We start from the raw sequence: 144,179 nt of genomic DNA on the forward strand, positions 1-144,179 counted from the left end.
CAAAAGAAAGTGAAAATCCAAAAGAGAAACATTTGCCAACAAGATGGGTAGGACGAGGTACTAACGGACCAAGATCAGACATGAGGAAAGCTATATCCTACAAGGATCTATCGGAGAGCACCTAAGCTGGTGGATATGGATGAGTGATGTGTCTGGCAAGCTGAACTAAGAAAGATAACACTTTGGTGACAGGAAATCTAGCTAAAGGATGCATTGGAATAGCTAACCAAGATGTACGATGGGTGCAAGATGCTGATCAAGGACGAACTGACACAAAAGCTGGATAGATGCAATGGTACTAACCTAAAGAGGATGTACAAGCTGATGGACCAAGATATTTACAGGCAAGCTAATCAAGATATGGTACAAGCTAACAGACCAATGATAGGTATGATACAGATGGATAAAAAGCTCAGGATGAGAGCATAGCGGGATGGTTCGATATTGTGCAAGATGCGAAAGCTAAGGGTGGGGTGATAGCGAAAGATATGGATTTGGTAGGATGCATCCAATGATGATGAGAGATTTTGTGACCAAGGATAGCTAGAGGAGCAAGATGAGATGGTTGGATAGGATGGTAGATAGCTAGGATTATGATGGATATAAAGAGATGACATTGGGTTTGCATGAGGATAGCCTAGAGCTAGATACCAATGACAAGGGAGGATGGACAAGACAAGATCTCCAAGGAATATAGTGCCCCCAATCAGAAGATAACATGCAGAAGGAGGTCTTATGATGGATGTGATAGGATTGAAGCTAGGATGGAAAAAGCTGAAGGGGCTAGGGAGATGGATGATAGCTGAGATGATTGGCTAAAGCTGCATAAGATTAGTGGATGGTGTGAGATGGAAGCTGGAGGATGGAGGATAGGTGGATAGATTGGAAGATGGAGTTGGATGTCAAGAGACGATCAAAAGCATGAGGGTGATAGGCTAAGCTAGGGATGGCGGGATTACGCATGACGCTTGTTTGCCAAGTTTTCATCATGGTACTTGTCCAAGGTGCTTGAATTGCCAAGTTTTCACCAGTGGACGCTTTATTTCTCTTTACTTTTTTTTTTGACTTTTTGACTTTGAACTTAGCTGGAATGATTTTGGCTTTCTTCAAATATTTTGGCTTTTTTGGGATTTTTCACTGGCTGTTGGAATGTTCAATTTTGTTGCTAGTTGTTGGTACACCGGATGTGTGATTTATGCAATAGATCAGATTAGATGGGATTGATGGTAGGAGATGGAGGGATGAAAATGCTGGAAAGGAGCATGAGATGGGGATGCTTGCAAGAGCAACATTGGCACATGTTGGAACGGGTGTGAAAAGAGCATATGGGGGATAGATGGTAGATGTGGGCGTGATGGAGGATTTGTGGAAGCGTGCTTGGGGATATAGGCACCCAAGATGGAGTTAGGAGATGGGAGACATGAGTCACTAGATGGGGGATTAGCAATGATGGATGCCATTATGCATTGGGTTTCAACTTTTTTCTTGGGGATCCACATGGTTTTGGATTTTCTTTTCATAGGCTTTTGCATTTTTTTGCATTCTTTGATTGGATTTTGCCTTTTTGGAGTATGTCTTTTAGAATAGACATATGATTGCCTAGGATGTGGATTTTTAGCTTTATGCATTTTGAAGTTGGCATTCACATTGCTGTGGTAAGCTTTGGGAAGATGGTTAGGAGAAGCTTTGTGAGATGGAGAGGATATGAAAGAGCATGTAGGGGGATGATGATGGATGATGTGCCCTGATATGTGCCTTTGTTGATCTTGCATAGGAATGGATGGAATAGGATTTTTATGATGGCTAATAGGAGGATGGAGGATGGTAGATTTTGGGACATAGGGACCCAAAATGGATTTAGCGGATGAAGGGGGGATATGGTAGGTTGTTTTGGGTTGCAAAGATGGTGGAGGGGGGATGACATAAGATTTCTTGAAGGAGTGATGGGAGGCTGGCATGGTGGGCTTGGAGATAGGCTTGGTTTGGGGGTGTGGTGTACCAACACCTTTAGATGGTGAGCCTTTGGATACATATCTAAGACCATGAAATCCTAGATTTTTTGTGCAATAATAGGCTCTCTAATTCCTTGCTCTTGTGGTCCTAAAACTTGACCTTGATAATGCCATCGATTGAGCATTTGAACAAGCTGAGGAAACTTTTTGCTTGCAGAAAATGGTAGAAGTGATTTATTAGGTGTATTGCAATGGGGAGATACTGTTCTTAATTCTTCTTCTGAGAGAGGGCCACCATGGATGAATGTAAGTGAACCAAGAGGGTAGATTATAGATGGTGGAATAGCTTGGATAGGTGGTAAGATGGAAGCATGGAGTGGGGGAGATGGAAGGATAGGATCTTGATGTAGCTGGTGGGATGACAAGATATCTTGTAGTGGAGGAGATATGGCTTGAGGTTTTGGAGATGGAGGAGATGGTGACTGCACTATGGATGGAAGACATGGTATGATGATATCTTCATTTATGCTTTGGGGGATGTCAACATGCTTTTGGGTAGGATCTTGATAGGATTGGTTTGGAGTGGATGGTGCGATAGGAGGTGAAGGGATGGATTCTTCAAAGGCAGCGGATGGATAGATGGGAGATTCAGTAGTGGAGATGGGTGAGTAGAAGATGGATGCATAAGGGTCATTACGAGAGATTTGGGAAATTCTTGCAGGTGATGTGGATAGGATTTGGAGGGATTTGACAGGTGGTGGGATTTTGATTCTTGCAGGAAGTGGAAGGATTTTAAGCAATTTGATGGATGGTATGGGGATGATAGCTATGGGATATGGAGGTGATATTATAGATGGGGAAGCTTCATCACTGACTACTTCACATGGTTGGATTAGATGACATGGCTTATCGACTGTTGGAGGCAACTTTTCTTGTATTTCCTCTAGGAGATTCCTTGGAGACTCGTGTGTCGAAGGTGGAGGTGGATTGACAAGAATAGCTAGTGTGATGGGGGTGGAAGATTGGAAGCTTGGTTGATGGGGTGATGGAGGGGAAGCTAGAATATCAGATGGCATGACTAGATAGTTTGGAATAACTCTTGGATTTTGGGGGATGCTTGGGGGAATGTTTCTAAGGCTTTCAATATACCCGTCATAGTCAACAAGATTTTCATCATCATTGGAATAAGAGGTGGCAGGAGCAAGGAAAATGCAACCAAAAACATCATGATAGGATTGGTACTTCATGCTTTGATGATGAGTTTGATGGGGATGGGGTCTTGCGTATGGATGAACACGGAAGCTCATGGTTGGATTTGGGTTAAGCACAGATTTTGGATTGGCTGATGAAAGATTTCCTAGGGAGAGTCAAAGTTGCATGACAGACCTAAGGAGGATTGGCTAGAGATTTTTGGCTGTCTTGTGGGTGGAAGACTTCAAGGGTATGCTGTCAAAAAGTGAGAGTTTTGCTTTCCTATGTGCTGGATTTGGTGGTGGCTGTGTCAACTTGAGGATAGACTAATGATCCTATGGGCATGACACGAGATTGACCACTTGTGGATCCCAACCTTTAGCTCAAGGTGATGAGGGATGCAAGTGACAAAGCTAGATTACCCTAGGCAATGCTCTGTCAGAGGGATAACCTTGGTGAGATTGGTTGATTGGTAGGATTGATTGGATAGCAAACTCTGGCAGAGTAACAACAACTCTTTAAAGGCTTGGGTGATTTTGGATTGGGTTGCTAGCTGGCTGGGGGGATGATTTGGATGGACTTTGGATTTGGGATTGTTCTAAGGCAAAGAACTAGATAGATTTTGTTGCAGCAAGGGAGCTTGGATGATTTTCTGATAAGACAGTGACTACGCTAAGTATGCCTTGAGTTGGGAGATTTCTGCTTTTCTGGGATTTCGACCAAAATTGGCAAACATTCATTCAAAAGCTATGAACAAACAAGGAGACAAAATTTTGGAGCAAGCACGTCAAACACACCAACATCTTAGGAAGCTTTCTACAAGGATGAAATTTGGTTTAGCTAGGGAGTCCTCGATATACGCAAGGTACGTGAGGCCCAAATCCGTAGATGAAACCAAAAAGATGTCACACAACCGAGAGGAGCAGTAACCCACTTCTCCTCTTTCACTTCTCAAGGGTATAAAGTTCCTTAAGGCTTAGCCCGAGTGACAAAATCTTGATTCCAAGAGAGGTGTCTTTCGATTCACCTCCCGATTCTTATACTCCGCCAGAACGCTGGAGTTGAGGTCGTCCAAGGGGTGATGAAATCCCCAAGCAGGCCTCTTAAAAAGAAACAAGGTTTTGGATCCTAATCTTATGCACCCAAGATGGCCTCGAAAGATAACAAGGGGAGAGAAGACTTGGATGACCTTGGGCTAAAAAACACGCTTGTTCTTTTACCAACTGACTCTTATGTGTGCTAATCTAGACTTTGCGAGCACTCATGTTTAAGAGACAATGTTCAATTCCAACTTGAAGCGCCAACAAAAGTAAATCGATCGAAGAATGCAAACAATAAGAAGAGTTAGGGTCAACAAAAGCAAATTCGCACGCCCAGAGGCCCTCCACGTCAAGTATCAATTAATTTTCTTTAAGGCATTCAATATTGAGTGTGAGTTTGTTTTAAGCCCAAAACAAAAGTGTGTGAGATTCGATTTCAAGTGTGCGCCCGGAGGCTCTCCACGTCAGTTGTTGTTCAATTTTAGTGCCCAAACTTGAAGTGTGATCGATTTAATCTAGAGTTTTGATCATTTAAGAATTTTGATAAAGTTAAAGCAAACATTCAAAGACCAAGTGAGTGAGTTAGATTGTGGAACACTTAACACCTTTTTCAAGTAGACCCATCCCCATAAATGGCGCTGAGATTGCAACCAATGGTTAATATTTGATGGGTGATTAGAAAAGAGGTGATTCCAAGGAACTACTCAAATTGATTTTTGCAAATTTGTATTTTAACTTAACAAGGTTTCTTAAATGTCCAAAAATCAAACTTTACCTAGATTGCATGTGGAAAAGAGATTTGTTTTGTTCAATTTTTAGAAGCTCCAAATGAAGTGTTTGATATTGCAATGGTTAATTGATCCTTAGAATTCAAGATTGTATTTTTTGTTTTAATCATACATTCAAGGAAATTTTGATTTTAATCCATGGCATTCAAGAGTGATTTTAGCAACATGCATTCAAAGGCAAGTGGTTAAACATTCAAGTGTTTTCTTTTGAGCATTCAAGATTGAGATTTTGTGCGTTGTTTTAAGAAATTTGAAGTGCTTTATTTTAACCTTAGATCATTCAAGATTGTTTTGGACTCAAAAGTGAAAATGACTCTTTGGACTTTGGTTTTCATTCAAGATTTGGTGTTCTAGTTTGCATATTTTAAGCCCAAAAATGATATTCCTAGATTGTTTTGATGCATGAAAAACCTAAGAAACATTCAAGATTTTGCAATAAGACATTTGTTTGGAACAAATAACAAAGCTTTTAGGACAATTTTTGGCAACCATTTAGGACTCTTAGTTTTCATGAGATTTTTAAAAAGAACTTTGGTGTGCACTTAGTGTTGATTTTGAACCTTTTGAAATGGAAACTTGAAGTTCTTTTTAAATTCCCAAAAATGAAGTGTTCCTAATTTTGCATGAATGCATCTAAAACCTTGATGTTGCAAGGATGCAAATGATTAGATTGGTTTAGTTTCACTTGTTAAAAGATTTTTTCTTTTTTGCAAATTTTTAATTTTTCAATGGATTTAAGTATGATTTGGAGGTTCATTTTAAGCACTAAAAAGAAGTGTGTATGATTTTGCTTCCTTAAAAAAAAAATGGCCAAGATCTCCCACAAGAAGAAGAAGAAGAAGTAGATGGAATAAGAAGAATATAGACAAGAAGAGGAAGAAGAATTCCAAGTGCTTTGTCCACCTATAAGCTTGAAAAATCTGCAAATACTATAAGATAGACTATGAGTTCCTTTGTCTTCTTCATGCTCATGTGGACCTACAAAACCAATTTATACAATCCTACCAATCACAAAAACAAGTAAAATTAGCCAAAATCAGCAAATGACATACAAAACTTGACTAAAAAAGATAATGAAGATGACCCATGCGGGGTCCCACCGGGCATGCCAAAATGTATATGAGCAATGTTAGTATGCTAACAGAAACCAAATTTAAATAAAGCTTCTACAAACTAAACAAAATTCATAAACTTCAAGATAGACTAAGATGAGCTCTCAATTGAGAATATGAGCCATCAATGGACTCTCTCAATAAGAAGCTCTCTTGTTGAGTAGCTTTATCTAAATGGATAGAATGTATGCTCAATATGCTTCCAAAGGCTTCAATGGATGATTGTGGATTTTTGGTGTGGATAGATGGCTTTAGTATGGATTTGGCTCTCAAAATAGCATTATAACTTTACTTCATGGATTGTGTTATTTTGCAAAGGGGAAGGATCCAATTTATAGGCAAGAGGCTTGAGGGATTGAGGGCTAAGATGCAAGGATGGGAAAAAGCTCATGGAGGGCTCAGATTGCATGAGAAGAGAGCACATGGATTGTGCTTCCTTATAGCCAATCAAGGAGTGACACATGTCACATGGTGAGAGGATGGAGGAAAGGGGAAGGATGAGTCAACAAAGGAGGCTCAAGGGATAAAATCTTATAAAGACCCTCATAATGACTTGTAAGAGCAATAAAAGGGCTTGTAAGAGTCATTTATGACCTAGTGGACTTCATAAAGTTTTATGGTTGAGATATTTTGAGGGTGATGAGAGCAATTTCGACTTGGGCTTGATTAGGAGGGTTTTAAGCTTGCTTAGGCTTGTGCAAATGATTAGAGGATGGATTAGGATGGTTTAGGATTAGCTTAGGGATAGGCAAGTGGATGACATTTAATGAGGGTGGGTGAAGGAGGAGATATTTGTTAACTTTGGCTTGGGTTAGTAATTCTTAACCCATGTTTAGGGAATGTGACAAGGTTAGGAGGGGATTAGGATTAGGGTTAAAGACATCTTCTAGAAGAGTCTAGACTTTGGATGAGGATAAAGACTTTCTAGAATAGTCTAGAACTTCCTAGGATGAGGATGAAGACTTTCTAGAAGAGTCTAGAACTTCTTAGGATGAGGATAAATTAGATTTTTAGGAAATAAATAAAATTTTATTTATTTCAAGGGTTTGGGTTGAGGAGATATTTATTAAAACTTTTTTAATAAACATGAGGATTAATATTTAATCTTAATTAAATATTTTGAGTTGGGATTAGGGGTAGGAAATGATGGGATTAGCCTTTAATTAAAATTAAAGAAGGATTAGAAGATTTTGGAAGAGGTTATTGGTCATAAGGAAATTGGCCAAGTTTTGGGCAAAAAATAATTTTTTTATTTATTTTAAGATTTTTGGTCAATTTATTAATTAAATAATTAATAAATAAGGAAATAATGTTTAAATAAGATTTAAACATTTTTTGGAGGGATTTCTTAATTAAATATTTTTAATTAAGATAAAGGGATTTAATGGCATAAAAATTAATTAATTAATTAATAAATGATGATGTCATCAGGGATTTTTTCAAAAAATAAAAATACTTTATTTTTTAAAAAAATTTTAGGTGTCTACAAATGCATTATTTTATTATATTGAATTATTTTATTATTTATTTAGGTGAAACACTTAGGAGATCGCATACTCTTATGAGTTGTCATGTTGACAACACAAAAGTAAGCAACTCTAATTTAGCACATAGTGTCTACAACACTAGAGTTTGCATCTTTAACTAAGTTGTCATGTAGACAAAACCGTTATTCACACTCTCATTTTAGCACATGTTGTCTACAACATAATTTTGCATGCTACACCATTGCAAGCTTATCCTCTCATCATCACACTTACTCCTATCCTTAATGGAAGATAACCCATATCTGGTGGATATGTGCCTAGTTGTATGACTTATCATGTTGCTAACTTTTATGTATTCTAGAAGCTTTCCGGAGGCCTTTATAAACAAGCACTCCTAGTGTACTTTCAATTGTATATTGAATGAATATTATATTGTCATTTTGATCATACTCTATTTGGTCTACTATTGTGCTTGTGTTTGAGTTCCTTGGTCTTGAGTGAATTTTGCCTTGAGGAAAATTCTTACATGGTATCAGAGCTCGGGGAGATTCTCTTCACATAGTCATTTGAGACCATTGTTGCTTTAGCACCTCAACCCAAATCTAGAGAATCTATAGAAATTGGGAGTATCTAAAGCCAGAACAGAACTTGCTATTGCATTTGGAACGTTGATTCAGTGAAAATCGGCTATAAATTTGCCTATGTTGGGCCAAAGCCAATTTTAAGGCAAATTTTTTTTGGAAACTGGCACCCAAAGGCCTGATTTGCAACTTGGGTATGGTCATTTATTAGATTTGCGCATTTATTTTCATATCTAAATTTTATTATTTCTCTACAATTATTTGGCTATTTTCAAAATTCTAGTATTTTCAGAAGAAAAAAAAATTGGCTCTATAGGCCACTATAGAGAATTTTTTTTGTAGAACTAGGTAGTCACATCTCGGGCCTATAGAGAATATTCAACAAAATATTCTTTTAATTCCGGGGGCATCTATTTATTCGACAGCACATTAATCTATTTTTGGTTTCAATGATCCAAATCTGGCCGTCAATTCACCATTCCTCGACAATCAATCAAAGTCTAGCCACATTCATCCATGACATGGCTTGTTTGCTTTGAGTCTGCAGGCTTTGTTTTACAAAGGGTGTTGAGTTTAGTCCCACACTGACTGTAGGACTAAACCCCACACTTCTGACTACCTGCAATTAGGTTTCCCGGTGCTGCAAAAAATAATCTCAGTTGCTGCTACTTCAGCGGACCACTGAGCAATGAGTCTGGTAATTGAGCCAAAAAATTGAGTTGACAACTACCCTTTCTTGCTATAGGATTTGAGCAAAAGCGCATAACAAATCCACGAAGCCCAAGAAAACCTGCATGCAGAAAACTTGTCACGGAGAAGAAAAAGACAAGAAGAGGCAAAGGTTTGATCTGAAAAACTCAAACAAAGAAGAAAAATATTATTCGATAAATTTTTTAATTTACAAAGAGATCAATCCTTATAAAGGAGATCAAAACTCGAAAAGGGTAACCTAAAGCCTAAAAAAGCTAGGGTTGCACATTATAATTAATAAAATATTAATTATATGTACCTACAAGATAGCTTAAGCAAACTAGAGTAATAGGAAACTTATTTAATTAAATCAAAGTGATTTAACTAATAAGTGAAAACAACAAATTACTCTAACACCCCCCTCTTAAGCAAAGCTCAGGAGGTAAGCTAACCTAGCACAGCTATGAATGCAGAAAAATGGGTCCCAGCAATAAGGCCTGATGAGGTACCCAATCACAACTAAATCTTTATGAAATGGAGAAATAGAGAAAACCACATGGGAAAAACCCTACTCCAAAAAGAGATAGCAAAGAATGTTCCAGAAGATAGGAACAAAGAGTGATCATGAAGAGAACCACTGAAGCATGAAGAAGCCGCAAACTCTCTCAAAAAAAATTTGCTAATTTTGTAGAACCTCCACAGAAATGGAAGGCATGAACCAAGAGTATCTATATGGTAGATGATCCATCTCACTGAAATGCATAGGTAGCCAGCCACTACAATCGCCTAGTATGTAGGATCAGGTACTAAATACATAGCTCACACTAACGAACCATCAAACCAAAGAAGCATAAGAAACAACAAAATAACCCCCCCTTAATGCAGACGGGGTGAGGTGATGAGCAACTAAAAAAGTAGGCCAAAAAATCCTACAACATAGCAACCAAACACATCGAGAGTGAGGTGCATACACCTATAAAGGCACGTATCACTAACACATCATGGGGCAAAAAAGGAAGAGGGCACAAAAGGCAATCAACTATCCCCCCATGGCACTTTATAAAATAGTGTGAGTACAACAAATCACAATGATGAAAAGGATCCCAAAATGCAAGAAGTAGTGTGTTTGCATAAAGATGCTTACAATGAATATCAACAATGATCAGAAAAAGCATAAGACTGATACAATAGAAGATACAACCCAAAATGAAGCATCTGAAGCAACAAAATCGATCCCCAGACCTAAAACAACCAAGATATCCACCAGTATGAAAAAATGCATAAGATTGAATAAAAATTTCCTAGAGAAAAATCTGAAATAACAACCAGCATCACTGGAAAGAGTGTGGAAACAACTTTCCAATGATATAAAGAAGTCCAAAATCGAAGATCAAACGCTCAGGATACACCTCTAGGAGTGCAAAATAGAACATCTAGCTTTGACTATCAAAATAGGCAACCAAACTACATCAAGACCCAAAAACACCTGTACCAAAATCTTCGTCTCAGAACCAACTTTTCGGCGCATTTTATGGATTGAAAAAATACATCTATATGCTCGAGTTATGGAAAAAATTCCTCCAGGGCCTCTGTAGATGCATAATTTTTCAAACAAATAATAATAATAATAATAATAAATTTCAAAAAAAGGCACCACCACTGGGGTGGTGGTAGAGCGGTGCTGGGTGGTTGAGTCGTGGCTGCGGTGATGGGCAGGAGGAGGTTCGCTTCGGCAGAGCTGTCGCAGAACTGCACGTGGAGCCGCTAACGGTGGCTGTTAAGTGGGCCGCCAGCGGTGACCACTGCGGTAACCGCAGCAGAGCCACTAGCAGTTAGCTAATTGCAACAAACTCAAAACACTGAAAATCAAAAAAAAAATCTGATTTTTTTAGCAAATTTGCGTCTCGAAGTGCATGTAGAGGCCGTACGGCCCTACCCAACAATTTTTTTGCCTCCCAGATCAACGTTGTCCAAATCGAACAAATTTTATATGGAAATGGGGGTTTTGATGCCTTCTGAATCCAATCATGGTATTCGTTTGGCCTCAAACTACTTCAAAAATTAGTGACCCCCTATTTTCTCAGAAAAACCTTAAAAAAATCAGATCTAATCTGCCAAACCCTTATTCTCCCTTTTTCTTGAAACACCGAACAAGCTACAGCAAATTTGGCTCTAATACCATGTAGGATTTGAGCAAAAGCACATAACAAATCCACAAAGCCCAAGAAAACCTGCATGCAGAAAACCTATCATGGAGAAGAAAAAGACAAGAAGAGGCAAGGGTTTGATCTAAAAAACTCAAATGAAGAAGAAAAATATTATTCAACAGATTCTTAAATTTACAAAGAGATCAATCCTTATAAAGGAGATCGAAACCTGAAAAAGGTAACCTAAAGCCTAAAAAAGCTAGGGTTGCACATTATAATTAATAAAATATTAATTATATGTACCTGCGAGATAGCTTAAGAAAACTAGAGTAATAGGTAACTTATTTAATTAAATCAAAGTGATTTAATTAATAAGTGAAAACAACTAATTACTCTAACACTTGCCACTGGTGATTTCTTTGGTCACATGTGCATGCCAAAATAGAAACGTGGTGCAGTATAGAATACGACCCGCAAATTCAAACATTGGCACGACTATTCTCCTGCCAGCTCATAGTGACAGGTCATTCGCCCAACTACATTGTGCCATGTGACATCAATTGCCCAATCAACAAGACGTCCACGTAAGTTGAAGTGGCCATGTCATGCCTAACAAATATGCTAGCTTAGTTGGCCTGATCTCCCAGAAGCCTCCACGTGGCAACCCACCACCTCATCAGCTCATCCACCTGTGCATATCCAGTCAGCCTAACCATACTGCCAATGAGCTCCATATGCCACGTCAGCCAGGATATGTCATCCCAATTCATAAAATTTTGTACAATTTGATGTCACATTGATGTTATCATAGGGCCTGGGTATGTTGATGTCATCAGTTCATGAGCCTAAATTTGACGGTTGTCTGACCATCATCCGAGACAAAATAGAACTACTGCGATGGTCGCGTGACCATCAAATTTAACCCCATCTTTTGCTGATCCAACACCTCTCCAAATTGATTTTTGATTTTACAGTCAAAATTTGGGAGGTCATATCTCAGTCATCCAGACTCCAAATCAGGTGCAACTTTTTTTTTTGGGTAGAATTTCCTAAACTTTTTAATGGTACTCCAAATCAGGTGCAATTTTTTTTTTTGGTAGAATTTCCTAGAATTTTTAGTAGTGCAACTCTTTTCTAGTTTTGGTGCATAGATTTGTCATAAATTGCATCTTTTGGCAACTGTACTTGTCAAATCTTACATTTTGCAACTTCAAATGCTTCGTACGGGCTCATGTGGACACGAAAATAGGTTCTATTTTTTTTGAAAGTGCGTTATTTTTTGTCTACTTTCCAGATCTACAATTAGATTATAGAGTTGTGTGGAAAAAAGTGTCACTTTCAAAATTAGGTCCTTTTTTGCATTGTAATACTTTGATATATCTAAGATATATTGTAATGTTCTAGTTTTGAACTCCATAAAGAGGTTGTAAAAAGAAAATTAGAAGTCCATGAAGGCCAAAATTGGCAAGTGGCCATTGTAAATGCACTACATATAAAGTGCCAAAAGCATCTTTTTTTGGGGGGGTTTCTTGATTGAGTGAAAGGGGGGGGGGGGATGTTCTTGGTGTTGTGTTCCTCTTTTTTTGCTATTTTTCTTTTATTTTCTGCATCATGGGAAATTTTAAGTTTCCATAATTAACTCCACATAACTATGCTACGTGGTCCATTAAAATGTGGTGTCATTTAATGCATAAAGGAGTTTCTCAGTATGTACATAGTACCCTTCCTAAACCAATAGGTGATCAAGTATCTACCAATGAAATCACTGATTGGCAAACAATGGATAGGAAAGCCCTAGGTGATATTTGTTTGGGGTAGAAGACAAGATCATATATCAGATTCAAAAGTCTCATACATCCAAGGAAGCTTGGGATACCCTCTAAAGCCTATATGGTAAAGTGTTTGAGGAAGATGTTTTTAAAATTGAAGATGAGCTTGTCTCCTTAGATCCAAAGGCATTTGATTCCATATAGGATTTTATCATAAAGGTGAATGAATTAAGAATGAAGCTTGATGATTGTTGGAGTCCTATTAAAGATGACAGGTTAATCTATCTCATTCATAATAAGATGCCATCTAAGTACTCTGCATTTGATTCTACTTATAACACCTCAAAGACTACATTAGGGTCTACTTATCAGAAAGTCTCTTTTGATCATTATGTTGAATTGTTGGATAAGGAAGAAGAAAAGCTAAACTCCATAAATAGGTTGTAAAAAGGAAATTAGAAGTCCGCAAAGGCCAAAATTGGCAAGTGTCCATTGTAAATGCACTACATATAAAGTGTCAAAAGCATCTTTTTTGGGAGGGGGTTCTTGATTGAGTGAAAGTTGGGGGGGGGGGGGTGTTCTTGGTGTTGTGTTCCTCTTTTTCTGCTATTTTTCTTTCATTTTCTGCATCATGGGAAATTTTAAGTTTCCATAATTAACTCCACATAACTATGTTACGTGGTCCATTAAAATGTGGTGTCATTTAATGCATAAAGGAGTTTCTCAATATGTACATGGTACCCTTCCTAAACCAATAGGTGATCAAGTATCTGCCAATGAAATCACTGATTGGCAAACTAATGCAGGAGCATCCTGGGTTTCTTTGTAATCTTTCACATTAGTTCATTCTGCCTAGTTCCAATTGGGCCGACTTTGCTCACATTTAATTTTGGTATAGTTAATTATATTTGATGAGGGCCGACTTGTGGTTTCTCCATGTTCTAGAATTATCTGTACGCCATTTCGGCAAGTATAAGTAGGGTGTTTAGGTTTAGGGTTAGGGAAAATTTTTGGGGAGAGTTCAAAAGAAAAGAGATATGTGGATTTAAAAAGCTGATTTGGAGATCTGGAAGTTGTACATTTATAATTGGCCGTAACCCAGAAGGCCTTATAGCTGGGCATGTATGCTGAATATTTGATGAATCAATAAATATATCCTTGTTCTCTCTTTCCTTGGTGTTGTTCCTCGTGTTTGCTTCTGTTGTGTTAACTCTTGCAGGGTGGTTTGGATAGCTGGGTGTGCCTTTGGCCCTAGTTATTCATCCCTTGCCTGCATCACAAATAATGGATAAGAAAGCCCTAGATGATATTTGTTTGGGGTAGAAGACAAGATCATATATCAGATTTAGAAGTCTTGTACATCCAAGGAAGCTTGGGATACCCTCCAAAGCCTATATGGTAAAGTGTTTGAGGAAGATGTTTTCAAAATTGAAGATGAGCTTGTCTCCTTAGATCCAAAGGCATTTGATTCCATATAGGATTTTATCATAAAGGTGAATGAATTAAGAATGAAGCTCGATGATTGTTGGAGTCCTATTAAAGACGACAGGTTAATCTATCTCATTCATAATAAGATGCCATCTAAGTACTCCACATTTGATTCTACTTATAACACCTCAAAGACTACATTAGGGTCTGCTTATCAAAAAGTCTCTTTTGATCATTATGTTGAATTGTTGGATAAAGAAGAAAAAAAGCTGAACTCCATAAAGAGGTTGTAAAAAGAAAATTAGAAGTCCGCAAAGGCCAAAATTGGCAAGTGGCCATTGTAAATGCACTACATATAAAGTTCCAAAAGCATCTTTTTTGGGGGGGGGGGGTTTCTTGATTGAGTGAAAAGGGGGGGTGTTCTTGGTGTTGTATTCCTCTTTTTCTGCTATTTTTCTTTCATTTTCTGCATCATGGGAAATTTTAAGTTTCCATAATTAACTCCAAATAACTATGCTACATGGTCCATTAAAATGTGGTGTCATTTAATGCATAAAGGAGTTTCTCAATATGTACATGGTACCCTTCCTAAACCAATAGGTGATCGAGTATCTGCCAATGAAATCACTGATTGGCAAATAATGGATAGGAAAGCCCTAGGTGATATTTGTTTGGGGTAAAAGACAAGATCATATATCAAATTCAGAAGTCTCGTACATCCAAGGAAGCTTTGGATACCCTCCAAAGCCTATATGGTAAAGTGTTTGAGGAAGATGTTTTCAAAATTGAAGATGAGCTTGTCTCCTTAGATCCAAAGGCATTTGATTCCATATAGGATTTTATCATAAAGGTGAATGAATTAAGAATGAAGCTTGATGATTTTTGGAGTCCTATTAAAGATGACAAGTTAATCTATCTCATTCATAATAAGATTCCATCTAAGTACTCCACATTTGATTCTACTTATAACACATCAAAGACTACATTAGGGTCTACTTATCAGAAAGTCTCTTTTGATCATTATGTTGAATTGCTGGATAAAGAAGAAAAAAAGATGAAATCAATGGAGATTCTCAATTCACCTAAGTCGACGGCATTGGTGGCCAATAATGAGGATTCTCAAAGTTCAGCTGGTCAATCTTCAAATAAAGGAAAGGAAAAGAATAATAAATGGAAGAATAAAAAATCAGAGGATGCAGAAAAGACAACACCACAATCAAATCAACAAGGCAAGTCTTCTTCGAATTCAAATAACAAGGGGGACAATAATAAGGACAAGAAAAAGTGTGCTTATTGCAAGAAATTGGGTCATGAAGAACATGAGTGTTATCATAAAAAGATTGATGAGTTGACGAACATCATAAAGAAACATAATGTTCCACTGCCTAATGCTTATAATGAGAAAGGGTCTTCTTTAGATTCAAAGGGCAAAGGGCAAGCACTCATGGAAAATTCAAATTCTTCAACGGAATGGATCCTTGACTCAAGTGCCTCATATCATATGGGTTCTTCAAAAGGAGAATTTTATTCATTGAAGTAGTCAAAGGTACCGCACATCTTTGTGGGAGATGATACAAAAATGGAAGTTAAAGGGAGAGGAACTATGGAGATGGAAAATGGAGAGTTTAAAGATGTTCTCTATGTTCCAAACCTAAGTTCTAATCTCCTTTCAATTTACCAAATCACTCACCTTGGAGATGATCATAAAGTTGAGTTCCTTCCTGACCTAGTAAAGGTACACAGTCTAAAAGATGATTTAGTGTTTGCAGTGGGGAAAGTTAATCATGACAAAAGGTTGTATTATTCTCCCACTTTGTGCCCAAGTCTCCTTTACAAGCCTTGTTGACTCAATCCAATTCTCAAATAAAATTGTGGCGTGAGCAATTTGGTCATCTTTCCTTCCGCTATCTTTAGCAACTTTGCTCAAACAAAATGGTCAAAGGTCTACCTACAGTTAACTTTTCTACAAGTGAATGTTCAACATGTTCAGTGGATATGCATCTAGAGGAGAAGTTACATAAAGGGAAGTCTTGAAGAGCACTATTTGTTCTTCAGTTGGTTCACATGGTACTAGCAGGTCCTTTTGTAGTAACATCAGTCAGCCAGGTTCACTACATACTTACTTTCATTGATGATTTTTCACAGTACACTTGGGTCTACTTTCTTCATCACAAGAATGAAGTGTTGGATAAGTTTCTAGCCTTCAAGAATCATGTTGAATATAAATCAAGGAAAGCCATCAAAGTTCTAAGGATGGACAATGAAAGTAGATATGTGAACACAAGACTTAAAGACTTTTGCAAACTTGAGGGAATTAATCTTTAGAATTCACCAGCATTCAGTCCGCACAAGACAAATTTTGCAGCACTGGAGATATGAACTCTTAAGTCAATGGCAAGTTGCATGATACAAGCCAAGTCTCTAGATCCATCACTTGAAGTCGAAGCAATCAATAGTGCCAATCACATACTTAATAGGTCTCCCCATCCTACCTTAGATAGAAAGACACCTTTTGAGGTATGGTGTGGCAGAAAACTAGTTGTGACACACTTCAGAGTCTTTGGTTTTCCAGCATGGGGAAACATATCTTCCAAGGGATGCAAGGCACCACCACCTAGGCCTTGTACTTTCATTGGATATGAAGATAGTGTGAAGGCATAAAGACTTATGGATCCTGAGACACATGAGATCTTTATGGAGAAGGATGTTCACTTTGAGGAAAGTTCACCCAACTTATCCTCTAATCCTCTCCACACATCATACGTTATGGAAACTGATAGTGACACTAGTGATAGCGCTTCAACGGATTCAGATACATGAGGTTCTATTGATAGTTGCAGCGAGAGGTTATGACATCAACATACTCCACATGCATATATTGCCATAGTGATATGTTTAGCACAATAGGGTACACCTAGTCTTCCAGCTCCAACATCAGAGGATGACTACGTAGCATATATTGCAAGTTTGCTTGTAGAGTCACACATAGTAGATTTGGAGGACATCATTGATGATATACATCTTCTCTTTGATGGAGAATATCCTTCTTTAGTTGTTGCGAGGTCTCACTCTAACCTTCATTTCATTCTCTACATGATTGATCCTCACAGGTTGATGTGATTGTGGATACTTATGTACAACAGTTGTAGGAGGTCTCTTTATCAGTTGAGGAGATAATATGTTCTTTGGGATAGGTTCTACATTCATCCTTGATAAGGACAGTTGATCAGGTTTTAGAGACATCATCAATCATCAGGATTCTTTCCATGCATAGTAGAAGCATCTCATTTGTACCTATGGTATTATTTCTTCCAAAGGGAGGAACACTATTCAACAGTCCTAGATCATATCCTACATTGGAGTAGCTATCACTAATCGACACTCTTCATTGGGGGTGGGGGGGGGATACCTTGTCTCTCTTCTTCTTCTCTCCTATGGGGGGACCTTTTCCTCTTTTGGGATAGTGTTCTTCTCACATTTCTCTATTGTATATACTTGATGTATGTCATAATGGGGGAGCGGGGGGGGGTCTTGATTACTCCATCCATCCATGCATCTAGTTTTTTTCATCTCTCTTTTTGGGGGAGGGTTTTTCTCATGAGGTTTTCCCTCTTTCTCTGCTTTATGAGAGATTGCATTTCATTATGTACATGGGTACCTAACATGGCCTAGTAGCCAAGACCCATCATGCATTTCATTTTAGCTTTTGTAAGCTTAAGTGCATTCCCCTAAGTTGCACTTAAGGGGGCGTGTTGGTGTAAATAAGTATTTACTATTTACAATTTACTTAAGTTTACTTAGGTTAATGTATTATTTTATTATTTATTTAGGTGAGACACTTAAGAGTTTGTGTACTCTTATGAGTTGTCATGTTGACAACACATAAGTAAGCAACTCTAATTCAACATATGATGTCTACAACATTGGAGTTTACATCATTAACTGAGTTGTCATGTAGAAAACACAGTTATTCACACTCCCATTTTAGCAGATGTTGTCTACGACATAATTTTTCATGCTACACCATTGTAGGCTTATCCTCTCATCATCACACTTACTCCTATGCTTAATGGAGGATAACCCATATCTAGTGGTGTTGGAAATATTCAAGACTAGCTAGGTTATTGAGAGGGGAGGGGTGAATTAGTTTCCTCAAAAAATTTATCAGATTTAGATCTTAATTGTAATAATTCAATTACCTTTTAGTTCATCAAATATGATCTACTTGTATGCCTGAGAAACATAAAACATTCATAACAATTGAACACAATGATTTGGTGACCTAGAAACCTTCCAAATAGAATGTAAAACTAGGGTGGGGATGATACCCACAAAACTTCAATACTGTAGCATAAAGTTGGTCGATTAAGGCTTACATTGATCACTTCTAATGATCTACCCTGTTAGGAGCAATTAGGATTGCTAGGTCCACCTTGTTAGAGGTTTTATAAACACACAATGAAGTATGCACTCGGTAAAGAGATTTGAGAAAAGATTATTAAGTCTACCTTGTTAAAGGATTTGGACTGGTTCACCTGTTAGGATGAAGCAGTGGATCTCTGACTTACAATTGAATTGCTGATAGAGATTCCTTGAAGTATTGATCACCTTTATCTAATGGATTTGTCTTTTGCTGCTCCTTTTCTGATATGGCCTTACAATATACTTTGTTTGTTGCTGATTCACATTCGCGTGCTTCTTTTTCACATTATTGTCACACTTGGATATGATACAATACATTACATATATATCAATCCAATTTACATAATTACAAAGTTGGCCATCATACAAGTTAACACCACTTTTAAAAAGTCGGCCCATATGTAGATACTCGGGTTCTAAAGACTGACTTGGTGAAGTTCTGATACTCGACATCCACTGTCATTAGTTGGCATTGTCATGCACTTGGTAGAAGTAGAAGCTTAGTCCATACTAATCACTTCAATGTAGTCTTGAACTCAATCTACACTAGTGACTTGGTAGATACTGTGTAACTTAGCATAAACTAAATTACTTGTTTACCATGACTGCACTTGGTAAACACTAATCTCCATATAGCTTGGTTAACACCGGCTTTGCTTTGCATGAATTGTTACCTCGGTAGAAACTGCAAAGCTCGATAACCACTGGAATGCTTGGGTTGAACTGTTAGACTTCATACTAACTAAATTCACTTGGCAACCACTGAAATGCTCAATAGGAATTGTAGTGCCCAGTGGCTACTGAAATGCATGGCAAACACTGTAGACTATTCAATAAGCTCGATAGCCATACAAAATCTGAATAAGAGTTGTCAATAATAACAAACTTGACTGAATGTCAATAGGTGGATATGTGCTTGGTTGTATGACTTATCATGTTGCTAACTTCTATGCATTCTAAAAGCATTCCAGAGGCCTTTATATATAGGTACTCCTAGTGTACTTTCAATTATATATTGAATGAATATTATATTGTCATTCTAATCATTCTCTCTTTGGTCTACTATTGTGTTAAGAGGTTTTTTGGGTCTAATAAGTTCCAATGGTCCTTGGAATTCAACTAGTCCCAATGTGTTTGTAAAAGAGCCAAAATTGATCATTAGGTCCTAAGTTGGTCAAAAGTTACTCAATGAGTCAAAAGTTACTCAATAGGTCAAAAATTTCTAGGGATGATAAAATAAGGTATTTGGGTGACTGATAGGTCCTAGGAATCTTAACTAAGGTCCTAAAATAGACTTAGATGTATCCATTTGATCAAAAAATGTAAAGAGCAAAAATTGCTCAAAAGTTGCAAAGTTGCTTGAGCAACTTTTGCAGTTTTTGCAAAGTTACAAATGGAGGTTTGAGAATTTGTAACTACCCATGCTTGGGTATTTGAGCATGGGAAACATATTTTGGAAGGTTAGAATGTTTTCTAGTCATATTCCACACGTATGTGTCTACTATACGGATTGTTGCAACATTTTTCATTATTTTTGCAGAGTTTAATGCCCTAGTATGACCATGTATAGATTGGGACAAATGATCTGACTTCTGGTTTTTGTACTGTAGTGTTTCATCTTTCTTTTCATATTCAAACTTAGTTTGAAATTTTTAGGTTAAAGAGTTGTGGAACTATCTTAGTGATTGGTCTATGATTCCCATTCACAGGGCTGCTACCATATTAATGGCTCTAACCTAATTATCCATCGTGGAAAATGTGTGTAACCTTGTGGGATGATAGGTTAGACTCTATAAATAATGTTATTGCTTTATTTTTCATTTTTGTGATTGGTTTTCAAGCTATGAAGTGATGCCCTAGGCTGACTGTTGGGAGTAGTTAAGTTAGGACTACAAGAAGATGTTGTTGTAGAGTACACCCTTGATCAGTTTGGGCCAATCCAATGGTATGCTTAGAAGCCCTATGATGTTACCTTGATAGAAAAAGTGGTTGGAAAGATTTATTTGAAGTTTGAAATTATTTAGAAGCCTTTTGGTAAAAATTGGTCTAGAGGCCTAAAAGATAGACTAGAAACTAGGGCTTGAGAGTGAATAGGGTTCTGGGTGTTTTGAGGCTCTAAAAATTTGGATTCTATAAGTTTTAAGTGATAGCTTCTAGAATCCTAAGGTCTTTCATGAGGTTATTTGGAATTATTTAGAGAACTGGAATAAAATAGTGTTACTACACCTAATGCAAATAGGCCTAGTTAGCCCTATTTGAAGATAGTGACTTTTTAATGGTTGTTGATGTTACTAGATGTGTTATGAAAGGTCAAGAAGGATATGGAGGGTATCTACAAAATTAATAGAAACCAAGGAAGGGTGAGAGAAAGATCCTAAGAAAGGGATAGGGTTCTAAAGGAAGGAAGGGCTAGTAGGACTAGTGCCTTAATAAGGGAGATTAAGTCTACACCAATCCCACTATACCTAGTCCAGGAAAGTTGGGGTAAGAGTCTTGGAGGCTAAGATTGGTGAGAAGATCAAGAAAAAAAGAACCATTGGATGGTTCAAGGATTAGATCCTTAATTAGGAGTGGGTGAGTGATAGAGCCCTAGACCCTCTACATCAGAGTGGTATCAGAGCCAACTTTCAGTTTGGTGTATGTCAGACATGGAAAATAGTCAAGAGGTTGATAGTATGCCACCCAAGGAAACGAGCAAGGGTGCCATAGTGGATTTGGTCAAGGATCTATTGGCCAAATCCAATTAGGTAGACACAAATAGTAAGAAGAAAATCATAGAATAAGGAGATGAGAGTGAGGAAGATGATGATGTTCAAATAGGGGAGACATCTGACAAGGGAAAGGATCCATAGATGGAGAAGGACCAAAAGGTGTTCTTGGATGCCCTTAAACCTCTAAACAAAGACAATATGGAGCACATCCCTTATTATAGTGGTAGCTTGAGTGGAGAGGAATTGTTGGATTGGCTAGAGGCCATAAACAATTAGTTTGATTATAAAGAGGTAGAAGAGGAGAAGAGAATTAGCTATGCCAAGGCAAGACTCAAGGGATCAACATTAGTCTAGTGGAATATGATGCAAGATGACATAGTAGCAGTAGGGAAGAAGAAAATAATGTCTTGGGATAGGATGAAGATTAGGTTGAGGGCACAATTCCTACCCACAGACTATGAAATACAAATATATCAAAGATTGCAGAACCTAAGGCAAAGGGATCTCACAGTGAGTGCCTACACTGAAGAGTTCAATAAACTAAGCCTAAGAGCAAGAAGACAAGAAGAGGAAGAGGAAAGAGTGGCAAGTTACCTTAATGGACTGAGATAAGGGATTCAAGATGAAATTAGCATGATGGATCCTGATAGTATGCATAAATGCTTTCAGCTAGTCTTAAGGGTAGAAGAGAAGACTAAGAGAAGACATGATTCACAACAAAGAGCCAGAGGTAATAGATGTTTCAATGGCAGGGGCAACTTTGGCAGAGGACAAGGACCAAATAGGCCAGAAGAGACTCAAACAAATGACAATGGAGGTAATCAGAATAAGAACACATTTCAAAGAGGGGGATATAGAGGAAGAGGACCACCTAGAGGTAGATTTTAATCCCTAGGCAGAGGTAGTTTTGTCTTCACTAGCATATGTTATAATTGTAATCAAGTGGGCCACACTATGGGTAGATGTCTTGAGAAGGGTTCCACCTCATCCATGGGAGACTCAGTTTATATATATGTGATGAGTTACTTAGTTATTTCATGTGTTCATGATTATTTAGATGATGATATATGTATGTTCATTAAGTGATTTTGGTTATCTCATGATGATAGTTAGATGTGTGATTTATATGTGGTTTCTATAAATACTTACCCCATACTTATGTGTATGGTGTACTTGTATGTTTTAGTTTATAATTGACATTCCTTATGTGGTTGAGGGAGGGAGTCGTAGTCACTTGCTAGTCGGGATCTACATGATGCATCACTCCCCTCCATTGCCTCTTTAGTTTAGATTATATTGTGTATGTACATACTCAGATTTTATGTAGATTGTAGGTATCGGGCACCAAATTTCTTGAATTGCCAAGATGAGTGTGTCTTATCGTAGTATGTCAATGGTAAAAGAGGGGAGATAATTCTTGAGTCCAAATCCTAACTTTAAGCCAATCGTCCTAGAAAGTAGGTCAAATATTTGAGTTTTACCCTTTTGAATTCATCAAGTGATGTGAATTCATGATTTTGACCCTTGAGTTTGATCTAGTACTTTGTCTTTCAATTGAATATTCGTATTTAGTTTTGTGGGTCTATTGTGATTTTCAGTTATAACTAAATCAAATCAAAAGACAGTTTAATGATTTAATTTAATGAAAATTTTATAAAGAAAAATTAATATTTAATTATATTTAATTAATTAAATTTAAAATATTTAATTATAGTTCTAATTTTGGTGTAATAATAATATATTTAGGAGTTTCATTTTTATAATAAACTCTATATATTATTGTTAGTTAAATTAATAAATATTTTATTAAAAATATCACGTGATTTAATAAAAGAGAGAAAGGAGTTGATTTAATAAAATAATTTTAATTACATTGCAAAAAGGTTGCACATGAAAAGTAAAATATAATAAATTAATTAAGAAAAAAGTTTTGCTTGATTGCAAAACCAAAACCCTAATTGGAGAAAGCTCTTTATTAAGATATTAGAGCTCATTTCTCCAGACACAGGTTTGGAGGAGCCAATTTCTAAGAAGAGTATTTTGCAAGAAAGGGAATTGCTTCTAATGTTTGTGCATTCAAACGTTAGTATTAGATCTAGGTAGGATCTTGTTGAGTTTTGCGCAATGATTCCTCTTTTGAATTCTCTGTATTCTCTATGTTTGTTGTGGATATGTATTCAAAATTTCAATTGGGTTGAAACCCTTGTTTGTGTATTTATTGTTTTTTGTTTCGAAAATATTTGTAAACAATTTGAGATTGAAAACCTTATTTGATGAATTTGGGGATTTGTATTTGGATTGTTAAAAATTTGATATAAGGGTTCTGAAAAGAGAACCAGTTGTAATTACTAAAATTAATTCTTTAAATTTTGTTGCCCTATCATATATGTATTAGAAATTTATGAAAAATAAATTATATATATATATATATATATATATATATATATATAATTACCACACTAATTGGTAATTATTGTGGTAATTACATTATTAAGTAAAAACTTTTTTTTTTAATGCGGGGGCTTTTGTTCTGGTTTTAATGGTGCTTGAAGGAAATTTAAAATATAAAAATAAAATGTATTTGGGTGGGTGGGGGCCACCACACCCCATCCCCTTTCTTGTCCTTTCTTCCTTCATGCCGTCAACCCTTTAATAAAAGGACTGTGTGTGACAATCCTATTGCAGCACCAGGCTACCGCGGCAACAAGCCTACGGGTTATAAAATAAATGTTGGTAAGTGTTTTTTTTAAGTTTTTTAATTTTTAATATATGTAATTTTAATATAGTTTTATTTTATATATATTTAAATATTAATAATTAAATATTAAATATTACAAATTATTAATAAATCAATAATTATTATCATTAGTAAATTAATTGATTATTGTGAATTATTTATAATATATAAATTGAAGAATTTTATTATTAAAATATATTGGAAAGTAGATTTGATAATTGAAAATGGGGTTTTATATTTGAACGACTTTTAATGGATTATTGAGTCTCTTTAGTTTCCTTTGGACTCAAAAAATTTGTCAGATATGATACTATAAAAAATGAAAAATGAAATTCTATTTTAAATCAAACTCTTATGTTTTCAAAACCAAACAAAATCTATGAAACTACACTACTATGTTGTATGTTTTCTTTTGTGTTGGGTTTTGGGTTTGACTTAGTACGTTGACCATTTGGGATGTTTAGTAGAGGCTTGGATTTTTTTTGTTCTCTAATGATGTTATGTATATGATCTTTTATTGCCAACCATGGTGATGTGTCATGTGTTTTCTATGATGAGTTTTGATCGGTTGTTGGTAGTGTTTTAATGTTGCTTGTATAGAACTGAGGTGAATGGTGTGATTTTCTTGATGTAATCTTTGAGTTTTGATCAATTGCCTTTTGATGCTTTCTGATTGCTTGTATAGGACTGAGGTGATTATTGTGATTGGTTTTTAAGTGCTTTCCAGTTTCTTGTAAAGGACTAAGGTGAATATTGTATTTTATCTATAGGCGCTTTACAGTTACTTGTAAAGGACTGAGGTGAAAGCTATGAATTATTGATTTGTACTTTTATGAGCCTAGGGTAGGCAATCTATGTGTATGTTGGGAAGTGGCTTGCAACGGAGGCTAGAGCCCTAAAGAGGTTTCTTGGGTAACCCATTGTAAGTTGTTCTAATAAGTGATAATATGTCATTAAATGAGAGTAAAATGAATTAATAACAGTCATTATTTTTCTCATCCATGCCTTGAGTGCTAGTACAACCTAGGATGGGAGTAGAGAGGATGCTTGGTGACCTTGCTTCATTAGTATGCCTTGTCTGTACTAAAGGATACTAGTGCCACATAGAGACACTAGGGGGCTAGAGTCCATAGAGGCTACTAGGGTAACCTTAGAGTTGGCTCATGTGATGACTCTTGCCCACTTACATAGTATATTTCCTACGTGTCTTTATTGCCTCTGGGTTCATATGTTACTTGTGTCTTGGTACCTTTGAGATAGTTTGCTATTAGGAGTTTTCTTGACCTAGATTTTGGCTATGACTTGTGGTTTGATATCCATTTGGTAAATATCTCCTTAGCATGTTGCGAGTGAACCATTTAGGTTCCTGATGTCGAGTAGTAGTGCATTTTTCTTACACCATTAAGATCTGAGCGTTGGATGTCATTGCTGGATGTACCTGTGCAGTTGCTCCTTTCTTTCTGATCTTGTGTTTTTGTTGGATGGTTATACTCTACTGTATTGTATTTGATTTCAGAGATCTTACAAGATGACATGTATTTTATTTTATGATGTATATTCTTTGATCATATCATACCTTGTGACTTGTACATCAGATGATTATGCATTCTAATTATTGCCAAGTGACATCTTATATAATTATATATTTAATTGGATTTGTACTTGTAGTTATCCTATGATGTCGAATTGTTGTGTATCAAATTTAGTATTAATAAAACTTATATAAATGTGATTCAACATCATGAAACCCTTAAGAGATGTAATTTGTTTTGATGGTTGTATGTATGTGAGTTATTGCTTCTACAATATTTTCTCTGTTGTTGTTTAATTGTTATCTTAAAAAAAATGTTTTGCAAACTTAGTGAAACTTTAGGTTAATTTTTTTTGGGTTCCTTAGAAAGGCGTTACAGAGCACTTTTGCATAATGGTGAGAATGTAGGTAAGTATCAGCAAGACTAAAGTCATGGTTTTCTTTAATAGTAAAAAAAATAGACATAAGTTTTATTTTGAAGGAAACATTCTTGAGGAAGTTAGGGAATAGAAATATCCTGGCATGGACTTTAACAAAAATCTAAGGTGGGATGGATATAGAATGTCAAGAGGATGGAAGACATTTTATGCTCTCCAAAATAGGTGTCTTGAGACAAAGACATGAAATTGGAAAATTACTTTAACTATGTTTGGTCTTTTAGCTCCATCGGTTGTTCTTTATGGGTGTGGATTATGGGCTAGTAGCACTTTGACTTCACAACATAAGCAAATAGAAGGAATTCAAAAGTGTTTGATCACAAGCCAACTTAAAATCAAAAGTATTGTCCCATATGATATAATGCTGAGTGAAATGGGGATTTCCCCTATCGGGACACTTGCTACAGTATGTCTCACAAGTTATTTAAAAAGAACAAAAAAGGAAGAAGGTAGAGGGACAAAATTTGTATTTAATGATATATTGTGCAAATGTAAAAATATGTGGATGCAAGAAAATATAAAGTGGAAGAGTAAATGGAATATACATTTCAATATGTGCTCCACAAATTAAAAATTAATAAAGGTCTTTGTTATAGAGAGATTTTACAAGAGAAACTAGGGAAATGGGTTTGGAAGGAAGATATTATATTATATCAATGAGTTCAGTCCCACATGTGATCAACTTCAAAAAGTGTACATGGGGGCTAATCAATATGACATCCCTACTTCTTACAATTTTATGATTTTCAAAATCCCAAAGCCTATATCCAAATTCATTAATTTCATATCCAACAAATACACATTTCTTTGACTTAGCTTTCAGCTTGGTTCTATTTTCAGAATCTATGTGAGCAAATGCTTCACAATCGAATGTTTTGAGAAAAGAATAACCCACCTTCTTATCAGTCCATGCTTCCTCTGGAATACCACAACCCAAAGGAGTAGAGGGACCTTTATTAATAAAATATACAACATTATTGACAACCTCCGCTCACATGTGTAAGGGCAACCCAACATGCAACCTCATGCTCCTTGCACGCTCCATTATAGTCCTATTCATGCGTTCAACCACTACATTTTTCTATGGACTCCTTCGAACAATTTTTTGTCTACGAATACCATTAGTAAAGCAATAATCTTCAAATTCATGACTGCAGTACTCACCATCATTATCAGATCTAAGACATTTTAATTTCTTACCAATCTCATTTTCAACCAAGCATTTCCATTGCTTAAAAGTTTGAAATACATCATATTTTTGTCTAAGAAAATAAACCCATACTTTTCTAGTTGCATCATCAATGAATGTAACATAATAATGAGAGCCACCAAGGGAAGATACCTGAGCCGGTCCCCATACATCAGTATGCATAGGCTCTAATTTCAACCTTTTATTTTCCTTCCCAGTCTTCACAAAACTCACTCTCTTTTATTTTTCATACACACAACTTTCATAGAAATCCATATTAACACATTTTAGACCTAGTAAAACTTTCTTTGAATGAAGTACTTTCATACCTTTCTCACTCATGTGCCCAAGTCTGTTGTACCACAACCCTGTATCAGAATTTATAAAAATTATTTGTTCTCCTTGCTCAACTACAACAACTATTCTTGAAAATTTATTTTTCTCTGAAACAATTAAAGTAGAAGGAACAATATGACTTGTATAAAGATATAAGGTGCCTACTTTCATAGCTTTTTCTACTACAAGGGAACCTTTTGAAACCTTCCATTTTTTATCATTAAAAGTAACTACACAACCCTCATCACCGAGTTGCCTTGCTGAAATTAAATTCCTACTCAGCCTTGGAACATGTCTAACCTCATGTAGTAGCCAATGATTCCCATTCTGCAACTTAATCTTAACTTTTCCCTTTCCAACAATTTGACAGGGTTCATTATCCCCCAAATAAAAAAGTCCAAAATCCCCTTAGACATAATCAATGAAATAACCTTTATGAGGTGTAGCATGAAATGAAGCACTAGAATCTAAAACCCATGAATCATCAACACTTTCTAAAGACAGAAGCAAAACATTCTCTTTGGATTTGTTACTCACCACATTTGCCTCCTTGTCTCCATCTAGTTTATCTCCTTCAATTTTCTTTCCAGTCCAACAATCTTTCTTTTTATGCCCTAGTTTCTCACAGTACTAGCAATCATTCAGTCCTCTTGATTGAGACCTCCTACCCTTTGACTTTCTTCTTTATTTCCCATGATTTTTGGAATTACTTCCTCTCTTAGTTGTTCTGCCTCTGCTTTGTGCATTTAAAGCACTTCCTGATGTAGATCCACCTGAGGATTTCCTATGAGTTTCCTCACTCAAAATAACACTGATCACATCATAATATTTTAGGATACTAAATCTAGGAACATAATTACTCACAACCATTACCAAGCCATTCCAACTTTCAGGCAAAGAATACAAAATCAAGAGAGCCCTGATTTCTTCATCAAAATTGATACCCATAGAAGATAACTGGCTAGTAATAGTGTTAAACTCATTTAAATGATCCACAATGGATCCACCTTCTGTCATTTTCATATAAAATAAACGCTTCATGAGAAATACCTTGTTTGAAGCAGAGGGCTTTTCATACAAATTTTCTAGGGTTTGCATCAACTCTTTTGTTGTCTTCACTTTTGTAATATTAAATGCCACCGATGGTGCTAGGCATAATCAAATGCTTCCAAGTGCCTTTCTATCCAAAAGATCCCAGTCATCATTTGACATAGATTCCCGATTCTTGGTTTTGCCTTCCAATGGCTTCCATAAATCCTTCTGATAAAGATAGTCTTCCATTTGCATCTTCGATAACTGAAAATTCTACCCATTAAACCTGTCAACCCTCAGCTTACCCTTGTCTACCATCGCTCCCACTCAACTATGAGACTCTTTCTCAACTGTGAGACTTTGCTACAGAGGATAACTAAAAAACAACCTCGCTCTAATACCACTTGTTAGGATTAAACCATGTACATAAATAACAATTACATGCAAATATAAACAATATCATAAAATAATAGATCACACAGAAAAGAACACAAGACACCAAGATTTAACATGGCTCACCCAATCTCTGGGCTACGTCCACCAAACAACAAGTCCGATATTATTACGATCCAGTAATTACAACTTGATTACAATATGTAATTCCTTACAACTCAATACCACCGCAAGAACCAATTTTCGCATCACAACACTAAAACAATCCGTAACCCTAAGCCCTTTTATACAAGTATTTTTACCGCTTTAGGGTTATAATTAATAATTACATGTCGGCCCAAAATCTTGAAAAAAATAGGGCCCAAAATTTTTATGAAGTATGTACAATACTTTCCTGATCAATCACCACAAACTAACAATCTCTTGTAGAGCTAAACCTCTGTTGCGAGGGTGATGGTGTTGGCAATTTGACAAACACTACAAGGCCAACATATTAAAGATTTTGGCATAAAAGACCTTATCTTTTTGTTTAGTGAAGCATGGCATTGTATTGTAATGATATAATATTTATATGCACACATTCTATGCCTAGTACAATTGTGAATTTGATGTACTGAGCATACTAGAGCAGTAGTATGATTGTTTTGTGAGAGGAACAAGAATGACTGATCATATATTGAATATATCAACAACAATCAACTTTTAGTATTACTCTATATAACTTATAAAGTTGTATATGCTTTGTATGAGCAATGAGCTCCTTTTTTGTATTGTAATCACTACTCCTAACAAGGTCAATATCCTTAACAACAAATATACTATACATATGTAATAAACTCTTAACAGAGTCAATATCTTTCACAAGATAGTTTTGAATAGTGGATCATTTTGTGGGGACTTTCTTCACTAGAGTTCTCCCTTGGCTAGGGTTTCCCTAGTTAATAAACAATGGTGTTATGAGTTTTATTATGATATGTTTATGTTTACTTCTCACTTTGATCATCTATGCAAGCTTAAGGATTGTTAATGGTATCCATAGTTGGGCAACCATTTTAAGTTTGTGGAATATTGATTCACCTCCCTCTTATTATTTCCTATTTTTGGAAGAGGCCAAAAGAGGCTTGGGAAGAGATAATTTGCATGTTTTACAATTTTGGGACTAAGGAAACCGAAAAATACTTTATTTAGAATGTGATGCATATAAGGACAACATGGACAAATTTGTAGTTATTGGATTTGATTACTCTTCACATGATTTATTAAGTAAGAAGTGCATTAAAAAGTCTAAAGTGCTTATCCTCGACTTACACAAGAAAAGAACCATGTTATTGAAGTTGGCTTAATTTGACAGGTATCCCATAGACTATGTTTAGTCTCATAGATAAAAATTATATATCTAACTATTTATCTCATCTATCCCTTTCTTGTCCATACACACTAGCTCTTTTTATTCTTGTACGATCTCCACCTATTTACTTATCTTGTTGAGCTCTCTAATTGTATATATATATATTTTAAAAAAAATTGGTCCTCGTCAGATAATATGATGGACATTATATTTAAAAACTTAACAAAACCGAAACCAGAAGAACTCTAATTTTTTTAAAAAATAATAAAATAAAACAACTTAGTACTTGCCCTTAGTTTTTATATAAATATAGTTTTAATTTAATAAATTTATTATTATTTATAAAATATTTTAATTAATAAAAATATTAGATAATTATAATTTTCTATAATGATACTAATTATAATTATAATTTAAATTTGATTTATAAGTGTAATTATTCTATTGATACTATTATATTATAAATAAATTATAATATGAAAATAATAATATTTTTATAATAATAACATATAATTTTATTTCTTAAACTATTATATAATATAAGAAATACCATTTTTTTAGTATTTTTAATTGAATGACAAAAATTATATTATAAAAATATAATATTAAAAAATATATTTTTTTAACCAATTCAAATAATGAATCATATTTACCTTAATAAAAAATAATTAAAAATAAAGTAATTCACACAATCAAATATTAAAAAAATAATTTTAAAAATTTGTAAAGTTAACCATCTTGCATATATGTTATGCAACATATTCCTAGAAATCTAAGAATTTAATCGCTAATTAAAACATAAAATTTTAGAAGTATCAGAGTAGTACTTAGCGTACTAATCAGAAACAGTTCATATCTGTGTAGTGTCCATCTCTTCGTCTTCACAACTTTGTATCCTGTAAATCAACTTTATTCTTCAGATAAGCTGGTCAGACATCGTATTGGTCCATGGATAAGGAAAACTGGAAGCAAACTACTAATGCAGTTCATTACCTCCTCTTAAATCCCAATCCTTCCCTTTGTGATCCATTTTTCTTACAGGCGTATTCAATTCCACATCTACGACATCACCATGACTACCCATTTTACAACAATTATTATTTCAACGCATTAAAGACCAAGGCATCCGATTCGTTGAACAGAGTATGGCAGCTTAGGTCACCAGATAAACGCGATCAAAAAGCCGCAGCAGGAATTGAGCATCGTTACAGATCGCTGATAAATGCAGAAGAAGAATATGTGACGCGAATGCTTCCAATGGAAAGGAAGAGGAAGCCTCCTGTATTTGGGCGACCACCGACATGGACTTTTATCATCCCTAATATTGCTCTCCTAGTCTTCTTCTACTACAAGATATACCTTCCAGGTTAAGTTTATATCGTTCCATTTGTAGCTAGAACTTGCCAAGCTGTATGGGCATCTATTTGTGTTTGCTGAGATTTCATGTAAGTTGGGTCTTTCATTTTTCCATGCTGTTCAGATTTGGGTTTAACCCTAATCTGTAAATATATTATAGGATGGTCTGCTGCGTTTTGATTCATTGTGATTGTTTATGAAGTGTAGTGGTAAATGCCGCATTTAGGGATTTGGCTCTTTCTAGCTTATTATTTTATTTCAAGTTGTTTGAAATTTGTTTCTGTAAAAATTAACAGTATTGTAGTCACTGATTATTATTAATCTCCTATTGTAAACAATTATTAAACTACTGGAAATAAATTCCCAACTAGTATTGAAAAATAACACAACTGCAACTTCACCAATAAAAATAAGGAAATAAATTCAAAAAATAAAGAACACAATATTGTCATACAAATTATCCCTGTAAAAACCCTTAAGGGAAAACCAGTTTTGCAGATGGAAAATATATTAACTTCAACAAATCAAGAGAGACAAAATTCCTTGGCTCTCACTGGCAGAATTCAGACAACCTCATAATTTCTCCTGCTGATATTCCCCATTGCTATCTCCAGCGTTATCACTGCGCCCTTACTAACATTGCAAGACTGTTTGCTATCACTTGAGACTCATTTGCTTACACTGCAAATGCTTCTACAACTCTTGTTGTTCTCTATTTTGTTCTGTTCTTCAAATGCCTCCTTTGACCTCCTTTTATATTACTTAACCAAAAGGTTTATAGTTGCTTCTTGATCAAGACAACTCAACCAAGAAGTCTCTAGTTGCTTCCTAACCAAGAAGTTTCTAGTGGCTTCTCAATTAAAACAACCTAACCAATAGGTTATTAGTGGCTTCTAGAAGGCGTCAATTAATTAACAAATAATTATTGTAACTCTTAACAATTATTTGCCAATTAATCACATGTGGACTAACAACTGTCCAAGCTACCTAAAACTAACACTCCCTCTTAGCGAGGAAGTTGTTCTGCATGACACCCAACTTATCTCTGAAGAAGATGAATTTTGCTTTCCCCAATGTCTTTGTCAAAATGTTTGCTACTTGCTCCTCTGTAGGTATGTACTGTTGTTGAACAACTCCCAGTTGTACACAATCTCTAATGAAGTGATATCTAATGTCTATATGTTTAGACCTATCACGAAACACTAGATTCTCAAGCAACTTGATGCAACTCTGATTGTCACAGTGTATCATAGTAGTCTCAACTTTCTGACCAAACAAGGCTACTAACAACTTCCGAAACCATATAGCTTCACATGTCGCCATGCTAGCTGCTATGTATTTTGCTTTGGTTGAACTCAGAGCCATGGATTTTTGCTTCCTGCTGAACCAAGATACAACTCTTGATCCCAAACTGAAATAACACCCCGAAGTGCTCCTTTTGTCCATTGTACTTTCTGCCCAATCTGCATTAGTATAGCCCATCGACTTGATACCTTCACCTTGGACATATTTGATCCCATACTCAACTGTACCACGCAAGTAACACAATACATACTTGGCCACTGTCCAATGCATTCTCTTTGGTTCAACCATGAGCTGACTAAGAGAGTTTACTGCAAATGCTATATCTGGCCTAGTGTTGACCAAATACATAAGCAAACCAATCAACTGTCTATATAAGGTGGGATCTACATCCTTCTCCTTAGATGTATCTACCTTCCTCCAATTCGTAATCATGGGTGTAGACATGGCTTTGCAATCCTCCATCTCGAATCTCTTTGAGATTTCAATACAATCTTTCCCTTGACCAAGGAAAATCTCTCCATTTGTCTGCCACACCTCCATGCCTAGAAAGTAGTGCATGAGTCCTAAGTCCTTCATCTCAAACTCTTCTGCCAGGTCCCTCTTGCAGTCTTCTATGAGCCCTAGTGAACTTGTAAGAAACAAGTCGTCCACATAAAGAACAAGAATGAGAATCTCACCCTCAACCACCAAGTAGTAGATGTTAGCATCCGCTTCACTCTTCACAAAGCCCATTCCCTGTAAGTATGTGTCAATGCACTCATACCACGCTCTGGGAGCCTGCTTGAGTCCATACAATGCTTTCTTCAATTTGCACACGTGGGTCTCTTTGCTGTGTGCTACAAAGCCTTCTGGTTGCTCAATGTATATCTCTTCCTTTAACTCACCATTAAGAAATGCTGTCTTGACATCCATTTGATGGATCTGCCATCCCATCTGTGCTGCAAATGAGATCACAGCTTGTATAGAAGTATACTTGGCCACTGGAGGAAATGTCTCCTTGTAGTCTATTCCTTCATTCTGAGAGAACCCCTTGGCCACGAACCTTGCCTTGTATTCTTGATGCTACCATCTGCACCATGCTTTATCTTATAGATCTAATGTGATCCAACTACTGCTCTATTTGTTGGTCTAGGAACTACCTCCCACACATCATTCTGCATTATTGAGTTATACTCCTCAACCATAGCATCCTGCCATGCTTGATGCTCTGCAGCCTCCTGATAGCTGGAAGTTTCACTATCTACCAACTGACTAACTAATGCCACATAGTCATTGAACTCAGCTGGTTGGCTCTGCTGTCTAGTACTCTTCCTAGGAGCTCCCACAAACTCCTGAGTATCCCTTTGTGCCTCTTGAACCTCGTAGTTCCTGCTGCCAACTGTAGAGGATGAAATATCAATCTCTAAGTCTTCTAGATGCATTTCTTGTTGCTCCATGCTCTGTGAAACTTGACCACTTGAACCTACACTTGTATTGGTAACTGTACTTGTGCTCTATTGCCATTGACTAGGCCTTGGAGCTTCTGCTGGCTGCTCACTCCAATCAACTGCTAGCAAATCTCCTGACCTTCTAAATGCCTTGTCCTCCATGAACTTTACATCACGTTTGACAATAATTCTTTTGGTCCTGGGGATAAAAATCCTATATGCCTTTGAGATTTCACTGTGCCCAACAAAGTGCCCCCTCTCTGTAGTCTGATCTAACTTGGTACGTGTATCACTTGGACTATGACAATATGCCAAACTCCCAAATATTCTGAAATGGCTAACATCAGGCTTCTTACCTATGAAAGCTTCCTCTAGTGTTATCCTCCCTAGCACCTTGTGTGGAACCCTGTTCTGAATGTAGATTGCTATACTACACGCTTCTGCCCATAAGTAGTGGGGCATATCTTGGTCATGTAGCATGGCTCTTGCCGCCTCTGATATAGAACGGTTCTTCCTCTCAGTGACTCCATTTTGCTGTGGATTGTAAGGAACAGTCCACTGTCTCTTGATTCCTTCCCTAGTACAGAACTTTTGGAAGTTATTTCCTTTGTATTCGCCTCCATTGTCTGACCGAAGAACCTTTATCTTCTTTCCTGTCGAGTTCTCCACTAGAGTCTTGAACTCTTGGAACCGATTGAAAACCTCATCCTTGGTCTTCAAGAAGTATATCCAGGTCTTCCTAGAGAAATCATTGATAAAAGTAACATAGTACTCATATCCTTTGATAGACTTTGTCGACATCAATCTACATACATCTGAATGTACTAGATCAAAAACGCCTTCAGATCTGGTGTCACTTCTTGGAAAGGATGCTTTTGCAAACTTCCCCAACACGCATCCTTTACATACATCATCATGCTTTGTGCTCACCTCTGGAACACCTATCACGGTCTCAGAAAGCAATTTGAGTGCTCCATGATGAATATGGCCCATCCTCCTATGCTATAGCTCTCCAAGATCTCTAGGATTAGTGATGCTCATGAGTGCCTTAGGAGTATCAAATTGCAACCTATAAAGGCGACCACTCCTAACTCTAATAGTTATGGGTGATTTCCAATCCTTGGGCTTAATCAACACATGTCCCTCTAAAGAGTACATTATACCCCCTATCCTGAAGAACAGATACAGAAATCAAATTCATACCTAATCTTGGCACATGCAACACATCATGAATTGAAATTATCTTTCCATTCTCCCTCTGAAGCTGAATAGTCCCTTTCCCAACTGGGTTGACTTTGGACAAGTTTCCCATAGAAATATGGATATTGGTGTTCTCCTCCTTATAACTGGAGAAGTACTCTCTAACTCCTGTCATATGAAATGATGCCCCACTATCTATATACCAGATAGTCTGTGAGGTTGAGCTCACCATACAAGCTATAAGTGCAAACTCATCTTCCAGTCTACTGGAGAGTTCTTTTGCACTTGCTGAAGCTGCCACTTGCTTCTTTGCCTTCTTCCTTTCTGGGCAATCACTGACATAGTGACCATACTTGTGACATCCAAAGGACTTGACCTTAGAAAGGTCCTTCTTCTTCTTCTCATTTTGTGAGCTAGATCCCTTCTTTGCTTTACATTTTCCTGTTCCACCTCACTTTTTAAACTCTTGTTGGCCCCGTTGACAAGACTTAGTTTAAACTCCTCCTCAGTGAAATCAATCCATAGTTGATCCCAACTTGGTAAGGTATCTCATCCACTGACAACTTGAACAAAAACCCATTTAGGGCTATTCTCACTAGCTCGTCATCATTGGGACTATCTCCAACGGTTGCTAACTCGTCCTTGACAAGTCTAAGCCTAGCGAGGTAACTTGTAATGTCTTCTCCTTGGTTCATTCGGGTATTCTTCAGCTTCTCTCTGAGAATCATCTTCCTATTAGTGGTAGCGTTTTGGTACAGATTCAGAATGGCGTCCCACATCTTCTTCGCTGTATCTATCTCTGCGATATGTGAAACAATATGATCTTTGACACCATCAAGGATAATCCTCCTCGCCTTGGCATCGTCCTTCTTATATGCTGCAAGCTGTGTCGCATCCGTTGGTATAGGTACAACACTGGTAGCATAATCCTTGATACCATTCTCTTCCAACAATAAAGAAATTCCAGACTTCCAGACACCAAAATTCGAGGCACCATCCAATCTGTCCCGATCTCTCAAACTAGCTGAAGCCATCTCAAGGGATTAAAGCAATAATAAATCTAAAGAGATCAAAATTTCCTTCCGAGGGCACAACTCTTCTACCCTCAACACTGCTCTGATACCATGTGAAAATTAACACTGTTGCAGTCACTGATTATTAATCTCCTATCGTAAACGATTATTAAACTGCTGGAAATAAATTCCCCACTAATATTGAAAAATAACACAATTGCAACTTCACCAATAAAATACGAAAAAAAATTCATAACACAAAGAACACAATATTTTCAGACAAATTGTCCTTGGGAAAACCAATTTTGCAGATGGAAAATATATTAACTTCAGCAAATCAAGAGATACAAAATTTCTTGCCTCTCACTGGCAGAATTCAGACAACCTCCTAATTTTTCCTGCTGATAATTCCCACTGCTATCCCTAATGCTATCACTACACCCTTGCTAACAGTGCAAGATTGTTTGCTATCACTGCAAACCCATTTGCTAACACTGCAAATGCTTCTACAACTCTTGTTGTTCTCTGTTCTACTCTGTTCTCCAAATGCCTCCCTTGACCCCTTTTTATACAACTTAACCAAGAGGTTTCTAGTTGCTTCTTGATCAAGACAACTCAACCAAGAAGTTTCTAGTTGCTTTCTAACCAAGAAGTTTCTAGTGGCTTCTCGATTAAAACAACCTAACCAATAGGTTATTAGTGGCTTCTAGAAGGAGTCAATTAATTAACAAATAATTATCGTAACTCTTAACAATTATTTGCCAATTGGTCACATGCGGACGAACAGCTGTCCAAGTTACCTAAAACTAACAATTCCTATTCTTTGGAGTGGGTTAAATGTACAAGTTTTTTTTATGAACACTCAGAAACATCATTAATAATCCAGCTTATGGGGTGTAACTTTCTTGGATTTTATTTATCCAAGCATCATAGTAGATGTAGCCGGCCAAAAAATTAGGATTTCGAGAGTTATTTAATATCATAATAAAATATCAATAGATTCAACAATTCGAAATTAAATGTAGTCAAGACTTCCAGCCATAACATATATATTAAGACCCTTGGCAAGCTCGTTTAATCTTATCATACCATACAGTAATGTAAATGATCATCAGTATCATCATCAGTATGAGCAACACTACCAACAACGGTAACAGATCACTGTCAATGCCAGAAGGGAAGAGGAGCACTTCTAACAGTAGAAGAAGCATACACATCTGAAGTACAAGATAAGATGGGAGGAACAACTTCTACAAAAGCAAGAATGGCCTTCTCAAACACTTGTTGGCAAATCTTATTCTCACTGCCAATTTCAGTTATCAAGTATTTCTTTCTTGCCTTACTCTTGCATGGGCCTTCTCATTGCAAACCTCATCCAATGCTTCGTCTACAGTAACCACAGTCTCATTGTTATCCATCCAATTTCTCTCATAGAATTACTTGCAAATTCCTGTACTTTGTACCTTCCATTTAACTGTTAGAAGAGCTAAGAGAGTTTGAGCCCCTTCCTCCACTTGACCATCCTTACTCGCTTCTCTACATTGACTTCATTATTAGGGTTAAGAGCCTTAATGTGTGTTTCATTGCTTCTAGTATATGCTTCTCCATCATCTTAATCAAATCTTTCACCATACCACTAGAATGACCCTAGAAAGTGAGCTGGGAAGTTTCTCTTCATCTCTCTCCATGTGAGATCCATTGGAGAGCCTCTCCACTCTTTCCATTTGTGGGAAATTTCCTTTGTTATTACAGCTTATGCAATCACTTGATAAAGGGGCAAGGGTGGTCTCTAAAATCTTTCACCTAGCTTTTTGGAAATGGTCTTATAAGATCAGCCTCCACTTGTTAGAATTCTCTTAAATCCTTTCACATATTAAATTATTAGTGGAGTTGCAAAATCGCAAAAGGAAAGTGTGACTTGACTTTTAAAGTCAATGTGATCCGGGACTCATTTTGGTTAACATACGTATTTCTTTTTAATCTAGACAGACCTCAATACACTGGTTAAAACATCAAGTGGAAAACACTTGTGAAACCTTTTTTAATAATGGAAGAGCATATTGAGAAGGACCACTATCCTCCATGATAGAGAAATTTGGCAATCCTCATGGGCATGCTGGTATGTCCAAGAGATTCTAGCTTAAATAGCTTCTACATTGTAAACTCTCAACATTTCTCATTGATGTGCTCGTTGAAAACTTTTTTGTTCAAGTAGTAGTAAGAGTTGATTAATTGTAACAAATTATTCATAGAAGAGGCCTATTGAGGCTCTATAATATTATATCAAGCTTTGGTTCCCTAGGATCACAAAGTACTTATAGAGCTCTCTTCTTGTACATGCCTTTAAAATCTAATAATGGGGCTGCTATAGAATAAATTTTAACTTTCTTAAGCATATGGTTTAACTAATTTTCTAACTATTGTGTTATTTGGTGGACACATTCATTTTTTGTATAAAGAAATGAAGAAATAACAAAGTTGGGAATTGAAAACATTATAAGCTAAAGTATGGACTAGACAAGACAGGTTATATCCCTAAGCTGATGTTTGTAGAAGGGAGAAGGTTGATAAAAGTTTTGCATGCATTCTAGAAACATTTTTAGACTATTCATAGGAAACCAATGACAATGACTTGTACAACATAGACAAATTGGATTTAGCAAAAAAATAGACAAGTGTTGGGAAATGTTTGAGTGAGACTCTAGAGTTGTTCACTCAAAATTGCAATCCCAATCATACTGGGTGTAGGTGTTGGCAACCTTGCATCGTATAGTTACAAAACTTTACCAAAAATTATGATATCTTAGTTTCACTATCCTCAAGATGCTTATAGAATGAATGTTCAACTCACTTCTAGGGAGATTTTGATGGTAGAAGTTCTTGGCTTGGAATAAGAAAATTTGGTAGGTTTGCATTTGAAATTACTTCAGTCAAAAGTGATATTTTTGAACCTCAACAAAAGTGATAGAGATGCGGGTGGGTGCCAAGTTATTTATTATTTAATTGATAAAACTATCTATTGCGAGAATGGTTTTAATACACAATTGATTTATACTAATGGTCGCAAAATAATATCAACTATTTCTTTCTTGGTCTTGCACAAAATTGTAGTAGAGGAGCAATTTCACATGTTGTCCCTTCCTTGACTATGAGAGATCTGTTGAAAATTGCCCAGGAATTAGATAAACAACAATAATGAATAATCGGAATAGATGCAAGAGACACATAAAAATACTTGGGAAAACCCTTATAGAATGAAGGTAAAAATCCAGCCATACAACAAAAGATCGCTTTATTGATAATGCAATAAGTGTACAATGCCTTTCGCTTGATGCGATATATATATATAACATATAAAGACTCTTCACATTACAATCGAAGGTCTCTTCAATTTCCTAAAGCATGATTCTTTATTTTCAAATACAACTCTTTGTATTTCCATGTCTCAATGAATGTTGTATGACATGTCTAAATAGTTAATATTACAATTTCTCATAAATGTCCTTTTCAGTTGAAGGTGACCATAATGGTATAACACCTAGAGATAAAGATCTCTATCGTAGCTACGATGTCCAACACTCCCTCTTAGCGAGAGAGAGATCTTTAGCTGAACAATCGCACAAAGCTACAACCAAAATGCCAATGATAAAATATAATCGCATAGCTCTTATAAAATTTATAGAATCACTCAACATGAAAAACTTGCAAAAAATCATATTTAACTTTTACCACAGACTCACTCAATGTGATGCTGTCATGGAATCTTTCAACATGACAAATTAGTAATGTTTAAAACCAACATTTTATTATGGACTCTTTCAATGTGATACATGACAAATTAGTAATGTTTAAAACCAACATTTTATTATGGACTCTTTCAATGTGATACAATCATGGACTCTCTCAACATGACTTCCAACTCACATCACACAATCTCTCAACGTGATGACATCATGGATTCTCTCAACATGATGTTCAATATCAATTTCTCAAAAGTGAAAGAATTATCGGGTTGTTCTTACAACTTATTAATTTCACATGAATAATAACTCATAAAGTCAGAGTTGAAACTTTTCTCCAACAAGAGTCAAAATCTAACAAGAAAGGAAATCACAACTTAAAACTCTTTTCCAACAAGAGTTTCAAATTTTACAATACCAAACATGTATAAAACTGACAGGGATTCCATAAATACTACCTCTTAACTATGATCATCACAAGAAGATAGTTGATGAAGCCTCCCTCTGAAGCTAAAACATCTTCTCTAAAGTCAAAACATCTCCCTCTTAATTAAAGCAGGATCCTCTTAATTGCTTTTCTATTTGCATTCTGCAGCCATAATATTATATATAGATTAATCCTGCAAGAAAACACTATTCCTAGTGTTACGACAAAAAAATAAAATATCACATAATACTTATCTCTATAGTCCATCTTCTGTAGGTGATGAATTCTAGAGCATCACCCCTTTCAAATATTTTCAAAAGTATATCTTATTGAATACTACGGAGGTCTGAATTTTCCGTGAAAATGAAGAACCGATCTCAAATACGGCCAAGGGATTCCATAGCAGTATCAAGTGGCAGCTGTCCTCTATTAAGATCCCTCAACAAATAAAATACATATTTCAACACCTTAATACCATCCAGATCCAATGTGCATCCACATATGATGTGCCCCAAACAGACACACTTCCGTTTTGTGAACTAACCACCTCAATTGTGTTTCAATACATTAAATTTACAAAAATCTGAACCGAAAAACAAATGAAGAACTCCTTTACAACTTGAATGGTTCTTTTTATGAATTGGCAACGAGCTGAGAAGAAAGGAAGACAACCGCTAAACAAACTGATGGATTCCTGAGAAAGGAAAATGGCAGGTAGAGCTGCCAGGTCAGCAACCGCATGGACTTTGAAAGTTCTCATCAAGAGAAAAAGCGACCACGAAGGATTCACGCAAACATAAAAAAAGGTAGGTGAATGTTCCCTTCAACGCACAATGCAAGAAAACATTATAATAGATGTGAATGAAGCCAAAATGGAAGAGAGTAAAAAAAAAAACAACAACAATGAACATGAATAAGCCAAGGTTGCACTGAATCTAAGACTTCAAACTCAGTAGAAAGGGCATCCATGATGCCACTTCGTCTTGACCATCCAAACATCTTAAGAATGCCAACTGAATACAACCATACAAAGACAATGCTACTGAAACAAAAAATTCTTCCCTGAAACTTCATCCCGAGTTTTCGGCATGCAAAAGTCGAGCTTGCTCCTCTTTGCTACTTTCATTGATGCACTACCAGCCCAAAAGCCTTGATCCATGATGTGGAAAGCCAAAATAGGTATGAAACTTTGCAAACATTCTCAAAGACAATGCAACGGGACCATGCCAACAAGCCTTGTGTGTATCCTCTAAACGCATGCAGAGAAGCATTTGAAAAGCGATCTTAGGATTGATAGAAGGTTGAATTGGTATGTGCAATAAGAGGTCGATAACCATATTATGAAAGTTGACGAATGCAAGGATAACGAAGCTGGAGAAGCAACGACATACACATGATGACAAAATAATAATCTTCAATCATTAAAAGTGCTAGCAAGTATGATGACTCACACATGGTGCCAGATCACAAAATATACAAGGTGCACATGGATAAATAATAGAATCATTGCACAATATGCAGATAAAACTGCTCCAGCACAAGAGACATTGAAACATGAAAAGAGATAATATAAGAAAGAATTTAAAAAAAAAAACTCGTCATTCCCTGAAAAAACTTAGTGACGATACACCTCTCATTGAAATGGAAATTAAAGAAACTAAACACCGTAAAGGAACAACCATCGAATTGGCACCAAATAATAAAATAAGATATAACAATTACGACTTGAACAAGTTGGAAAACAAAACTCGCAAACCGACTTGAGAACAACTCACCACCAACTGAATTTGCAAGCCAATATATTGACTAAATCATAGGTATACCAGCATGAGGGAAGGCATCACACAGATAATGAGAAAAATAGGAAAGTATAAAACCTCTTGCATAAATAAAGGACTTCCTTAAATGCTATTATCAAACTTGGCTCTGATACCATGTTGAAAATTGCCCAAAAATTAGATAAACAACAATAACGAATAATTAGAATAGATGCAAGAGACACACATAAATACCATAGGAAAACCCTTCTAGAATGAAGGGAAAATCCTAACCACACAACAAAAGATCACATTATTGATAATGAAATATTCAAGTGTACAATGCCTCTAGCTTGATGCGATATATATAACATAAAGAGAGACTCTTCACATTACAACCGAAGGTTTCTTCAATTTCCTAGTGCATGACTCTTTATTTTAAAATACAACTCTTCGTATTTCCATGTCTAGATGTCTATTACAGCTACAATCTCCAACAAGATCTATATAAACTCTCAATGATTGCGAAGTTACCACAATTGTTGATAATCACCATGAAGCTATTACCAAAAAGTATGCACAATAACATTATGGACTACAGAGATGATATGTCTACAATTACCACGAAATAGTCTTTCTATTAACATCTGGAAATTGACAAAACATTAGACCGAGTGAGTAAAACATAACTAATATCAAATATTTATTTTCCCTCTACCTCACCTCACCTTGAAGAAAAGTTTTCTTGACTACAAGGAAACAAAATGAATGACAATATTGAGAGGCAATGGAAACAAAAATGGAAGAAGAAAGAGTCAAATGGTGAGACACAACCATGTGTAAATTATAAAATTTATCCATCCCTCGCTTTAGTTGGTTAATTGGAAGGAGTCCACTCTCCCAAGAACACTTGATCATTCACATTGCTTCCAATAGCTAAGATTTGGCCTCATCATTTACCAGTCATATTTCCATATTATTTTAGTCCTTTTTGGGTGACTTAGTTTTCTTCAATTGAGTAGTGCTTGTTGGGCTAGTTGGGCTTGGAATATGAGCCTTTGATCTTCAGGTTTTACTTGTAAGTTGTGTTAAATATGTATTGTTTCACCAATTTCAATATCGAGAGTATGTAGGATGACCAATTTATTTTCCAACATAAGAATGAGAGAATGCATCTAGAAAAAATGCTATGCCATGTTGTGTCATATATAATCTCTTATGTTTTAGGGGAGAGGAGTTCTTAGATTTTGATGAAGCCAAGCTTTACCTAGGTGTAAATTTTCACCTTGCTAGCCCTGATTATTTATTCAATCATACATGTTGCAACATCCGAGGCTTGTGTGGCTCCTATTAACCACTTTTAAATAAGGTCTAAGATGCATTTCCAAATATACTTATCAAAGAAAGTTTGAAATCTCTAAAACTTAAGCATGGAACTTGAACTATCTTGATTTAGTAGGAGATATTTTCCACTAGAAGTCAAGTTGATGAGCTTAAGGGGCTTTCTAATGAATGGTTCATAAGGCATAAGACTTGCTGAAGATTTTGCAAATGGGGTTGCAAGAAAAGTGGGCTTAACCTTGGAGGAAACTTCATGGTTAAGTGTGCTTGAGCTGGAGTAGTAGTAGGATGGGTGACCTCCTAGGAAGTCTAGGTGTTTCACCTCTGTGTACATCACCTAGATGCAATGAGTGCTAAGTGTTCCTTTCATTCTCATGAGAGATGGGTTCTTGTGAATTACTACTCATGAAACATGTGTCAATGAGTTTGACTCAAAAACTACATAGACAAATTCAGGTAGCAAATTTAATTATCTTATTTACAGATTTTTTGGAGGATGAGCTTTTGGATTTCCAACCTATTGCAACCAACATCATGATTTCTAATATTTGGGTTTCTGATGCTTGTTTTTTCCCCTTTTCCCTTTAATGGTGTAGGTGATAACCTTTTATGTACAACCATCTGCTTTTTCAAAGGCTTTATCTTCGACCCATATTGCAAGGAAGGGAGATTGCTTGTTGCATTTATTTCATTATCTGAGACTGTACTTTTTCCTTTCCTTGCAATGGCTAATCCCACTTGAGGAAAAGCTAAATTATCACTAGCAAAATTATGGAAGAAACTAATACTTGGAATAACACTTTTATCTTCTCTAGTCCTTTGATCTTTAGGGTTTCTCCAAACTTAGCGAATTTTTCTTCAATTGTAGATTGTGATGTTGTAATGCAGCATAAATGAATGAACCACTAAATTCCTATAAAGGCCATTTAGATAGCTATTTGAACTACTTTCAGTAGGCTTTTATTGTGTAAGTTGTACTATTGATGTTGTTCAAGGTAAGACATCCCTCAAGGAAATGTTGATTGGCATGTGGGAAGAAGAAATTAAATTGTACAGTAGTAGTCAGGAGTAAGGTTGAGATGTGTATGCAAAGATTTGTGGTTGTTATGACCAGCAAAAAATTCAATTCTTTTAATGATGTGAACTACATAAGGCTGTACTTAAAGAACCTTACGAGTTCTTACGAGTTTTTATGGTAGGGGTAGCAAAATGTCGTACACCATCTTAAAGCAAAAAGGAAATATTGGGAAAACTTTGTTGTACAATATATATAAACCACTATATTGATCTTTTGGGTTTCTCTGAACTTAACCAACTTTTCTTCAATTGTAGGTTCTGATGTTGGAATGCAACATAAAACAACAGACCACTAAATTTCTATAAAAGCCTTTTAGGTACTTATTTGAACTACTTTCAATAGCCAATGTAGAGAATGGGATAGCTATGAGATAGAAATTTTTTCATCTCAAGCATTTTATATAAAAAATCCAGAACATCATCCAGTCCCTAGATGTCTATTATATCAAGGACATTATAGAGGCATAGATGGCAATGTGGCTTATGTTAAGGGTCTTTTTGAATTGACCCTTGCACACGCATGATGCATGATCTAGGCAGAGCCCCTTTGGAGGAACAATAGGAAAGCTAATTCATTGCAAATTACCCCTCCACAAACTTATCAAAAGGACAATAGACAATTTAACTATCGAGGAGGTAGAGAGCATAGAAGAGGTAATCATAGGAGAGATGGGGCTCCTTGCTACAAATGTAGTAAGAATCACCATTATGTCATAGAATGGTTGTCCAAAAAGAGAGAGATGTGCATTTTTTGATAGTGAAAATCAAAATTTATAGAATTGTGAAAGTGAACACCAATTTTTTAGAATGCTCACCACAATCTAGATTGAACTTCAGTGGCTAATAGGGGAGCAAGGGTTATTGGAGAATCCTTCTAATGAGCGAGATGATGTCAACAAGTTGGCATTTAGTGATCAAATGCATCAATAGGGAGTATTTTGGAGAAGATAACCAACAAGAGATGAGACCCTAGAAAATCAAAAGCTTAAATAATTGGCAGGATAGAATTGCAATAATCACTTGTCAAGGGACTAATGCTGATAGGAATAAGAAGAAAATGAATAAGGAAATGTGCGAAGAATCAAGATTGGAAGAAGATGAGAATGGTTACTTCCAACCCACAATGTAGTAGCATGATAAGGTGTGATAGAATGGCAAGCAAACCATCATCCATTAGCAGAATGACGAAATATTCCTCTTTTCAAAAGAAGAGGAGCTTATGTTAAAGATATTGACTTCTCTAGCACAATAGAAAGATTTATCGGTCTAATAGAAGTAATCAGGCAAATATTGAAACAAACAGACTCTCAAGCATTTTTGTAAGCTCATAGAACAACTCAAGACTAGATTGGAAAAATGGAGCACTCTTAACAATTGCATATTTAAACAATCAAAAGGTAAAACATGTCATGGGAGGCTTGGATGCATATATAAGTATCATAGAAACAATTCCTTAGGAGTGAGTAGGAAGATTTAAATTGGTGAAAAAATCATTTAATATGAGTTTTTGGGATTGATCTACAATGCAAATGATGAAGACATGGAAGAATGTCAAAGTAAATGTCTAAAGTATGAAGCAACTAGCAAATAATGAAGTGGTAGGAATGAAAGAGCCATTTAATACATTCAAGGCATTTGTTACATTCAACATTTCCTAGAAGCCTCAATCCAACATATAAGAAATTTCACTACAAAGTTATGGAGATAGATTTTGGGGAGGCATTCTTTAAAGTGCTTGCAGATGTAATTTACACAGAAGATATAAGAATGTATATCCATGCATTGCTAACAAAAATAGACCAAACCAAGTTTGCGGCCCTAAGGTTAATTCTATTGCAGCTTGGAATGTAGAGCTGCCTTCCATGATATTGTAACATAACAAAGAAAGGGTTAGATGTCTATAAAGACTTTCTGGACTTCACACAAGAGGAGGGGTGAGTTTGGAATATCTTAAGCTGGGTCCACAACGAGTATTTATACTTGAATCAACCATATAGGATAACAAAGCAGGCCATCAAAGTTGCCATTGGCCTATACATGCAAGGGGAAGCACTGCTGATAAGATAAGATAAAATATTAATGTCCAACAAGAGATCACGAACGGGCCTAAGGGACTAAAAGTACAAACAAAGGCCAAAAGGCAACAGGACCACCAAATGGTGTTCGAGAAAAAGAAGACCAAGAGAGAAGAAAGTAATAATTGTTTTGGAGGCAATTAATGATTGAGAAACCATATGACAATCGAAATTTAGATGTGACAAAATTCACAAACCTTGTGGTGAATTATGTCACCATGGCCATCGCTTACAAAGTATATTGCACATAGAGAGGACTCCATAACTACGACTTAAATCCATGCAATACCAAGTGGTGGTTGAAGGAAAAGATATTGACCTTTGTGAAGTCTTGTGATAAGAACTCTTGGGAAATGTGGAAGGCACAAAGCAACTGGCTTTTAGTTTTTATATGACACCCTCATCATTTATTTGACAATCTATTGTATAAATGAGCTGCCAACATTTGGAAGGAAGATTTGGGATACATAGGTTAGGAGGTTGCACAAATTTAGGACCATGTGAAACATTTTCACGTGACTACATAGTGGGGTTTCATTAAATCCCTCCAACAAAAGATGCACAACAGGGAGCAGATTTCCTATGATATGGTCTACAAATACATTGACAATATTGTTTTCTTGGTTGACAAAGATTTCACATTGATGGAGGCAATTGAACCCCAGAAATCCTTGTTTCCCAAATTGTTGTATGAAGTGATAGGTGCAGAGATAAACTCATTTGTGACACCTCTACATAGTCTCTCCAAAGAATCAAAATAATAGAAATCCAAGGAGCATACGGACAAGACCGAGGAAAAACTTAAGGAGAATAGGGGTATTCGTAAGGAGTCAGAAGAACAAAGTACATCTACTCCACCATGTTCTGAGAAATTGCTTGTGAACCATCTGACGTGATCCATTCAGTTAGAGAGGAGCTAAAAAAGGCCAAGCAAAAATTGCCAACCACACCATTTCAAAGCGAGCCATTAATAGAAGAGGCCTTAAATGCACTCCTGCAAATGAACATGGACAAGAAAATAAGAAAGAAAGAAAAAAACTAAGAAACCTCTCCTATGGCAAAAGAGATTTCCAAAGTGGAGCTGCTGAGAACAAAGAAAAGTAGGGCCACTAGTGAATGAAAACAAATTTTACATGGACTAATTCTAAAAAGAGATACTGGAGAAATCCTTTGAACTTAATGACAATAAGGCAATACATAATAAGGTAATTATACTAAGAGCACTTGTTAGATACATGGTGGCCTCCAACACTACGTTCTGGTATCTTATAGAGAGACTTCCAATTTAATTGGCCATTGCACTAAAGTGCAAGAGAGAACTGTTAAAGTTTGTAGCTGCGATAGAGATCTTCATCTCTTGAAATCTAGACGTTATTATCGTTATTGTCATCTTCAGCTGAAAAGGACACTTCAAGTTTAATTTGTAATATTAAATGTAAATGACATGTGTCATTCACATGCATTGAGGCATGAATATTCAAAGAGTTATAATTAATTATAGGAGTTATGGGAATCTCAAGAGACCTTAGGTTATAATGTGAAGAGTCTCTCCTATTGTTATATTTTTGCATCAAGCAAAAGATATTGTCCACTTGAACTTTTATTATCAATAAAATGATCTTTTGTTGTGTAGCTGGGTTTTTCCCTTAATTCTAGAAGGGTTTTCCCAGGATATCTTCTGGTGTTGATTTTCTCTCTCATGTTTTCTTTATTACTGTATTTCATCTTTAGTTTTTTGGGCTCTAGTTTTAACATGGTATCAGAGCCAGGTTGATATCAACAATGAGTCCAACTTTGCATGATCTATATATGAGCAGTTGTCTGATTTTTCTGTACATTTTCATGCTTTGTTGGAAGTCTCCATATATCCCTTTGCTTCTCTGTGATCTTAATACTTCAGGACTATGACTTGTTATTGTAAACAATTGTTTCCTAGGCTTTTGTTATGAGATGGCAAGTCTAGATGACTTAAGTTGATCTCAAGTATAAATTTTCTGCATGTACGACAAGCCTGGAAGTGATTAGTCTTCTTTGAGTGTGGCTGTTGTATTCTACATGGACCAAGTTCACCGTGTGCTAGATGGACAATATGCAGGAGCAGTTACTTCATGTGTTGATGACTCTACTCGGCTATTGAAGACATCAGTTACTGCAACTCATTCTTGTGCCTCGTATATATGTCGTGGGTGGATGAAGAGGTGGTTCAAGAAAGTTCCCGCTCCTCTTCATTGTGGGAGGACAACCTGATGATTATTTTCTCTGGCCGGATTCCTTGGAACGTGTATGCTTATTAGTGTCATCATGGATGGTTTCGTAGCATCTTTCAAGATGTCACCGCTCTTGCTATTTCAAGATTTGTGTTCACATCTTCCTGTAATCGTCATGCATCAATTCATGTTCCCTTTGGTTTCCTTATTGACTAATGTGTATGTTTTCTATTTTCTTGGAACGATGTCGATGTTACAGGTGAACATTCTCAAAAAAACATTAGCATTTGGACAAACGTTAGTAGCTGTGGAGATCAATGGTACAAGGAGAGATTGGCATCTGGATAGAGCCTTCTCCGCAGCTCATAAAATTGATCAAGATCAAAAACATTTTCAGCAAGCAAAGAATCTCAGTAAATCTTTCGGTGATTTCCAATTGGGAAAGTATCATCGTTATAGGAAAATATGTATTTATTATGTTAGCTTGTTTGCTATATTTCTATGGTTATTTGTTTTCTCCCTTTAGAAATTATGTTGCTCCAAAAGCTTCATGTATCTGCGTATCGCTGTTTTTGTGTATTGGCTTGATATTGGATCTATTTAATTATGTTTCAGCTCTCTTAAATTGTTTGCGTGCGATAACTTGTCTCCCTGTAGTGGTTTGACAACTTTTCTCCTTGGATGGAAGGTAAAACCATCGGTTAATGACATTTAGAGTATCAATTGGCTTGCATTTTTTGATTGCAATGCCAAATTGTAATTGCATATCAACTGTAACTGCTGTTTTTTTAATACTCTTCTAATGAATTTTTTTTTTATAAAAATTTGATAGAAATCTTCAGTTCATCCTCGTCATGTGTGTTTATGTTGAGTTACATTCCTTGTCTAAGATTTGTGGCAGTTCATTGACACCTTTTGTTGTTATCGATAATGATATCAAAATAGTGTACTGGCATTTTATATTAGTAGACACATGATCAGATGTCTTTGTGTCACATATTATTCTTATTTTAAATGTGTATTTGTTTAGGAATTGCATATTTCTTACTTTTCTTTCTTGCAATATGTTCCTAGAGCATGTTGATATTTAGGGTGCAAGTTCATGCCCAACATGCAAAGTTGAAATATTGGGCAATGACATAGTATCTTGTCATTTTATGAAGATCAAAATCTTGAAAAGATAATCTTGAGATAAGCTTTCCTTAATTGGTTGTTGTCATATCATGGAAACTAATGCATATTTTGGAATTGATGTATATTGGTGCCTATGATTGATTTATCTTAATCTATTGGTTGCAGGACGCAATGAGATTGTGCACTTGAGATTATGCAGTTTGAACGAGAATGTTCCTTTGGAAGGAGATGTTGAGCTTTAGAGGGAGGCTTCATCATAATTAAGAGGGAGTGCTTATGGAATCCCCTTCATTCGCATATATGCTTGTGATGCTTGTGGCATTTATAAAATTTGAGACTTAAATGGAATCAAGTGTTAGTTTGTTATTGCCTATTTTATTCTTGTGTGAATAAATGAGATTGTAAGATCAGCTATGATAACTCTTTCACTATGTGATAGTGAAAATCACATTGTCCATGATGTCATGACGTTGAGAGACTCCGTGATGAGAGTTGGATTGTAATGTCCGCTTTCTAGCATTCATAGCATGATGTTGTCGTTAGCCTATTTCCCCACAGTCCCGTAGGCTAACTAGGACATTAAAGGGGCTTAGAGGCCATTTGGCCTAGACAGTTTCAGTTGCAGGTCTTTCTGAGGGGTTCTAGGGCAACTTTGGGCATACTTACTATTTATAGTAAGTCATCTTGGACATGGCCGGACATTTAGTCACAGTGGTATGTCGATGGTAATTGTTTAAAATCGACAGGAAAACTTATTTATCATTGATAAGATTTGTTATGCATTGATAAAGCCATTTTATAAAGTTAAATTTAAATATTTAACTTTATTAATGCATAGACTATAGTTTGTGGGAAATATTTAAATTAAAAGAGTTCCCTTTATTTTTATAACACATTGGAGACATAAGGTACATAAAGGGAGTTATGTTTTATCCCACATTGAGAAAACGAAGGATTGAGCTATTGTGAGAACACTATAAAAGAAATGGAAGAGCTTTTTTTTTATATGCTTGGATGAAGATTAATGTTATGTTGCTGGATATCTGATTATTGGGCTTGGAGGACGGAATCCCTCTTTGCTAGCATTCTCTTCGCTGTTGGAAGACACAGTCAGGAGGATCAAGGGTGTTTTCACTTCAGGAAACACACTGGGTTTCATTTGGGGCGTTCGCATAAAGAAATTTACAAGGGTTTGAGATGCAGATCTGAAGTTAGTTATTGCTATAGTGCCGCATGAACAGTATTTTGCTACAGTCGGCATGAACAGTATTTTGCTACAGTACGGCGTGAACAGTGTTGGTATCAAGTTTACTTTTTTTTCCGGCTGATTAGAAGTTTGGAGGGCTGCCGACTACATCTGCAAAATACTACGGCAACTAATTCCAGGTTTCTTCTGTCAAATTTTGATACTTTGCATAATAATTGTTGAATACAAGTCTGAATAGTTGTTGTAGCCTTTAAGGCAGCTGTAAGTGCACATCTACATTTAAAAATCACCCTTTATCAGCAGATTGAAAGAGTTTCCAGTTTTTTCATATACTGTTGAATGTGTGCCAAGTGTTTGTGAAAATGTTATGATGTGTATTATGCATTTTAATGTCACTTCATAGTTGTTCGTAAATCTACTCATTGGAAAGCAATTTATTGAGGAAATCAGCTTTATGAGTTTGCATATAAAGTGTTTGACAATATTCCTTAAGTTAAATTTCTACAAGTCAAAGTTCAAATCAGGGGAGGATATTACATGGATGTCATGTTGAGAGATTCCATGATAGTTCACGTTGAGAGAGTCCATGATTAAAGGCTTAGCTGTGAGTCTTACAAATCTTTTCATGTTGAGTGATTCCATGAATATGAGTAATTGTTATAGGTTGAGTAATTGTTATAGGTTTTTATGTTTAGTGATTCCATGAATATGACTCATTGTTATAGGTTTTCGTGTTGAGTAACTCCATGAATTATATTTTGAATTCATATGATCAGAATTTATCATTGCAATTTTTTTGGTTGCAGTTTTGTGTGACTGTTCTGCTAAAGATCTCTCTCTCGCTAAGAGGGAGTGTCAAAGTTTGTAGCTGCGATAGAGATCTTTATCTCTCGAAATCTGGATGTTATTACCGTTATTGTCATCTTTAGCTTAAAAGGACCGTTATTGTCATCTTTAGCTTAAAAGGACACTAAAGTTTAATTTGTAATATTAAATGTAAATGATATGTGTCATTCACATGCATCGAGGCATGAATATTCAAAGAGTTATAATTAATTATAGGAGTTATGGGAATCTCAAGAGACCTTCGGTTATAATGTGAAGAGTCTCCTATTGTTATATATTTGCATCAAGCAAATGATATTGTACACTTGAACTTTTATTATCAATAAAATGATCTTTTGTTGTGTGGTTGGGTTTTTCCCTTCATTCTAGAAGGGGTTTTCCTAGGATATCTTCTGGTGTTGATTTTCTAGCTCATGTTTTCTTTATTACTGTATTTCATCTTTAGTTTCTAAGCTCTAGTTTTAACACAAGATGCACAAGAAGAAAAGTTCAAAGAGGTAACCATTGCGAAGGTGTTTTCGTCTACCACTTCAATTCAAATGGAGAAGATAAATTCAAATTGAGGTAAGGTTGAAACTAAGATTGGACAAACCGATGCTTGGGAATTTAGAGATCACCAAGCAAATTTTGGTGAAATGACAAAAGCTATTGCAAAATCTTACAAGGAGTTTTGCAAGGAAGAAGAAAAATATGTCTTCAAAATTTTACCCCATAGAGCACACGACCCCCTCCCCCATGCATACCTCCGACACACCTTCATCTTCTACCACCTCCCCTATCCAATTCATCGAAGACTTCTTGGCCAAGCAAAAATAATCTAGCTAGAAGCCTCTTAACAACTAGTCTAATTACCTCTTGTTGGTTCTACATGGAGCTTAATAGTATTTCTTTGATGCAAAAATTTCAATCAGGGGTCCTGCTACATTAGACAACAATTCAAAGCAACATTTAGATAGCATAGAATAATTGGAAGATAATGTAAATAATATTCAGGGTAAATGTCCCAAGCTACAAGGGAAATCTTCTAACCCCTTTTGACACAAATTAAGATATTGGTGAATGTGGTATTCCAAGTGACACAACAACCATGTGACAAAATATACTTGTGGAGCTCCAAAATATGAGAATAGATGAGGAAAGAAAGAAATGTGCCCACCTCACTCCACCTTGGAAACCAACATGAGAACATTGAAAAATACAGGAGAAAACATTGATGCCTTATATCGTTTGTTTTAGTGGTCCACTGTCACTACACAACTTAAGACTCAAATGGATCAAATCGAGTTGCATATCTTCCAAGTAACCACATCTTATGATGTCGTACAATATTATAATGAGCAGATCCAAATGCACATCAAATACTCGCACACATGGTTTCACTTTAGACAATATTCCAACAACTTAGGGATGTGCTCAATTTGTGGTTGGCCCACATCATCAACCTTCTGAAAGATGGGTGGACGTTGGTGTTGTCATCCCTCACTAGATTCCTGACATGGTTTGACAACCTCTTGTGTCTTCTATAAGTCTAGTTGTTGTATTGGGCATTGATAGGTTGATATTTTGGCGCAACAACCCTGGTGGTTAACAAGTAGTACAAAGCTTAGTCACAACTTCGAATCCTTGCAGGCCGTGATGAGTAATGTTGGGACGGGGATTGTTGGCAGTGGGCTAGTGTCCCTTGTTAGATTCACATCATGGTTTAATAGTCTCACATGTCTTCTATAAGTCTAGTGGTTGTGTCAGGCATTAGTAGGTTGATCTTTTGGTGAAACGACGATCCTCATGGTTAACAGTTGACACAACAATTTTCAGTCCCTTCATCACTTCTTGAACTAGAATGTCTCCTCATGCAAATTAACATGCAAAACCAACAATTGTAGCAAGCCAAGGTACCATGGGATAGCACTCTTTTTAATCTCAAGTAGATCTTCAAAGCTATTCTTCCAAAATAGTGGGAGTAGAGTTGTCTTGAGGATGTGACAACATTTTCAATGGGGAGATAATGTTGGTAGGGGAAATTTAGAGCCAATACAATGACATGGACCCTACCTTGAACCACCTTTAGGAGGTTGTAAAGGTCCTTTTTAAGAGTCATCATCTTTAATAGTATAAGAATGCAAGGGACATGTTATACTAGCTATATATTTGTATACGAAAAGATAAAATTTAACAGAGTATGTATACCATAGAAATACATATAGATGGAAGATATAAGGATATAAGAGATAAATGATTATTGTAAGAATGTAATATCGCGAACAAGATATTTGTTGATTTTCCTTTCAACAATACACCTTAAAGATAAAACATTGTAGATAATTTCCAGCAAATTCGAAAAAAATAGAAATGCTAACCGACACCTTTCCAGCCACTTCTTGAATACAATATTAGACTCAAATACAAACAAATGTAATACGAGACATTCAATAAAACCAACAGTTCTCCACAAGATAACAATTCGTTATTTCCAAAATAACATTCAAGATGGTCGAACATATAACCATGAGTTACAAACTGATGAGATGAAACCAACAAACTCTTATAATTCCTTAAACAACGTTATTGCCTTATACAGCCACAATATAACAACTAGCAACTAAAACGTTATTGTATTATACAACAACAATACAACTAGTACATATAAACCAATCTTAAATACAGATTTAATAGTCGGATTGGAATGATAGGATAAGAACCTGTAAGTGCAAATGAAACACCTGAAATGATGTTTCCCAGGACAATGGGTTTGCGTCCACTGTCTGCTAGCATGAGGCGCTACGTCCTCCAATTAGCTGAAAGCTGAAGCTTTCTGAGACTCTTCAAGAGAGAAAACTGAACTGAATAATAAATCAGGCATACCCAACAATGAGCCTCTATCCCCTTTTTAATACGCAACCAAGACTCTTCGGCTCCTCTCTGATTTTCGTCTTATTCCCTTGTGGCTCTTCAACTTCCCCAAGGCATTTCGTCTTGTTCCTCCTTGCCCCGTTGTCCTTTATATAACAGTAAATTGACCTTTTAAATATATTGGGCCTATGTCTCAAAGTCAATTTAATATTGCATAAAATAAGACTTTAATTTTTCTAATGTTCCAAAGGGGAACATTACAAATCTCCCCTCCTTAAGATTGTTTGTCCTCAAGAAATTTAGTACCAGGATCCCATATGAGTTTGTAGGCAACTCTATAATCCAAACTGAAAACAATTTTGGCCATATTGCATAGCCAGATGTCTCTTTGTAATCTATCTCTCAACCGGATCCCTGGATCCCATATAAATCTGTAGTTAATCCAGTAGCCCAAACTGACAACGAACCCGGCCAAACTGTGAAGCACGGTACCACTCTGCAAAACACCTGTTAACCAATCAACACTGATCATCACCATAATCAGCCTCAAACTGAATAGGACCACAATAAAATCCTCGTCCAACCATAGATGCAATCTGCCAACACCTGGATCCCAAACTTTGTTATGCTGTCTCACTGCTATGATAAGATAGAAATATATCAAGGATCCATGTATAATCCAGTAGAATGTGAAGACCTGACCTAAATGGATGATGTAAGAAATGAGCTGCTCAAAAGCTGAAATCACCATCCCATAGACAACAAAATTCATACTATCGGCATAAACTGGGAGAATTCCCAAGTGCATAGGTGCTATGAATATGAAGGATGTTGAGAATCTAACCGCAAACCTCAAAAAGATACTCCATTGAGAACTGTTCAGAGGCTGATGAAGAAAATTCACCCAACTTCTGAATGGAATGCAATCAAAAAATATGTTGGGACTGATCAAATGATAAACAACAGAAGTTGATTCATCATTCCCCTACTGATATCCGGATTCACTGCTAGAATTTGAGCTAGGATCCCAAAGTTTGAAATCAAAATCTTCCTCTTCTTGGCAAACAAGAGATGATTTTTCATTTAACACAAAAAGAGGATTGTCGGACATCCAATCAGCAACAACTTCAAACAAAGGGTTGTCAACAAGCTGAAAGTGTTTTGAAGTTTTGCTACTTAACCATTTGGGGCAGCTATCCAAGTCATACATCTGCTGAATGCTCTCAAGTTCGTCAATGACTTCCTAGAAGAACTCTTGTCTCATTCTATTCTCATGTTCCCGAGAGTGTTCCATGAGCTTGATTTGATTTTCTGCTCCCTGTAGAGATAATTGAGTTTCACTCAGTGCCTCTTGAACATTCTTAAGTGTCCTGTTGAGATCCTCAATCGCATCCTTTCCCCGATTTGACTGTGTTGCATAAATCTCAGCAATCTTAAGAATATAATCCTTGTCAGACAACATATATATGTAATCTGATTTCATAGTCTCGAGGGTTGTTTTGACCTTCTGTAATTCGGTCACATGCTAGTCACCTCCCCTTTCCCTTGAGATTTTTCTGTAGAGCTCCTCAACCAACTCGTGGGTTCTATAGTACTATACCAAGGATGTCATGACCATGTCATCACTAACCTTCAGTTGATTCTGTAAAGCATGTATTTCATTATCTTCCTACTGAAATTGTTCATTGTCTTGCAGTGTCATCTTAGGTTGATCTTCTAAATTCACGCTCAGAGTATCATGAATATTTGGTTCATGATGCCAAGGTCCCAAACTGTTACTACCTTGTGTGCAATCTACTTCATTATTCTGCTTGACAAAGCTCACCTCCAAGTCACCAATGAAGAAACTTGTACCTCGTGTAACATCTTCCATGTGATTGCGAGTAGGCTGCCCATCTCTAGTAGTTGTCTACTCTTCTTTTTCAAGATCATCCAAAAGATAATTCTGGTCTATCGGAATTTCTTTGTAAACCCCTTTGTGTTGTTCGTTTGCAAAAAGATCCTGGGTCAACTCTAGATACTTTCGTTTTGCCATATCAGTCATATTTAGCTGCCCTAGATAAAAATCCATGTAGTCATTGAATGATAAATCATTCTGAATTCGGATAGGAAATTCTTTATACTCTTCATAAATGCTTAGTCATTCTGTTCTTATATTTGCTGATTGCGGCACCCACAGTCTAGAGTATTCAGCTCTTTCTATATCTCTTTTTGTGTCTTTGTATTTCAGACTACACCATATATGTTCATTATATAAGCTTTCTTTTTTAATATCTTACCCATTTGACATCCTTACAGATTAGTTACCTTTATCCAAATGCTCAGACAAATCCTGCCCACCTGTATTGAAGCTCGAAAGATGCTGAATTTGCAGTTGCAAGTGGAGTTTCCTGCTCTTGGTAACAATATAATTTGAATTCTACACTGAATAGGCCTTGCTACTGTTTCAGATTGTACACAAGTACCTTCGCTCTTTGCTACAGATCGTCAAATTCTGACTTGCTGAAATTTATTTGCTGTTGAAGCATATCGCTCCAATTCAAACCTTGCAATATTTCACTTGCAAGTCTTCTTTATTTTTTAGAGTTTAGAATCTCAGAACAACCCAGAAATGATCTTTTGACTTCCTGTCTACTGTAATGTTCTTTGCTGAAATGGGTGAAAAATATTGGGTTTGGTTTAACAAGAATTTTGTCAAACAAATGTTATGTGACCTGTTTCTTGATCAATCTTATACTGCTATCAACACTTCCAATTTGATTAATGCTAAGAGGAGGATATGCCAAACAAAAATGCCCGTACTTCAACCAAAGTATTGAAATATAACTGATTTAGAAATTAAAATAGCACCTTATGCTCATACACAACAATTCAATAATCCCTTAATATATAAATTGGGAATGCGGTTACAGCCTATACACTGCTACCTCCTCCAGATGTCTGACCTGTTTGCTACTGAATCGAGAAACTTATCCTACTGCCATATAGGCTCTGTGCCGTGATTACCAGTGGCCTGTTCTTTAAACTATAGCTGTTGTTATCAAACCTGCGGAATGATTTTCTTGGCAAAGTAACACATCACTGAGATAATGAATTCTTTGGTCTAATTTTGACATTTCACCACCTTCTACTTGCCTTCTTTCTGCAAGCCTCAAGAATATATTTGCAGACTTGGACTGCTCCCAACACGCATTCGGCAAGAAAGGTACAAGATTTGGATGCATTCCTGTCACGTCTGAGAATGACATATCAACATCTGCCACAGTTGTGAGAAAACTTCCTTCTGTCCATGCCTACTATTGAATTTGTCACCAATGATGGGATTCCGGCTACAGCAAACACGTAACTTGACCTTTTGCAATGGATCCTTTGGCTTGTTCCAATTGCGGCTACATAATCAACAACAATAGTCTCGAAACCCTTAAGCTTATAAGCTTTGCTTTGGGCAGTCACAGTATAATAACGATCCCCAAATTGATGGATTTGGCCAATATACGGACATCCAACAGTATCAATAAAATGGCTGAGCGATGCATCCTTATTAGATCTTGCAACTAATTTTAAGATACGGTCATGTCTTCCTTGATTCTCCGTCAAATCAATCGTTTCTGTCTCTGCTTACTAGGACACCTGGAAAAACTTTGATAACGTCTACAACTATTTAGCACCAGTTACTCTCTTACGATTTTGGCGTTAAATATTTCAAGGCAGTGTTTTTTGTCACCCACCATAAATCCTTATTTGGACACTTGGTTTACGATGACATCTCATAAAAGACTTCACGGTAACGACTGTTGGAATTTTAGACCACGCGTCAGCGCACGGGATACTTACAAATTGTCGTTCCCAGTTGCTCGCCAAAAGGCTATGCTCCAGATTTAGGAAAATTCACGCCCCTTTGAATATTTACGTTATGAATATAGCGCAAAACGTGTTGAATTTTCCATAACACCAATAATTATATTCCTGACCGCAGTGTGATTTGCCTTCCCAATTAAACCAATGGATTTACAGCTCGTATAGTATCATTACTGATTGCAGAGAAATGGTTCAATACTAACACGTGTTCATCCAATGGCTCAGTGCCAGCGGCTTCCTATATTTGAATGGGCGTTATTCTGGCAGGTAATGCTCCTGATATTCCTCTACCTTACACTCCTAATTTTCACTCCAATCACCGTGAGGATAGTTTCGATTATAGACTATCGTTGTTATAACATTTAAAGCTATGTTTTGCTTTCCTCTGCAATCTTAACGAATCCTAGCAACACAATACCACTCTTCAATGTTTCCAACTTTCCGTGCTTGTTATTCTGATATGCCACGAGTTCTCTATCACTTGTGCTCGTACATAGTTCCCTTTGCCAGGAGTATTCGACTATCCCAGTTCTGCCGTACTCTAGAATGTTGCTTCTGTGCTCAAGCAATGTATGCGATAGCAAAATAAATCTAGACTTCAAGGATGTTATTCATGGGTGTTTTACCTTGGTTTAAAATGGAGAACCTTCCTCTCTATGTATTTTGCTGAGTATTCTTGACTCCACACCAGAGATTGCCATCGGATCTTTTATTGCTTCCTCTCTATCGTTTCCTACTGCAAATATGGAGTTTGTTTCTTAGTGCGTCACAACATTTGCTTTCTGGCTCTATACTATTTGAAAAATTTGCTTGACAAAGACCAAATCCCGTCCAAAGCAATTCTTTTTCCTTTAATTTGTGATCCTCAACACGTTTATTCCCGTCTTCAGTTGCTCCCTTTAAACTTTCCTTTCAACCAATTTCATGAACATCAGAAATTTCCTGATGTTTGCCATCAAAATTTCAATTCTTCTGCACATTATAAATCATTCATCTCCCACTTATACTGTGCCCAATAAATGAGATTATATCCTTTTCAAGCAACTTTGGAAATGGAAGGGATTATTTTAAAGAGTTGAAGACTTTTCACTATCAACCAAGGATAAGGGAGGCACAATCAGAACTAGATGGGTTCACCGGGCACAACACAGGATCTGAGAGTAACAGTGTGGCAGAGAATCATATGGTCAGGGCACCCGTAATAGTAGAACAATGAGCAAGTTTGGGAGAGGATGCTGAACACAATGACATCTTTGGTAACAAAGGCATGGTCCTGACACAAGGGGATAGTTTAATACAAAACAACATAATCAAGTGGAATCAAGGGAGCTTCCTCATTCTTCCAGGACCCCCAACCGGACACATGAGTTCATTCAGTCTTGGAGGAACAAATGGCAATATACCCACAAACATTTTGAACTTCCCACAAGTCAGTGGACCACCTACAGGAGGAAACTACATCTACGTGAATGCCAAATAGTATAGGATAATCAGACGGAGAAAGATACGAAAGATTAAAAATGCAAAAAGAGGGAAGCTCACAGCCTTACTTCCAAAACCGATACCACAAGTCCTAGACCGTGCAAAGGCGGAGGAATAGAGTTTGAGGCCGACTCAAATCTCTGAAATAGTTAAGTGGTTTGATGATATCGAAGGTAAAGGGAAGACAAATAATTCTCAGGCAATGGGCACAGTGGAGGATGGGCTGCCAAATAATTACAGCCCCAGAGGACACCTATGACGTGGTACCCGGACATCTATGTGAACGACTTGGTAGCTATGAAGGAGAGGGTGTGAGCACTTGAAGAGAGGAGCCAAATAGAAAGTATCACAATGAAAAGAGTCACTGAAGATAACTGGAAACTAGCAATGGAGCTCAAGTCACTTAGAGAACAAATTCAAAAATTGCAATTTAATATGGAAAAAGGAGAGAATGAAATAATATTGTTAAAGAAAGAAGTGGGGGAAAAGAAGAAAGCAGCAAGTATTACGGGAGAAGGAGGGGCTAAGGAAGGAGACAAAAACCTGCAAATGAAAAATATTCAAGAGGCCATGGCCAATATGGAAATAAAAGAGAATCAACTCAGAGAGCAAATTGAAGAAGTTAGATCATGGGCTAACATAGTAAAGGGACCAGAAATCACTTCTATTGACAACATAGAAAAACAAGTTCGGAGGCAGATTAGAGAGGAAAAAGAAATAAATGAGAAAGCAGCAAACATTGTCATCAAAGGGCTATGAGACTACGGAGAACAAGAAAACACAAAAGATCTCGTTAAAGACTTCTTTAAAGACCAATTAGATGGCATGGAACAACCATACAAGCACAAAGAATCGGAAAATGGATAACAGGAGGCAAGGACAGACATGTTAGAGTGACAATGAGGAATACAGAGGACAAAAACAACATCTTCAGCAAGAGGAAGTTTCTTAGAGGCACACACATATATCTTGATGATGACCTCACCTTAGCTCAGCAGGAAGAAAGAAGGAATGGGAAAAAGTGAAAACAGCAAGAGAAAATGACAAATGGGCGTGGCTACAGAATGGCAAAGCCCAAATCAGCGACAAAATCACACACAATAAATAGGAACTCGGACCCACCCAGGAACATGTAACTATAGTCACCCAAGAACATGTAACTATAGTCAGCTGGTACTGTAGAGATTACCCTTGGAGAAGAGGACCTGGGTTAGGGCCAATAGCTAAAGATAATGACATCATTATGCTTACTGAGACTCATGAACATGATGGATGTAGGGTTCCAGATTTTGAGGGGTATAAGAAGGTATCACTGTGGAATGAGAAGATAGAAAATGGTAAGGGGCACGGAGGCATCACCATTCTAATTAAAGAAACTTGGAGTAGATTTATAAACTTGGAGAAAGAAGATGTAAACAAGTAGTATATATGGATAAAAATAACAGAGAATCAGATTTCTACAATGGTGGCTGTCTACTACTTCACCCCAAAAGGCTAAAAAATGTATAAAAAACATAGATTGGATCGAGAAGACCCGTTCGCTGCTCTCAAAAAAGACATAGCAGCCTTTAGCTCTCTAGGGGAAATAATGATAATAGGTGATTTCAATGCTAGAACAACAAACAACCAAACTCTCAATCTTAAGGAGAGTTACAAAGAAAGCAGAGACCCAGTTTGGCTAGAAGAAGAAGGGACACAAAAATGGGAAAGATCTTCATAAGATAGCACGGGAAAGATTAATCACTTTGGGGCTGAATTACTAGGCTAATGCTGCCTATATAACATGGTTATATGGAATGGTATCGAAAAGTGCCCTAAATTAGGTGGAATCACATGCAAAAGGTACAATGGGAAAAGTGTTGTAGATTATGTCATATGCTCGCAAGACTATGCTGCAAAGATAATTAACTTTGAGATAGAGGATTGTCCCATGGAGCTAAAATCTGACCATAACCCCATCTTGATAAGGGTGGCCACTCACTTTAAAGATCAACATATTGTCTCAAAACTTGTACAGAAGAGGAAGATGATTTCGACCGGCAAAGTTTTAATGACACAAGAAAACCATAATATTTTCCGAGACTCTCTTTTGTGGCTGTCTAGGGTTTAGGGAAAGCACCTCCAGTCAGATAAACAACATCCCATGGACAAGGATAATCTTGTTCTTACTATCACTAAAGCCCTGGAGGAGTGTAAAAGATCTAAGGCCATAAGGGTAGCCAAGAATACTTTTCTGGCCAATCCGTGGTTTGATGAGGAGTGCAAAATGGCAAAAAGGAATTGGAAAAAGAACAGGAAAAGAGAAAGTAGAAAGGAATATGATCAGCTGATTAAATAGAAGAAAGAAGAGTATGTGAACATGAGAAGAATCAAGTTGATTAATCTTGGTAAAAGTAACCCCAAAAAGTTTTGGAAAGAGCTTCAACAGAGAAAAATACAGATAGAGAACAACAACACAGGAATCAAATGGCTGGAATATGCCAAGGCCCTCTACGAGTGTGATTTAGGAGAACATAGAACCATGGTAACCGAGACTACAGGTGAGTTTTTCAGCTAGAAGGATATTATTCAAGGCATAAGGAGGTTAGTTGCTGGTAAAGCGCAAGATATGGATGGGCTACAAGCTGAATACTTAAAATGGGGTGCTAAAACCCTGACACCACACAGCACTCAAATTTTCAACAGTGTCAATAGAGAAGGCTTCCCTGTAAAATGGACAAGTGTGGTGATCCCATTCCACAAAAGTGGAGATATAAACAACCCTTCTAATTACTGAACCGTCATGATCAATCCACTCTTCGGAAAGTTATTTTGCAGCATGGTAGAACAAAAAATCAACAATTGGGCCGAAACAGAAGGCAAAAGAGCAAAAGGGCAAGCAGGGTTTAGACCGAAACACTCTACTATAGACCACGACATCACTCTCAGATACTTGATACAGAAAGTCTGGGACGCTCCGGGGGCCGAAGCTTTCTATTGTTTTGTAGGCTTGAAAAAGGCATTTGACACAGTGCCACGTAACAAACTATGGGACAAAATGAAGGAGTTGGAAGTTCCTAAAGAGCTTAGGTCGGTTGTTCACAGATTATATGAGTAGGTCAAAGTTAAAATCAGAATGAGAGAAGGGCTATCAGAGGATTTTGGCAGCAACATCGGGGTTAAGCAAGGGTGTCCTCTATCTCCAACATTATTTGAGCTCTGTATTGACAAGTTAGAAGAATGGATAAACAAGACCAATGGGGAGGGGATACAACTTGCTCACTTTGTGATAAGATTGCTCTTATATGCAGATGATCTCATAATACTTGCTAGAACGGCTAAAGGTTTGAAAGAACACTTGAAAGCACTAGAAAGTTTTTGCCATGAAGTAGGAATGCAAGTGAACACTAGCAAAACCAAAGTTATGATCTTCTCACTGAAGAAGAATAGGGGCATGCAGGACTAGTCTCTATTTGAGGGTAACCCTCTTGAGATTGTGGAGGAGTACAAATACTTGGGCATAAATTTTCATAACAAACTCAATTGGGATACATGTAGATCAAAAAGGATCCAAGGAGGCTGGAAGGCGTTATACTCGTTACAAAATAGGTGTAGGAATGCAAAATTATGGGATTGGATGACCATGAAAACTCTTTTTGGTTTGCTGGTCACTCCGGTTATTCTATACAGATGTGAAGTGTGGGGCGGTAGTATGTCTAAACAGAAATGGCGATAGGTAGAAAGAATTCAAAAACACTTCATCACATGCAATCTTAAAGTCAAGACCATGGTATCGTATGAGATCCTATTGGCAGAGGTGGGTTCCTTTCCATTATAAGCCGTCGCATTGGTCCGGATGCTAAGCTATTTAAATAAAACCCAAGGTCTAGAAACACATCGCTGGCCCAAGCTAGTCGTAGAGGAAAAACTTGTCAGGTTGAAAAGCACATGGATGAAGCAAAATGACAAATGGATGCGAAAATGGGATATCAACATCCATATTTGCTCGAATAACATTAAAGAAAAATTCTGAAATAAAGAAGTTTGTCATGGAAAAATTTCGCAACATTCTGTGGACAAGACACATAGGGTGGAAAAAATCTTATTACATTAAAGAATTTAACCCCACTTCTAGTCATGATGAAAAGGCCTATATAAGAGCACCTATTAAATGGAAAGCAAAAATGCTGATGGCACAATTCAGAACTAGTTCACACCGGCTATGGTGTGAAACTGGTAGATGGCAAGTTCCAAAGGAAGAGTGGGCAGATAGAATGTGTTTATTCTGTAATATGGGAGTAGTAGAGACAGAGCAGCACTTTGTTAAGGATTGCCCGACATACAGCGACATCAGATCTGGGTATACAGAGATATTGCAGAACAAGGACTTCAACTATTTATTCGAGGAAGATCAAGTGAAGAGAATAGCGGCTTTGATTATCAAACTTTAGAGAAAGAGAGACAAGTTAACCGAAAATTTGCAACTAGATTAGTTCTGCTCCTACCTTGGGGGGGTGATCGTGTGGGTCCCATAGGCTGCTTTAGCCTTGTGGACGTCATTAAAATCTATCATATCATATCACTTTTGTGATAACATACACCAGTTGAACCATTCGCTTTACAATATTAGTGCAACATGGCCCTTGTAATTTATGCTTAATATTTTCGATTGCTCAGTAGAAGAAGTATGAAATATCCTCAATATTGATGCTTCCATGATATTTTGAAATACCATATTCTAGGTATTATGTATCTCTTGCAATAAACAATATCATACACTTCAACAAACAATTTTCAAATGTAGATGCATGCAAATTTGACTCTTTGAGCAATTCTTTGTTATAACTTCACAGGCTGGCAAGAAAACCAGCTCTGATACCACTGTAATATCCCGAATAGGATATTTGCTGATTTTCCTTTCAGCAATACACCTCAGAGATAAAACATTGTAGATAATTTCCAGCAAATTTGGAAACAATAGAAATGCCAACCGACACCTTTCCAGCCACTTCTTGAATACAATATCAAACTCAAATACAAACAAATGTAATACGAGACATTCAATAAAACCAACGGTTCTCCACAAGATAACAATTCGTTATTTCCAAAATAACATTCAAGATGGTCAAACATATAACCATGAATTACAAACTGATGAGATGAAATCAGCAAACTCTTATAATTCCTTTAACAACGTTATTGCCTTATACAGCCACAATATAACAACCAGCAACTAAAACGTTATTGTATTATAAAACAGCAATACAACAACTAGTACATAGAAACCAATCCTAAATACATATTTAACAGTCGGATTGGAATGATAGGATAAGAACTTGTAAGTGCAAATGAAACACCTGAAATGATGTTTTCCGAGACAATGGGTTTGTGTCCACTGTCTGCTAGCACGAGGGGCCACGTCCTCCAACTAGCTGAAAGCTGAAGCTTTCTGAGACTCTTCAAGAGAGAAAACTGAACTGAATAATAAATCAGGCATACCCAACAATGAGCCTCTTTCCCCTTCTTAATACGTGACCAATACTCTTTGGCTCCTCTCTGGTTTTTGTCTTATTCCCCTGTGGCTCATCAACTTCCCCAAGGCATTTTGTTTGGTTCCTCCTTGCCCCTTTGTCCTTTATATAACATTAAATTGACCTTTTTAATAAATTGAGCCTATGTCTTAGAGTCAATTTAATATTGCATAAAATAAGACTTCAATTTTTCTAATGTTCCAAAAAGGAAAATTACAAAGAAGGGTGAAATCTCTGAGCATATGTATATGGATGATAAACAGTGATACGTATATACACATATTTCTGGATTTAAATCTATTATATGTTATGGTTTATGGTAATTGGTTTTGTCTATTTCATTTTTTGAAAATTAACTGTAGGCGAACTTATCTTAAATGATGTATATGTGATGCTCTCTTGCCCTCATCTCACTGCTGTTCTCTTCTTTCCTCGCTGCAGTTCTCTTTATTTTTTATGTTCTGCAGAAACGAAAAATGAAAAAAATGATTATCTTTCTGGCTTATAGTTGTTAGTGTTAGAATTTTAGGTTTGGGTTTCGTTTGAAGGGATGTGGGGCCTTGTAGCTCCCCCATCCCCCCAATTTTTGTTAGTTTTGTGTCTTCTATTTTAAAGTGAGTGTTTCGTGGGTTGGGCCATAATGAATTGCTAGCCATAACACACCCAGCTGTTTCTTGTAAAAAACTTGAAGTTGACACTTAAATCTTTTTTTGACAAATATTGAGTACATAGTATGCTAGTTATTTGATTACTAAAAAAGTGCAGATTGTGTGGCAACATATATATCCAAGTGAATTTATTTTGGGTATACACCCCACAACGCCTTTTCCCCTGTGTTTTACCTTATTTGATGCCAATTTGCTATGCTTTGCTGAGTGGGCAGAGTATGAAGTCCTATTTCACTCAAACAAAGAAGAACTTCAACCTATTGAGAGAAAGTTAGAAAATTAGTTATTAAATTGTAAATCAAACTTCAAGCTTTAAAATTATAAGTTTGATATTGAAAAAAAAAATTAAATTAAAAATTTTCGCAATAAAAATTAAGAAACTTAATTACAATCAAATTTTGGTAGCAAGAATTTTGAGTGTGGCAATTTATGACCATTAAGTGACCACCAAGAGAAAATAAGATTCAAATTTTGGTAGAAATAATTTCGAGTGTGGCAATTTTATGACCATTAAGCTGCCACCAAGAGAGAGCATCCTTCCTAAAGTTGTTATGAAGAGCAGAAACACTTTGACATTGGAGGCACCTATATACTCCACATTGGGGTGAAGGAAGAGTTCGGTAAATGCTTGTTTGCAGGTTTTGCTGTACATGCGCTGGGTCAGGATATAGCTCGCTTATTAAGGATTCCGGTTGCTGGATGACTTCTACATCTTCTATATGTTGTCAACTTCTCACCCATATAAATCATGAAAGTATCTCATTGCAGATTTATGTAAGAGTCAATGCAAATGTAAAAAGATGCAGTGGAGTGGTGTTTTTATACCACCACTCAACACAAATTGTCTACATCTGTTTGGGGAATGTCTTAGGAGGATATTACTCATTTTACTTATAAAAATAACTTTTTAAAAACCCAGAACTCTAGGTCGTGCACAACAGAGATCTACAGAAACCCTTCATTTGTTTTGAAAATTGAGCAAAATCCAGGATGTGGCTCCAAGAAGAGCTGAAAGGCATGACCCATTGTGATATCTCAGAAAATAGATTGGAAGAAAACAATGCCCAAGAAGACACAGTAGCAAATCTCAGAGATGGCAGAAAAAAAATATGAACAATTTGAGTGGAGAAAATACAGGTGGTCACAGCACAATATGCAGATGACAGGTCACAGATAACCATACTTAGGCAAACAAAATGCTGACATGTCGCAAACAAATGCACACCCATAAAAAAACAGTGCCTAAAAAAGACACATGGGTCACAATTTCAGAAAACATGCAGTTTTGCAAACCAAAAACCACAACTGCAAATCTCAGAGATACTGCGTGATGAATCTCAGAGCCAAAACAAACAAGTGATTTCTGGAAAATTCTTTGAAAAAAAAAAATCTCAAACTGGAGGAGTAAATAACCATGAATTTCTGTTATGAAAAAATTTGCCAAAAAACAAGAGGCTGTGAGTTTTTTCAAAAATTGCCATATCTTATGAAACCCCATCGACCTGCTCTTATACCAAGTTATTGTAAATCAATATATTAAACAAAGGAGACTGATGCTCCTTAAATATATTTTACAATGATGATGTTAGAGAATGAAACAATTGTGAACTGTAGACGAAAGGAAACTTCCTAAAGCAACTAAGATGACCATTAAAGAGTAATTACAATATTCAAATATACTTGTCCCAAACATGGCTTGTTCATGGTAGTAAAGTTGATCTTACTCATGATGTGCTTGATGAATCTATGATGACATTCTGTGTGCACACTAAGTGTCATCTAGGATTATATGTTTTCACCTTTGTTGCCCTTGCATTGTTGGATTGACTACATGTAGGCCAAATATGGCTGGTAACCATGTAATAACATGCCTCAACCTTCAAGCATCATCTCAAAATGATTGTTTTGGGGCCTATTCAAGTCTCTATAATCTATTCTAAAAATAAAATAAAATAAATCCAAAGATGAAAACATTCTTTGGAAGGATAAAATTACTAAAATAAATGTAGAAGTTAAAAATTGTATGGTTTCAATTACTTTGAGCATCTTCAAATGTGTGAATGGTTGAAGAAATGTTTGTAACATGTGGTGGTTTATTTTCCAACATTTTCTTCAGCTTCAACGTAGACTTGTTTTGTGCAATTTATTTTTCTTGCCCAACTTTTGTAGCATGAGGTTGGTCAAGTGGACAATTCAAGGTGTTCAAATAATAATGAATACCATACCTTAACCAACATATCAAGTACTTTGCAATTCTTTGCATTGTCTATAATGAGGTGTACAACATTTTATGAACCTTCTTCCATAATGCATTGTACACGGATGTCAACAATAATTTTGCATCCTTCACTTGCCCCTCATAATTGAGGGTATTTAAAATACATTGCCCCTGTAGGGTACACCACAACCATGATGATGAAAAATCAATCTCAGGCAAACTTCCATCCATTGGAAATGAATACCCTTGTACGTTTTTAGGAATGCCTAATGGAATACAATGAACTATCTATGTCTTGACCTCTTTTTAACACTGTGTTTCACACCTTATAACCTAGGCCTGAGGTCTCTGTAACTTTTTGGAGCATCATTTAATTTTTGCACCATATTTTGCCAATATTAACCGAACAACATTTAAGGACAAATCATATATTACAATAATAGATAATCGTCTATTATTAGTTAATGGTAATCTATTGTAAATATCTAGTTAGCTTTAGTTAGCTTTCGCCTTTTTAGCTTTCTTTGTTAGAATAGAATGTTTCTATTCTTTACGATCTTTTCCTAAGGAAACATCATTTTATTCTTTTGTAGATATAGACCTTTTGGTCTCCGTGAATAATAAGCAAGTATTTACCAATTACTTTGTAATATGGTATTAGAATGTGGTTGAATTTTTTTTTGAAAATAATAATTTCTTAATTGAAATTTTCACATCTTTATTTTTGAAATTAATTTTTCCTAATTTACCCACTTCAATATACTTGACATCGGCTAGGGTTTTTAAGAAACCAGTGTCTGCAAAATCGTGTTTTTTTTCTTCTTCTAGCTCGGAACTGGGCAAGTCTGCAACTTGCAATTTTTGATCTCCTCTGCAAAATCACGGGTTTTCATCCTCAAACATCAAAGGTTCTGTCTGCTGTTGCTGAGGCCTGTTCTTTTGACAAAACACAGCATGCATTAATGTGGTTCTCCTGATATCGCGTGTCTGCTAAAATCACAATTTTTTGGTGAAGAATTTGTTCTTTTTTTGTATCCATTCTTCATCCTCTGTGCTGTCCCTGCAAAAACGCCTCTGTTCTGAAAAAATCAGGCATCTTTTCTGCCTGCAAACACCATTTTTCTGCAATTTCAACCATTAATGGCCACCAGCTTGGGATTTCTTTAAACCCCTAATCTCTAAGCTCAAAAAATATCTATTATTAGTTAATGGTAATCTGTTGTAAATATCTAGTTAGCTTTCGCTTTTTTAGCTTTCTTTGTTAGAATAGAATGTTTCTATTCTTTACGATCGTCTCCTAAGGAAACATCATTTTATTCTTTTGTATATATAGACCTTTCGGTCTCTATTAATAACAAGCAAGTATTTACCAATTACTTCATAATATCATATGCATAGAGGCATCTTGCAACTTTCTGGTTTGCAATCTCTCTAGTTTTATTTTGAAATTCTCTTTATAATGGTCCCTTTGTTCTCTTCACATTAGAGGATTTTTCTTCATCCATCTCCAAAAATTGGTAGCTCTCTGATACAACTTTAGGGATGACTTTGTGAAAGGGGGAAGTAGGTGGCCCATGTGAACAGATGCTTTGTTTCAAGGAGAAGTCTTTAATTTGCTTTCTCTTGGTCTCTAATATATTTTGTTATTTATAAGTTGGCATATGCACAACAATATTTCCAAGGCAGGTTCTGATTCCCATGCACACAGAATTTGACTTTCTCTGACCAGGCACATTTAACTTCCAAGATTCCGAAGATATGCCTCACCAATTGGAATCTAGTCTATCATTTCTACATGCCTCAGCTCATGGAGTTAGAATTGGCTACCATTGGGATCCTTAAGACATCAAGCTTAATAATAAATATTGAACAGTGTATTTTAGAGTCCAAATGAATGAAAAGTTGAAAAACACCAGGAAAACGCCTTAGAGATGTTTTGCAAAATGTAACTGCTGTAGGAGACAAAAACCTTCAAGAAAGTAGACAAAGAGGCCAACAAAATGTAGAACGGTAGGAGAAAACCCTCAGTTGCTCTTGAAAACAAAATATGCTTTTGATATAAAAACCCATGAAAATTGCGGAGATGTGTTTTCATAAAAAATGATTAATATTTCTTTTGGAATAAATTCCAGAAAGGAAGCCTCTAATTTTCTAATTTTTATTAAATTTTTTGCCAAACTCTATGAAACCCCATCAATCACCTCTAATACCATTGTATATTTAGTAATGGAAACAAAGTTTACAATGTATATGCAATTTACATTACAATATTTGTAAAAGAAACAAACATAAACAAAACTTGGAAATAGAAATTAACTAATTAAACTAAAATAACCTTTAAAGAAATATCAGATTAATTTAATAGAAAACGTCTCTCTCTCTCTCTCTCACACACACACACACACACACACACACTCGTTCTCTCTCTCTCTCTCTCTCTCTCACACACACACACACACACAGACACACACAAGCTAAATCAAATAATGGTGTACAATTTTGAATCGTAAAAGTACAATGAACGAAAGATTGATTTGTCATTTCAGTTTCAAAATGAGGTAACCAAGCTGTTTGGAATGTAAATGTTTTTGGATTAGCTATTTGACCTAATGTAGTGTGCAAGCGATGCATGCAAATTGTTTATATTTTTGTCCTTGGTTCGCCAAACTCTATAAAACCCCATCAAGTTGCTTGGATACCATTTAATGGTAATTGTATATTTAATAATGAAATCCAAAGTTTACAATATATAGGCAATTACATATGATGTTTCTAAAAGAAACAAATGTAAACATAAGTCAGAAATATAAACTACCTAAACAAACTAAGTTGACCATCAATGAAACATTACATTATTTTAATAGAATCTCAATGAATAACCACAGTACATATAAGGGATATTTCAGTGGTATCAGAGGATTCTTTTTTCCCCAGCCTGTGGGACAGTTGTCATACAGATTTGTGCAAGGGAATGATATCGAAATTAGATACCAGCAAAGGGAGAAAAATAAAGGAGCTATGCGTGATCAAAGTGAAGGAGTAACTTTTAAGAAATCATTGAAATGAGAACAGGGAGCTAGCCAATGAATTTCAGTCTTCCATGAGAGAGTCCATGGCAGAAATGTTTTAGATTATGAAAAGAACAAATGAACAATAAAGTGCTGGTAGACTTTATCAGAATTTCATAGAAGGTACTTACTCAGCTAATGATAAAAGTCTCAATTAATTCTTCTATAAAGAGTAAGACCTTTTAAGCCAATTTTTGCAAAGAGAAGAGGATCAATTTGAAGAAGTACAAAAATTAAAACCAATATAGGAGTATGAGATTGCAAGGTATAATGCAGCGTATAATACTCTCAATCTAGCAATACATTCTGATGTATTTCATTGAGCTCTATGAGATGAAAGCAAGGAATAGGCATAGAAGGGGAAGGAGATATCATCAAGATTAGCCGTAGAGAGACATATAACAAGAGTTGGTGAAGATCATTAGACCTACTTATGATGGATCAAATAATTGTACAACTAAGGCATGGTTGCAGAAGTCAGATACCTACACCTCATTGAACCTCGTGTATAAGGAGGAAGCAATTAAGTTGACCTCCTTAGACCTAGAAGTTATGGCTCATGAATGGTGGCACCATGGCATGCTGACTCAAGGCATGGCACTATTACAGAATTTAGCCAAAAATCGATAGAGAGGTTTGATAGGAAGTATCCAAATGTTTAGAGTTAGCATAGATGAGGTAGGAGGGTACAACTGAGCATATGTGGCACCTACTCTTGAGTTTCCTAGACGGGGGTATAGGGTGATGGGAAAATGGGTTTTCGGGACATTTAGTTTTGCCCTTTTAGGGGACAAAGTGAATGGTAGAGGGGAGAACTATCTAGATAGTAGAAAAAATTTAAAATAAATAGGGAAATTTCAAGTATATTCATATGATAACATTATAAATCTAAATCATTCATCATGTACATTATACATAACATTGAGTTGAATTGAGAATTCAAGTCTAAACTTTATCAATTTATAAATATACTTGGAAAATCTAGTCAATCTAGCTGCAAATTCATTTCAGACGATATTCAAGAAAATGACAACATATGATTTTATTCTACATTCTCAATTACTTTGAGCTCCTCAATTCTAGTGGAGTATGGAGAAAATTCATAATCTGTCCTAGTATGCCTGTTGACTTCTACTTCTACAACAAATTGAGGGGGATGTAAATGTCCCATAGCAAAGGAAGGGGAAGTGGAGGTCTTAGATTATTAGCTTCAAAAGGAGGAAATATAGAGCCAAGAGGAGGAAACAAGGGTCAAAAAGGGGAAAAAGTAAATGTTGTGCCTTTAAGACGAATCGAGCCTAAAGATGGAGGAGGTACAAATAAGCAAGTGTGATTCTGCTAGAAATTGGCTGGTCAAATGATTGTGAAAGGAGTTTTATATACAAATATCACGAGCAAGGATCCACAAGTAAGGATATAAACAATGTTATAGTTTAATAAACAAATTATGAGAAAGAAGTTTGTGATAAACATAGTCAAAATAGATATAATACCACTTTGGAACTTAATTAGTGAGATGAAGCATTACATGCAAAATCCATGTTTTCTTTTTCTAAGTTAGGCAATTATTTTTTAAAAAATATTGTTAGGTTTTGGTGGGACAACCAACCATCCTCATGACAGTTGTAGGACGTCCTCAATTGCCCTTAGGATAATTGGTTGTGTCAACCAAAACTTGAAGCCTTCCCCAAGTTTCCAAAACGTTGCCCACATTTTTTGTAGAATCGGAAATGTGTTAGAAACTTTTCTCATCATCTTCTCCTCTACAATGTGCTTTACGCTTTTGGTATAGTGGCATTTTGTGTAGTAACAAGTTTTCATGTTTCCTTGGTGGCAGAGTTTCAAATGCTATCTATGATGTGTGTATATGTGACATAGAGGAGGTCCATAGCTTTAATCATATATGTTCTAATCGAACCACCCACAGGTTTGGTGAGGAGGCCATTATGAGAGTTTTGAATTTAAAGGATTTAATAAATAAGAACAAGTTCTACTCCAAGAATGCACCACTTAGTTAGCATAAGAAACCTTTTCATAAGGGTTTCCCTCAAACTAGTGTATTACCTTCAAAGCCAAATTGGGTTGAATCAAAGAATTAACTTGAAGGAAAGGATTATGTTTTTCTTTTAGAAAGCCATGGGAGCCAAGGGATATATGCTTGGGAAAGGGGTATGTGCTTTACACAAAGTTTTTTAAGGAGGATCTCTTGAGGTAGAAGAACCATAACACAAAATTGTGTATGATAAGATAGAGCAAGAGGGCAAGCAAGAAAGAGAGGTTGTAAGAGGCACACTAGCCACTCCTTCAAGTACGCACAGTGTAATTGTTTTCGAGCACAAGGAGTTTTGCAAGGTCATGAAGTTATATTGTCAATTGATAGTGGGGCCACCGAGAACTTTATTGATGAGGGTTTGGTAACTAGGATGAGATTAAGCTTACATGATTTTGACAGATTCAATGGTACGGCAGCTGATGGGTTTATTCCATGCAACAATAGGATTCAGCATCTTAATATGACCTTGGGGAGACATAGAGTGTGAAATGATTTTTCTATGCTTACTATTGTTGAGATAGATATGATTTTGGGTGTGCAATGGTTGTATCCACTTGGTGAGTTTACCCAAAACTATCATACTATGTAGCTGATTCAAATTTAAGGCAAGGTGGTGGTTCTTTGAGGTTTTCAGCTTAAGGATGGAGAGGGCTTTTCATAGAGATGAAGTGGGTTTGGCATCACAATGTTTGATTACAAATATGGGTTCATCCAAGGATGGGAGATCTTACCATTTTAATATTCAAAATTTAACATCCCATTACTACACAAGCAATTTAATTAATTCTGAATAATGATATATACGTTGTAATGCTTCTACAATTTAACATGTTTTAACCCTGATTCCCTATTTCCTTCCTATACCTATCCTCAGGAGAGTGTGGATTTACTTGTCGTAAGGCTCTTGACACCATTATATCCTCTGGTTTTCCTCTACCAACTCCTAGGAGCATAGAAAAAAAAAAAGGAATTGGCTAAAATAATTCTGATTCCTTTACATTACAAGTCATTATTTGTACAATATAATTATATTCTATGCCTTTATCTATATACATTATATAATCATCTCATATAAATAAGACATATAAATCATATTTATTAAAATACATATCATCTTTTATACATCCTTAATATATATAATATATTGCTAAAACACATCATATCATATGTTTTGATCCATTTCCCCTTTAACCATATATTATGGTTTTGTTAGACTACGAGCCCTTACCTATCCCATAGTAGCACCCATATTTCCTCTAATTCCTTTCACTCGGCAATCTGCCACTAAAATCTTTTTCAACTCCTGTGTTGATCCTTCACACCAGCTGCAAAGCTATTCATGAGGTTTAAATTTAATTGTCGACGATGATGGGGAGCACAACCTTATTGGTTCATGGGGTTATTAGTGTAGATTGGGCATATTCCCCACCCGTGTTCTGCCTTTGGTGTTCTCAACATATCTTGTCAAACCTTTTCCTTGTATTGTAATCACCCTTGTTATTTTCTTCAATGATGTGACAGGAGAGTCTCATCCATCAATAGGGTGTCCGTTCGTACCAACTTTGGGTATGCTTCAGACGTATGATACTTAAGTCTACAGTCAATTGGACTTGCCTTCGTTCCATTCAATGGTTTATGTATTCCCATGTAATTTCCATTGTTTTGATTAATGGATTGAACCACATAAGGCTGCCATCACTTATATTTTCATTTTATATTTGCTGGTTGTTAAAGTTGTGGTTGGTTTGTAATTGCTTAGAGTTATAAAATAATAAGGGTATGTGATGTGAGTCAATGATGTATATATTGTGATTTATATTTGTATTATTGTAAAATAATGTTGTCATGACAAAATAAACATTTGGATTTGTGATTTAACTAATAAGTAACATAGAGTCAATAATCAACAATATCAAACTAATACATAATCAATAATAGTAACATCAAATTACTCTTAATATAATTTGCCTTTGACATTTAGCTTTAATAATTTATTATCTAATTTTATATATCTGAATCAATTATTTATTTTGTTTATATATTATTTTGATACATTACAATTAAATATGGTTCAATGTTACATTCCATAATTAGAGAAGTAGAGAAATAATTATATATATTATTAGATTTAATATGTTTATATATACATTAATGGTTGTCTATGAAAATATAGTTATTATTTATTATCTATTATTTGGGCTCATGATGAATTAATCTTAGATAAGCATATTAGGGTCTTCAGTGATTCATTCAGGGTTGTTGCCAAATTGAAGTTTATTAGCATGTTATTGAACTGGAGGAAGGATCAATAATGGTCATCAGTACACCTTATTGTCATCATATGAGGCAGAAGAAATAGATTGAAAAGTTGATTATAGAGTTGTTAGATATGTAATACATATGAACGGGCACTATCTGATTTGCTTCTTTGTGGCACCTAAATGCTTATAAAAACAACATACATAGAATACCATTTCTAAGTCAATTTTACCAATGCACATTTTAAGTGCTTCCAAGTTGTGTTCATAGGCACTCTTGAGTCAAAGACCAAAGCCAACTATTTGTAAAATGCTGTCAGCATTAAAGTCTTCTGGCCACCATAAGTCAAAAGTTGTTTTCCAGCTTTGAGAATAGTATATTATATTGATGAATAAGCTAAAACTGTGATTTCTTTTGCTAGATGAATTAATAGGATGAATCTTGACATCATTTAAAAAATGTATTCAGTTTTTGTTTCAACCTAACTCACAATTTTGGAGATCCTAAAGCGTTTATTTTTTGCTGGCTTGTTTTGAAAAACAATTGAATCTAGGTTTGGATGACTCATGAAGTGCTCATTTTTCTAGGTTCTACTCGCAATCATGTTCTAGTTATCTTGACAAAATTTTAAGGTAAAAGGAATAACAGTTGAAAATTTATCAGTGTTTTACTCTTTTAAGCCCTTGTGGTTCTTAGTCATGAAATATGAAATCATGGACAAATCATGTATTCTTTGCACATGACATCATAAACAAGATGGCAAGCTTTTTCAAAAGAGGAATCATGTCATGGAATATAATAGATGCTCACACCATTGGAATCTTATTGATGAGTTTAGTGGCAGGAGCATAAGTGGAAGAGTCGTAGTAGAAGCATGAAAATTGTTTAACTGATGGCTACATTACTTTAATGAGCAAGATACTTATCATTTGTGGATAATAATTATTCCACTGAAAAAAGAGAAGCTGCTTGGAGTTTGTGATCAAATTTATGAAAAAGCCAATTATCATTTATCAGCAATTGGGAGAAGTTGGCCAAGTTTTTTAAAACAGCGATACATTCTTCCTAGAAAGAATGAATCATTGTAATCTATTCATTGATGATTGGGAAAGTTGGCGAAATTTATCAAAAAGCCATTGCATTGCAAAGTTGGTTATTAATTCTTCGGCATCTTGTAGTCGCCTAGATTTATTTAATTGCTGATAAATAGAATTACTAGTCAAGTGTGAGGTGATTGGTGTTTTCTTCAACAATGACAACTTACAAAAAGGTGCAAATATTATATTGCAGTGGCAATTTTATTATTTTAATAGCAATCATAAGTTAGCCAACTTGCATTTTGTGCCAACAAAAAGAATTTTTAAAATTTTTTGAAAGGCAACGAGTAGGTAATTATCTTTATTTTCTATTCATAACTGCCCATCAACTTTAAATACTCGTGTGCATAAGGAGGGATAGATTTTTTAAACTATAGTTGAAAGTGTGATTGTAGACATGCGGGCAAAATGTGGAATTATGGTTGCTAGGTTATGATGATGCACAAGCTTAGACAAGGAGTGAATTGTTTAATATACTGCCTCAAAGAAGATGTTGTCTCAACGAATGTAATGATTGCAGATTGCAGATAATGAATTTGTTTAGAAGGCTTTAACAACTTTCAAGAAAATGCAAATGGCAGGGAAAATGACAAATTCCACAATCATTCTTAGCGTTCTTTGTGCCTGCGCAAAATAAGAGCATTTGAACAGATATACATGCAAAAATGTGGAATCATAGACAGCACAGTTGAATTGTTTGACAGAATACCTCAAGAGATAATCATCATGAAGGAAATGATCATGGGATGTGCACAAAAATGGATTTTGCAAGGAAGCTGTTGGACTCTTTGAATTAATGAAGCTGTCTTGATTCTTGAGCCCATGCTAATATCATAAGTTTTGTTTGTGTTCTAGTTAGTGGGAGAGGTTGAGTTCCAGGCCGACACTGCAGAAGCCAAGTGCCAGAGAAGTCTGTGGATGAAGCTGCCATTTTTGCACCGGTTTTATGGAAATTCGATGCCATTTCGAAACAGGAGTAACTCTAACAAGAGCACTGAGACATTGGGATACCTCAATTCGCAGCAAGCCTTAGCTGATTATGCTATTTTAACCATAGAATTAAAGATAAATCTATCAATTGAAGCCTCATGCTTTTATGTGATTAGATTCTTTGAATGTTCAATCTCAGTCCAGAGATGAAGGTGTCCTCAAAGATTTGAAGAACTTTTAGTACTTGGAAAGATCTCAAATGTGTAGATCCTGTAAGAGACTGTTTAGATGAGACATTCACTTTAACTGCAATTACCAATTTCTCAACAGAGACTGACTTTTTGATGGTGTCACCTGCTTACATTGTAACAATGGTGTGAAATTATTGACAGCATTCCTCAAGACATTTGCATACTTTATCTGTAGGTATAACTCCTACAAGACTATATTATAATTATTCGAATACTAGAACTTGGTATGGACTTTGGAATGGAACATGAGAGCGATCCTCACGGTCACAAAGGACAGGGTTGGTGGGTTTTTACAGAAAATGGTGATGCCAATGAACTCTTCAGTTGATGGAATGTTTCCACCTTCCAGTTTTAACTTAGTTTATGTATGAACATGATTGCCAAAAATAGTATGGTGTGAGGCCAAGGCCACACTGGATAATGACAGAATTTGGCTGTTTACCGTACAGGGTAAAAAGATAATTAACACATGTAGTATAGCATGATATAATGCAGAACATATACTTTATTCACATACGCAATATCCTTATTATAATAACTCCAATGATGATTACAATGATTCTCCTGATGTTTTCAAAGTCCCTTCTGGATGGTGTACATATACTTTCCTGAAGGGGTGACTCAACCGTCACGTGCCCATTCGGATACAATTCTACCTGTCGGCTACAATATAGATTTTACCGACAACATTGGCAATCATGATATAAGCTCTGTTCTCAAAACAGTTTGCAAATAAGATCATCTTTTCCAATGGAGTGGTGGAGTACAAAAGAATATATTTGAGAGCCTCGTTGCACTTGTCACTGCAAAAGGTGTCCACCATGTTGATTTTGTTTTCAACTAGTAAAGATCTAGATTGGTTGGGTGAATTGTGAAGACAAGAGGTCCAATTGATTAGTAAATGGCTGCAAACCTGCAACAATATTATAATTAACATAGCCTGTAACAAAATATGGAACCCCTTCAACAGCCCATGTAAATTCATTTGGGGCTCACATAGCGCTGGGATACTGTTTTTTATTTTATATTACATACATACTGATAAGTACTGTAAGCCATAAGTGTTTGTAGTCTAGGGGTTATCCCTGTAGCTTGTGCTATCTAGATTTTTTGGGGGGTCTTCTGAAACATCTATTGGTTCAAATTGGTTTTTTTTGGTCTGTGAGATTTACTCCTGTCATGATGTACTTTCAAAGGGACAGAGATGGTAATTTATTTGAATATTGGTGTGACATAGATTGTATCTATAGTTACTGTCATTCTCAGTTGTTACCAATTATTACCTGCATACTTGAAAATGTCCCATACACAGATACATAGTATGAGAAACTTCCTTGCAAGCTTATATCAATATAGAAGTGAAGAATTGTAGCCATTAGAAAATTGGAAGCAGTAAAGTTTATTATTAAGGTAAAATGCTTAATGATAGATAATAAAATAGTCGGCTTTCTCCGAATGAAGAATAGAGAGGGGACTCGCGGAATATGCCCTGGTTCCAGAGATGACTTTACAGAGACTGATAGAAGTTGCTATTCAGATTAAAAAGCTTGGAAGAACACATATCACTGCTACTTGTGGTGACCGCAGTGTGAACTTGATTGTGGAGTTGGAGCTGATGAAGTATTGGATTATACCAATATACCATGGTCAACATTTATACTTAATCTAAACTCTTCTACTAAAGTGATCAATCTTAACCAAAGTATAATGTCATTGTCTAAAGTTTTGTACATAAAGAGATACCAGCCAGGCAACTACTAGTGCTGTTATTTGTTTCAAGCAACCAAGAGGACCTTTCACTAAGGATACATGTCTCAAAAGATGGGTATTTGATTTCTTAAATAGGAGCAAAAATCCAAATTGGAGGTGGACCACTTTGCAGATGAGTTCTTCTGGAAATGACTTGTTGGTACATCATGCACGACAAAAATTATTAGCAGCGAAGACTTCGCAAGCCCAGTGGACCAGAATTTGCTATTCAAAGCTGTGAGTAATCTATGGTAATCAAAGAAAACCCAAAGTGATCATATTACTTTTACGATGTGCGTTACTATCAGGCTCTGTACATTGATATGCCTTTAAATATGTTAATATTTGCTTGAAGGACAAGGAAGTGCAACAGAACTTGCTACACATGGCATTATCAGGAAAATGCGTATGCCTCTCTTCCATAGTGTTTATTTTGCAGCTTGCAGAAGAAGTAACTGTATTCAAATAAACATTTTTGTCCTCACTCAAATGACGAGCAATATGTCATTATTCTATTTTTTTATTTGGCTTTGCATACTCTAGACACCAATTTAGTCTGCTCTGCAGAGTGATCTTAGGGAAAAACCTGCAAGACACCACTGTAGGATTTGTGCAATTTGCATGGCCTCTCCGTACCCACTATGGTTTAAAACTTTAATGCTTACACTCCCATAATGTTATACCAGCAATGTATCATCTATACAGTAAGAGTTGACTTACACCTTCAAACTGTCAATACCTATCGTTTCATGCATGTAAAAGCTACCGAGATAGATATGATCATAGATGTTTCTTACTTATGTAACAATGAAATTCTCACTTCAACTTTTATGAGTCTTATCTTGTCCGGTTATGCTGGACTTCAGGCCCAATCTTCTGAGGTTTATCTTAGTTAGTTGTGCTTGACTTCAGTCCCAATCTTCTACTAGTTTTGTCTTGACCAGTTGTGCTTGCCTAGAAAGACTATTTGTAAACTTTTAGCGTTTAGACTGTAGCAAAGCTTTTCTTCTTGAAGTGTTGTTAATATTTATGGTTATCATACGTTGAAGTGGGCATAGTAGTTCTTTTCCAAAATAGTACTCACTTCTCAGTTCTTTTCTTATATTGTTTACAAAGTACCTTTAGTCTGTAGAAACTTTTGGTTTGATTAATTTACTTGCATTACTTTAAAAGTTACGGTGTTTTTGGTTATATCAGAGTTGGCAGAAGTGTGAAATTTATTGTATGGTTTCTTAGTTTCAAGTTACTTTCAAGTAGCAATGTTCATTTCATTATGCTCTCAATTCTTTTGTGATCCAAAATAGTTCCTAAGTTGTTTTCATGTAACAGCTTAGCAGGAGACTTCTGGTGTAGATGTGTGCTCATTCGGCATGTTGAGATCAGCTACACAAGGGCATTGATGCTGATATCTTGTCAACTGGTTGTAAATTTGTATCCATAAATATAAATTAAGTAGCTTTGTATGCATGATAACCACTTTCATCTCCTCATTACAGATGTATTCTTTTTTTCTTGCCTCTAGGTTATACATTTTATGCTGTTTTTTCTAACTTTTGATTGCATCCTCTAGAGAATGTTGCACTTAGTGGTTTTGGATCAACAATTGTAAGAGTAAAACATGAAATAAAGCCCCATAACTGAAAGAGAACAAAGAGTAATTTTTCCCAAACAAATTATTTGTGGCTTTGGGTTCACAACATTGAAAATTTGTTTTCAAAAAGCTAGATGAACCAAATTAATGCTTTGAGGTTTCCATTGCTCCTAACATTAAAAAATTGCTTTCAAGAAATCTAGATGTCAACTTTCTCCCTGTGAACATTGGAAAGTTTGAAAAAAATTCAAAATTTGCCTTAAAAGGCCCCATAACTGAAAGAGAACAAAGACAGAATGATTTTCCCCGAATTAATGATTTGTGGCTTTAAGTCTATAACAGGGGAAATTGCAATCAAGAAACTAGATGTACCAAATTGACAATTTGTGGTTTCCATTGTCCATAACATTCAAAAATTGCTTTTAAGGAAACTAGACATGAACTTTCTCCCTCTGAATGTTTGGACAAAATTCAAAATTTGCCTTCAAAGAAAACTAGGCATAAATTTTCAACCTGTAAACATTAAAAAGTTTGATGACATTCAGAAATTGCTTTAAAAAAAACTAGGTGTAAACTTTTGCCCTGTAAATGGTAATTATGTTAGGAAACATTCAAAAGTTGTTTTTAAGAAAACTAGTTGATATTAAAAAAGTTGGAATTTATTTGCATTGGAATTTTTGTCTTGCTATTTTTGTGAAATTTATAATTTGTTTGATTAAATTATATAGTGAATAACAAAAAGTCGTGAAAATAAAAAAGTTAATTTGTAAACTTGAAAGAACTGAAGTGATTTAATTGTATTTTATATTATATCATTGAAAAAGAAATTGCATTTTGCATTAGGGTCAACCATCCATCAAAATCTTGATAGTGATTTATAATTAACCTTCATGTTATTTAGTTAGCAATGTTAGCATCATATATAGTATTCCAATAAGATCATGCATCTGAAATGGATCTTACATATTTTATGTAGGGCCCCATTTTTTTTTCCAAAACGTTTAACTTCTATTTTACCGACAATCATTGGATTTTCAAAACTTGCTCATAGGTTTAATGATCCCACTTGAATTCACAAGCACTGTATTATTATAATTTTATTTCAATGATACTTCCCGATTTGAGGAAATCTAAAATAATAGAGATGTATCACGAGTCAGAAGTATGACATAAAATAATCTCCAAAAATCTTGCAAATAAATTGGATTATTGCCTTGTTATAATTGCAAAGAGAATGCTCAATTTGGACAAAGTGTTGTATTTGAATATATATGTACAAGCAGATTGTTTTCTAGTGAGAAAACTTTTGGCGTGCTTGAACTTTTGACTCCTCCAAAACATATGACAAACTAGCATGATTGCACCCATATAGAATCTTGTATTTCATTTCATATGCATCACTTGACTTTGAAAAGGTTGCCCATTTGTAATTGCATGATATACATATAGCTTCAAAATTCTTATGGCAGACAACTGGCGGGAAACTTGATCATGTTTGGGAAGACCCTTAAAATGATTTTTGTTTCCTCTGATCGGAGTTTATTATAAAAAATAATTATCTTTTTGAAGTGATCAAAATGAAAGAAAATTTAAGATATGATCGAATTAATAATAATTAGACTATCACTTACCCCAACTCAGTTTCCCATTATTCCCCATTTTCTTTGTCTCAACTAATGCAATGACAATGGCAAAAGATACCTTTTGTTTGTATTATGGTAGGATATCCTTGATTATTATTGCAAGTGCTGCGATGAAGAGGAAGAATATATAATCATGTTTTGAATAGGTTGGACAAATGTGAGTATTTTTTTTAGTGTTTGAAATTTTCTAATGATTAGACAAAAACTAACTTTCAATTTTATTTTTTAATTTCTCTGTCTCAATTGTTAGATAATCGAACCAATAAGTTGTCTTTCACTAACCCTCAACTTATTTTCCCATTTTCTTTGTCTCAAACAATTGGCAATGTCAATTCTAACTAATAAAGACAAGGATGCCTTTTGTTTGTATTATAGTAGTATAGTTATTATTGCAAATGCTTAAAGATTGTGTAATGGAGAGAAGAGCATCTAATCATGTCTTATATAAGATCAAAGATGGTTGAATAAAAGGTGAGTATTATTATTGTGTGTAGATTCTAATGCATAATCAATTTATTTATTTATTGCTCCAACATAATTTCTAATGAATTGCAATGTATAACTAGTGGATAATAGCACCACTACTACACAATGTAGTTGAGAAAATGTAGTAATAGTTTACATCGACATTATAAACAAGTAACGTGTCAATAAAAGAAAACTTAGTATTGACAACCTTTTGATTGACACAATCTAGCAAATATAGAATGTATTTGTAACAATATACAATTTCTTGTGAGGAAGGTGAGCTGCAAGTTGTATTACAAAGCAAGCTTAAGAAGTTTTTAATAATTTTAGTTTGAGTTTCCATCAAATTCAAAAGAGAAGAATTCAATTTACTCAGGAAGTTGACGATTGGAGGAGAAAATATCTAAGCTAACAAAAGAGTGATGCTAGTCAAAAGTGTATAGTTATTTTCATCTTAATATTTTGAATCATATTTTACATTGGGAAAAAAGTAAATTATATATTATTCATATATTTTTGAAAAAGATTGTGTAGTGAGCAATATTTAGTGATTTTATGATAATAGATTTGGTAGTATATTGCTTGGTAATGGGTCTTTTTGGGCTAATCCAAAAGAGAAGGATGATAAAAGTGTTGATTAAATCAAACACACAAATGTTCAATTAAAGTAAACTTTGATAAAGAAGCAAATGGCAACCTAGGCTTGCTAGGGACGTGATTTGTATCATAGGATTGTACTAGATATATTGTGGTGTTTGGAGCTAAAAGTTGATAGATTGAATAGATAACGAGATAGAAATGCAAGCTACATTATTGCCAATTTAAATGGCAAAGGATATAACCATTTCAAATCTATATCTTGAAAGAGATTCATTGACAATCATTAATTCTATTAAAAAAAAAGGAAGGCATTATACTAGTTTTTAAAGAAATACATAAAAACAATTACAAGAATCTTAATGACATTCAAATAATTCAAGTATCACACAAAATGAGGAGTGGCAAACACCTTGTACAAATTGGCAATCAATTTAAATGCATGTCAAAGTATGACTCTTGGGAGGACTATTGAGATTTATAGTTTGAGCCTTTAGATAACTTGGATGTTGTCACACATTATACCCATCTTGACAAATGATACTTGGTACTCGTGAAGGGCTTGGATTTAGGAATTATTAATACAAATGTAGTTGATATTTTGTAGCACTTGGAGAAAAGTTGAGAGAAATGAAAGGAGTAGAATAGGTGCTTGTGTAGATTAAAGTATGGGGGAATTTTCATATTGATTACATAGAAGCAACAACTCTCTTTCTTAGGTAAAACCTAATCTCTCTCTCTCTCTCTCACACACACACACACACACACCTATACATACAAAGAAGTGTGTGTCTACACACACACACATATTGTCACATCCCAAATTTTGGCTTAATTTTAAAATGCTCCTATATAGCCATTGAGGCTTCATGCAAAGTTGAGTAATTGGTTAAATTAGTTAATTCTTACAATTTCATATGAAAACGAAGTGTTAGTTATTTGTTATGATAATATATGAATTGGAGATGACTGGCTAATATGATCATATATGCTTCCATAAAATGATGAGAAATATATTATTATTGTGATAAATTGCTCTTCCAAGAACGTGGTAGGTGGGGGTAGCAAGAGTGTATGTTGGACGACCATGAGCTAACCAGTTCACTTATATCATTAAAAAAACATTAACAAAATATATTACCTTTATAATTTGGGAGCCTTTTATTGTGCAAAGCATGTCTTAATATAACAACACCATGATACCTATATATACTCGTACATGTACATGTGTATGTATATGTGCTAAGTCAATTAAGATGTATACGCCAATTTTGAAAGTATACATGAAATACGAATGTTTAGGATTTATGCATGTATATATGTATGTGTACATACACAAAGTATAGGTAAGTATGACGTATTTATATTAAACATTGTAACTCTTTCACTATCACCTTTCTCTTGTTCTTTCTTAAACCATGCATGAAGCAAATTATATTGAGGAGACTATTGGTGCTCGATCGGGGAAGAGTTTCCAAGCATTCAAAGCTTTGAATTGCTCTCTTTTCTCTACCACGATAGCTCTATATTTTGCCCTCATTTCTTAATACGGTAGCTTTATGTTTGCGACCAATTTTAGCCATGACAACTTTGTAAATTTTATTAATTGTACCATAGAATCATAGTATATGACCATAGTTATAAAGCAAACGTATTGATTGCAAGTGTTGAGAGCCTCCATTGTTGAGAATGCATTCATCTCTGCAAGTGCAAAGAAATTGATTGCTAGCCAATAGGCACAAGCCATTGCTATGTTATGCAATCTTTTGAAATAGTCTTTGATTTGATTAAGAGAGTTCTTTTTTGTTGAAATTGAAAGAGTGAAAGGAAAATCATTCTTTATATTTCATAATGGTTGTGCATTAGTATAAGTCTTGAAGATCAAGTTACAGCTTGAATGAGTGAGTTATATTAAAACTTTTATTCCATAATCAAACATTGATATCATATTAGTTTGCTAATTCATAGCAGAGTACCGATTGTATGTCAGAATGTTGAAGCCAGAAAAAAACATGGAAATCATAATCGAATAATGTTTTCATATCAGGATGCTAATTTCATATATGAAGTATTAAATTGATTTTATATCATAATTGAGTTTCTTAAAGAATTCCATACTAGTGCAAGCTTATACAAGGACATTCTCCTTATGTCTTTGAGATAAGGGACAACACTGTCAAGGAGAACCAACAAATAATTTGTAAAGCAATTTGAATAGTTTGTGAAGCCATAGGCCCAAATTGGGCAGAATGCTTTGGTTGTAAATATATAATGTTTCAGGACCCTTAAAAAGGTCAAGTATCATGAATCCTTGTGAAGCCATAGGCCTAGATTGGGCATAATGCATTGGCTATATAATGTTAGGCAATCGACTCTAGACAATCATCCAAGAAGACCATCATGGTCAAGATGAAGGGTGTGTATTGATATTTATTAAACCTCGAGTATATCCTTGCATGATAAGAGAAAGAACAATAAGTAACAAATAAAAGTAATAAAAAAAGCTTTAAATAGAGTCAGCTCATGGTAGTCCAATGTTTAGATCTTGTTGTCTAGTCGAGCAATGGGTTGATAGTCTAATACCAAGATGCTCAACAACTGAATAGGGTGTCCCATGTCTATTCCTAGGTAGGGAGGATCTTTCTCAGTAGAGATTGTGCAAGGATACTTAAGGGTCTATAGTTGGGTGGTTAAGACCCTACCAATGCTTCTACTCTCCACTAGATGACAATAATTGTACAAGTCAAAGATATGATATGCATTCAAATATCTTCTAGTAACTTACTTTTATGAATTTGCAATTTCAAGATGAAGATATGTTAAATGGTTAATGTCATTTAATCAATTATTTTCTTTCAAGTTATTCAGTTATAGCCATTGGTTCTCTTCCATATGAAAATATAAAGTAGTTGTGAAATTGTCTTTATGTGATTTTGAAAAGTAAAGTATCTTTATTAGTAGAAAATATCTCCTTCTTTCATAAGTGATGGATGGTTATGATGGCAATTATATTCGCCATATTTGTTGAATGAATACTACTTCAATTGTGAGATAAGATATTTCAGTTAAATTGATTATAGTTCTTAATATTTTTCATATGAACATGTAATATAGTTTTTATAACTGTCTTCTCATGCTCATAAATATGAAATAGTAACTCACTTCAATGATGTGATAGTTGTTAGCTAAGGCTTGGAACAGGGGGTTGTTACATATGGCATTAGAGCTCTAGGTTTGAGATTGAACCTTGGGTCTAGCATTATTTCAAGGAAGCTGAAAATGTAATGTTCAATGACACAGGATGAATATTTATTTTGCATAATTGAACATTTTACAATGTAAGTTGAAAAATCACACGAGAGCATCCATAATAGCCAAGAAGGGTTGAGATGGTGGTTTGGTCCATATGAATTGGACAGATGGATAAATTTGCAAAATCATAAAGATGAATTAGAATTAAGAAAATTAACTCAATTGGCAAGTCGAGTGGCGGGTGATCGGGCACACAATGTCCATTAGAAATCCCTGGTTAGGGTAGGTTTAGTGGCAAGATTGTTGTTGTGATCACTAGAGGTCAGCGCGCTAGCAGCTAGAAGATAGGTTGATGGAAGGTGTCCACATCCTCGTTGATTGACTAGCTGGCATTCTAACACCTGGATGCTCAAGTGGCATGACTAGATGGTGTATGCGTGCTTTATCCCAGGTAGGGAGGGTCATTCTCAGTAGAGAATGCGTGAGGATTACACTGGGTCTTGATGCCTAGACTTGCACATTACATACAAGTTTCTACTTCTTATGATGTGGTGTGATATAAACTCTATTAGTAACTAGTTATTTATTTCAATTGAATTTTATCTCAGTTTCAACATCATTTTATGCAATTACATTCCTACTCATATGCAATGGTAGTATTTTGTTAACCATTTTTGGACTTGAATTGAAAATTGTGAACCATGATGTTGAGATTTCTTAGATCTCAAAGTGGCTAGGGGTGCATATATGCAAACTAATGTTCTCCTCTAATGATGATTATTTGATGAGAAGGCCATACATCACATTTTGTGCTTTTGCATGGAGTAAGCACACTTGCATAACTAAAACTATCAATGTTTATTTATGATAAGATGTAAACTTTGTCTGACTTAATTTTTCTTTGAAACATTGTGGTGACAAGATGATGTGAAAGCCAAGGTCATATAAATGGGGAAAGTGGATTCCCTAATCTTAACAAGTGATTGGCCATCATGCCTAGATGATCTACCTACTTGACAAGATCCCTATGTAAAATTTGTTTATAACCCAAAGGTGAGTTGAGTTAAGAAACCACAGTTTAAAAGTAAAGATTTTCAAGTTGGAACTTGATTGAATGTTAAAGGAGTAGATTATGAAAAACATACAATATTTTACTTGCATCTAAATATTTGAACTATGTCTCAATTGTTATAAATGACCAAACTAAATTAGTGTGCACATAGGTGCATAGATTTGGAAAGTCTTATATGAAACAAATAATACTGAACAAGATATATATTATGAGTTGATGCTATGAGAAGCATATAATTTTGAACTTGATTATGGATAAGGAAGGGGATTTCTATAGGTAGATTTCCATCGAAATGTAAAAGGTTTTGTGGATAGATCGAACTCAGTGTCTAAGCCACAATTGGAATGTTGTGGATAGAACATACAACCATATGGGCAACACCCCCATCTCAAGAATTGTGTGTGGGCGTGTAGTCCAAGGGCTTATGAGACTAGGATACAAATAATGTGGTACCATGTTTATCATAACCTCTATGATCTTGATTGGATGTATGATGATCTTTCATAGTATATTACGATTCTACCTTTTGACGCTTTGTTATACATGTATAATACACATACTGTATTGATTTCATTTAGTAATAAGTTACCATGATGTGTCAAAATGCTTATGTTTATATTTAGCACACTTGTATGACATTAATGAAATGTGGATGCTTGATCATATTAAGATTAAGAACTTGTAGAACTTATAATTGTTAAAGAGATGAAATATATTTCTCTCATGAAATGATTTAATTTTTCTATTGACTATTGTGATAAGATGGGCATGAAGTCCCAGGTCACATAAATGGAGACACAGACCCACTAACCCTTTTAGGTGATCTATGAGCCTACACAGATGATCTACTCATTAAATGAGTACCATATACCAGATGATATGTATGAGTGATTTAATTTCTATGATCAAGTTATGATCTACAGTATGTTAATCGAGGAATTGCAAGTTTTTGAATGATTATCTTACTCTTGAATATTGAACATTGAAAACTCTATTACACAAGCTACTTGTATGAGAAATGAACTAAAAATATCATAAATGTCTACATGAGTGAGATAGGAACATGAATGGAATATCCTAAAACATGATCAAAGTGATGCTATAGTATGATAAAGAGAGCATAGGTATCATAAAGTAATCACATGTATGTGTATGTTTTGCTTTTATGGTAATATGCAAGCATTTTCCTTTCTAGAAGCATTGAGATAAAGGGATGATGGGCTTTGATTTGATCTTTAGCTCAAATTGTAGTGAGAATGAGATGATTTCATAATGCTATATATACATTTTGTATTTGGAATAATCTTTTAGTGTTTAAAATTGCAGAGTTCATCAAGGATAATGTAACACAAGGGGAAGGGTGTATTACATATCAATTTTTGGCCCAATTTAAAATGTTCCTATATAGTCGTTGAGGCTTCATGCGAAGTAGAGTAATTGGTTAAATTAGTTAATCGTTATGGTTTCATGTGAAAATGAAATGTTGGTTATTCATTATGATGATATATGAATTGGAGATGATTGAGTAATATGATCATATGCTTCAATAAAATGATGAGAAATATGTTATTACCATGACAAATTTCTCTTATAGGAATGTGACGAAGGGAGGGAAGCATTGCCAGAGGAGGAATTGAGCACGTGGGCATCACCTATCATCGGGAAAATAGGTTATGATTCCTAAACCACCATGGCTAAGGGTAAATGACTAGGCAAGCAAGAGTGTACGTTGGATGACCATGAGCTAACTAGTTAACTTATATCATTAAATAAGCATTAGCAAAATTTGTTACCTTTATAATTTGAGAGCCTTTTGTTGAGCAAAACATGTCTTAATATAATGACACCATGATACTTATACATACTCATACATGTACACACATATATATATATGTATATGTGTGTAAGTCAATTAAGATGTATATGCCAATTATGCATGAAATACATATGTTTAGGATTTATGAATGTATACATATATGTTTACATACACATATAAGTATAGGTAAGTACGTCAATGTCTTTATATTAAAATATAAAGTGGATGAAGTTATTATTTTTCCCACCTTGGCTGTAGTCTTAATATTATTTTCTTGAACAACCACCTTGCTAATTATTTTTTTACCGCTCTTTATGACAGTTTGGTGAGCTCTTTAATTTTGGAAGTGTACCACATGTATCAATGGTTCTTGATTTCTCGTAACCCTTTCACTGTCACCTTTCTCTTGTTCTTTTTTAACCCATGCATGAAGCAACTTCTATTGAGGAGACTATTCATACCTCAAAGGGGAAGAGGTTCAAAGAATTTGAAGCTCTGAATCACCATCTTTTCTCATCCATGATAGCCCTATATTTTGCCCTCATTTCTCAATATGATAGCCTTATATTTACAACCAGTTTTAGCCATGTCAACTCTTTGCATTTTATTAATCGTACCAAAGTATCATTGTGCAAGAACACTGTTATAAAGCACATATATTGATTGCAAGTGTTGAGAACCTCCATTGCTGAGAATGCATTCATGTCTGCAAGTGCAAAAAAATTGATTTCTGAGGCAGAATCCATTCCCAGGTTATGCAATCTTTTTAAATGTTCTTTGATTTGATTAAGAGAGTTTTTTTTTTTTCTTCTTAAAATTGAAAGAGAGAAAGGAAAATCATTCTTTATTTTTCATATCAGTTGTGCTTTAGTATACGTCTTTAAGATCAAGTTATAGCCTGAATGAGTGAGTTATATTAAAACTTTAATTCCATAATTGAACATTGATAACATACCAGACTACTAATTCATTGCAGAGTACTGATTGCATGTCAGAATTTTGAAGCCACAATAGAACATGGAAATCATAATCAAATATTGTTTTCATATCAAAATGCTAATTTCATATCTAAAGTGTTAAATTAATTTTATATCACATGTGTTTCATAAAGAATTCCATACCAGTGCAAGATTATGCAGGAACAACACTATCAAGGAGAACCAATAAATAATACACAAAGCAATTTGAATCTTTTGTGAAGCCATAGGCCCAGATCAGTCATAATGCTTTGGCTATAAATATATAATATTTCAGCACCCTTAAGAAAGTCAAGTATTATGAATCCTTTGTGAAGCCATAAGCCCAAATCAAGCATAATGCATTGGCTATATAATGTTAAGAAATCACCCCATAAGTTAATCCAAGAAGACAATCATGGTCAATATGAAGGGTATGCATTGATATTCATTGAACCATATGTATATCCCTACATGATAAGAGAAAGAATAATTAGCAATAAATAAGCAAGTAATAAAAAGAGCTTTAAACTAAGTCAACTCATGGTAGTCCAATGTTTAGCTCTTATTCTCTAGTCAAGCGGTAAGTTAATACTCTAATATCAGGATGCTCAATGGCTAAACATGGTGTCCCATGTTTATTCTCGGGTAGGGAGGGCCTTGCTCAATAGAGATTGTGTGGGGATACTCAAGAGTCCGCGGTTGGGAGGTTAAGCCTCTGATAATGCTTCTCCTCTCCACAAGATGCCAAGACTTGCACAAGACAAAGATACAATATGCATTCAAATATCTGCTAGTAAAAATTATTTTACTTTTATGAATTTGCAATTTTAAGTTGAAGATATGTTAGATGGTTAATATCATTTAATCAATTATTTTATTTCTAGTTATTCGGTTACAACTATTAGTTCTCTTCCATCTGAAAATATAAAATAGTTATGAATCTGTCTTCATGTGATTATGAAAAGTAATGTATCTTTATTAGTAATCTTTCTTCCATTAAGTAATAGATCGTTATTATGGAAATTATATTCACCATATTTGTTGAATGAATACTCCTTCAATTGTTAATTAAGATATTTCAATTAAATTAATTATAGTCATTAACCTCTTTCATATGAATATGTAATATAGTTATTATAACTACCTTCTCATGCTCATGAATATGAAATGGTAATTGTCTTCAATGATGTGATAGTTGTTAGCTAAGGCCCAAAAAAAAAAGGGTTGTTACACAAACACACACACACATCTTTGTGTGTGTGTGTGTGGTCAAGATCAATGCACCAAAATTTTTGGCAAATAATAGACATATATTTGGATGGGGAATTTTTGAGATATCACCACAACTACTACTCAAGCATTGACATTTGTGCTATGGCACAAATTGGATGGGATAATTCAAAGGAAATGGAGCGAAAAGTGGTTTGGCTAGAGGTAGAGAAACAAGGAAGGAAGTATTTGAGGTTCATTCCTAAACATTACTTGGTGAATGACCTCCTTAAGCCAATCTAGAATATTTGAAGAACTTAGATTTTGCACTTGTATGGTATGAGATTTTTACTTTTGGTTTATAAATTTTGTATGGCTCATTAGTATGTGTTGATAGTTGTGAATATATGGGGAAAGGTTCATAGTAAGTTTCTAATTTTTGTTAAATGATGGTTCTAATAGTACTAATAGGGAGGCTAATTTGGCGTAGATACCTTATAGGGTGAGCCCATAATGACATAATTATTTGATCTACTATTGTGGGGTCAAGGAAAGATAAGAGTATGTATTAGATTAATAAATATTACGGAAACACCATAGCACTATTTATTCAGACAAATTGATGAGGCATTAGATTGATTGTAGTCAAGTCTTCCATTAATATTCATTTGAGAAAATAGAGAATTTGTAACAAATCAATCTTGAGTTTGAATGTTATCCACTTAATTAAAATAACAAGAGAGATGAAACATGATCGAAGGCCTTTATTGGATTAAAAACTTCTTCTACGAGATTAGAGGGAGATTTTATTTTATGTTTAGAGATTGCAAATCCCTCTTGGATTTTTTCAAATACACAAATCAGCGTTGCATTGTGCTCTATCTTCGTGAGTCCTTACAGCTTCACGACCATACTTTACAGCTATCATCTCCCAGGAGTCAGACCCATGCATAGCTTATTACAACCTTCTTCTTGCCCTTAGCTCTGGCTCAAGATGTGAAGCGACCATACAATTTTCCTAACATGGACCATTCCAGATCTATGAGATGCTACAGGGGACCTCTTCGCTAGTGACAACTCTCGTAGCACTCAACCTCATCACAAGGCCTCTGATAGCTACCCAGATCAGTCATTGTTGGATTTTTTCCTTGTGAAGATGGATACCTAACCTTTTCTGTGATGTCTCTTGCTTTCTTCATTTTTTGTACTTGTTCTTTTTTGGACACATTTGGTGCTCCACTTGTCTACTATCTTCTTGGTGTAAGTTTCCTATCCCATAGACCCATGTTGTGGTCTTTTTTTGGACATTAATAAAATTATCTTATCTTATCTACAATACATTGAAGCCTTCTGCTCAATTAGAATTTTCCATATAACAGGTCACTTTATAGGTTATAACACAAGCCCACACATTGGGAAATTTTCCCTAAGCAAGGAGGACATTATTATATCACTGTCATGTTTCTTACTCTAGGACCCACTTTTTTTCTCTTACAATATGCTTTCAATATATAAAAAGAGATGCAAAGCATCATAGTTCCTGCCAAATGCTTAATGGTTGTAGAGTTGTGATAGAGTCAACAAAATATCTATGTGAATGTGTAAACAATAATGCTTCTAGTACTATTTTTAATTTTGTATGTAAAATATTTGATAAGCATGAGACATTTTCCACAAGAAGTCAAATTTGTGATATTGCTATCTCGATTTAACAAATCTAGAAAAGGAAATTGTATTTTCTTTAAATTTGTTCCATGATAACATATAATGAATTTCTTATGATTTTTTGTAGAACATGATGCAATTGTGTATATGACGAAAATAATGTGACATTAGTATGTGTAGACACAAAACTTTGATATAAACAAGTATATCAAAACAATTATTGATAATTGAATTCTATATTTTAAAACAAATTGAAATGATAAAATGAAACTATTAAAATCTAATGAAAATATTGCCTATCTTGTATTTATAGAAGAAAAATAATAATTATTAAAAAATATTCTAAAAAATTAACAAATATAAATATAATATACAATCTATATAAAAACATCTAAAAAAATTAACATTATCAAATTTAAATTTATAATATAAAAATTATTGAAATCAATTGAATCCTAAATGCATTTACATTATAACTAACTTAAACTAACCTATAACACATTCACAAATTAATTAAACAAACAATTAATTAATTAATATTGTAAAATTCGAATTATTTTCTAAAGAGGGTTATTCAATTTGCCTAGCAATGGGACACAACGAGAACAATACCATTGTCTTAAAAAAATTGGATAGTATGCACTCATTCCAAGGATTAAAGTGGGTGGCAATTCATTTAATGCATTGTAAGCATGAAAATAAAGTAATATTTGATTGTGAGAATTACTTTTCTTCTTGCCTTTTTGTCTGACATCCAATGATCTTTTAAAATAATTAGCATTTAATACAATTGAAAAATATGTAGATATGTTGAAACTATATAATATTTTTGAGACATTTAAAAATACTTTTATGCTATTGGCTGCTTGACAAAGTCAATTGAAAAATTAGCAACTAAACGATTACATTAGTTTACCTACCGTAGGCAGGAACTAATAAACTACTACAAGGACCATACTATTTAAAGCCTTCATAAGACATGTATGAGCACGTAGGAGGTCTTAAGACATACTTTCAAAATTTGCACCAATCTAGTCCCAACAAGGAAAGACGAACTTGGGGACTAGTAAACTATAGTTGGAGATAGTTAAAGAGAAAAAGAAATTGCAACAAGCAATTTTAGGTGCTTTTCAACTAGGCAAGTGATACCATCACAATACACGCCTAAGTAAAAAACCTAGATTTTGCAACAATGCTACCATACACTTTGACAAACTATTGAATACATTATTTTTTATTCTAATTTAGTTTTGCATTATAGAGTTAAATTTGTGTTCCTAAATTTAACCGTTGTGTATAAATTAAATATATACCCCTTGATTCTCCTAAAACCTATTTTCCTTGGGTACCTTAACCTATGATGAAAAACTTAATGATATCTACAAATATTGTAGGGATATGTTATTCAAGTAATTTAGTCCCAGTTAAAAGACTTCAATTGATTTAAAAATGTGAAAAAAATTAAAGAATTGGTATATTACTATGTAATATGTTTTGTCTACCCTTATCATAAAGATATATTATCAATGTGACTTTAAATATTACATTGTACAATGGATTATTATATAAGCCAAATACTAAAAAATAAAAACCACTAAACAAACACTAAACAACCTAATATGAAACAAATTATAACAATTTATTTGTGACATCACAATATTAACACAGGAAACTACAAAAGTCCTATAATGCTAACATTCATCTATATTAATCTAATACATACTCATATCTTACCTTGACCCCATAATGGCAAAACATGGTGACCTACTATTGTTTGCACTTGGTTACTTAAGTTATAAGATTGAGCCTTTCATTTTAGACCCCATTTTATTAGTGCAACCTATCATTGGCATTTGTCCATGCATATTTTAAGCTTTTTAATTTGTCACCTTGAATAATGTGATCCTCACTTGTATTGATTGGCTCCATTTATTAGATTGTGATCGCAAGGCTTTGATCAAGGCTCATGGAAATGAATGAAAAGGTACAAAATGTTGTTATGTGCCAATCTATCAGAATAGCCCTTGTTGAAAATATTCATTCTCATCTCAATTCCATGTGGTTATTCCTATTTGTTTTTGTATGAAAGTAACATATAGAATGAATAAATGAATAATTTTAATTGTCCCATAGAATAAACAACCTTAAGGACAGAAATAATAATAATGTTAAATTATTTTCATACTCCTTTCAATGTTGAATCTCCTGTTATGGAACTTGACTAGGATGTTAGCAACCTATTTGATCTTATCTTCATCAAATAAATGGTGCATGTTGTTAACCTTCAAACTATTTTCATACACAATACAATTGTCTTCATTAATTGCATAAGTCATGATAAAATGTTGGTCTCCAACATACTATTATATTAGAATATGAAAGTTCTAACTACGAATCTCACATTTAATATGTTTCAATCTCATGCTTAGTCATGAAACTAAAAACCTTGATTTTCCTTTAATAAATACCCTTAAACATATTTTTTTTATCATGTTCACGAGATGGATTAAACTCTTTGATGTTATATGGTTTTTCTTTTGTCACTATGATTAGTCCACTTGCTAGTCCTAAATTTTCCTATCACAATTTTTTTAAATTTCGTCATTGTTGTTAGGACAATCATGCAGCTTGATGTTCCACATACTCAACCAAATTTTGTTTTTCTTTAACCAAGTTTTCTTCTTGCCTTCTAGATCACCCTCTATAGCAATTTTGGGCCAACATTGGTTCTCCATATTTTTAACCTTCTATAAATAACCTATTAACTCGGTTATTGTTGATACTACGAACATAAAAACACCCACTTTAACCAAAAGGATTTCATATAGGATTGTGACTTGGAATTTAATATCTCTTGTAGTTAGATGCTTGTAGATTCTCTTTAACTATCTCCAACTACAATTTTCTAGTCATAGAGTTCATCTTTCCTTGTTGGGATTACACTAGTGCAAATTTTGAAAGTACGTCTTAAGACCTTCTACACTACTACTTTGGGTTCCAATTGCGATGACCACTCGTCGCCCAAGCGATAATACCAAGAATTGGCTCCTGTCGGATGAGCATCAAACTTTGGTGTCGCAAATTGTGATGACAAGCTCATCCATCACAATTGGGATGCTTACAGTTGTCTCAATTTGTAAGAAAGAAAGGGCAAAAGTTCATCTTCATGCTGTAGATATTACAACAATATACTGTCACAATTACAATGACTTACATTTTTAGTCTATCATTGCAAGTGCGAGGGTTGTGTTGCAGCGTCGATGGCCATCTGTCGGAAGGGGATGTCGTAATGATGACAATATGTGATGATAGTGCTATTGGAGCGATGAATATCCATCGAAAGCAACCATCACAATTGTGACAGTATGCGATGACAATGCTATTGGAGCAATGGCTACCCATCAGACAAGACGACGACTTGCTAAATTATAAAAAAATTGGTCATTCTGGTATTCTATTGTTAGTTCCTACCATGGCAAAGAACTCTAGAGGTGTAGGAATCCTGAGGCATTTGTAGTCATGTTTTCTTCTTTCGTTCTCTATCAATTCCTTCTAGGGAATGTACCAATATGTGTATACCACAATGAAAGGTAAAAACCTTAAAAATAAGGTATTAACAATACGTTACAGGATTAACAATGCACTGCAGACTATACAAGAGAAGTGTCACCTTTAAATAACTATTTATATGTAGAGCACCATATAATGCAAGGGTTTCCTTTTAAATAAAAAATCTTTAAAAATACTTATTGCATTTATTCTATAGTTTTTTAAGCATTTACAACCAAGCTATTATCTGCAAATATTCACTCATTCAAGAACATGAGAGTGTCCACCAAACCTTTCATCTATATTATCAATATTTCTCATGTGCCATTTTGAGCTTTGACATTTTACATTAGTAAATGATGATGCATTTTCAATGACAATAAATAAGACAATGAGTGGATGCTCTGCATGTGTAGGTACGATAAAAAATGGATAAAAGATTTGAATGTGCACATGGGATGAATGACCAAGTATTATTGAGCTCTACAAATGGCTAAAACCCTACCGGTCAGGATGGCAAAGTTATGATCAGTGTGCCCATTTAAAGATTGTGTGTAAATTATTTGAGCCAGTGCCTCATGACTATGCTCTCATAGGCATTCATCTAAAATGTGGAATCATAAATTTTCTTTGCATACCATTTTAGTTGAATACCTCAAATTGACACAACCACCTTCAACATACTTCTGTGCATATGTTCAATTTCCTATTTCATCTATTATCATGGACTTCACCTATAAATTCTTGGTAGCAACAAAATGAAGAATTTGGTAGAACAAATTGTAAAAAGCATGTGTGCATAATATGTAGATCTCTCCATTCTAGTTGTGGTAGGAATGAGCAATTGAACTGTTTGATAAAGTGTCCTGTGATAAGTTATTTTAGATGCAAGGTGAAATTTTAGGAAAGTGTGCAAAGTGAATAAAGTTTTATCTTGCCACCTCTTACATTTTCTTCACCTTGGTTGAGGTCTCCATGCATGCATACACACCCTAAATCTCCTTTTGACCCGTGGGCCAAAGGACAAGCCCTGGATCAACATTTTAGTATCTTTTAAAGCATGATTGAAGTCATTGAAACAATATGGATTGTATTTGAGATTCAAACAATGCCTAACAACATTACATCAATATTTTAAAAAGAAAAGGGTGACTTAAGTCTTAAAAAAAATAAGGACCACACTGGTGCAATCATCACATCCTTTGGATCACAACTTCTACCACTTGAACATACAAGATTGCTCAAATAAGGCCAAACATAATTTTTGTATGTTTGTTTTTAATTTAACAATAAATATTTAATACATAGTTCATAAATGTATTTGGAGTTGCATGTTGTTGCTATTCATTAAACCATTGGATGGCATACTTTGAGATAAACATGTCAAACATATTACATAAAATTATTTGTGCCAATTAAGTCCATTGACAATGACATGTATTAGGTTCATATAGAAGGTCCTCAAATAACTAAAGCAATTTAGAAATAAATTCTTACTTTCATGATCAAGAGCAATGCTCCTTAATGTGAAAGCAAGCTAGAAACTTCGAATATGATTTGAACTTTGCAAGCATGTATATTCCATCTCTGAATTGGTATGTTGTGATAAGGATCCATCAAAGAACATCTTCCACATTCTTTTAGTCATATACATGAGGTGCTCATTTGGGAAATCAACTTGAATAGGTGCATTATCTTGTATTGGGAAATTAGCCAATTGATCTGCTACGACTTGTCCTTTGATCGCTTTACGCTCAATGTACTCTATGTAAAACTCTGAAAGGATCATCATCTATTTAGCAAGTCTACCTGTGAGGGTAGCCTTACCCAGTAAATACTTGAGTGTATCTATTTTTTCTATGACGTGTATAGTATGCACAAGCATGTAATGTCACTACTTTTGGGAAGCAAAAACAACCGCTAGGCAAGCTTTCTCAATACTGGTGTAGTTAACCTCATATGAAACAAGAGTACGACTAATGTAGTATATTGCTTTTTCTTTCCCATGTTCATCAAGTTGAGCTAGTAATGCCCCTAAGGAAGAGTTTTTTGCTGAAATGTATAGAATAAGTGGTTTCCCTGAGATAGGAGGCATTAAAATTGGAGGATTTTCTGAGTACTTCTTGATTTGATCTATGCTCTTTTGACAATCCTCATTCCATACACATTTGAATCCTTTATGTAAGCTCTTGTTAAAAGGTTTAGCTCTATCTACAGCTATGAAATAAATCTCCTTATGGATTCAAGACATCCCTAAAGACTCCTCATTTGACTAATATTTCTAGGAGGTGGCATATCCATGATTGCCTGGGCTTTTTCAGGGTCTAACTCTATTCCTTTTGCTGAAATAATGAATCCTATTAGTTTTCAAGAGGTAACTCCAAATGCACACTTCTTAGGATTTAACTTTAGTTAAAATTGTTCCATGCAATCTAGAATGACTTCTAAGTCATCTAGGTGTGTGTCTCTTTTCTTAGACTTAGCCAAGTTGTCATCCACATAATCTTCCATGTTTTTATTCATCATATCATGAAAAATAGCGGTCATAGCTTGTTGGTAGGTTGCTCCTATGTTCTTTAATCCAAAAGCCATAACGTTCCAACAATAGTACCCCATGCACAAGTGAATGCAATCTTTTCTTGATCTTCAAAAGCTATCTTAATCTAATTGTATCTAGAAAAACCATCCATCAAGGAACAAATGTCATAAGCCGCCGTCATATCCACTATCATGTCTATATTGGGAAGTAGAAAGTCATCCTTGGGCATGCTCTATTGACACCTCTAAAATTTGTGCAAACTAGAATAGTTTTGTCATGCTTGGAAACTAGTACAATGTTTGATATCCATTCAACATAGTCAGTGGCCCTTATGCATTCTGCACCAAGTAGTTTTTCTAATTCTGCTTTCACTAGGAGGGCTATGTGAGGATGCGTCTTTCTCAATTTTTGCTTAAATAGTTTGACACTCAGAGCTATGGATAAGTGATGCATGATAAGGTTAGTGTTGAACCCTAACATATTTGAATAAGTCTAGGAAAAATTTAACTTCTTTTTTCTGCAAGAACTTAGTGTAAGCTTCTTTTTCTTGTGGTGACAAGGACTGAGCCAAGTGTACCATTTGTGGAGTCTCATTCATACCCAAATTGATTGCTTGTGTTTGTTCAATAATGACTGAAGATCTATATTGAAAATAGCTAGGGAGATGATCAAGTACCTCATCCTTAGGCACCTCAAAGAGGTTTTCACCCTTGGATATGTCCTTTCTTTTTACCTTTTTTGGTTCTGACACCACCACATAGTGGTTTCGCCATCATAACTCTTATTATTTTTCTTTTATTTTTATTTTTATTTTTTGACTAAGGTACTTGATGTCTGGCTATATCATGCTGGTAGTCGATTCATTGGTGGAAGAGACAACGGGTTCAATGACATTCAAGTAATAGGCTATCTCATAGTCATTTTGAAATGTTAAGAGCTCAAGTTCTTGATAGCATTGGGACCAATCAATAAGTTTGGGATGAACAAGGGGTAAGTCAATGACTACTTCAAGGTTGTGAATATAAATGGTTTCATCTTTGGTGACCAAAAAGTTAGAGTCAGTCAAGTAACTTCCTAAGCTACTCAAATCAAGATTTGTCCCAACAAGTGAAGAATCGTCCACTAAGGCAACATGTGAGTTCAAATCCTCTAATCTTACATGTGACTCGGTATTGAGAACTATAAAAGTGGATGACATCAACATCCACATCAACTATGGAAGGCTCTGAGAAGGAATCCCATTCATACTCATGTGAACTCATTTTTGAAATTCTACTAGGGTTCTTACACCATGAAGGCTTGGGACACCTTGATGTGGAAGCTGAATATCATCAAGGGTAACACATTCTCTTTCGACTAAACTTTCTGAACTTGATTCATTTTGTTCCACAATTGCAATTGTCTCATGAGTGAATACAGTATCTAAATTTTCCCAAAGGAGACTAGTGGAAGGAACCCAATCTTCACACATATCTTGCTGATTTTCCAAATTAGATATATATTCTAGTTCATCTTCACTATCTGACTTCTCAAGAATAGGATTAGTGTAAAATTGCTCAAATAAGGCCAAACATAAATTTTGTATGTTTGTTTTTAATTAAACAATAAATATTCAATACATAGATCATAAATGTATTTGGAGTTGCATGTTGTTGTTCACTAAATCATTGGATGACATATTTCAAGATAAACATGTCAAACATATTACATAAAATTATTTGTGCTGATTAAGTCCATTGATAATGACATGTATTAGGTTCATACAAAAGGTCCTCAAATAACTAAAGTAGTTTAGAAATAAATACTTACTTTCATGATCAAGAGCAATGCTCCTTAATGTGAAAGCAAGTTGGAAACTTCAAATTAGTGTACTATGATTTGAACTCTTCAAGCATGTATATTCCATCTCTGAATTAGTATGTTGTGACAAGGATCATTGACAAGATGCAATAACCATGTTGACAAACAAGGAATCCTACCCTCTTGAAAACAGTTCCATCTACATCCACACCTCATTAAGAAAATATAAAAATGGCTTTGCCGTGGTGAATGAACACAAATCAAACTAATATTCAACAGAGGTTAATTGAAATTGGAGCACAAAAATTAATCAGAATGCAATACTCTTATTTTAGTAGTTAATTGTGCCAATGGAGAAAGTGATATCCCAAGGATTGCAAATGTCTAAATTATCATATGGAAAGAGCACAAGTACAATGTTGTGCATATCTTCTTCAAGCTTATACATATAGGTTGTACTAAAGTTACAGGTCCATAAGAACATAAGTATAGGTTTATTGATGAATCCCACCCATTGTAATTATTGTCACACATTTAGAATGTATCATCAATTAGCATAAACAAATAGATATTCATTTACTTTGACTTGCCAAATTTGACCCTAATAAATAATGTAACTCTTAAGGAAAGCATTTTCAATAATCCAACTTTTATGTCCAAGTAAAGAAATGTACAATATACTTAGTCAATAACTTGTAAATGAAAACATGAGCATTTTACGTAAGCAATATTCCTCAAACAAGACATTGACACAATCAAAGAGCAAGCTAGGCATATAACTTAAAAGTTAAAACATAGATTACCTTAACACGAGAGAACGATAATGCAAGACTATAAGTATTGGAAACGACCTCAAAATTTTATGGTGTATTTGTAGGGCATATTGCTTGAGTAAATAGTGAGGAAAGTAAAAGCACAATTTTATGTCCACTCAAACTTAGAGAACTTTTTTCTTGATAGTTTTAGAAGTAAATAACAATATTTCAACCCTAAAGTTCAAATTTCTACCACACCATACATAAGGGAAAAACATAAGTCTTTCAAAGAGATATGTCGAAAAAGGTTTAAGACATATAACACGTAGAGTATACTTACCACACTCTTCATAGTATATCTTTTATATCATTTTCTTGAGCATTATCTTTACTTATGTCTCCATGCAGAGATCCCTTTTCCTTTCTTAATTTCTCAAATAAGTAAGATGCTAAAGAAAATACTGAAGCAATTCTTGAAAATGTCCAATTGAGTCCTTGACTCCTAGTGAATCTGGAGGATGAGACTTAGGCCGAGGACAAGTAGAAGATGGCACAAGGACAATTGAAAGAATTTGATGGGCTCCAACCCTTGTTTCATTATCTAGATATGCCATAGTTTGAAATAACTAATGAAATAGAGCATCTAAAAAATCCTGGACAAGAGAGATCCCATGTCTTGAGAACCCTTGTGTCTCAAATGCTTAAAAAAGAAAATCCCAAAAACTTGAGTAATTATCTAGTGATTCTAGCAATAACTAGGAATATAAGGAACAAAGTCACACCTTCTTATAATATGAATGATTTGGTATAGATGATATGATATGGGCAATAAGATACATTGTTGGAATTGTTGTTCTGGCTATGACAATGGTTGTAGAAAGATTCTCCTACGAGACAACCATCATGTCAAGAATTCGACCAACATCAGCAACCTGAAAACCCAAAAGTTAATCAAAGATGTTATGGTAGGTTCCTATAGAGAAAAATTGCAAGAATTTACTGTGATGAAACTCCTTTACTATCTAACATCTATGTTTTGCTAGGAAAATCTCCACTTTCCTTTTCTATAGGTATTTCTTATTCTTTCAGAAAATTTCTTAGCACCTCTTTAGGATTGCATCTAAACAAGTTAAAATTTGCAATTACATTGACCAACTCTACATATTAGTGGATATTTAATACTAATTTCATATGTGTTTAATAACATGTGCCTTCAAGAAAGGAAAATAACTATTAAATGTATCACCTTTTTTGCAAATTACACCAGACACTCTTCAATTGTAGCCTGAAAAGACTTGTTCCAGTTGTTTATATCATCACTGAGATTGGAAGCCTCATAAGTACAATGCATGCTCTTGCACAAATGCCTTGCCAAATCAAACATGACACCAACCATTGCTACAGAGGCTTGTGATTTTGACTGTTGTGCAAGGATGGCCAAAATTTTAATGATATTAATTTGCATTTGAGGTTGGTGCACCACATTCTTGTGATCAAGATGTTTATTGAGCATGGACAGTAGAAAATGAGTAAAATGACCTACAAATTGATCAGCAAAAAAAAATAAAATATCATTAAATATTAAAATGAAAAGGTGAACTTGGCATTTGGAAAAAGTAACCAAAATATTCACGTATAAATTATAATTTAACCAAAGTATTTTGAAAGTAAAATTCAAAATTCAAATGAATAGATATCACATATAAATCTAGAGATGTAGCCAATGAAGTTTGACTTTTGCATATTGTAATTTGCAACAAGGATTATAAATTGTAAAATTATAAATGTTACCCACTTTCTCCATTAAGCATTGCATGTCATATAAAACACATAGTGTGAACCCACTTTGAAGGGACCAATGTTTCCCACTATCAAAAAAATGAAACATATGTTCAAGTACATGACATATTGTGGTGGCCTCTCGTGCTAATTTGGCCATGTTTTGAAGAAAAATCTTTGACCAGACCTTAGGATCCTCTTCTTCCTCGCTATAATATTATTCAACATATCACCCAACTTAAAAGAAATAATGAGAATAGTTCATGGGAACACTGTAAAACAATAGAATGCACAGTCACATGAATTATTATGGTGTATCCATATACCCTAGAATATTTGTTTCGCCAATTAATTCTACTACCTGCCAACATATCAAGTCAATTTGTATGAAAAGATTCATTAAAAAATTTTTAAAATATATCATGAGTCAATGTATACGATAGAATGATCTAATAATATTTGTTTCCACTATTCAATTCTTCTTCATGTCTCCCAATTTACAATAGAAGTTATCAAATGTAATCATTCAACAAGAAAATGGGAAATATTAAACTAACAAGAAAAAAATTCTACCTTTGAAGCACAATGACCAGTTGCAACCTCATTTTTTGCCAAACTCCATCTTAATGGTGTTTCATGAGAAGCTATGAACATGAGCTTTCTATGTATTGAAAACTTTTTAGTCTCTTCAACACTACTATCTTCTTCTTCTGAGGCCTCCTCCTCTGGACATGGAAGGAAAGAGTCTCCTAAGCTCTCAAAAATATAAATCTCTACAATTCTTGTCTGCCCAATAGTAAGCAGAAGTGAGGTAAATCCCAATAGCATCAATTTTGCAAGCAATTCAAAAGAAATCAAGCTAAATACTTTAATTATGTTATTTACATTAGATCATTCTTTCTAATATCTGTCTCTTATTTATATGATGAATCATAGAATGTGATCCAAGATGTTGATGCAAAAATAACAACACAATCAAACATGATTGCAAATAAATAGAAATAATAGAATACCTTAGAGAGGAATGATTTGAGCCAATCCCATAAAAAACCATTCTTTCAAATACTTCATACACTATAAATAAATTTCATAAATCAATGAGTTTGACTATGTGTCCTTTTGCATTGCCTGAAACCAAGAGATTGACATAACTAATTGCATGCAATCATAGGTTAATGTTGAGCTTCACTTGGTTTCAGGAATAGTTTAATATTCTCTACTAATCAGGGCCAACCACATGAAGGTGGAACCTCATTGCCCTTGCCCTCAACCCCCCCCCCCCAAACAACATCTAAATTCTCCAATAACATCTAAAATTTATTCATTCTATTAATAAAATGTAACATTCATGAATTAGCACATGATAACATTCATTAACACATAAGTTTTATTAGAACATTCACATTAACATTAAAACATAAGTTTCATTAGAACATTCACATAAAAATAACATTCAATAGAACATAAATAAAACATCTAGACATAAACATTACTCATTATCAAATAAGTTACATAAGTTCACATGAATCATTTTTTTTTGTCCTTCCATATATTGTTGCAAAGGCATATCCATGTCGTCATTGATATTTCTTCTCACCCGTGGATGTATACTCATTGTCCTTTGAAAAAGAAAGTCCTCTACAATAACAAATAAAAGGGTTAAATTTTACAAAGTTAAGACTTAACTATTTTAAAGAACATTGTAGCACTCTTTACCTTTTCCAACCACATCATCTTTCTTGTCGGCTTGGACCTCAACACGCTCATCAGGAACAACCACTACATCCCCTGCAACTACAATACAAGATATTTTCTTAATCCCAACAAATATTATAGTTAAATTTGTATTACTGCACTAAATTCAATTTAAAATGTTTACTTGTATTAATAATTTAGAAATAAACAATCGAATAGAAAATATATACCTTGATTACTAGGATCCACATTCGAATCACCGCCTCACTAAAACATTTGGGGTCAAAATGTGATGATAGTATAATTTGTGGTTATTTTCATTTTTTTTTGCAATTGTCCCCATTGGCGTCACAATACCAATGTCGGCATTGTAATTGTGATGCCCATGCGAGCATTAAAAAAAAAAAACATGACAATCATTTTCCATTTGTTTTGATTTTGGAGAGAGTTGTGCATGAAAGAGGTGGAGAGCTATGAATGTTGTCATGGTGCCCTTGTGATCAATGCATTTGTTTGATGTGCCCTTGTAATCTCTACATTTTATTGTCATGCTCTTGCTCTGCGATTTCATTGTTGTGTCATGCCCTTGCTTTATGATTTCATTGTCATGCTCTTGCTCTGTGATTTCATTGTTGTGATGTGCCCTTGTGATCTACGTGCCCTAGCTCTGCGATTTTCTTCAAGGGCAAGAAGGGGTACACATGTAAATATTTTTTCTTTTCCTTGTAAACATGTGTATCTTTATATTTCCTTCTAAACATGTATCTCTTTATGTATTTAGAGAGATCTTTTTCAAGGTGCTTATTACATATATGATCCAACTGCATACATATTCCAGAATCCAAATAATAAAACAATAAAACTCACTCAACCCATGCTAAGTGACTTACCTCAAGATCCTACACAAAAATAATGTAGACTAGGAAAAATGGATAGAGTTTGCAAGAAATTTTACAAAAACATGTCATAGCAGATATTTTTAGAAAAAAACTAGCCATAATCATGAGGCTCATTTCCTTGCGGAAGCCTTTGCCACAATGACATTACCTCTAAACCTTGCAAAGGATGTTGAAGTGATTCCCAAACTTGAAACACTCTTATAAGCATTTGATACTTGGGATCATCACAAGGAGATTGTGCCAATACTTGAAGCACTCTTATAAGAATTTGATATTTGGACTGTAAATTCTCAAAGACATTTGCAAGTGATTCCAATGTCATAGTACCTACCATAGCACTTTCCTAGATTCTATAATATCCTCTATGTTGTTTAGTTGTTGTTTCTATTGTGCAGTATCTTTTTAAAGCCACTCCGTGTTCTCTTTCTAAAGCCACTCCTTCTCCTTTGCTCTCATGCCTTAAATTTTGATTATCAAACTTCTAAATATCTTCATCTACCTTATCTAAAATCAACTTCACAGTGTGTTGTAACTCTGGCATAGGTGTTTGATCATTGATAGCTTTCATTTTAGCATTCAAGTTTTCAAGATTGGTCAACACCCTCACTTGCAAACCTCTCATGTCAAGCACTTTTTGTACTATTTCAACACCATGTTCTTTCTTTCGAGCTAACAATTCTTCAAATGCATTTTCTTGTAAAACATTAATTTTGTTGAAGAATTATAAACTTTTAGAAAGTGCATTGTTGCTTTCATGTATGTACGTATGTATGTATATATGTATGTATGTATGTACGTATGTATATATATACATATATATGTATGTATGAATGTATGTATGTATGTATGTACGTATGTATATATATACATATATATGTATGTATGTATGTATGTATAGAGAGAGATCTTGTGGATTGTAGATTATGGATTATAAACAAAAATGAAAAGAAAATATGACATTAATCATTCCCCATTTGTTTTGATTGATTGTAGAGAGCTGTGCACAAAAGAGGGTGGAAAGCTCTAGATGAGGGTGGAGAGCTCTGAACGTTGGTGAAGATCAGTGGAGATCTAGAATTTTTTTGTCATTCCCTTGTGATCTCTGTGCCCTTACTTTGCAATTTTCTTCAAGGGGAGAAGAGGTACCTATGTAAATTTTCTTTTCTTTTCTTTCTAAACATTTATCTCTTGTTCATATATAATAGCTTTGGGCAGATTCAAGGATAATTGAATATGGTGATTGTATGCATATGTGCATGTTTGTATGTAAATAAATCCACTATGTGAACTGCTTTACATGCATACATACACAATTACATAGTACTTTTGCTAAATTAAATTTATCATTCATGTCTTGGATTCACACAAGCAATTATACTTCCATTTAATCAAATTTTTTCATACTCAACTAAGTATGTAGAAATCTGTACTTACATATTATATTATCTCTTGGTGATTGAGTAAAGATCTCGTGCATAATATCATCCAAGTAATGATTAGATGCATTCACATTAAGTCATAATAGGATCGAGTAGATGATCCATTTATGTTACTTCATACTTTTTTTATTGAACATTTTGTTTAACACAATTAGCAATACTAGAATTATATAGCTACAACTAGTACTCTTGTTTATTTTATTTAATCATATACATTTAAGACTATTATTTTCTTAAAATTAGACTATATATTTGTTGTCACTAAAACACAAATATAGATCTCTGATAGTTATCTTTTTTAATTTCAAGATCTTCATATTTAATGTGAAGATTTTCCACGATTGGATAGTGGAATAGCCATAATGTGGAGCACATAGCTCATGGCTTTTTTCACCAAATTATATTTTTATTATATTTTTGTCCTTCAAAAATATTATAGGTGATTGTTGTTTTTATTTTCCATATATTTAATGATTTGTCGCTTGTTGTTTGAGGCAATTTTATATTATGAGATAGAGACATCTATCATAAGGATGGACTTGCCAGTTTTGATCATCCCAATTTCAAAGTTGATTCCCTTATCTAATTAATGAAACTACTTGGAATTGACACCCTAATTTGTTGCCACTTGCCCAATCAGCCATTCACACAAACAAATCATCCCATATCCATAACCAAAATCTAATCTTTTGTAAGTCTCTCTCCTCTAAAGACCCAATACATGGAGCCATTATCATCATGAGTAGACTCACTCTCGTCAGACGAATTCAATCGAAACTATTAAAGCCAAACTAAGTTTGTTGAAATCTGTACTTACAAATTATATTATCTCTTGGTGATTGAGTAAAGATCAAATACAATTTTCCAATGTGATAAAATTACATATGCATATGCAGATGTATGTATGCACGTATGTATATATGTATCTATGCATCTCATTGTCGTGCCTTTGTGATCTCTGTATATGTATGTTTGTATGTATGCATATACATATCTATACATATGTATATGTATATATGTATGTATATACATACACACACATATGTGTTTATATGTATGTATATATACACCTACATTTACATAGGTACCTCATCTCCCCTTGAAGAAAATCACAGAGCAAACACTACTACATTTGGGCCCGAACACCAAAAATTACACCACCATCGCAATTTGACCCCAAATGTTGCAGTGTCGCAAAGGGTACATAGATCACAATGATACGATATGACAATGAAATCGTAGAGCAATGGCACAAAGATCACAAGGGCATGACAACGAAATCCTAGCTATCCACTACTCTCCACTTAGGGCACGAGAATGAAATGCAGAGAACATAAGAGCACAAAAATGAAATGCAATGATCACAAGGGCACAACAATGAAATGCAACGATCACAAGGGCATGACAATGAAATCTCCACCATCATTTGAAGCTCTCCACCCTCATCCAGAGCTCTCCACCCTCTTTCACAAGCACCTCTCCACAATCAAAATAAATGGGGAATGATTTATGTCATGTTTTTTATTTTATTTATATATATCTAAAATCAACTTCACATTGTGTTGTAACTCTGCCATAGGTTTTTGATCCTTGATAGCTTTCATTTCAACATTTCAATATTTAAGTTTTTAAGTTTCCTCTTCATTATATAGTCCCTTCCACCCTAAAAACCACTTTGTTACTTCATTAAAATCAAGGCTTGAACAAAGCCAATGATAAAAAAAAATCTCATGATCCAAAATAATAAAACTCACTCAACCCATGCTAACTAACTTAGCTCAAGATCCTACACAAAAATAATGTAAACTAGGAAAAATGGGCAAGAAATTTTAGGAAAACGTATCATAGCAGATATTTTTAGAAATAAACAAGCCATAACCTAGCTAAATTGGCCTAGTTGCTGATTAGTTGGGTTGATTACAAATTCTTGTAGAACTATCATCATATTAGGTACAATAAAATGAACAATTAGATGTTCTCGGATATCAGGGTCAAATATAGTTTTCCAAGGTAATAAAATTGCATATGCAGATGTATGTATGTATGTATGTATGTATGTATATATGTATATATGTATGCATATGTATGTATGTATGCATGTATATATAGATAGAGATTTTGTGGATTGTGGAGATCAATGGAGATCTGGGATTTCATTGTCATGCCCTTGTGATCACTACATTTTGTTGTCATGCCCTTGTGATCTCTGCATCTCATTGTTGTGCCCTTGCAATCTCGGTATATGTATGTATGTATGTATATACATATATACATATGTATATGTATATATGTGTATATGTATGTATGCATGTGTATAAATAGAGATATCTTGGCATAATAGAAAAACAATAAAACTCACTCAACAAGTAGCATGGCCACGGGTATTGTCACAACCTTTTAAACATAACTATATAAGGAGTGAGTTATGATATATATAGGTTAACCTTACATTAACTGTAAACTACAACACAAAGGTTGCACTAGGGTATTATAGTATTTTAATAATAGAAAATTTTCTTATTCGCCCGAGTGGGTATATGATTATGAAGAGTTATATTAGGTGAGTAAAGCTTACTAGGGGTTATAGGAATACAAATACATCAAAAAAATTAGAAACCAGAACTACATATTCGTTAGAGTGAGAAGTTCAAGGGTCTTGATCCCATGGATAGGGGCATGTAGGTAGCCTAGTAGGCAAAGTATGCCTCTAATGTGCAGATGCCTTGGACATAGTTAGGTAGCACTTAACCATATATGTATGTATTGCACTCTTTGAATCAAAGGTATATAACTTAATCACTTGTAACTATAATTTTCAAATAGTACAAACCATAATAGTTTCTTTATAATTCTATGGTTCTCTTTGAAAGTTTATAAAATTGAAGTTTAAAAATTAATTGCATTTATGTACATCTTTTTCAAGTTTGATATTTCTCTTTTTCCTGACTCACAGTCGAAGAATAATTTTTCAAGACATATACTGACCAGTTGAAGATTGAGCGAAAAAATTGTAAGAATGATTGTGTAAAAAGAGCTAAAAAGAAATGATTGTGCACGATAATCATCTTTTTATGTTCTTTTTAGCACAAATGTTCTTAAATTTTATGATTTTTGGTGAGAATGAAATTCCAAACTAATCAGGTAGGTGATAAGACACGTGTCTTGTGATAAGACCTGTTTCTTTATTTAATAGAAATCCTAGAATATATCTAAATGAGTTTATTTTTATTTTATTTTGGCTAATACAAACTTTTATTTCAAATCTATGTTTTTTTTCTTCCAAATACCATGATTTCTAATGAGAAAATCTAGTTGAAATATCGTATAGAAATCCTATAATATATCTAATTTTGTTAAGGGCAAATTTGTTCAGCTTTTTAAAGAGTATCTGTATTTAATGATTTCTTTCTTTTGCAATGGGGTTTGAAATATGTTTACTTGTCTATGCCTCTTAATTATAACTATGTTTTCTATGTGCTCAAGAAATATGAGTTTTTGAAATTCCAATTTGACTTCAATTAGATTCAGGAAAATTAGCTAAGACAAGGTATTAACAATGTAGGAACTGTAGACACCTAAATTTGATTACACTATTTTAGTAATCCTATTTATTTATCTAAAAAGGCATTATTAATTAAATTTCTATTTAATTAATCCTTTGTCATCCCCTAGTTGATTAATTTAATTAATCATCTATAGTCCTAATTGATAAATCAAATAATCTATTATTTATCAATTAAATCCTATTCTTCTATCTAATTCCAAAAATCCCCATTTATTAAATAAATCTATTTGATAAATGAAATCCTCAAATTCAAAAATCCCTAACCTATCTCTAATCCTCCATTTAGCCTAATCCACCCCATCCACCCATACTAACCAAGCTTAGCCACTAACTCACCCACCCTCATTAATGCCATCCACTTGCACATCTCTAACATCCCTAATCTAATCCTAAACCCAAGCCTAATCCACCCCCTAATGTTGTCACATTCCTTAAACAAGTTTAAGACTTTCCTAATCCAAACCAAAGTCTCCCCTCAAAAAAACCCAACCACTAAGTCATGAGTGCTCTTACAAAACATAAAGACTCTTACAAGCCCACTCATGACTCTTACACCCATCTTCCACACTCTTCCCTCTTCCACACTCATTCCTCTTACATCCCTCTTACATACTCAACCCCACTCATCATGCCCTTAACCAACCCTTAACCCTACCCTCTCACACTCATCCTCCTTGTGACAAGTGCCACCTTCCCATTGGTGCTAAACAAGCACAATCCATGTGCTCCCCTTTGAGTGCATCTTAGCCCTCCTTAAGCCTTCATCCATCCTTGCATCTAAGCCCTCCATCCCTCTACCCCTTAGCCTATAAATTGAATCCCATCCCAAGCCATTTCATCAACAATCTTTGAGCTAAAGTTACCATGCTATTTTGAGAACCAAAGCCATCAACCATACCCTTATAATGCCAAATTGAGAGCTCACAAAGCTACCAATTTGCCATTACCCATCTCCATTGAAGCAGCTTTTGAGCATCTTGAGCATACATCCACAGCAAAAGGACACATCTACAGAATCAAGAAAGCATGGAGTGTTTTCTCTTGTGAGGTTTGCACTTCTTGTTCTCTTTCTTTGTCTAAGCATATATGTGAATTTAGTTTTTGGTTTGTGAATGTTTACTTTATTTGTTAATGTTCTTTGCATACTGATTCTGGTTCTACATTTTGGCACGCCCGGTGGGACCCCACTATGGGTCATTTAATCATCTATTTTGATCTATATGTCATTTTTCTAACCATCTAATGTTTGTTGTTGTTTGAGTGTGTTGTGAGGGTGTTTTGCTTGTTTTTGCAGGTTAAAGAACGCACTTAGGAAGAAGAAATACCATCTAAAAAAAAAATTCACATTTTTCAGCTTTTTTGGCGCAGTTTTGGCGTTTGCAACCTGTTCTGTCTGCGAAAATCCGCGTTTGCGCAAATCGACATCTGCAAAAATCCGTGTCTGCGAAAATCGACGTCTGCAAAAATCCGCGTCTGCAAAAATTGACATCTGCGAAAATCCGCGTCTGCGAAAATCGTCGTCTGCGAAAATCCGCATCTGCGCAAATCGACGTCTCTGCTTGTCACCTGTGTTCTATGCTGCAAATCTGTTTTTTCCTCTTCGTATTTTGGCGTCTCTGTATTTCAACGTCTTCGTATTTTGACAGACTGTCTTCTCTGCTTGCTTATGTTCCATTTCTGCTTTATTATTTCTGCACTTTGTAGCTAAATAAATTTTTTTTAAAAAAAAAAGAGTATAAATCAAAATTTGACTTTTAGTGGTTCCGTAGGATTTAGACCATTTTAAGCATTTTTACGCGTAGAAAAAACAACAAAAAAAGTTAAAATTTTTTTTCCCATAGTTAAGCTCTCATTTTTGAAGATTTTGGCTAACTAACTAAATTGCTTTTTTTTTGTCTCATTGCAGGTTGGAGCACATATGGAACCACTAACCATGTTTCTTGCAGGTTTTCATGTTGCTAAAAAATGAACTTGAATGTTTAACCATTTGTCTTTGAATGCATGTTGCTAAAAAAAAAAAAGAACTTGAATGGTTAAACACATTTTTCATTGAATGAATGTTGCTCAAAAACACACTCTTGAATGTCATGGATTAAAATCAACTTTCTTTGGAATGCATGTTTAAAACAAAAAAATCCAATCTTGAATGCCAAGGATCAATTAACCATTACAAATCTTTTTTTCACATGCAATCTAGGTAAAGTTTGATTTTTGGACATTTAAGAAACTTTGTTAAGTTAAAATACAAATTTATAAAAATCAATTTGAGTAGTTCCTTGGACTCACCTCTTTTCTAATCACCCATCAAATATTAACCATTGGTTGCAATCTCAGCGCCATTTATGGGGATGGGTCTACTTGAAAAAGGTGTTAAATGTTCCACAATCTAACTCACTCACTTGGTCTTTGAACGTTTCCTTTAACTTTATCAAAATTCTTAAATGACCAAAACTCTAGATTAAATCGATCACACTTCAAGTTTGGGCACTAAAATTGAACAACAACTGACGTGGAGAGCCTCCGGGCGCGCGCTTGAAATCGAATCTCACACACTTTTGTTTTGGGCTTAAAACAAACTCACACTCAATCTTGAATGCCTTAAAGAAAATTAATCGATACTTGATGTGGAAGGCCTCCGGGCGCGCGAGTTTTCTTTTGTTGACCCTAACTCTTCTTATTGTTTTCATTCTTCGATCGATTTACTTTTGTTGGCGCTTCAAGTTGGAATTGAACATTGTCTCTTAAACATGAGTGCTTGCAAAGTCTAGATTAGCACACATAAGAGTCAGTTGGTAAAAGAACAAGCGTGTTTTTAAGCCCAAGGTCATCCGAGTCTTCTCTCCCCTTGTCATCTTTCGAGGCCATCTTGGGTGCATAAGATTAGGATCCAAAACCTTGTTTCTTTTTAGGAGGCCTGCTTGGGGATTTTATCACCCCTTGGACGACCTCAACTCCGGCGCTCCGGCGGAGTATAAGAATCGGGAGGTGAATCGAAAGACACCTCTCTTGGGATCAAGATTTTGTCATTCGGGCTAAGCCTCAAGGAACTTTATACCCTTGAGAAGTAAAAGAGGAGAAGTGGGTTACCGCTCCTCTCGGCTGTGTGACATCCTTTTGGTCTCATCTACGGATTTGGGCCTCACGTACCTTGCGTATATCGAGGACTCCCTAGCTAAACCAATTGTCAGCCTTGCAGAAAACCATCTAGGATGTTAATGTGTTTGGAGTGACTGATCGAAACATTTGTAGAACATACACACTCCTTGGCACAAGTATCACATTCTGAGAACCACAAACTTCTATCTGGGTGTTCCTATCTATTGCTTGTTTTTATTTTACTTGTTGAATGAATGTTTGCCAAACTTGGTCAATCCTAGCTTAGGGCACACTTAGCGTAGTCACTACCTATTTTGGAAGTTGAACAAGTTGAAGCAAAACAACTGAGTTTTTTCCCAAAGCCAAGAAAATTCAGGAATTTATGTCGGAACAACCCAAACCCAAACAGAAGTTTCACAAGGTCAAACTCAAGCCATCTCTAGCATACCAAGAACTTTCAGCCAAGAGAAAAGAAATAACACCAAGCCCACGAATTTCCAAACTCCACAAAGCAGAGGACAAAGCTACCGACGAAGCACTTCAAGAGGCCTGGTTAGAGCGCACCATCAAATTTAGCCAACATCCAGGAGTTAATCCTGCTTATGCCTTACCAACTAGGCATAATTTCTATGATTAGACACCCTTGTTTCTCCACATATTCTTGGATAAGCTTCACTCTAGAGTCATCTTTGTAGAAAAGCCAGCCATCTTAGGTTATCCCCTTAAGCATTATTAGCTCATCCATCTCATTTAGAATCAAACCATCTAGCCAGCAATCCAAAATTTGCACATCTAAGCTTTCAAAATTGTTGTCACCTTGCTAAAAGTTTGCCATTCCTAAAATCTTCCAAATCCACCAATCTCACCAAGGTTATCCCTTTGACAGAGCTTTGTCTAGGGTAATCTAGCTTTGTCACTTGTTATCCCTCATCACCTTGAGCTAAAGGTTGGGATCCACAAGTGGTCAATCTTGTGTTCTTCCTAAAGGATCATCACTCTATCCTTAAGTTTACACAATCACCACCAAGCTTGCACATAAGAAAGAAGACCTTTTGTGCTTTGACAACATATCTTTGAAGTTAGAATCCCCAACCCAATCCTCCTTAGGTTTTTTCATATAGCTTTGCCTCAACCTAGGAAATCATTTGCATAGAAAAGCCTTCCCCCTTTTGCATCCATCAGCATTATTGCATCTCATCCCTAGGAGCATTTTTCATGCCACCCGTCACTCGCTTAGCCAAGAAGAAAGAAACAATGGAGCCCTATCATTTGGATCGAACAACCTCACCCCCCTTGAGCACTCAGCCATCCTTTAGCCCAGAGCAAGCTATTCCATCACCTACTAACATTGAAGCTTTCATGAACCAACCAAGAAATGCAGTATTGGTAAACGCCATTATAGACAAAAACAAAGAGACAATCATGGCTAATTTTTGAAGGGACAATGTAGGAACCTTTGACTTTGGAAGACCCCCTCCATTATCAGATCCATCTCACCCATTGTTTGGGCAACTGCCACCACCCATAGGCTCTTATGATACAAATTATCCTCAATTTATTCCAAAAGAAGAGCCTCCAGCCAATCCATATGACCCAATAGACCCAAACATACCATCATCCACCCAAGTTGAAATCTCCATGCTGCAAGCCAACCCAGCCACCACCACTCCATCCTTGGTTCATACCTCTCCGCTCCAAACCCCCTTTACTCAAAATACCTCACCGTTCACCCCCTTCACTATTGCTGCTGCTCCCCAACCCAGCCTTCCAAATCCACCCATCTCCCAAATCAGTGCTAGCATCTTTGGCCAACCTCAACAATATACAACAGGGATGCCACCCATGGGGCCAAGTAATCAACCTTTCATCGCCCCCATCTTGTTCACCACAGCCCAAAGTACAATCCCATCATTTCTATTAAGTCTTGGGAGCTCAATACCACCAACCACAAATCCACAAGCTACTACCTTCACTCCACAAAGCTATCAAAACCCACAAGCTACTGCCAATCTTCTACCAAGCTCCCAAGTGACCCCAGCTCCCACCACCACTCTACCAAGCTTCCAAATCCAGCCACAAAGCTATCAAACCCCATCAGTTCCATTCCCAAGCTTTCAATTCCCACCACCTCCACCACCAACTAATCCATTACCTCCAATTACTAACTACTTTTCAATGCCACTTCTAGGAGGTAATCCACCGCCCCAGCCAACCACCAATTATTTGCAGATGCCATCCCAAATGGGGGCACAACCCACATATATTGGTCAAACCCCACAAGCCCTCCGATCCTTTCCCCAAGCCTCACAACCATCTTATACCTTACCTCCACAAAGCAATCCATTTACCCCACAGCCAGCTTATGTTCCTCAATCCCAACCTCAAATCCAATATCAATAGCAAGCCTCGCAGCACATGCAACAATATGCGCCACCTCCCCCTCAACAACCCGTCATCCACCATGCAGTTGCCCAAACAATGTACAATCCCTATCAGAAAATCCCTCATAACCATCCATATTCAATGGCCCCATCCAGCACATACCTACCTCAAGGCACTCCTACATTGGGGGCACCCCAACCATCACCTATCAATTCAGAGTGGGAGCAAATGAAGACAGCTCTGAAAGCCATCCAAGAAGGGAATGATCCAAAGACATTCAAGTTTGAGAATGTGTGTCCTTACCCATTTGACAGAGCCATTACCACGACACCATTTCCCAAACACTTTGAGGTACCTAAATTTGACAAATTCAGAGGAAAAGGAGACCCTGTCACACATATCAAAGAATTTTACATGCATTGCCAGGACGTGGCATACAATGATGTCTTCCTCTTGCGCCTTTTTCCCAAAAGCTTGGCTGGACCAGCTCTTGAATGGTTTTATAGAATCCCCTATGGCACAATTAAAAACTTTGCTGAATTATCTAAGGCATTTGTAGCCCAATATGCCCATCTTGTCCACACCAAGCAAAAAGGTGGAGAAAGCCTTGCCGAATACTTGCAAAGATGGCAAACCCTTACCACCCGCATATCCTGCACCTTGCCAGAACGCCATGTGGTGAAAATGTTTATTGATAATGCACATCCCAGCTTGGCTCACCACATGACCATGAACTGTTTGCAGACCTATAAGGATATCAAAGAGAAAGGAATGATCCTTGAGCAAGGACTCATCAAAGATGGTGTGGTAAAGATTTACAAAGAGGCCAACCAAAATCAATCACATTCCAATGACAAGTCTAGGTATTGGAACAAAAACAAGCATGTTGCAACAGATGGGGTTACTGACACCACACATGTGAATATCGTTGGTCCTTCTCAAAACCAGTCTAACCCACCATATCAAACAAACAACCAACAAGCTACCAATTACCAACAACGAAATAACCAAAGCTATCAAAACCACAATACAAGACCCAACTTTCAAGGGTCTAACAATCAAGCTAATGTCATCAATGTAGCTGCAGGGCAAAAGCCCAGATTCCAACCTACACCTAGAAACTATACACCCCTTGGTGAGCCATTGGATGTTATTTTTGAGAAATTGGCTAAGGAAAACCTCATCAAATTTCCTCCTACCCAGCAAATTGATCCAAGCCAATCCAAAGCTGCATGGTACAAGGACAATGAGTATTGCAAGTTCCATAGGGTAAATGGTCACACCACCCTCAGATGTATGAAACTGAAAGACTATGTGCAGGACCTCATTGATCGGAAGGAAATCACTGTTGGTGCCCAAACCTCTCCCAATGCAGGCTTACAGATTTATCAAAATGCTTTTCCTCCACACAACAACCAAAATCCTGGAAAAGCACCTATCCAAAACAACACCAACAACCGCCAGCCAAACCAACAGCATGGGAAGAACAATGACCACACTTCATCCTATATAGACTATGGTAGCCTTATAGGTTGTATATCTGAGAAAGAGCCTTCTGTCAATGTTATCAATATCTGAGGACCAGACAATGAGTGTGCGGTCACCACTCGAAGAGTGCAATTTAACATCGCAGGCCCACCAGTTTCATCAACACCATCAGCTCCATCAAAAAGCCGGTATAATATCTTGGAACACCTTGGGAACATGCCAGCCCAAATATCCATTTTAGACCTTCTCTGCACTAGTCCTATGTACAAAGAAATCCTTGACAGTGCTCTCATAGAATCCCATGTCCCTTCTGATATCAATGCTACTGATTTTTGCAATCTTGTTGGACACCTTTCATCCTCATGTGCCCTATATTTCAAACCCACTGACATACTCGTGGTTGAGCCAGATCACACCCTTTTGCTTCGCATAGCCATCATGGTATCCAATTTTGCCGTGAAAAGAGTAATGATAGATAATGGATCAGCCTTGACCATTTGCACCCTAAAATTTATAAAACAAGCTGGGTATACTGAGGCAGATGTGATCATTGAAGTTATCACCATCAAAGCTTATGACAACTTGGAAAGGACCACAGAAGGGACTATTTTGCTACCAATCAAGGTTGGGCTAGTCATTCAAGAGACAATTTGCCATGTTGTTGATCTAAACCTACCATTTAACATCCTCCTCAGTCGCCCATGGATTCATGCTATGAAGGCCGTTCCATCCACCTACCATCAGTGCATCAAATTTCCGCATCAGGGCACCGAGGTAACCATCCATGCCGATCCAGAACCCTTTGCTTACTGCAATGCGGTTGAAGCTTCATATACAAACCATTGCCCTGGAATAGACATCGGCACAGCCATCGCTAGCTCATCCCACACTTGTAATGATGCAAAAACCATCCTTGCCTCCACCCTATCTACTGTAAAGATCATCAACAAAGGTTGTGGAGAATATAGTCTATCAGATGCATTTGCTGTCAGAGCAATCCCACTTGATCCACATACCCATGGACGACCAACATATCAAAAAGCTAAGGAGATTCCACCTCCTCGATACAAACAGTTTGGCCCAACCACCTTTGTGTCCTCAAAAACCCCTCTTCATGAGGAGCTCACTCCAGATATCAACAATTGGCTACATAAGGATGCACCTCCAAGAAATCAAGCACGCCTTGATCACTTCAGCCAGAAGTATCCCCAATAACATAAGCTCATCATTGAAAAATGGAACTATCAAGGAGGTGGACTAGGACCAGAAGAAAGGGGCATGCAATGTCCCATCGAAGCACATAATTGGGAAATAAAGTCAGGTCTTGGCTTTGGCATACCCACAACTGGGGGCACCAACGAGAACGGTCACGCTTTTTCGAACATCCACCGCGACCTTGTCGAAATCGAAGACATTCCTGAGGAAGTCGAAAAGAGAGCCTATGACGATATCCCAGACCAAATCTTCCTAGGAGACTCTGTTCTCCGAGAACTATCCATCCATCTCATTGACCTACCACTTGCTCATCCACAACTCATAGATTGGGACCAACCAAGTGTCATACATATTGATGAGTTTGCATCAGAGGAAGCACTTCTAAGATTCATGGGAGCTGAAACTCCTCATAAGAAGACAAAGCCAGATTCTGCCTACATCTACAAGCTAGATCCCAAGGGGTATTTTGGAGAAAATCCCCAACCTAGTTTCGATACACCCAAAACTGGAACTAAGGTAAATCTGGGACTAGCTAAGGCAGCGAAGAGAACCCCTCAGCAAGAAAATCTAGAGCCACAAGCAGAACATGAGGATTTAGTATTGCCTCCTCAAGATAATCGACCAGAGGTGTCTTCTATTCTAATAGAGGATACTAGAGAAGTCAACATTGGTTCTTCAGAGATCCCTAGAATTGTTCACATTGCTGCATCCCTATCACAAGACCAAGCTGACCTCCTCTTTGAGGTTTTATGAGAGAACATTGGCCGATTTGCATGGTCATATCAGGACATGCCAGGACTCGATCCAAAGCTTGTAGTTCATCATCTTGCAGTCGATCCAAAGATCAAGCCCGTCAGACAAAAGCTTAGGAAAATGCACCCCAAGGTGGCATTACTAGTCAAAGGTGAACTAGAAAGAATGTTAGCTGCTAAGGTTATCCGAACTATCAACTACTCAGAATGGATCTCCAACATGGTCCCTGTCACTAAGCCTTCCGGTGACATCAGAATCTGTACTGATTTTAGAGATCTTAACAAAGCTTGTCCAAAGGATGATTTTCCCTTGCCCAACATAGATATGATTGTAGATCTTACAGCTGGACATGAAATCCTGTCCCTTATGGAATGATTTTTTGGGTATAATTAGATCAAGATTGCAGAAGAGGATCAGCATAAGACAACATTCACTACCCCCTGGGGAACCTTTTGCTACACCATGATGCCTTTTGGCCTAAAGAATGCTGGGGCTACCTATCAAAGAGCTATGACAGCCATTTTCCATGATCTTATCCATAGCATTTTGGAAGATTATGTGGACGATATCCTGGTCAAATCTCACACCTTCATGGATCATCTTGCTAACTTGGAAAAAGTCTTTGATAGGTTGGCCCAATATTATCTCATGCTAAATCCCAAGAAGTGTGTCTTTGGGGTCACATCTGGCAAGCTTCTAGGCTTCATAGTTTCTAAACGGGGTATAGAGATCGACCCCAAAAAGGTCAAGGCTATCTTAGACATGCCTCCTCCCCAGACACTGCGACAGCTTCGCTCTCTTCAGGGAAAACTTCAATCTGTCCGGTGCTTCATCTCCCAACTTGCAGATAAGTGTACACCATTTTCACACTTGCTAAAGAAGAATGAGAACTTCAAGTGGGATCTTTTATGTCAGCGCAGCTTCGATCAGCTCAAGCAGTATCTCACCAATCCCCCTATCTTGGTTCCACCAGTTCCTGGTCGTCCCTTGATCTTGTATATATCAGCAACACCTACTGCTCTAGGGGCACTTCTAGCACAACATGATGATTATAGCAGAGAGAGAGCCATCTACTATATTAGTAGAACCCTAGTTGGTTATGAACTCAATTACACTCCTATGGAAAAAGCTTGTTTGGCAGTTGTTTTCTCAACTCAAAAGCTTTGCCACTACATGCTAAGTCATACCATCCAACTAGTCTCCAAGATTGACCCTCTCAAGTATATGCTCTCCAGAACAGCACTTACAGGCCGTTTGGCCAAATGGGTTATGCTACTAAGTGAGTTTGACATCCAGTATGTGGACAGAAAAGCAATCAAAGGGCAAGCTATAGCAAATCACCTAGCTGATGCACCTCTAGTAGATGCATATCCTTTGCTCACAGAATTTCCAGATGAGCATATCTCCCTAATTGAAGAACAGCCCCATGGAAGCTTTATTTTGATGGCTCATACACCTCTCATGGATCAGGGGCAGGAATATTATTAGTTACACCTCAAGGAGATTACATTCCAAAAGCCTTCAAGCTACAATTCTCTAGCACCAACAATATAGCAGAATATGAAGCTCTTGTAGCAGGATTAAAGATAGTTGCATAATGGAATATCACTGAGTTACAAGTCTTTGGTGATTCCCAACTCATCATCAAACAAGTCTTAAATGAATATCAAACCAAAGATGAAAAGCTATTACCCTACAAAGAGCTAGTTGATCAGCTGACCCAACATTTTACAAAGCTTCAGTTTACACAAGTGCCTCGAATGCAGAACAAGGCAGCAGATGCCATGGCCACTATCGGCTCGCTCTTGGAAATTCCCCAAGAAGCTACGCAGTATGAGTTTTTAGTTGAGCAGCTCCTCACACCTGCCTATGCGAATGAGGATTCAAACCGTGTTTGTATCTTGGTTGGTCCCCAATCCCCTTGGTACCATGAAATTCACGCTTACCTTAACGATGGTATCATATCCCCTCACCTCACACGTACCCAACGCCAGAACCTCATTCGAAAATCATCCCGCTATGTTATCATAGCCAATACCCTATATCGTCGGGGTTATCACGATACTCTCTCTTGATGTTTAGATGAAAATGAGGCCGCGATGGCATTAAAAGAAGTACATTTTGGACTTTGCGGTGCCCACATGAGTGGTATTGTCCTAGCACGACAAATCCTTAGAGCAGGCTACTATTGGCCTACCATTGAAGAAGACTCTTGTGACTTTTTCAGAAAGTGTCTCCCATGTCAACAGCATGCAAATCTTGTGCACGCTCCAGCACAGGATCTACAGCCTATTGCACCACCTTGGCCTTTCGCTTGTTGGGGCCTTGATCTAGTTGGAACTATCACCCCTCTCTCATCTGATGGACATAAATGGATAATAACAGCTACAGACTATTTCACTAAGTGGGTGGAAGCAGTCCCCCTAGTCTCAGCTACAGGAGTTCAAGTCTCCAAGTTCATCTTGTACCACATTGTTTGCCGCTTCAGCATCCCATCCACCATCTTCACTGACCACGGAGGTAACTTTGAAAATCTCAACATGGAAGAATTATGCACTTCCCTCCGCATCCATCACCACTTTTCTATCCCATATTTCCCACAAGGTAACGGCCAGGCAGAGGCAACTAATAAAACCCTCCTCAAAATCCTAAAGAAAGTTGTCAATGATTCCGGCCGTGATTGGCACCTTCAAATAAATCCGGCTCTATGGGCCTATCGAACTTCCTTCCGTACATCCACAGGCACAACTCCATACTCTTTAGTCTATGGTGCCAAAGCGGTATTACCTATAGAAGTTGAACTTCCCTTACTACGCATATCTTTGCGAGGGCAAATCTTAGATGAAGAATACAGAGTAGCTCGACTCACCCAGCTAGATCTCTTAGACGAGAAGAGACAACAAGCCTATGACCATCTCACAGTCTATCAAACTCGTCTCAAAAGGAATTTCAACAAGAAGGTGCTCCCATGACACTTTCAGCCAGGTGACATGGTCCTCAAAGAAAATATGAAAGTCCAAGCAGATCGAGAAAAGAAAGGCAAGTTTGAACCTACATGGCTTGGTCCCTATGTGGTTACTGCCTCCTTTGGCTCCGGAGCCTATCAATTATCTACACCAGAAGGAGAACTCTTGAATGATCCCACTAACATCATTCATCTCAAGAAGTTCTATGCTTGAAGATCCTTGGTATACACAGCTTTTGAAAAAATACAAAAAAAAAAAAAATAGTAAAGAGAAATAAGCGTCCAATGGTGAAAACTTGGCAATTCAAGCGCCTTGGATAGGTACCTTGGTGAAAACCTGGTAATTCAGGCGCCTTGTGTGCTAAAGACTAATCCATTATCTATCACTATCCTATCCCTCATCCATCCACCCACCATCCCATAAAACACCTGCTTGTTCCCTTGGTGTTCCAATCAAATATCCAAAATCTGATGGAGCTTGTCAATACCTCCTGTACAACTTGTAAATCTTGTACCAAAGCTTGTATTATACCTTGTAAATCTTGTACCATACCTTGTATATATTTGAATCTTGTCCAAAGCTTGTACCATATTCCATCTTGTAAATGATCTTGTATCCTAGCTTGTATCCTATCACATGCACACACAGAATCCCATTTTCCTTAAGCTTTTCACAAACCATCTACCTATCCACCTATCAACTATTATAGACACCCCATCCTTCACAAACATTTCCATCTCACAAAAAACCAAAACATGAACAAACTTGTACATTTGTAACATATCTTGGTCTGTCATCTTGTACATCCTCTTTAGCTTAGTATCATTGTATCTATCCGGCTTTCGTGTTAGTTCATCCTTGGTCAACATCTTGCACACATCGCACACCTTGGTTAGATATTCCAATGCATCCTTTAGCTAGATCTCCTGTCACCAAAGTGTTATCCTTCTTAGTTCAGCTTGCCAGACGCATCACTCATCCTGATCCATCAGCTTAGGTGCTCTCCAAAAGGTCCTTGCAGGATATAGCTTTCCTCATGTCTAATCTTGGTCCGTTAGTACCTCGTCCTACCCATCTCGTTGGCAAACAGTTCTCTTTTGGATTTTCACTTTCTTTTGATTTGGGATCTTCCCTTTTGGGTCTTGAAATATCTTTTCCAAGCAATCTCCTTGTTCCCTCCTCAAGGTTGCCATGATCTTCCATATCATGGTATGCTGTGAATGGGGCAATTAGAGCGTAAGGTCTTGATCAAGTCTTTTGCTTGTTTTCTTTTTCTGCTTGTGGGTTACCTAGTGTCGTTTCCACGCTGCTTCCTCTGGGATTCATGTGTGATACTGGAGCAATCCTTGTGTGTTTGTTTTGAGTCAGTTCTTCAGTCCTCTGGACGGTTGGTAAAAAGGCCTTGATGTTCTTGGTAACCCTGGCAATTAACCAACAGTCTTATAGCAAATCTAGTGCTCAACTACATGGTGGTACTTCTCTTTGAAGTATCCCCCCGCTCAAAAAGCTTCAATGGATTCCCTTCATCTCCATTATCCCCCCATCCATATCCTACATCTGTCGCTCCTACCCCAGCTTATGCATCAGTATCTCTTTGAATCACTCCTCACGCTTAGCTTTAGGGATCCACCAATCAAATCAATCCACCAAGCCTCATCTTTCGAGATCCACAATCCTAGTCCTAGGGATCCCCAAAACCCATCTTCCGCCAATCTGACTCTTTGAAATCTTGTTGCATCAGCTTTATCATTCTATCATCCATCTTCCTACCATGGATTCCTTTTATAGCGCTCCGCTCCTCCATCTCCCCCCCCCAATCCTGGAAAGTCTTAAGCTTGATTTACTATTGTGCCTCTGATTTCCCTTTATCATTCTCCCGTAGTGAGAGTTTGAGCTAATTCAGCCCCTTCTCTTCGCCAACCTGCGTCTCAGCTCGCCTTAATTTCTTGTACTTTTCAAGAAGTCGTCGAGCCTCATTTCTCTCCCCGTCGCCTTCTTGAGGGGGCATCATCTAAGTCTAGTCTCTCCTCTTCTTATTTGAGACTGGGGCAACCTTGTTGCTAAAACATCTTCCTCATGTCGTCTTCATTCAAACTTCTTTGAAATAGTGTTGTCTCAACACTATGTCAAAGAGGGGCAAAATGTAGACACCTAAATTTGATTACACTATTTTAGTAATCCTATTTAGTTATCTAAAAGGGCATTATTAATTAAATTTCTATTTAATTAATCCTTTGTCATCCCCTAGTTGATTAATTTAATTAATCATCTATAGTCCTAATTGATAAATCAAATAATCTATTATTTATCAATTAAATCCTATTCTTCTATCTAATTCCAAAAATCCCCATTTATTAAATAAATCTATTTGATAAATGAAATCCTCAAATTCAAAAACCCCTAACCTATCTCTAATCCTCCATTTAGCCTAATCCACCCCATCCACCCATACTAACCAAGCTTAGCCACTAACTCACCCACCCTCATTAATGCCATCCACTTGCACATCTCTAACATCCCTAATCTAATCCTAAACCCAAGCCTAATCCACCCCCTAATGTTGTCACATTCCTTAAACAAGTTTAAGACTTTCCTAATCCAAACCAAAGTCTCCCCTCAAAAAAACCCAACCACTAAGTCATGAGTGCTCTTACAAAACATAAAGACTCTTACAAGCCCACTCATGACTCTTACACCCATCTTCCACACTCTTCCCTCTTCCACACTCATTCCTCTTACATCCCTCTTACATACTCAACCCCACTCATCATGCCCTTAACCAACCCTTAACCCTACCCTCTCACACTCATCCTCCTTGTGACAAGTGTCACCTTCCCATTGGTGCTAAACAAGCACAATCCATGTGCTCCCCTTTGAGTGCATCTTAGCCCTCCTTAAGCCTTCATCCATCCTTGCATCTAAGCCCTCCATCCCTCTACCCCTTAGCCTATAAATTGAATCCCATCCTAAGACATTTCATCAACAATCTTTGAGCTAAAGTTACCATGCTATTTTGAGAACCAAAGCCATCAACCATACCCTTATAATGCCAAATTGAGAGCTCACAAAGCTACCAATTTGCCATTACCCATCTCCATTGAAGCAGCTTTTGAGCATCTTGAGCATACATCCACAGCAAAAGGACACATCTACAGAATCAAGAAAGCATGGAGTGTTTTCTCTTGTGAGGTTTGCACTTCTTGTTCTCTTTCTTTGTCTAAGCATATATGTGAATTTAGTTTTTGGTTTGTGAATATTTACTTTATTTGTTAATGTTCTTTGCATACTGATTCTGGTTCTACAGGAACATGTTGGAAAACTTAGTGGACTATGTTATTATTTATTCTATGTTTTCCAGTAAATTTAACTAGAATGTTTGGATCTAATAGACTTGGTTTTTTATGCCTATGTTATTAAAGGTTTAAAAGAATTGTAGATAAATAACTTGATTTAAATTGTGTAGGTTTTGAATTGTATTGGCATGCTCTCCCTGCGAGCATCCCAAGTATCTACTACTACTATTAATTTGGTCTAGTTGTTTATTAGATGGGTTGATTACAAATTCCTATAGAACTATCATCAAATTAGGTACAATAAAACAAACAATCAATTGTTCCCAACTAGCAAGATCAAATACAACTTTCCAAGGTGATAAAATTGCATATGTAGATGCAACACTTGAATGCGAGGCATGAAGCACATTACCCAATTTATAACAAATGGTTGGATATAAAGGAAGCCAAAGATGTAACCATGCATGTATTGGCACACTCTCCCTGCAAGGATCCCAAGTATCTAATGTCGTTGTTAATTTGGGCATCCCTATATGATCCAAAATGTTATGAAGTACTAAAGCTAGTAGTAACTTCTCCCATGTCTCCAAAAAATGTAGCATAGGTTCAAGTTCCCTTGGCTCCCAAGATTTTGTAGCAGCTATTCTTACTGCTAGAAGAATAGCTTCAGTTAAGAGTTGAGTGTAAGGAGTTGAAGAGGAAAGTTCTAGTTCTGTGTAAATGCCATAATCACAAGGCTCATTCCCTTGTATAAGCCATAACCCAGTTAAATATATGTATATATCAACCCAACTAATCAACAACTAGGTTATGGGTTGTTTCTTTCTAAAAATATCTACTATGATATGTTTTTTAACTTTCTTGTGAACTCTACCAATTTTTCCTAGTCTGCATTATTTTTGTGGAGGATCTCGAGGTAAGTCACTTATCACCTTAAAAAAGTTCTCTCTCTCTCTCTCTATATATACATAAATACACACACACACACACATATATATATGTATGTATGTATGTATGTATGTATGTATGTATGTCTATATATGTATGTTTGTATGTGCCCTTGTGATCATTGCATTTCATTGTCGTGCCCTTGTGATCTTTGCATCTCGTTGCCATGCCCTTCTGATCTCTATATATGTATGTATGTATGTATGTATGGACATATGTATATGTATATATATATGTGTGTGTGTATGTATGTATGCATATAGATAGAGAGATCTTGGAACAACAAAACTCACTCAATAGGTAGCATGGCCATAGATGTGATGGCAATGCCTATTGGTAAGTAAGTAGATTCCCCTTTCTCTCTCATTTTTCATGTGCTTATTTCACTTGAACTATTATTTCTTAGGGGGCATTTTCTAATATTGGATTCATTTTATGCACAAGGCGATGAGGACATTCCTAGATGTACCCGTGTGATGAATTGCTTATGACCAATGAAGATATGCTTCCCTTGAGAGTAGCAGAAGGTGATGAGGACATTCCAGGAGCTTTAAAGATTGATCCTTTCTTAAAGATTTAAAATGTTACTAGGGAATTTTTTATTTTTTTGAGGGGAGGGTGGGGTGGGGTGGCAAATGAGCTTCCACCTTAACGTGGTTGGCCCTGATTAGTAGAGAATATTAAACTATTCTCGAAACCAAGTGAAGCTCAATAATAACCTATGATTGTATGAAAACTAATTGTGTGAATCTCTTGGTTTCAGGCAATGCAGAAGGACGCCATAGTTCAATATGCAATGTCAGTTCATATGCATATGACACCAGGTAGAGCTGAAAAATGCAATAGTTTTACATCTTTATTAGAGGTCTTTAATTAGGTATTTTAAGTTATAGACCATCACAAACATTGTTCATGATGATGGTCTATAATTTTAAAAACTTAATAGAATTATTAAATAAATGTAATTGTGTTGCATTTTTTCAGCTCTGCCTATTTTCCATGCATAAAGAATGCAGTTGCACGTGCATTCTTGATTCAAAGTGGCTAAATCTTATTTTGGATGCAACGAAAAAATGACATGCACTAGAAGATGGGAAAATGATGTCACTTTTGTAGGTCTAGAACCTTTTATTTATTTTAAACATTGATCATTTCTTAAAGATTTTAAATGTTTGGGGGGGGTGGGGCCAAATGAGCTTCCACCTTCACGTGGTTGGCCCTAATTAGTAGAGAATATTAAACTATTCTCAAAACCAAGTGAAGCCCAATATTAACCTATGATTCCATCATAGCTATATAACATTTGCTACCAATTTTCTATTTTATTAATACAACACGACATCGCAATTGTGACGACTGGCCATTGATCCCACAACATTCCTTCCACATGCCCATCCTAATTGCGACAGAGGTTTCTGACGACTTGTCATGAGACCCATAGCATTTTTGTTGCATGGATATCGCAATTGTGACAGTGCGTTTGACAAATTTTTGTCGCAATTCTTACAATGAAAATGAACATTTTGCCAGAATGATAGCCCAATTTATGAAACCTATAGGCATCACAATTGTGATGATAACCCTTGCTGTCATGACCAGCGACAATAGAAGCCTGACGTCCATCTGACGAGAGGAAATTCTAACTAATGTTGGTTGGGAAATGGGTTACTATCAGGCCATCATAATTTGGGCTCAAATGTAGTAGTGCCTCCATAGTGCTCAACTGATGTATCAAGATTGGAAGGCTGCAATCCAATGTAAATAATTAATTAGTGCATTTATCAACAATATATACAAATACATACAAGAAAAATACTGAGAGATCTTAATCATTCATTTTAATACATATAAATATATTCACTTTGAAGTTTTTAACAAATATATAATCATTTTTTCCTTAAAAAAATATTACAACTTATATTTTTGGAACTTACCATCAAATACAATAATTGCTAAAATATTCAATTTGAGATAAAAATTGATTGACTTATTTACCCTATTGATAGATCCAGTAGAAGATCCTTGCACACTTATTGCTCAGAGTCATTCAGCCACAACTGTATACCCTTTTGTGTAGGCTAATTCCTTGTCCTTTTCAAAAGTTATTTTTTAAAACTCGATGGCCTACATTTTTGCTTGGTATCATGAATTTTTTTGGTAATAAATTTCATCAAGACCAAATATTTTACAATTTATAAATATTTGCATATAATTTTTCATTTATTTATACGTACAATTCATGTTGCAAGTTTTGAATATCCACCTGAGCCGAGATTGTGTTGTCCATGCTTCTCTTTTCTTGCTTCAATTACCTTTGATGTGGCAGGCAACCTATGTGAAGTTTGAAATATGTTAGATCACATAAGTATTAAGAGTAATTTTTGCATAATTTCATTCTTAATATTATGACATACCTTTTTTCCTCGAGTGGTACCATTTCTCCATCATCTATTATTTTTTCCTAAGTGACATCCTTTTTAAGATTCTCCCACTCAATAATAGGAATATAGGGGGGTCGCTCATAACAAAGGTTTTTTTTCATTTGGGTCTTGTAGTTGTACCTAACATACTTCAAAGCTTGACCCACTTTCTTAAGGAGCCTCAGTCCTTGAAAGATGTTTGGTCCAAAAAGTGTTGTCATGGCATCAATGAGTTGGTCCTTTAACTCTTTCGTTTGCAAATTCCACCTTTTAAGAAAAGAAAAGAACTGTTAGGTTCATAAACGAACTAAAGCTACCTTTTAATTTACTTGAATAAATTGATCAAATAAAAATGATCTAGCAATGGAATCAAAATATGATACCCTATGTGTATGGTCGGCCCAAATATACACAAACATTCATCATTAATTTTTTCATAAAATATATTATTCTATGCAAAATAATAATTGGATTAGTAGTTATTGCAAGTGACTGCACGAGAGCTTAGTGCATTTGATTATGAGTATAAGATTTTATAGTAAAAGAAAGGAACAATCTTTAAAGTACCTAGAAGTTGGGCTACTTTCAGGGGAAGACCATCTCCATTGCTAATGAGCAATTGATCACAATTCTTTATTGTTCTTGTACATCTAACACAATTACACCCAAGAAGGTCCTCATTGTCTCCTACATAAAATGGATCCAATATTACAAGATTCCCCCTAATAAATAATAATTCAAGTTAAATAAACACATGAAAAATGAGAGAGAAAAAGAGGAATATATCTACTGATAGGCATTGCCACCACATCTATCGCCATGGTACGTGTTGCCAAATTTGTAGTCAGTAGTGCCTCTATGGCTCTGTTCTTTGAAGGTGGCATAGTGAATAGATGATCAATGATAGGAGTTAAAAAGTGAGATTGTTAGAGCACAATAAAACAATATTGTTAGAGCTATTAAAAAAATGTTCGAGAAAAACACAAGTGTAGGATAGAACATTTGATGTACTTGAACCACATGAAGTATCATACTTTGGAGCATCGCCTCTGTATGTCCTCAAAATTCTCTACAAAAATAAATCATATTCATTTTATTTAATGACATAAATAAAAGATTATACTATAAAAACCGTTATTGAACTTTTGTTATAATTAAAAATACATTAATACTTACTTTATATGTACGAACTAGCTTCATCAACCTATCCTCTATCTTTTCTAATTGAAGAGTTTGAGGTTGAGTTGATGCCAATTGCATTACCTTATTCCTATTGCATGAATCACCTTTTACACTGCAATCATAGGATCAACGACTGACACAAAATCAATAATAAATTCATCCAGCTCATCATGTGGCTCCTCGTTCTCATGGACTACTTTTTCCTTTCCCTTATCCTGATCAACACTTGTTTGTGAGATAAATGTTATTAGATCTATATTTAAAATCAATCCAAAATAGTAGCAAAGAATAAAACATAATAAACAATATGCATTAACATATTTCTTGTATCTAATTTGTACAACAATAATGAGTTTTACTTGTTGGGAAGAAGAACCATCGCTGTCATGCATATCCTGTGGCTGTTGATCCATATTGTAGCCCTTTATTTCAAAAAAAAATCATTGAGACATCTTAAAATATATGTGTTATTATTCTAAGTTATCAAAAATAATATAAAAATTAATGGTGTGTTGGATTCATTGATTGGAGTTGATTTTAAATGTGCATAGTACATACCACCTTGCCCATCATAGTGGCTTTGTTTGTATTTATGCATTCAAATTTTAATCAATAAGAAGCTCTTCAACTCCACATATAAAATTTATTGCACATACAAATACACAATTTCCCTTGTGCACCTCAAATATGCAATTGGGTCGCTTCTTAGTTGATGCAGATCGAGTACTATTTATAAAACCTACAATATTCCTTGATGCTTTTGGCCTATTGTCAATGTATATAGCTACTATGTTACTTTGTTTACTAACTTTTTGTTGTATATAGTTTGCTGCAAGTGCATGCCTACACATACTTCTTTTATATCTAACAATTTGCATCCAACTACTGTAATCATAGAAGGTCTGACATACTCCATCAATTCAACAACCTTGTTGTAAGAGACCTTTATGCCATCCATCTAAAAGAGGCCCAAGCCATGTAATGAGGATGGTGCTATGTGATATAGCCTCTCTCCAACACAAAAATTAGTGTTTATTGGAGGAACTTCATTTGGGAACCATTATTATTGTACATGTTTGTACCTAAAGTGCACATCAAAGTCACCTTTACTCTCATCATCATAAGAACATGAAGTCACCTTTACTCTCATCATCATAAGAACATGAACCCCCTTGAGCAAGGAAAAATTTCATGTGCTTATTGAATTTATTTTTCATATTTTGGCCTCGAGTCGATCTCCTTGATCTAGACATACTAAATGTCTCACTTTCTTCTTCCATTCCTACATTTTCTTTGCTCAAGGAAGAAAAATTAGATAAATACCTATTTGTTGGTGCCTACACTCCACAAAATAAGAGAGATACGTGGCAATGAGAGAGATTTTTTACAAATGGTAAAAGAGATTAATCTTTATGGGGTGTATTGACTTATAACTGATGATCCATGAGACTGTGTGGGATGCTCATGAAATGGCTTTGGGATTCTCCAATAGTAAATCAATCGTCTTATGTTAGCTAAAAAAATCATGATACATATACTCTAAATCACATCGAATATTAGCGTCACATATGAATTATAAACAGTAAAAGGTACATGCCAAGTTAATCAAATTAATCATTGATCTATCAAGAACCAAATATTGAATAGCATAGGCATTGATCACATTACTGTACATTTCATTCTTCTTGTTGATAATCAAACCCCCCTCTGATGTTAGCTAATCAAATCCCCCATCATTGATCTTAATCTTCACCCATCGTTGTCATCATCATCATCATCATCATCAGTAGAAGCATCATCATCATGATTAGTAGCAACATCATTTGCATCAGAAGCATCATTGACTAACTCTTGATCGTGATCTACTTCTTCCTCTTCCTTGATATCTTCTTCTTCCATCGCATTATACTTTATCGGCCTTCCCCTTGGATCATGTCTAACAACAAATGACCAACCCAGTTTATGTAAAACCTCAGAGTAAAATACATGATCACATTGACTTGGAAGAACATAGGGCTCATCCCCAACTGGCTCAAACAACCTTGTGTTAATCATTAGAAATCCATTTTCATGCTCAATAACAGTTCTATCAGAATCATTTTGATTGATTTGTAGTCTATTCTGTTTGATGACAAAGAGAACTAATTTGAAGGAATTAAAGTTACAGTCAAGTATATCAACCAAAATTCCATAGTATTGATTTTGAGATTCTCGAGGATGTAAGTCATTTCTAGATGAAATATTGGTCACCTGGAAGATTGCACTTATCCTATAATCACAAGTTCTCTTCATATCATCTAAATCTTTTATGCAAAATTTATAACCATTATATAACATAGCCTTGTGGTTTCTCGCCTACAATAATGTCAAACATGTATAAATTATTGCATAATGAGTTCAAAAACATATGGTTGATTAACAAACTTATAAGTACCTGGAGATCTCTTAAATCATATGCTAAATCTATTTCCTTTTGTGTAACATTGGGATCTCCATTACAATGAGCTTGTTTAAACAATGAAGACATAGATTCCCATTTTAATCTATGACCAGAATCTTGACATCGTTCAATCCATACCATCATCCAATCTTTGATTGTTTGCAATAAATAAATGTATTGCATCCCACTCTTTAGTAGCTGTACAAAAGTAAATAGATGACTTACAACATATTTATTTTGAAGATTAAGAATTAATTAACTACAATAACATCTCATAATTTATTACCTTTCACTTTCGTAAATCTATCGTTCCCCACTAGGTACTCCCCTTTGAATTTTTTAATGGAGTCAAGATCCTAAATGAAATCTATATGGGTCTTTGCTGCAAGATTAGGAAGATATTGAGTAAAATACACCGTCATCTAGTATACCATATATCTCTCAATCATAGAACCCTTGGGATCTACTTTTTGTCAAACCAAACCCTTCAAAACTTTCAAGTTTCTCTCAACCATCCACATTGACCTAGGTTGTACAGGTCCACACAATTCAATCTCCTCAACTTGGTGTATGAGGTAGTGTTCTTGTGCATTGAAAAAAGTTGAAGGTAAACATGTTTTCATTTTATAGATTAGTAGATGAATCCTTTTCTTACAATATTTTATATCTTCTTTATGGATTTATTTAGATGACAACCACTTACAAGGGATTCAAGACACAAAAACATATAAATACAAGACTTTACAATATATTACTTGTTTGATATATTGAACAAATATAACTTCTTACCTCAAGTATTTTCCAAGATCATATATCACTTGTTTGATATTATTGTCAAATTTATTTGGGAGCGATAGGGGTGGCACATACTTCAACAATTATCAACTAATCATTTCATTCTCTTCTAATGTAATACAATGAAAATCGAATACAATTTCACAAATATATTGTAAATACAAAATATCATGACTTACCTTGATGAAGGTATGCTAATCATGTATTTTTAGCCCTCGGCCAAATGCATTTTTCTTTGATATGAGATTGCTTATATTTGTAACAAATCCTATAGGAAATCGAATTTTTTGTATGACTTCTTTTATGGCATTTCTTTTCTGCTCCGTTAATAACCAAGGAAGAGCACTTGCATTAATATAGTCTCCATTTCTATTTGATTCAATGATATTTTTCATTGCATGATTGGAATTATGAATTTCACTTTGAAAATTTTGGCAAATCCAGTATTTTCCACAGTGTCTTTGTTACATTCTTTCCAATATGCATAGTATCAAACAAATGTACAATTTGTATTTGCTCATAGTAGGGAAGCCTACTAAATTCTTTGGGATAAAATTTTAGTCCCTTTGGAAGGTGGTCAATACTGATGCCTTAACGAACTTGAATTCTATTATGTTCTAAATACCATAGGTGAGGTGTCATTCTTCGTGGCTTTGATGTAGTCTATTCTTTCCCATTAAAAAGATGTTTTTCAACACTTTGATACTTATGATTTTTGTGGAGGAAGTGTCTATTCTCATTAAACACCTGCTTTCTTAAACTTTTGGAATGAAGATATTTCATCTTTGGACCATACATTGGACATGTAAATTTTCCATTTGTTTGAAGACCTACAAGATAACGTACAATTGGATTAAATATGTTCATTTTTAGATTGATACTATCAGTTGCCAGAGAAAGCTTGAGATTTTGAGGTTATTCTTTAAAGTGTGACCACTTTTCCTCTATGAGCACAAATGCTAAACCATCCGCACGCATTTGAATAATGTCACCTTTACTTCTATTGCATGCATGGCAATAAATAAATTATGCCAAGCTACTGCACTTGAATAATTTTTTAAGATGTGGAATAATGGGGATGTAATGAAGAACCTTGCGAGACACCTTTTTTGTCACTTGATCATCTTGATATTTGCTTGTATGGCATTTGGGGCATTCTGTTGCATTTTTGTGTTTTTTATGATAAATTACATGATCTTCAGCACAAGCATCTATTGATTAATACTCCATTCCAATATGTTTCATAGTGGCACATAATTCTCAGTACAAGCGAGGGAGAACATTTAATGGTGGTAACAAATAGTTACCTATCAATCTACATCAAAAAATATAAGTTGTTAGTAATAACAATCTAAATGGTACATATTTAACCTTTTTATAGACTATAATGACATATATCACAAACCTTAGCATACGTGACATTTTTATGTTGGATAAACCTTCATAAGCTTCAAATTCACCAATAACCATACAACAAAGACAAGAGTTGACTAGGATCCTTTGTAAAGGGTCATGTTTTCCTTCTCAAGTAGAGGTATATCATGGATGACCTCAATGTCGTTCTCATCATAATCATCATCATCATCAATAGCAGCAACAACACTAGTACAAAATGTGTCATGGATCAATGCATTCGTAGCATCATCTTCAAATGTGTTTATTGGCACATGATTGTCATCTTCCATGGGATCATGATCTTCTCCTTCAATATTCACACCTCCATGTTCCTCCAAGATGTGTTGGTCCATATCATGTACTACATTGGGGAGATCGACCTATATAAAAATGATGATAATCAAACCCTTGTTCTGTGGTTCTGATGCAGGAGCATCTAGTAGTGTAAGGGTAATCCTATATCACCCAAAAAATATTCTTAGTGTTAGTTTATGTTTAATGTGTCTTTATTTTTGGATACCCATTTTGGTCAAATAGATATTCGAACTCTCATAGTTCCATTATTGGTTTTCTGGGTCAGAGTTTTCCAACACCTTGGGATGCATCCTAATGCAAAAAATAGGTTATTTTGTAATTGAGCCATAATTATGATGAGTTAGAGGGTTTAAGTTGGAGGGATGATTATACTTTAAATTTAAAGCACTCTAGATAAAGAATCAGGTCAAAAGGCTTTACGGTTTGAAAGTTATTGCAATTTTAAGTTGCCTGGAAACCTCGTAAGAACACTTCAAATTCAGATTTGAGGCACTAAATGGCCTCATACAGGCCCAAAAAATGGAGGAAAAGAATAGCTTGTTCATAGTGCTATAGAGTGCTTGGAAAGCTTTCTAGAAATGTAAACAATTCATCCATCAGAGTCCTAGATCAAAAGTTATGCCTCTCGGAAGTTAGACTACCATTTCTGGATTCTTCTAATTTTACACCGACTTCTGATGTGTTTTCTAGAACCTTTTTCTTTGGAGGTGGATGCCAAATGGAATATTCTAAAATGTATTCCTAACCCTAAACCTGATTTGGGTTACCTAAGATCATTTATGGCATTGTAAATGCAAGTTTTTGGTGAAGTTTGGGAGAAGGTATTGTGAGAAAGGTTTTTCTCCAAAATCTAATAGCATTGTAAGCCATAGGGCATGTCATTGAGTCTTTTTTCATTGTACTAAATGTAATATCATATCACTTCTGATAATAATGTTCCCCTTTTCCTATTGTGTTCATTTTGTCTTGGGTTGTGCCTTCATCGAGTGGTATCAGAGCAGGTTTTCCTGAGTGTGTAGACAGAGTGCCGACTATGGGGCAATTTACACCATGACTGTGTAGTTGTGGGTTTTGATATTTTGAGAAGATGCATCCACAAAGGGATTGTGGCGGAAGGGCCAGAGTTGTTCCTCCTAAGGTTAGAGCCCTCCAAAGACAAGTTCAGGCATTGCAAGAGGAGATCCGCAGAGGGATGAATATTGTCATAGGCGATGGAAGTGAGGAGGAAAATGAAGAAGAAGGAAATATTGTGCAGGAAGGGGAAGGAGACAAAGGTTTCCTAAACCAGTTGGAGGAAAATATTTTTAGGGCCATTGCTAAGATGGGAAAAAGACCTAAAATTGACATCGGGATATTTTCAAGAAATCTAAACCTGGATGAGTTGATCGATTGGATCAATGAGCTAGAGGAATATTTTGAGTATGAGGATATCAGGGACCCTGATAGGGTTAAGTTTGCAAAGGCCATGCCAAAATTTGGTGGCAAGAGAATCATTTGGAAAGAAATAGAATAGGAAAGGATAAAATCACAAGATGAGATTGCATGGTGGACAAACTAAAGAAGTAGTTCATTGCTGTTGATTATGAGCTTGATTTTTTCAAGAAGATGCAAGGGTTAAAGCAAGTAGGAAAATCTATCTAGGAATACACAGAGGAGTTTTACTGAGTCTTTATTAGGGTGGGTCATGTGGAAGAAAACAAAGAGAAGGTTGCTTGTTACCTTAATGGGTTAAGTCCTAGCATTCAGGAGGAGTTAAGTATGGTTATAATGACTAGCATTGAAGAGGCATACCAGTTTTCCTTGCAAGTTGAGGAGAAGTTAAAAAAAAAGTTTGATGGAAGGAAAAGAGGGTGCAATCAAAGAGGAAGGGGTGGTGGCAGGTCATTTGGAGGCCAAAATGAGAACCAAAAGAAAAATGAAGATGTGGGTACTAGCCGAAACTAGAGGAATGAGGGTTTCAACCACTCCTATGATCAAAATTTTGGAGATTAGAGAGGAAGAGGTAGAGGATGTGAACAAGGTTTAGGAAGAGAAGGCTTCCATGGTACCTATTTTCATTACAATGAAGAAGGTTATCATGCCTATGAATTCCCTCAATGCCAAGGAAGGACAAATAGGAGAGTTGATGGTCATGCAAGGGTTGCTCATGTAGATGATGATGCATAGTCATCACATTTAGAGGATGTAGAAAGAGGAGAGGTTTTGGTTAATGAAAGGGTCTTGATGAGTAGTGATATTGAACTTGAACAATGGAGGAGTTTGTTTTGTACTAGGTGCAAGTGTGAGGGTAAATGTTGTGATGTGATTGTTGATGGTGGGAGCACTAACAACTTGGTGTCAAAGGAGATGGTCTCAAAGCTAAATCTTAAGAGAGAGAAACACCCCCCATCCCTATTAGATTTCTTTGGTGTAGGATGATCATAAGGTCCTAGTTAGTGAGCAATATTTGGTAAAGTTCAAGATTGGGAGTTACCATTACGAGGCTCTCTATGACATCATCCCAATGGATGTCTTCCATTTATTTTTGGGAAGGTTGTGGTGGTTTGATAGGCATGCTATACATTATAGTTATGCAAATACATACTCTCTGAAAAAGAATGGAGTTTGCCACAAATTACAGTCCTTGATAAAGGAGGGTGAAAAGGTATGCATTAGTGCTAGGGTATGTCTTGTTGATGGAAGAAATTTTTTGGATGGAATGAAACATCAACATATGTGTTATGCTTTAATTCATAGAAAGGATAAGGAAGGTAGTACTGAAGTTCCACATGAATTTTCAGGTTTATTAAGTGAGTATGGAGATGTCATCTTTGATAATGTTCCAAAAGGGTTGCCACCAATAAGGAAAATTAGCCATAAGATAAATTTAGTCCCTGGAGCTAGTTTTCCTAACAAGGTTGCTCATAGGATGACTCCCACTGAGAATAAGGAGCTAAACAAACAAGTTCAAGAGCTGTTGAGGAAAGGTTTGATTCGAGAGAGCCTGAGTCCATGTGCAGTACCTGTAGTGCTAGCACCAAAGAAGGATGGAGAGTGGAGAATGTGTACAGACTCTTAGCCTATAAATAAAATAAACATCAAGTACTGGTTTCCTTTGCCAAGAATGGATGATCTTATGGACTACTTGAGTGGAGCTCAGTACTTCACAAAGATAGATCTCAAGAGTGGCTATCACCAAATATAGATACAAGAGGGAGATGAGTGGAAGACCACATTCAAGACTAAGGAGGGTCTATATGAGTGGTTAATCTTGCCTTTTGGACTGACCAATGCACCATGCACCTTCATGCAGCTTATGAATGAGGTACTAAAGAATTTTTTGAAATTTTTTGTTATTGTCTATCTGGATGATATTTTAATTTTCAGAAAGTCCTTGGAGGAATATTTATTGCACATTCATAGTGTCCTTGAAAGATTGAGGGAAGAGAAATTGTTGATTAATTTGAAGAAGTGTAGCTTTGTCAAAAGGGAGTTAGTCTATTTGGGGTTTGTTTTATCAGCTGAAGGTCTCAAAATGGACCCAGAGAAGGTGGAGATCATCTTGTAATGGCCTACTCCAAGGTCTGCCATTGAGGTGAGGTCATTCCATGGTCTAGCTAGTTTTTATAGGAATTTCATTAGGAATTTCAATAGTATATGTGCACCCCTAACTGAAACAATGAGGGGGGATAGAAAAGAGTTGAAATGGACTATAAGAGCTACAAGGAGTTTTGGATTGTTGAAGAAGAAGGTGACAAAGCAACCTATGTTGTCACTTCCTAATTTCAACAAAGTGTTATAGGTGGATTGTGATGCTAGTGGCAGTGCTATTAGGGCTGTGTTGATCCAAGAAGTTAAGCCTATTGCCTATTTTAGTGAAAAATTGAATGACACAAAGAATAAGTATTATGTTTATGATTAGGAGTTCTATGCAATAGTTCGAGTGTTAAAGAAATGGAGGCATTATTTTTTGTCAAAAGAATTTTTTTTTAATACTAATCATCAAGCATTGGAGTACCTAAATAGCCAAGGTAAATTGAATCAGAGACATTTGAAATGGATAGAGTTCATGCAAAGCTATACATTTGTATTGAAACATAGAAGTGAAAGATCTAATAGGGTTTCAGATGCATTAAGTAGGAGATAGTTGTTGTTGACAGTAATACAGGTTGAAATGGTTGGGTTTGATGAACTCAATAATCTATACCCTAAGGATCCTAACTTTGCAGAGGCTTGGAAAACTTGTAACGAACCTATTACTCTAGACAGGACCAGGTGGCTAGATTACATGATTCATGATGGTATGTTGTTCAAGGGCAATTAATTGTGTATTCCAAGGAGTTCCATGAGGGATAACTTGATGAAGGAGAAACATAGTGGATGGATGGCAAGATAGTTTGGTCAAGATAAGACCATTTCCATTATTAGTGAACATTATTTTTGGCCTCAATTGTCATAGGATGTGAAGAATTTGTTAAAAAAAATAGTCCACCAAGATAACTAAGGGGAGGGGTGGGGTGGGGGTGAATCAATTATCCAACAATTAAAACATTTATCTTCTTTAAACAAACTTAACCATTCAACCAAAGTAAAAAAAACCATAATAAGATGCACATAGACAATTACACCAGATATGTTGACTGGGGAAACCCTTGATAAGAGGGAAAACCCTAGTGGGAATGATGCCTACAAGATGATGTACTAATATAAATATTCCTTGTTAGAGGATGGACCCTATTTGGAGTCTATTACAACAATTAGTACAATGAGTCCCTGTTAGGAGATTCTAACCCTATCAAGAGTTGTGCCAACCCTGTTAGGAGTTGTGGTATAATGTATGCAAGAAGAGCCCACTGCCCAAACATGCAATTTCAACCACAAGAAGAGCTCACTGCTCAAACAAGTAATTTAATGTTATCTTTCTTATTTCCTTTGTTCTTTCCTCTATCTTGTCTATCAGACCAATCACTGTTAGACCTTGTAGACCATGTCAGGAACCTTGGATCCAAATACCAAACGTTGGATCACTCGTCAAAACCTTGGCAATGAAGTTTCCTTCACTCCTGCACTGCTATGCTCAACTTTTCATTTTGCACTATCTATTGCTTATCATTAATTCACATTACATTCATTCAATCATATCAGCTCATACCATGATAAAGGAAAATTTTCCTTCCTTTATATCAAGTCCATTAAACAATTCCTTGAGTTACTGTTAGACCTTCTCAATTCATTATTATAGGACCACATTAAGAACATGTTACACTTAATGATATCCTTAATATTCCACCTTGAAACTTGAATAACTTTCTGTACATGCAATATTACAACAAGTGAGCTTAGCCATGTCATTCTCAACATGTCTTCTCCATGTCCTCAACCTTGATCCTCAAGATATCAAATCTGCTAAGAGATATAACAAGTTTACCAGAACATACCTCTATAAACTCTATCTTAGAATAGACATCACCAAAACTTACAAAAATTCTTCTAGACTTATCCTTTCTTCTTCCAACATCAACTACATATACTAGATACTCAGAAGTATCTCCCATAACCTCGAGTAGTTACCATGCTCAACTAGTCGTCCATACCGACTTGATCTTTCCACTATTCTTCTCTTAAATACCACATAAAACATGCTATGTTGACATCAATAACAAACTCAGTCATGAATGCAACATATCATCATAGTAGTACTCCCCCATAGGAATATCATTAGCATTCATGCTTCCAACCAATCTTCTAATAATCTCCCCAATCTTCCAACAATCTCCCCCTTTGGCATTGATGGAAACATAGATGAAAAATATCTAGTTCCAAGAATACCAACAAAAGACTATTTCAAATCCTCTTTATCAATCATTCTCCCTCATTGATATACCTCAATGTGCTCTATACCAAACTATCATTTTGCATATTGTGCTTATGCTAAACTTCTCCCTTAGCATACTATATTTTATACCAAATTTCTCCCCTTTAACATAATTTTTTTCATGCCAAACTTCTACCCCATTGACATCAGTGTCAAGGTAACCAAATCTACTGCATCAAATTGTGCAACAACTGATACTTACTATCTTAAGTGTCAAAAGGCACTATTTAAAACAACATCAACAAGATTCTAGATGACTCTATCTATCTCAGATACTCCCCCATTTAGGAAGTATCAACATTCAATCCAGACAACTATGATGCTTTGTTACACTGACTAATGCACTCTTGCATCTTCTACTCTGATGTAGGAAGGAGCATAACCCCAAGCATACCTCAAAAATACTCAAGAGTCTCTTTGGGAAGAGGCTTAGTGAATATATCTGCAATCTTCTCTTTAGTGCTCACATACTCCAATCTGATTTCCTTTTCTATAACTTTTTCTCTCAACATATGATACTTAATAGAAATGTGCTTAGTCCTTGAATGCAACACTGCATTCTTAAACATATTTATCGTGCTTGTGTTGTCACAATGTATACCAATAGATTCACTAATTTCTATCCTTATATCCTTGAACAATTGCTTCATCCACATTACTTGATTGCAATTATTTACTACTATAACATACTCTACTTTTGCTATACTTTGAGATGTACAATCCTGCTTCTTGCTTAACCAAGAAACCAATCTTCCACCAAGAAAGAAATCTCCTCCACTGGTGCTCTTTTTGTCATCCATACTACCTTCCCAATCTACATCAGTATAAGCATTTAGAGTAAAATCATTAGATCTATCATACCATAATCCAAATTCTAAAGTTCCTTTCAGATATCTAAATATCCTTTTCACTACTACAT

General features: G+C 35.6%; 1 protein-coding gene and 2 pseudogenes across 2 annotated transcripts; 2 read left to right on the top strand and 1 right to left on the bottom strand.

Moving 5' to 3' along the window:
• Positions 1 to 31,106: 31,106 nt before the first annotated feature.
• LOC149550677 (uncharacterized) lies at positions 31,107 to 91,008 on the top strand. 2 transcript variants are annotated; one of them, XR_016352553.1, is made up of 3 exons: positions 31,128 to 31,687; positions 81,756 to 81,846; positions 90,644 to 91,008. XR_016352553.1 is itself a non-coding variant. In XM_089786240.1 (2 exons), exons 1-2 carry the CDS (start codon positions 31,270 to 31,272, stop codon positions 81,758 to 81,760), a joined length of 423 nt encoding a protein of 140 aa, XP_089642366.1. In that variant the 5' UTR covers positions 31,107 to 31,269; the 3' UTR covers positions 81,761 to 82,099. The 2 variants fall into 2 exon arrangements, 1 of the variants encoding a protein (XP_089642366.1); XM_089786240.1 differs by lacking the exon at positions 90,644 to 91,008 and having other exon boundaries at positions 31,107 to 31,687; positions 81,756 to 82,099.
• On the top strand, positions 76,953 to 79,139 carry LOC149550678 (uncharacterized; annotated as a pseudogene).
• Positions 91,009 to 102,044: 11,036 nt separating the features above from the next.
• Positions 102,045 to 107,184, bottom strand: LOC149550679 (protein SEMI-ROLLED LEAF 2-like; annotated as a pseudogene).
• Between the last annotated feature and the right edge of the window lie 36,995 nt (positions 107,185 to 144,179).

The sequence above is a fragment of the Cupressus sempervirens genome, chromosome 6, assembly GCF_028749045.1.
Source record: "Cupressus sempervirens isolate cs-2001-9-10 chromosome 6, ASM2874904v1, whole genome shotgun sequence".
NCBI classification, from domain to species: Eukaryota; Viridiplantae; Streptophyta; class Pinopsida; order Cupressales; family Cupressaceae; genus Cupressus; species Cupressus sempervirens.

Coding starts and splice junctions, on each gene's coding strand:
- LOC149550677 (XM_089786240.1), top strand. CDS start 31,270: ATGGATAAGGAAAACTGGAAGCAAACTACTAATGCAGTTCATTACCTC.